At 45.8% G+C, this 144,179-nt stretch overlaps 1 protein-coding gene and 1 non-coding gene across 3 annotated transcripts; both read right to left on the reverse strand.

Annotated features, from left to right (window-relative positions):
- Positions 1-459: 459 nt before the first annotated feature.
- On the reverse strand, positions 460-44,814 carry KCNK12 (potassium two pore domain channel subfamily K member 12). 2 transcript variants are annotated; one of them, XM_053383564.1, is made up of 3 exons: positions 44,513-44,814; positions 42,667-43,888; positions 460-1,423 (listed from the first exon to the last, which is right to left on the reverse strand). In XM_053383564.1, exons 2-3 carry the CDS (start codon positions 43,007-43,009, stop codon positions 528-530), a joined length of 1,239 nt encoding a protein of 412 aa, XP_053239539.1. In that variant the 5' UTR covers positions 43,010-43,888; positions 44,513-44,814; the 3' UTR covers positions 460-527. The 2 variants fall into 2 exon arrangements, with proteins under 2 accessions (XP_053239539.1, XP_053239540.1); XM_053383565.1 differs by lacking the exon at positions 44,513-44,814 and having other exon boundaries at positions 42,667-43,969.
- Positions 44,815-65,822: 21,008 nt separating this feature from the next.
- Positions 65,823-65,894, reverse strand: TRNAK-UUU (transfer RNA lysine (anticodon UUU)). Its single transcript has one exon. It is a non-coding gene; the product is annotated as a tRNA-Lys (tRNA).
- Between the last annotated feature and the right edge of the window lie 78,285 nt (positions 65,895-144,179).

The following is a 144,179-nucleotide window of genomic DNA, read 5'->3' on the forward strand; positions in this document are numbered from 1 at the left end:
TAGTCGGTATTTCCCACTAGTAAACTGCTTGATCAGCCACTGACAATTTTATTTATTGATCTATATAGACCGTTTGCTGCTATCCACAGACCTTGAAGCAGTTTACCGTAAGTATAAGTTGCTGGTGGTACCTGTGGAAGAATAAAAAAATAAAAGGCTAAAAATACTACGGCAGTGGTGCCCTCCCATCAGATGTCAAACAGATAAACAACTATTTAACTTTTAGAAGACATCTGTTCAGGGAAGTTTTTAATGGCTGATGTTTTATTTTGTTTTTAATATTGTGTTGGGAGCTGTCCAAGGTGGCTGGGACAACCCAGTCAGATGGGCGTCATATTATTATTATTATTATTATTATTATTATTATTATTATTATTGAAGGCTTTCTTTTTTAAACAACAACCCTCTCAAGTAAACTTTGCATAAAACTTGCCCTCGAGAACGACTGGATGCTTTTTTAAAATATTGTTTTATTAAATAAAGAATAAGAAAACACCTCTGTTTTATAGAAGATAATTTCAAAATTTCTACCTAGAATCGCTTGTCTCTGCCAGTCTATTGTTCATGATAGCTAGAGCGCCTACTCCTCCCGAGAAGCCATTTTGCCTCGTGTTTATGCAGACGTTCCGAGGGTAGCCATTGGCCGTCTCGGATAGTTGCTTTTGCAGGAGGGCCAGGGAGACTTTGTTGGAGGCGGTGAGATCCCTCATGGAGATCATCTCACCCGAAAGCCGCCTCCCCTCCGTGTCGCTGTCGTACTGTCCGTCCGTCTCCATAGAGATGTTGTGCCGGCGGAACCGGGACCCCGGCGTGATGGCATTGCGGCGCCCGAGGCGAGCGGACGGTTTATGGCAATCTGGACAGCACCGGCACCGGAACTTTCTGAGCATCCAATTTAAAACCTGCTTGATTACAATCGAGATGACGTTAAAAAGGGAGTAGATGCAGCAGACCCCCATCAATATAAACATGAAGTTCCCAAATCTGTATAATCCCTGATTTCGGTACATGGCGTTTTGGCTGCTCACCAGATCGCCAAAACCGATGGTGCTGAAGGTGACGAAACAGTAGTACAAGGAGTCGATGTAATTCCACCCTTCCACGGCGGTGTACATGGCCGAGGCACAGCAAGCGATAGTAATGGCAAGGATTCCCAGGATCAGCATCACGTGGTAGACTGATGGCTTCCACCCAATCAGGCTGTCGACGTCAGACATGGATGAGCCCCTTCGGCAGGTTGGAGGTAGAAGGCCGCTCCTCCTCAGCTGCCTCTCGTGGCAAGCCTTCATCACCAAAGCGAGCAGGGAGATGATGCGCTCCAGGAAGAGGTTGAAGAAGAGGATTGTTGCGGCACACCCAAAGAGACCATAAACGATGAGGAAGGCTTTGCCAGCGACCGTTGCCGGTGTGGACATACCGAAACCTGCAGCAGCAAAGAGAGAATGAAGTGTTTATATAAAAAGATACAGCCCGATATTGTTTTGGTGCTAGAGGCTGGACATTTCCTCTCTTCTCCTCTGGTGGTAAGATTAGAAGAATTAACAAAATAACTGGCACCTGGTGGAGTGTTGTTGGTTTTTTTAAATGGTAACTCAAAATGTTGCATGTGAGGCAGGCCAAAGGCAAAAAAAATGGAAACCACCAAAAGGAATTTGAAGCAGGAGCTAAAAGCAATGGAGGGAGACTAAATAGATGTTTACTAATCCAATGTGTTTTGGAACCTACTGGGAAAGCTAAAACCAATTTGCAAAAAAAATTGCCTTGTGGGAAGTTGGCTCAAGTTATAAGAACATAAGAAAGCCTGTTAGATCAGGTCAGTGGCCTGTCAAATCCAGAACCCTGTTTTCACCCTGGTGAACCAGATGCTGGTGGGAAACCAGAAAGCACTCTGTCCACTTGCAATTACCGGTAAGCAAAAGTGGCTCAAAATACGGTGTATACACAAACAAAATACCTGATACCAAGCCTGAGACAAAAATATCATGAGTGGATAAAATAGTTGGCCACAATGCTGTGCCATATGTTCTCTAGACTTGCGTTTTTCCTTGAAAGTAGCAGTGGCGGGTTGAATCCAACTGCGACCAAATAAAGAAAAGATAAAGAAGAGGGGGAGGTCTGTAATCTCTGCTTTCCTCTGTTTCTTACTGTTGTTCTTTGCTGCTGTTACTCTGGGGGCCATTTATTTTGCTGGTTCATGATTCTGCCTTAAGTGATGCCAGCCAATCAGGAATCATGTACCAGTCGTGATGATGTCATGATGATTAACATGTAGTTGATTAGATTTAGTTATGTACTGACATCATTAAAGGCAAAGCACATCCATCAGAGGGATAGCAATGCTTCTTGTGTGACTGGCAGTCCTAACCAATCAGGGTTCACACCAGGAATCAAGCAGTCCATTTGACCGAAGGACCCTTCGTTCAAATTTGCATGAAGCTGATCATGAAAGTGCCGCACCCATTTCTGCTCTGCACCAGTTAGTAGCCCTGTGCCTAGTTCATTGGCTGGTTCCATCTAGCTTGCTCAAGAGACAGAACTTCCAAGCCCAAAACTATGTGTGATGTAACCACATCGGAAGTAGTTCATAGAGCCTCAGAGGTTTAAGCAGCAGAATGCAGAGACATTCCAGAAGCTCTTGCTTCATCCAAGTCTCCAAAGAGTTATCAGCTATTCTCCATTTGGGGAGATGTCATTTACAGTGAAGAATAGTCCTTCATTCCCAAACTCTATGGTGCCACTTAAAACTGCATGGAACAGACAACCCAGTTCTGCAGCATCTCTTTGAACTAAGGAATATGTGTATCTGGCAACTCTGCACGCACTTTATTCAGTGACAATCCAAGGGTTTAATTTGAGGGCTTGTCTGCTAGTGTGTGGTTGTTGTGAGGAGGAGCGGGAAGTCTTTAATAACACACTGGTGATAGATGAATCAAAACGTACAGCAAGCCCCCCATACTGAGGAGGGTATGATAACACACTACCAGGGACTCAGACAGCTGTAGAGATTCAGAGCTCTTGCAGAGGGAAAAATTACACCCTTGTTTGACCTCCACACCAATCAAGTTCTTTTTTTGTGGTGTCTAAACAATTCAAGGACATTTCAGAAAATAGGACGTTGCCAATTATGTTCTCAGTTCCTTTACTAGTAAATTGTAGAGCGAGTCTTCAAAAGCAGCCTAACACAAAGCTGGAACTCAAGGAATTGAAACATAAAACTGCAAACTACACAGGAGTAATAATTGGTTAGTCAATGACCATGTCTTACTCCTCATATCAGGTACTTGTTAATCTGGGGGTGTGATGACAGCAGCAACATGGTTGTACCATTACAAATTATTGCATCCTTCGACACCACATGATAGGCATTTAGTGACTGCTATATATTTCCAGACACCCAGGTCATATGTTAGCTTAGTGGCAAAGGAACAATTTCAATATGGTTTGGTCCCATCATGGTCCTGTAATATATGAAGAGAAACACAGAGGTGGAAGGTATTTCATAGGCCACCTAGTCCAACCCTTGGCTGATGCAGGAAATCCATGGCTACAGGATCCCTCAAAGATTGTCATCTAGCTTCTGCTTTAAAATCTCTAATGAGGGAGAGCCCACCACATTTTGAGGCAGCCTGCCCTGCCCTCAAGAAACTTGGACGCCGAGCTATTGATGTTTAGTTGAAATCCCATTTTGTACTTCAAATTGATTGGGTTGGGTCCAAAGCAAGGTTAACCAATATGGTGGCCTCCAGATGCTGCTGGACTACAATTCACCATCAGTCCCAGCAAACATGACCAATGGCCAGGGATGCAGGGAGCTGGTAGACACCATAGAACCTGGTAGACACCATAGAATCATAGAATTGTAGAGTTGGAAGGGACCCTGGCGATCATCTCATCCAACCCCCTGCAACGCAGGAATATGCAGCTGTCCCATACAGGGATCAGACATACAACCTTGGCATTATTAGCACCACATTCTAACCAACTGAGCTATCCAGGCATGTTGGCTACCTTTTCTCTAGAGCATCAGAAAATCAAGCTTGTTCTGTCATCCATGTGACAACCTTTCACATATTTGAAGATGTCTATCATATTATCTTCTACTTCTCTCTTCTCCAGACCAACTCTTGGGGTGGATGTAACAACAGGGTTTCCCCCCACAACTTTATTGCCTGGCCCCAAATATACACAGTGCTGATATGGAGTGACCAACTAGTTAAGTAGTCATAGAAACCTATGAGAGAAACGAAGGACTCTCTTGAGATGTAATGCTGGGATTCTCCTCCACCTAGGCTCAGGTTATGTGTAAATAAACCATATATCATAAAGACACCACAGTCTCTACTGTGCCTTGTTGCCCAAAGGAAAAACAGGCCCTGGTAAGCACGCTTAGTACCCCTTGGATCTCATATAGCTTGGAGATAGGAGTGGCATCTAACAATATATTTCTTTACTGTCCCAATGAGGATTCCACTGCTGGGAAGTTATTTTTAGCACCCTGAAAACATGTCCCCACCCACAGCAGTGTGAAGGTACCATCACAGGCCTCTGGGAGTAATGATCAACCTGACCCAATGTAGAATTAGGCAGGAGTCATTGATTTATTTTAGAAACAGCAACTTTGTTGTGGCAACACAAGCGATTCATAATCACGGACCTGTTGGCAATCCCATTGTTAAAAGAATAGCACAGTAGATTAACATTAATTGGTATGTAGCCTCAAGGAATCAGAGAAATAATGAAAGAATTTGGAGGCATAGAGCAAACTAATTGGAGCTAGAGGAGGAGCATGTTGTAATCATTTGCAAATAAGATAACGGGAACCTGTAGCAACAGGGGAAGGCTGCTTGGGGACGGATTTGGAGTGAAGAATTTGTGGGTGGCCAAGCACTCTCCCCTATCCCAACTCTCAATTTCATCCACCTCAAGCAACTTTTCATTTGTTGTAATTAAATAGTTAATCACAGGGGTGGTGTCTTGGACTGGCTGGACACAGAGGAATGGTGGGAGGCATCAGCTGGGGAACCCCCAAGGGACGAAGGCTCAGAGCCTGGGGGTTGGTGGTGGGACAGTGATGAGTGGTAGGCCCTTCAGCCTCCTCAATTGCCTCATAGGGGCAAGACCTATTGAGAAGAGTTGCTGTGCTCATTAGGGCCTGGCTCCCCTGAACTGACCTGGTTTCTGCTAATAAAGAGTTAACTTCACATACTCCATGTGATTTATTGCTGGCTGACTCTCTAACATGTGGAGAATCTCAGGTCTGGGAATCAAATGTGACCCTCTGGACCTCTCTGCCCAGCCATTAGGACTCTCTCTAGACCACACCTTCTCTTCATAAGCCCCTGTTCTTACTGGGCTCTGCTTTGCACCTGATCTCACTCACCTTTTATCTAAACTAAAAAGTCCCAAACTCTGCAACCTTTCCTCACAGAGAAATTACTCCATCCCTGGGATCATCACATGCTAGGCAGCTAAAAATGGTACCCACCTCCCCAACTTTGTTGATAAAATGTTGAGGTTTTGTTTGGGTGCAGGGCATTTTCCCCATGGCTGCAGATGCAACATAATTCTTTCTTTCTTTCTTTCTTTCTTTCTTTCTTTCTTTCTTTCTTTCTTTCTTTCTTTCTTTCTGTTAGCAGAGCTGATGTTGGGGCTTGTATGCTGAGCTCCAGGGATTTTCCAAAGAAGTGTGTCCTTGCCGAAGCTTCCTAACTGAATCATTATCTTCCCTTCTTGGCAGGGGGACTGAAGAGAAGCAGAAAATGGGCAAAAGTGGGGCATGATTTTGCCCGGTCCACTGTCAGCTGGGAAGATTTGTGCTCCATAAAACTGGCAGCAGAATTACAGGGAGATACTGCAGCTGAAAGTTAAAGCTGTAGTAGCCCCCTCTTTAAGATTATGCAGAAATGTATAGCATGCAAATCCATGTGGATTGTGCAAGTGATCAATAACCCCCTTTGGTGCAACAACTCACTAGCAAAGTTTATGGATCGGGTTGTTTAAAGCAAGAGGAATCTGAATATTTGTTAAAAGGTTCGCAGCCATAAATGGCATTTATGGACAAAATATCTCTGTGATCAGGCAGAGGAAGCATGCAATCGCACCACGCGGGTAGGATCTTTTAGAAAGAAATATTGGGCTGACGTTGTGTAAACTCCTCCAATTATTAAATTACAACTGCCCCCAGTTAACAGATGGATCTCAACAGTAAATATGCTGTTTGCCTTCGATTTCCATCTGCAGGACTTCACCCAGTGTCTAGTTCCCGATTTATCAAGAAACAAGTGTTCTCTTTTCAATGCTCTTTCTACAATAACAGCGGAGTAAACATAATATCTCCATAACAACCAAACACACCAACATTGCCTCTTTGGAGATTAGACCAGCACTACTCGAATGGCCTGCCGTATAACAACTCTGAGAGAGCGGAGCCACTTCTCCCTTCATTTCCTTTCGTTCTGATTGGTTTTTCTCACTTTCCCAAACAACGTTACCGACTCTCGGGGGATGCGAGGGAAGGTTTGCAGTACTGCAAGATCAAAGCAGAAGGGAATCGCACTCGGAAAGCAGAAATGGTAGCGAATGAGACAAATAGCCCATGAAAACCCAAGAGAAAAAACAAAAACAAAACAGTGGCCAAGCTACAGTTAACACATAAATAAATGCAGCAGGCCCTTCTGTGGCTCACTAAACTGAACAGCTTGGACTTAGAGGCGATTAGACAAATAAATGGAGGATGGCTTTCAAGAACTATTAGCCATGAGAGCTGAATGGAGCCTCCATGAGCAGAGGCACTGTACCCCTGAATACCACATCTTGCGGTGGTCAACAGTTGGAGAGGGCTATTGCCTTCATGTCCTGTCGGGCAGCTTCCTGGATGTATCTGGTTTCCCCCATCTGTGAAACAGTGTGCTGGGTTCGATGGGTGCTTGATCTACTTGGTAAATCACCAATGGAGTGCATTGGAAACTGATACATTCCAGGAATAATCTGTCCTTGGTGGCTTCACTATCTCAGCATCACCTGAGCCTCTACACGGCCTAGAACTTCAGTATCTAAAGGAACTTCCCATGCCTCATGGTCACCAACTGAAGGTCTTCCATGAATGCTCCTTCCATCTGAAGTGTGAGAAACAAGAGAGAGGGCCTTCTTGGTGGTAGGCCCTGGGCTCTTCCTAAAGAACCTTCCTAGAAAGACCAGCATAGTGCCTGAAGTGACACATTTTGGGCAGCAAGGAAATATCTTTTTGTTCACCCAGGCCTTTTAACAGATTGTAATGTTAAGTTTCCCCTTCATGGATCACTGCCTTGCCGTGGCGAAGGAGCTTGAATAACTCAGAGAAGCTATGAACTACGCCGAGCAGGGCACCCAAGATGGACAGGTCATAGTGGAGAGCATCTTAAACCTAACCTAGACAGCATCTTAAAAAGCAGAGACATCACCTTGCCAACAAAGGTCTGTATAGTTAAAGCTATGGTTTTCCCAGTAGTGATGTATGGAAGTGAGAGCTGGACCATAAAGAAGGCTGATCGCTGAAGAATTGATGCTTTTGAATTATGGTGCTGGAAGAGACTCTTGAGAGTCCCATGGACGGCAAAAAGATCAAACCTATCCATTCTGAAGGAAATCAGCCCTGAGTGCTTACTGGGAGGACAGATCCTGAAGCTGAGGCTCCAATACTTTGGCCACCTCATGAGAAGAGAAGACTCCCTGGAAAAGACCCTGATGTTGGGAAAGATTGAGGGCACAATGAGAAGGGGACAACAGAGGACGAGATGGTTGAACAGTGTTCTTGAAGCTACCAGCATGAGTTTGACCAAACTGTGGGAGGCAGTGGAAGACAGGAGTGCCTGGCGTGCTCTGGTCCATGGGGTCACGAAGAGTCGGACACGACTAAACGACTAAACAACAACAATGTTAACTTTTATTTTTAGGCTGGTACTATTAACTTAGTTCTCTTCTGATAGCATTTGAGTCCGTTATTTTTCACTCCATGTGATAATTGTAGCCCTTTTTGATGTATTTGTATTTTGGGTGCTGATATATTTCCTGTTTTCTTATATCATTTGTGTTGTAATGTTTTGATTAAGTTGATGTACATCACCTAGAGCAGGCATGGCCAAACTTGGCCCTCCAGCTGTTTTGAGACTACAATTCCCATCATCCCTGACCACTGGTCCTGTTAGCTAGGGATGATGGGAGTTGTAGTCCCAAAACAGCTGGAGGGCCAAGTTTGGCCATGCTTGACCTAGAGGACTAGATGAATGGGTGACTAATGAATGTTGACCACCCAAGGTTCTGCTACACAAAAAACTATAGGCATTATTTAAAAAAATGGGTAAGAGCTGGAATATCTGGCTATGAGATGTTCTCTCATAGGACACCGAATTGCTGAGGAAAATTCAAAGAAACAACTTGGGAATATTTCAACAAATTTGTTCCAAATATGACAAATTTGTTTGTTTGTTCATTCACTTATAAAAACAAAGAGCTTTGATCCCTAACAATGTTTGAAGCTTTAGGAATTAATACAGAGCTTAAAGGTGAAGCTTATCTATTTTATAAAACACTATTGGACCTAACAATGAGCAAAGGGCAGAATCTTAGAGAGGTCTGAGAAGCGGGCTTAGGCCAACAAATCGATGAACACAAATTGAACTCTATGTGGTCTAAACATCCGTTGCATACCGTCTTGGCTAAACTACAGGAAGCCTCTTTAAAGGTCATTTATAAGATGACACTGGACACCATCTAGATTGAAGTATACATTGTGGATTTGAGCTATATGTGTAATGTAAATTATTTTCGAGGGTTTTTTTATGCCATGTAGATGGCTGTATACAAGAATCAACATCTATACATTTATTTGTCTTGGAAGACAACATTTTGTGTTTGGTAATTGTTTTTTAATTTTTCAATAAAGTTTGCCAAAAAAAAAGCGCAAATAAATATATTTCCACAGTTTAGAGTCAGGCTATTGGTTGCTAAACCAATATTAAGTGACTTCCTAAAATAAAGGATGGTGATGTCCTATCTCCCACACAAAACCAGTGACAGGGGCTCTTATTTGCAAGTAAAGATGAAGCAGGACCACCTGGGTGAATTTTACCTTTATGCTTTTCATATAATCAGTTATCCATATATCCATATATAACCATATATCTTTATGATGATTTTATATAATCCGTGTTTGAATCATGAAGGCTTCTGCAAAGCTTAAAGCAAAGTGCTTCGATTTGAAAAATCCAAAATGAACTCTGCCCCAGTTCTCTTCCCTTGTTCTTCTTATGTCCTCGATGTCTCGCTAACGTAAGGGGGGGAGCAATAAATCTGATGTGCTGGCACTTTCCTCCTGTCCAGACAGGGTCCTTAGTAGCTGAAAACAGGAAAATGCTAACCGCAAAATGTCCCTGTATGGCAGATGTTGAGCGTAATAGCCGAATAAGTTCCTTTTGCCTTAAGTTTCCTTTCTCCTTCTTACCATAAATCGGGGGAAAGGTTACACTGATGTTTAGACTGGAGAAAGCAGAAGTTGGGAGGGAACTCTTTACATGATCAGGGGGGCAAGGCTTGAATGCGCTCATTAGCTTTATTTTTGCTGCCGTGTGCAATTGTATTCAATTATGTCATGATCTATGATGTATGTACTCAGGTATAAAGCCTCAGGGCGCTAGAGCTGGGGTGCCCAGTCTCTGGAAACGATTCCACTGGGTCAATTATTGCTCAGCAATAAATATCCCTTTCTTTTTCTCCACTGCTGCGTCTGTCAATTCTTGGACACCATTTGAGTGGGTCACAGGTACTCTAAAAATCCGTGCAACAAAGATGTAAAAAAAGTGAACCTTTTATTATAGCAGTCTAATGGTACAAGCTCAGTAGCAAGGAGAAAAGCAGAATGTAGTCCAGGTGCTGTTACAAGGCAAAGGAGTAGCTATAATTAATTTTTGCCCAGGAGCAAGGACCAAGGTTCAGGAGTCTGAAATTATTAACAAGAGTGTACAGGAGCTACACCCAATGAGTTTACCACCTACCCACCAAGCTTTTAATCCAAGGCAGAGAATGCCCAGCAATTTGCAAGAATCCCTATTCATGTAGAGTTCCTGACCTGCAGACAGGTGCTCTGCTCAGAGAGTTAAGCCTTCCCTTTCTTCTCAATATGCCACCTCTTCTTGGGAGACAGTGGCAAACACATCTTCCCCTCTGAAGCCTCTCACTTTATCAGAGCAGGCAACACCTCTGAGCCCACTTTATCCTCCACAGGTGGGGAAAAAGCAGATTCTGGGTCTCCCACCTCATCAATAGATCTGGGCACATCTGTCAAGAGGGCTCTGTTCTGTAGTTTCATCTTGTCCTCCCACTCCTGGTCTGAATTGGAGTACGAAGAGGGGAGCATAACAGGTGAGGTCAGAGAACAAGAATAAAAGCCAGTCTGTATCTCCATTTCCCATTAATTTTCTCCAGAGCTGGAAATGGGTGACACAGGTGTGAGACACATCGGACCCCATTCTATAAGTGGACTTAAAAATGCTATGCCACATATATCTTTTTCCCTCCTTATAACTGTTTGGCTACTGAATGGATCTTTGCAAATGCATCATTGCAAATCTGAGCGCTAAATCTATTCTCCAGGGTGAAAATTACAATCCTTAGTAATATGAGGAGCTACCTGTGGATTTAATTTCAGGCATGGAGTGGAGAAGCAGACAGGCAGTGGAAAATTTATCTTGTGCCAATGTGCACCTTATTAGCATATCATGTTTGAATTTCATATTATACTGCTATTAGCATTCCAGATCCCCGTCCTATTTTGTAACTACTGGAGAAGATAACTGCTTGGCTAATAATCTCAAGGATTTCAGGGCTTCCGGGTCCAAATGAAAACTAATTAAGGAGGATGAGGCCAGAACTAACATTCATCTAGAAGCAGAAACTGAAGTTGCTAATGATCCTGAGTTTTCTTGTGAATGAGACACCTTTTGCTGATTAATCTAGAGCCTTTTCCACTGCATGCAAAGACAGGCTCCAGCAGATGAGACCAATAATGGGTCCAATTGTCAGGAAAGCAGCTTCTGCACATGAAGTAGAGGGAAATGAGGAATAGATGGAGCTCCTCAACCTGGGAAGGTAGTCCTGAGGAGATTTCACCCCTCCCATATCCAAGAATCTGCTGATGTTCTCTGCTGATTCTCCAGAGAGGAGGGGGCGGTTTCTGCTCTCTACTTATTCCGCTCCAGCCTCACATCAAAGAGAGAGACTGAGTGTTAGAGAGAGATCGTGTGTATAGATAAGGTTGCTGCTAAGAGCAGCTGCAGACACTCAGTGCAGTTCAGCATTTTCCTTTAGAGCTCATTTAGCTCTGTACATAGTTGTGTATTATAGTTGTAGACAGAATAAAAGAAGATATTCTACAGAGCTGCTCTCGAGTCGTTTATGCTCTGCTGTACTCTGCTGTGCGATGACTGTCTTCTTGTTGGAGTGAATCCGGTGCTCACAACTCTAAGCTGTGAGTCCACAGCACTTTGACCTGTTCCTGTGCAGAAGGTGGTCTCTGGAAGTGCTACCCAGCTCGCCTAGCCCAGTCGGGGCTGAAGTGGATGAGTCCAGTTGGTGGCACTGGCTCAAGGGCGATGCTGACAAGTCCATCTAGGAGGAGGAAAACTCTGATCTAAAACTCCTGCTTCCTTGCATCTATTCTCATTGAGGAAAAGGTTTCGGGAGTAAATCCCGAGGAAAAATCCATTCCTGTTGACTTGTGGGACATCTTTAGGAGGCTAAGGTGTAAACCCTACACACATGGAGTCCCTAAGGTGGTTGGATGGTGTCTTTTACAGATCCTTCCAGCAAGGAGCAGAGTGCAAGATTTCTTGATTTTTAAAAAATGCTTTGTGCATCCACCTCTAATCTTGCCCCCTTTTAAAAATTATTTATTAGTGTGTGCTTGCAGATTCTACCACCACCACCAGCAGTAGCATTGGCATTACAGTCCTATGTTGACCTCACAAACACCAGCTAGGAATGCCACAGTCAGGCCAGTAAAATACTGTTTGGTTGGAAGCTTTCAATTAATGTTCTTTGGTGGCAGGTTATTCTGTTTGTTGGTGGGTGTCTTGCTTGAATCTTTATTGGATAAGGCTTAGCTCTCTCTGTAGTGGCTCGTTGTAGGCCAAACCTGACCTAACCTGATGGCTGGAGATTTGTTTGAGTGCCAGAATAGGTCCTGAGGAGCTTTAATGCTGATGCTTGACAAAATTCTACTAAGTAAAATGGATGCTTGTGGCTTAGTGTGAGAAACGGGAGGACTCTGTGGGCGACGCTAAGGACAGGAGAGGCACCTCGCAGGAGGAAACAGAGACACGCTGTGAGATTTATAGAGGCCTTTGTGAGGGAGTGAGGAAATAGGAAGAAAGATTCATAGCAGCGTTTGCAGCGGACACAAGCAGAACGTGAAGATTTATGGGCACGTTTTCAAAGAGGGCTCCGCATACCAGGTGTACAACACTTCAATTCTGAGCTGTCCCCATTGATAAGAAATGGGTGAGGGAGCAAATAGGTTTTAGGTACAGTATGCCCTAAATCAGAGTGTATTCTAATCTGCAACTGGGCATGGGAGCTTGATAAGGAAGGAGGTTGTTTCTTAAAAAGAAACAGGTAAGGGAACGGGAGAGGGAAATAAATAGGAATCCTCAGGACAATATGCTTTTTGAGCACTTCTACCATACCCTTCGGTCGGGACACGGGTGGCGCTGTGGGTTAAAGCCTCAGCACCTAGGACTTGCAGATCGAAAGGTCAGCGGTTCGAATCCTCGCGGCGGGGTGAGCTCCCGTCGCTCGGTCCCAGCGCCTGCCAACCTAGCAGTTCAAAAGCACTCCCGGGTGCAAGTAGATAAATAGGGACCGCTTACTGGCGGGAAGGTAAACGGCGTTCCGTGTGCTGCGCTGGCTCGCCAGATGCAGCTTGTCACGCTGGCCACGTGACCCGGAAGTGTCTCCGGACAGCGCTGGCTCCTGGCCTATAGAGTGAGATGAGCGCACAACCCTAGAGTCTGGCAAGACTGGCCCGTACGGGCAGGGGTACCTTTACCTTTTACCATACCCTTCAACATTTCTCTGATGAAAATAGAGGTAGTAATAATAATAATAATAATAATAATAATAATAATAATAATATTTATATCCCACACATCTGACTGGGTTGCCCCACCCACTCCGAGCAGCTTCCAACATACAGTGGTACCTCTGGTTAAGAACTTAATTCGTTCTGGAGGTCCGTTCTTAACCTGAAACTGTCCTTAACCTGAGGTACCACTTTAGCTAATGGGGCCTCCTGCTGCTGCCGTGCCAGCGCTGCGTGATTTCTGTTCTTATCCTGAAGGAAAGTTCTTAACCCGAGGTACTATTTCTAGGTTAGCAGAGTCTGTAACCTGAAGTGTCTGTAACCTGAAGCGTCTGTAACCCAAGGTACCACTGTATATAAAACATAATTAAACATTATATGATACAAAACTTCCCTATACAGGGCTGCCTTCAGGTGTCTTCTAAAGGCTGTATGCCCTTGGCTCACGGGTTGCACAACTCCATACCTTCCAACATTTCTCTGATGAAAATAAGGAAATCCTAAGAAAAAGCAAGACATTCCAGGATCAAATTTGAAACTGGAATGGCTTCTGAAAATAGGGACACTTGGAGGGTCTGTCATACCGATTTGCTTGCACAAATCTTGTGTGGAGGTTAGACTAGGTCCAGACTTTATTTAAACAATCTATATATCTCTAAATCTCTAAGCATTATATAAGAAATGCAATACAGAAAAGGTAAAATTGGTTTAAGAGTAAAAACAAACAAACCAGACTTCAATTAAAATGCCTGCTGGAAGGTGGGGGGGGGGAGGGAAAGTGGACACTGCAGGTTCAACAGGGAGGAGGCCTGTCTGGGAGGTTTCCTAAAATTGGGCTCGTGCAATACCGAACACATGACTTCTGGTAGTTTACAAGCCATGCATCTAAGTCAAGGGGAACCACTAACAGTGACTCAGCCTATGATCCCAGTGATCAGGCAAGGCTATAAGGGATTAGGTGGTCTATGAAATATCTTGGACCCAGGTTGTTGTAAAGTCATGCAAGACTTTTGAACCTGGCACACTAGTGAATGGGCAGCCAGCACAGGCTTTTGAGGACTTGAGTTATGTGCTGGTGATAATCTGTCTCCATCAACAGTCTGACATCAGTACTTTGCACCAGCTGGGGCTTGCTAACCAGGCTCAAGGTTAGCCCAACATAAAGTGCATTGCAATAATCAAATCTTGTGGTCACCAATCCTATGGCCAGACTATTGGGTATTCATTCTGATTTGCTTACTGGGCAGTTACACTTGCATTCATCCTGATCTGCTTGCAGGGTGTTTATGCACCTTCTTGTTAATCATTAGTTTGTTTCGTACTTTTCAGTACATTTCCCAGTCATTTCCTAACTGCAAAAAACAAACAAACAAACCGTTTTTTAAAAATGTGGGTTTGTTGTGACAGAGAGCATTGATTCGCTTTAATTGTGCAAAGCTAACTTTCCTGGCACGTGAATCCCTTCCACAAACCAGTGACGGTCTGGAGGCGCCAATAGAAGATGATAATGAACAGTCTTTTCCTCATTGTTCTTCATTGTCATCCATCCTTCTCTGCTGTCTTCCTCTTTCTATCTGTTCATCTTCATTCCCTCCCATCCCTGTACATTTCATTATTAGCAGGGGGTGGGGGTGGCGGGAGACCATATGGAAATGGTTATTGAAATATTTGGAGTTGGGAGAGACTGACAAACTGGCTGAAGTTTGCAGAAGAAATGACTGTTTACAGAACGCTAAGTTTGCAGAGAGAAGGACATGTTTGGAGAATGACTGGAATGTAAATGACAGAAATGCAAGACCTGAGAAACGTAATGAATTATTGTGTTTTCACTTTGTATCTTGCATTTTTAAAAAATAATATTGTCACATGGCACTCCTGATCTCCACAGCAGTGTGAGATTCCAGGGAGTTCCAGGTGCTTAGCCAGGGTTTGTGCATCCTTTGGAAATGAGGCACAGTGCAGACTGGGCTGCCTTTATGATATATGGTTTGCTTACACATATATACAACCTGAGCCTACGATGGAGGAGCTCCCCACTTCACAATCCAAATTGTCTTGCCTCTCCCATAGTCACAGTCCTGGGTCCAAGCAGACATCCTGGCTTTTGCCCTGCAGCTTGCCTTGTTTCTCCCACTCACATAGCTCCTAACTTTGCACTAGGCAGCTGCAAAGTTATGTCACAGCTTACCCACTGAAAAACCTGTCCCCCTAGAGCAGACCAGGACAAACTGCAAATCCTGAAACTCTGCTCCTGGCCTTTTGAAATATACTCAGAGTTGAGTGTGAATTTCATGCTCTTTATTCGGCTCATAGTAGCAATGAATGAAACTTTCCCCAAAACATCCAGCTATATATACAGTGGTACCTCGGGTTAAGTACTTAATTCGTTCCGGAGGTCTGTTCTTAACCTGAAACTGTTCTTAACCTGAAGCACCACTTTAGCTAATGGGGCCTTCTGCTGCTGCCGCGCTGCCAGAGCACAATTTCTGTTCTCATCCTGAAGCAAAGTTCTTAACCTGAGATACTGTTTCTAAGTTAGCAGAGTCTGTAACCTGAAGCGTATGTAACCTGAAGCATATGTAACCCGAGGTACCACTGTACATTATTTACACAATGGGCCCCGCGTGATTGGCTAATTCCAGGCTGCTCCTGTAGGCCAATCAGGTTGCGGATTCATTTCATCCAGGAGCCTGATTTCCTGCTCCTGCAGGCCAATCAGGTCGCTGATTCACTTCCACCTGGAGCTGGATTGGATGGCTCCTGTGGACCAATCAGACTGCTGCATTCTAGATCCTATTGATCTAGGATTCAGCTCAGTACATAACACCGTTGTTCTTTGACCCAACTCTGAACTCAGGGAGAAGCTTCACCCATTTGTTGGCTGGCATAGAACCTCTGCTTTGTTGATCACCCACCTCTCTGACCCCGTTTGTTTGCTTAATGACTCGGCCATTTGCAGGCAGGACTGGACACGGGAAGCTGAGCCCAGCTATTAGGAGGCTGACTTGCTGACAAAGATCCTGCCACCACACATGGGGTAGATTACATACACGATTTCAAGCATTTTTGTAATAATAATAATGATAATAATAATAATAATCGCCATGCTCTTCTTTGTCATAAATTATCCCAGGGCAGTTCATGCCAAAACTATGAAACAGAAGCAGATGGTGTGGTAGCAAATGGGTGGCACTTTCCTGACCTCCTGGCAGTGTTTTCCTAACTTCTGACCTCCTGGCAGGTGGCTGCTTACTGGGAGGGGAATAGGTGGCACGGGGCAAAATTATTTATTAATTTACTAAATGTCTATACTGCCCGTCATCCAAGGATCACACAAATATAGACCATATGAGTCTGAGTAGCACCGAGTTAAAAACAAAAGAGGAATGTAAATGGGTAAAATTGATGGTAACTGCAGCCAGACAGGTTATAGCGAGTAACTGGAAAAATGCAGAAGAGCTAGGGGTGAACCAATGGAGGAAAAAACCGAATAATATTATAATTTTAGAATATCTAACTGTGAAGATACACAGAACGAAAGGGTTTAAGGTCAGTGAGAAAGAGAAGGATTGGTTTGAGAAGATATTGAATTATTTGGGTAGGTTTGAACAATTTGGGGCAATTAAAATGTTAAAAGTTAAATAAACCTTGTGGATGGAGGAGTGTTAATGTATATAAAATTGTACATATGGTTGATTTGAATATGTTAGTATTGATTATGTATACCCAATGTTTCAGCCACCTGGGGGGTTTCACTGTTTGTGTTTGGTTGTTGGTAGATAAAATTTAAAAAACAAAACAAAACACAAATATAGACCATTGCTACAAATAAAAACACTCTCCCTACAGTTTAAAAAGCCATAGATTGCTTAACTAGCCCAGTGCACCAGCCAGTGCAGTTTATGCGCCATTCTCCCTGCTGCCTCACTCCTCCATCTCCATCTCCTGCTAGGCAGCAGCAACTCACCTGTCGGCAGGTCAGGTGAGTGCCTCCACCCTGCCATGCCATCTGCTGCTGCTATAAAACGTGGTACAATAGATTATATTGATTCGCATCACGTCATGTTTGTTTATCCCTGGCTGGAAAACCATTAGCTCTGAATGTTTGTATTAATTAATACAAACGGCGCTTTTTCAAAGGAGCTGGTGGCAGGTGTGTTCCAGCCTGTCTCCACGGAGGGAAAAGATGAAACTTTCCTGCAGTTAGAATTTGCCATCGCAGGAGAGAGAGAGAAAAAATATCACATCTCCCAGTCTCTCTTCTCAACAGGAGCGCACTAAGCAAAACATATAATTTCATAAGGAGGAGAGAAAAAACCGAGCGCTTCAAATGTCAAGAGTACTTTTTAAATATCACATCAACATTTTTCCTGCCATTGAGCTGTTCTAATGTCTTTCGGGATGAGTGAGCGCTTGTCTTGTTTGAGACTGTCATTTCCTGCAGGACGTGGGACCATTCCAAACACAGAGAAGATGGGCGAAGCAAACCCGCCCCAGTCTGCAGCTTCCCTGGCAATGCCTTGCAAATTGCTTTAAAAAAAACAACAACCAAGAACACCACCCTCCCACATGTAAAAAATGTATATCTAATACAGCAGAGGATAGGTCGGTGTTTGGATATGAGAGGAAGATTGTGTGGGCTTTATAGAGCACTAAAATTGACAATAATAGGGGATCTTTAGGGTTGGTTTTTTTTTGTGGGTGTTGTTTTGTTATTTTGTGGATTAAAGGGAATAGCAGGCGAGGAAATGCTTCTCCTTCCTTGGAGGTTTTTAAGCAGAGGTTGGGTGGCTACCTGCCATGGGTGATTTAGTTGAGATTCTTGCATCGCAGGGGGTTAGACTAGATGGCCCTTGAACCCCTTTACAACTTTGATTCTATGATTCTTGCTAGGAAGGATGTGGCTCCTTAAGGTATGAGGAGGACTGCCATCTTGCCTCTTAAACTGGACCAGCTTTTGGGGGTTATGTGTGTCTCTGAATCACCCCTTCCCCTCCTCAAGGCCAAATTCACCCCTCTTTCAATAAGGAGAAAGGCTCCTGTACAGATTATCTGCTCCTGCACCCTCTATGCAAGGCTGGATCTTGACTAGGCAACCTGAAAGCATTACAGTGGTACCTCTGGTTACGTACTTAATTTGTTCCGGAGGTCCATTCTTAACCTGAAACTGTTCTTAACCTGAAGCACCACTTTAGCTAGTGGGGCCTCCCGCTGCTGCTGCTGCACACTTTCTGTTCTCATCCTGAAGCAAAGTTCTTAACTCAAGGTATTATTTCTGGGTTAGCGGAGTCTGTAACCTGAAGCGTATGTAACCTGAAGCATCTGTAACCCGAGGTACCACTGTACTGTGAAAATCTTCTTAGTGACAACTTTTGTTCCCTGGCAAAGCAGCCTTGCCATGTCCCTGCCTCCTCCAAATCGTGTTAGCAAACTTTTAATTCCTAATGATGCTTAATATAGATTCTAAGCAGGGTATAACATCCCCATGTTATGAGTATGTATTTGTAGCATGCAAAAGTGATTAATGGATAATCCATAGTTAAGATAGTTTGAGTAACAGGATTGCAGTCAGTTTGTTCCCATTACGGTGTAATTCTAAGTACTTAGCTGTTGGTGAAAAGGACCCATCGCAAGCAGTCCATTTAGCAAGGAAATGACGGCGACCCATTGAATGCCTGCCCCCAAGGGAAGAGGGGCTGCATCAGGAGAACAAGGATACAACAAAATAAACGTATATGATTTCTCGATGTCCTTCTCCTCCCATGTCCTCCTGCTAAGTTTTACTATTTGACTTGGACTGACACTTCTGTGGTGGGAGAAGAACAATCTCCTTTTGAACCATGGGCTATAATTCTTTCATCAGATTCTGATAACAAGACAAACTGTTCCCTGTCATTCTTCATGATGGATTTACAATCCTGTAATTCATAACTTCCTAACACTTGTTCGATGTCATCCGTTTCCTCCACAGAGTATTGTTGGGAAGAAGGGAGATGCCTGCCAGGTTTTTACCGCTGCATTTATTTTAGCAACGGTGGATGGAAGAAGTTCACTGGTCGAAAACCAATGACCACCAGACTCCTCTTAGAGTACGTATTTCATTTAGGAGCACAAGAAGCAGCCTTATCCTGAGTAAGGCTTTATAGTTACCTCCAGAGCCAGTGTGGTGTAGTGGTTAAGAGCGGTAGTCTCGTAATCTGGGGAACCGGGTTCGTGTCTCTGCTCCTCCACATGCAGCTGCTGGGTGACCTTGGGCTAGTCACACTTCTTTGAAGTCTCTCAGCCTCACTCACCTCACAGAGTGTTTGTTGTGGGGGAGGAAGGGAAAGGAGAATGTTAGCCGCTTTGAGACTCCTTAAAGGGAGTGAAAGGCGGGATATCAAATCCAAACTCTTCTTCTTCTTCCTTCAAACCAACGTTTACCAGCTTCTTCACGGGAATATCATGGAAGACTTCGTCAAAAGCCTTACTAAAATCAAGATACACTATGTCCACTGCATTTCCTGCATTTAGCATTAGAAGGAAGACCAGGTGGGGAATGGGTAGCTCCAGCCTTGATGTCAGTAAGAATATGTGTAGGCGACGAGGTGACTGTCCTAGAACGCAGAGCCACGGAAAACGTAACAGCTTCTCAGAATTAATCACTGGAAGGATGCTGTCAAGATCTCATAATGAGCTAAGGAGACCTCGCTCAGATTTTCTTTTAATTGTATGAAGGCATGTTTGCAGTCATTTCAGTGGGAGTGCCTTTCGCTTACAACAAGAAGGGTTTCAGGCTTTGAAAGTGATGCAAAGGTTTTATTAGGGTTGGCAGAGCTCATTCCAAGGGGCCAAATCAGACATGATGGAGGAGCCACGTGTATTTTGCTGCAATGCGCTATTTGTGGGGCTTCGCTTGTGCTCGAAGCTGTCAGTGCAGAATACTGCGGCACAATTGCTGACCCTGTCCGTATGTAACACCTTTGCTCAGAGACCTGTGCCCATTGCTGATTATCTGCCAGGCCAAATTCAAGCTGTTACTATGAGTATATAAAGCCTGCGAAGTTGCCACGTTCCACTTGACCATGTCAATCTTTGGAACTGGCACTGTTACAAGTTCCACATAATACTCACTTCACCTTTGCAAGCAAATTGATATTTTAGTATGGCAGCAGTCAAACTTCGGAACTCCCTGCCTATTGATTCAGTTGCTTTAAACTGGTTTTACTATTAATTTCATTGTTTTATTCTTTTTGCACACCACTTTTAGGGTTGTTGCTATTGTTTTTCAAACCATCAAGTGGTATACGCATTTTATGAAAGAAAGCAAATATTTTATGTGGATGCCCAATTCATATATGGTGTTTGAGTGGCCAGGGCAGGAGGTAGGGGAGTACTTTATTATTATTATTATTACAGTGGTGCCTCGCAAGACGAAATTAATTCGTTCCGCAAGTTTTTTCTTCTTGCGAGTTTTTCGTCTTGCGAAGCATGGTTTCCCATAGGAATGCATTGAAAATCAATCAATGCGTTCCTAGGGAAACCGCCTTCAGACCAGGTCCGGGGACAGTCTGTCCCCCGACCTCTTCTGAAGGCTGGGGGGGGCAAGGACTTCTCCGCTGTCCCGGGGCGGCCTGAAAATGCTGGCCGGCGGCAGCGAACTATTCGCTGCCGCCCTCCAGCATTTTAAAAGCTCCCGGGACAGCGGAGACTTCTCCGCTGTCCCGGGGCGATCTGAAAATGCTGGCCGGCGGCAGCGAACGCTTCGCTGCCGCCCTCCAGCATTTTAAAAGCTCCCGGGACAGCGGAGACTTCTCCGCTGTCCCGGGGCGATCTGAAAATGCTGGCAGGCGGCAGCGAAGCTTTCGCTGCCGACCCCCAGCATTTTAAAAGCCCCCGGACAGCGGAGACTTCTCCGCTGTCCCGGGGCGATCTGAAAATGCTGGCGGGCGGCAGCGAAGGTTTCGCTGCCACCCGCCAGCATTTTAAGATCACCCCGGGACAGTAGAGAAGTCTCCGCTGTCCCGGGAGCTTTTAAAATGCTGGCGGGCGGCAGCGAAGGTTTCGCTGCCGCCCGCCAGCATTTTCAGATCGCCCCGGGACAGCGGAGAAGTCTCTGCTGTCCGGGGGCTTTTAAAATGCTGGGGGTCGGCAGCGAAAGCTTCGCTGCCGCCTGCCAGCATTTTCAGATCGCCCCGGGACAGCGGAGAAGTCTCCGCTGTCCGGGGGCTTTTAAAATGCTGGCGGGCGGCAGCGCAGCGTTCGCTGCCCCCCGCCAGCATTTTCAGATCGCCCCGGGACAGCGGAGAAGTCTCCACTGTCCCGGGAAGGCAGGCGGGGGGAGCAAATACTTTAGCCCCCCGCCGGCCTTCAGAAGAGGTCCAGGACCTCTTCTGAAGGCCGGCGGTGGGCCAAAGTCTTTGCTCCCCCCCGCCTGCCTTCAAAAGCCATCGGGATAGCGGAGAAACGCGCTACGCTTCTCCGCTATCCCGGGAAGGCAGGCGGGGGGGAGCAAAGACTTTTGCCCCCCGCCGGCCTTCAGAAGAGGTCCAGGACCTCTTCTGAAGGCCGGCGGAGATTTCCCTATGGGCTTTCTTCTTGCGAAGCAAGCCCATAGGGAAATTCGTTTTGCGAAGCACCTCCAAAACGGAAAACTCTTTCGTCTTGCGAGTTTTTCGTTTTGCGAGGCGTTCGTCTTGCGGGGCACCACTGTATTATTATTATTATTATTATTATTATTATTATTATTATTATTTACATGAAATGGAGCATACAGGTGAAGGAAGCTCAACTTAGCCTCTTCACTTGCTTCATGGTGCTCCATTGCTTCATCATCACATTATTATTATTATTATTATTAGAGATATCACCTTGCCGACAAAGGTCCGTATAGTTAAAGCTACGGTTTTCCCAGTAGTGGTGTATGGAAGTGAGAGCTGGACCATAAAGAAGGCTGATCTCTGAAGAATTGATGCTTTTGACTTATGGTGCTGGAGGAGACTCTTGAGAGTCCCATGGACTGCAAGAAGATCAAACCTCTCCATTCTGAAGGAAATCAGCCCTGAGTGCTCACTGGAAGGACAGATCGTGAAGCTGAGGCTCCAGTACTTTGGCCACCTCATGAGAAGGGAAGACTCCCTGGAAATGACCCTGATGTTGGGAAAGATGGAGGGCACAAGAAGAAGGGGATGACAGAGGACGAGATGGTTCTCAATGCTACGAACATGAGTTTGACCCAACTGTGGGAAGCAGTGGAAGACAGGAGTGCCTGGCTTGCTGTGGTCCATGGGGTCACAAAGAGTCGGACACGACTAAATGACTAAACAACAACAACAACCCACCCTTCCCCAGAAGATTACAGATAAAACAGCATATAAAAACACAATTTAAACACTAAAAACAAGCCCACCCAGAACCCCCCAAACCATAATCCATACAATCCCTTGCAGACTCTGTGTTATAAAGATGTCTCCAGATATGACATGAAGACTGGCAACATCAACTCTGCCATGCCTTGCAGACAACCACAGTGCCGGGACACAGGAAGTTAAGTTGTGTATCCATAGCAGTGAGCAGAGGAGAAATGACTGCTGGGAGCAATGCAGAAAGAAGAAACGCCATGGAGCATCTGCAGTGGCACAACTGGATGCCTTCATCTGCCCCAGCTGCAACAAAACATGTCTCTCCCATATCAGTCTTGACAGAAGAAGCAGGTGCTGCAACTGCCCAGCAGCTTGACCTCACCCGCCCAAGGCACACTCCTCCATTGTCTCCCGAGACAGATGGATCCCAACAAAATCCACACAATACATTACAGGGAGGACACCCAAATCCATTTTCAAAGGTCAGGGCAAAGAGCTGCATTTTCAGAACCAAGCAAGCAGGTACACCCTGGCAGAAATGGTTCAGCTTATTCGGTTCGACTCCTAATTTGAAGTGTGATGAGAAATTTGGTTCAGTTAAAAGCAAATTTACCTAATCTGCACCTCCTGAAAGTATATGCAAAACGAAACAAAATTCACACTTCTCTGAAATTTGCAATGCAGATCTCTATCCAAGTAATGCATACAAAAATGCATATACTAGGGTAAAGTGTGCATATAAATACATTTATTAGTGAAGATAGCATACGAAAGGGCATTATATTAGGGGAAATGGCTTTTCAAGAAGTGCGTGTATTAGAGAAAATTGCATATGAAAAGGAGAAAATTCACACAAAAAAGCTGACCAATTTTCAGGAGAGCTTTTTTAAAAAAAACTACAGAACTGAATTTGAGATGGGGAAAACTGCAAAACCAAGAGAAGTTGACACATTCGCCAATCCCTACGCTTGATAGAAATACGGTAGCCCATCCCACCCCCAAGCTTTATAAGTAAAGTGTAGGCATTTGATTACTTGTGGCTGTCCCAGTACATCTTGCTTGGCCTTAAGGCCAGGGGAGAATTGGAGATTGCTGTCCTGATACTGTCACCTTTTCCTGGCTCTGAAAGTGAGGAACATGAACTATGGACCTGTAAACTTGAGTAATAGCTGCGTCTGACTTTGAAACTAACCTAGTGGCTTTCACAACCCATTTATCATCCTGCCCTGCAATTTTTATTTTCTCTAAAATCAAGCTGACAACGGTGGTGTAGCCTAGCTACCAGTGGATTCTGTGGATTGATGGCAACCCTGTTTTTCTTAGAGCTGCCTTCCTCATTCAGCTGCAGCCAAGGATAGATATGCTGGAAGATTTCGTTCAGTCGACCCATAAGCAACATCACTGTCATCACTTTGATCCAAGCTACAGCAGAACTTTCCAAACTTTTCATGTTGCTGACACACTTTTTAGAGGTGCCTCATTTCACAACACAGCAAATGTCAGGGGCTGGACTGATGATGGGAACAACCACCCCCTCCCTGCACCTTCCAGAGAAGAGGAGGACAGTATAGAGTTAGAACAGTGGTTTGCAGAAGGTCATAGTTCAGAGGCTGCAGAGGGGAGGAGCTGGTAAATATTGGGAGAGCAGCAGGAAGAAGAAACACCAGTGAAGAGACAGCTAACAGACTCAGTGCCTCTTGAAAGCATTCCTGACCACCCCCTCCCCAAACAAGGCATGCCTTGAGAGTAATAGAACAGAAAACTCAGAGGCAGAAAGCACAGATCAGCCGGCGCAGGGGTGACGTATAATAGGAGGGACTGAGGGGGTGGGACTTTACTTGGAGCAACGCCATTAACTAAGAGAGACTGCATTCCTTCGTCTCTCTGTGAATATTGAATAAACTACCTGGGACGCAGGTGGCACTGTGGGTTAAACCACAGAGCCTAGGACTTGCCGATCAGAAGGTCGGTGGTTCGAATCCCTGTGACGGGATAAGCTCCCGTTGCTCAGTCCCTGCTCCTGTCAACCTAGCAGTTCAAAAGCACACCTAAAGGTGCAAGTAGATCAATAGGTACCGCTCCGGCGGGAAGGTAAACGGCATTTCCGTGTGCTGCTCTGGTTCGCCAGAAGCGGCTTAGTCATGCTGGCCACATGACCCAGAAGCTGTACGCCGGCTTCCTCGGCCAATAAAGCGAGATGAGTGCCGCAACCCCAGAGTCGGCCACGACTGGACCTAATAGTCAGGGGTCCCTTTACCTTTACCTTCTTGTTTTTCTGCTTCTTGGCATCCCACTGTGAGAGGGATAGGATTCCCTGAAGCCTTGACAGTAATTCAGTTTTATTAGCAAACTGGAGGTTAAACTCACCCCTTCTTTCCAGCCCTAGGAGGAGCACGGGGAACGTTCATGCGACACACCTGCACACTGCAGCCGACATACTAACTTGTCGCGACACACAGCTCTGGAAAGCTCTGAGCTCGAGTAATGTTGACTATATTTTTCAATGAATTGGCAGTAGGCTGTTGTTGTAATGAAGCCTCGAGAGCATCTGTTTTGAATGCAGAAGGTCCCAGATTCAATCCACAGCATCTCTAGGTAGGGTTGGGCATGTCCTTCTGTCTGAAACACTAGAGAGCTGCTGCCAGCCAGTGCAGACAAAACTGAGCTAAATGGACTATTTTTGTGATAGAGCCACTTAGGGCACATTTGTATGGGAAAGTGGCATACAGATGAAAGCAGCCATCTTCATAGTACAGGATCAGGCATCTGCACGGCTAACCTATGTGAATCTAATAATAATACTGTGCAGGCCCCGTTGCACTGTCTAGATGCGTCTTTGGAATGTGGATGGGTTGCGAAGTTGCATTTCCATTCTGGGCTCCCAGTTGCTCGCAGCTGGCACCAAACCATGTCCATATTTACCGTACCAGCAGAATTTAAACTCCTCCTTTGTTTTGACACCCTCCCCGCGCCCCCCCCAAAGTAGCCATGACTAATAGCATCCAGCAGACCGATCCTTTGATCACAGAATGACAAGAATAGCAGCCGGCATGCCAAGAACCTCGTATGGATGAGCAGCAAACAGAATTGAATTTTGGTTTGGCTATTGCTCTTTTTGGTCTGTATCTGATTTCCGTCAGAGCCCATGAACATATACCATGATGTGAGGGCAAATGAATGGCTTCTTCTCATCCTGCTACTGCTGGAAATAATTGTCAAGAATGCTCAACAGCATCTGCTTGTCCAGGATCCCTGTCACTCTGCAGAGGTGGATTTAGGAGAGTGTGAGCATGCAGAGGGGGCACCTTCCCGCCTCTTTCCCAAAGCCTAGTAAGCACTTGCTTTGGAAAGGAGTCACGAGAGTCTGACAGGGTCTGAGGGTCCTCCTGTCTCTTTCCCAATGACTAGTTAGCGCAGGCATAGGCAAACTTGGCCCTCCAGATGTTTTGGGACTACAACTCCCATCATCCCTGATCATTGGTCCTGATAGCTAGGGATGATGGGAGTTGTGGTCCCAAAACATCTGGAGGGCCAAGTTTGCCTATGCCTTACTTAGCGCTTGTCCAGCTTTGGGAAGGAAACAGGAGGGCTCTAGGACCCTGCCCAAGCCCATGGTCCTCTTTCCCAAAGTCCAGCACCTCTTTAAGGAAGGTGGTGCAAGCAATGGGTGGATAGGGATGTCTATTTTTGGCCTTGCACAGGATGCCATATTACCAAGGTCCTGCACGGCAAGGAAGTGGCATAACAGTGGAGCCTCCCCTCACTTAATCATTATGAAGGACTTCCAATAATGATTCTGTAGCACCACACAATGCATATTCAGGACTATTACCTTTTGGAGGCAACTATATGACAAGCTGCCATTCAAAAAGCCAAGGAACTGCCTTGAATGTTGCAAATGCATACTCACATTTGCAACATTGCAAATAAAAACTTGTTGACTGCAAATAAATCAATTTACTTAGGCTGCAGTATTACACACACTCACTAGTGAGTAAACCCCGTGGAACTCAGCAGGGCTCATTTCTGAGGAGACAAGCATAAGATTGTGCTGTTCGTTTGCAACTCGGGACACAGTTCCATGAGACTTACTGCCTGGTAAATGGGGATGGGATTGCAGCCTTCATTCCATGTTTGAACTGTGATAATAGTCTGTACCTGAACTGTCCCTTCCAGGTTCTGGTGAGACGGGGGGTGGGGGAGGCAGAGTGGGTGGCGGCAGATAGCAATGGAGGGGTCTGTCAATTTCATTTGTCTTAGTTTCTCATTTTTCCAAACTTAAATTCAGACTATTATTACACATAATGGGAACACCTTCTTAGGAGTGAATTTGCATCTTGGTACACAGGGTTGCAGGTATGCTGGGTTTTCCAATTTAAAAAGAGAGAGGAAGGGAGGAATCCTATATTAGGGATGGAAGGATCTGTCAATTTCAGTTTTCTCACTTTTTCCAGCCTTCAATTCAGCTCTCTGAATTTTGCAGAAAGCTGATTTACAAGAAAAAAAGCCTTGTGAAAAATTTTCTGCATTTTTGTGCAATCTTAAAAAACACATATTTGTCCACACCTTTTTTGCAATCCATTTCTGCTAATAGAATGCATATTTGTGTGTTAATGTGCCTTCTTTCTGAGTAGGAATGCACATGATTGAGCTTGTAATTGAAGCAATTGAAGGCTAGCAGACACTCCAAGAGTCTCCTGCCTGGCAAATACACAAACAGTTGCACACACTTACATGACGGTGTCTGAAGCCAGTGAGGATAACTCCCTTTCTGCCTCACTCTGCACTGTACAAATATATGAAAAACAACAAGGTGATAGCACTGAGCAACACTGGGGAGAGCAGCTGCTATTGCTGTCAGAACCACAAAGCACCTGTGAGAGGGGCGAAAACGAGGGGCCTTTAATGAAACATTCACTCTCCCAAGTTCTTTCTCTTTAAAACTGAAAATGTTTGATGTAGAACATTCAGCTCAGCCTCCCGAAAATACCAAACTATTAAGGTTTGTGGTCTTAGCTGAAAGCTAAAACAGTCACGGACCTATAACTATTAGCACTGCACAGAGATATTGAAATGCTACAACTAGATATTAGTGACGTATGGAAGTGAGAGCTGGACCATAAAGAAGGCTGATCGCTGAAGAATTGATGCTTTTGAATTATGGTGCTGGAGGAGACTCTTGAGAGTCCCATGGACTGCAAGAAGATCAAACCTCTCCATTCTGAAGGAAATCAGCCCTGAGTGCTCACTGAAAGGACAGATCCTGAAGCTGAGGCTCCAATACTTTGGCCACCTCATGAGAAGAGAAGAGAAGAGAAGAGAAGAGAAGAGAAGACAAGACAAGACAAGAGAAGACAAGAGAAGACAAGAGAAGACAAGAGAAGACAAGAGAAGACAAGAGAAGACAAGAGAAGACTCGACTCCCTGGAAAAGACCCTGATGTTGGGAAAGATGGAGGGTGCAAGGGGAAGGGAACAACAGAGGATGAGATGGTTGGACAGTGTTCTCGAAGCTACCAGAATGAGTTTGACCAAACTGCGGGAGGCAGTGGAAGACAGGAGTGCCTGGCGTGCTCTGGTCCATGCGGTCATGAAGAGTCGGACACGACTAAATGACTAAACAACAACAACAACAACTAGATATAAGAAGCAGCAGTACAGTCCAAATATTGCCTTAAACCCCCCCCTTCTGTTATGCTTTGTCTTATCTACACTAAGCAAGGCAGTTCATTGAGTAACTGCCCTCTTTTTCACCCTTAGCTAAAGTTTTTGATTAAGTCGACTCGTAAGAGATTTTAGGTGAGTGCAAGCAAAACCTTCCCACTATCATCCTATACAGCAGGTGTGGGGAATATTTGGCCCTTCAGATGTTCCCGAAGCACAGCACCAAAAGAAAGTAGGAAGAGCCATTGACCTGAGATAACTCAGTTGGTAGAGCATGAGACTCTTAATCTCAGGGTTGTGGGTTCAAGCCTCATGTTGGGCAAAAAATTCCTGCATCACTGGTGGTTGGACTAGAGGGCCCGTTGTCGGAATCTCAAGCCTTAGTCAGAGGAATTGGCCACCCTCCAGGTGCCCAGCTTGAATCCTTGTTGACCTCCCTGTCTGCGACTCCCCGGCAAGATCAGGCGAGATCTCAATCGGCGATCCTCCTCAACGAGAGAAGAACACACCACTCCTCCCCTCTCCCCTGCCATCCCAGGGAGGGGAAGGAGACAGACAGAAATGTATTTACATGCCTTTATTTCTGTCCTTCCAGCAGTACAGAGGAAACGTGACTGCTCTCTCTTAACACCAACAGCAGAGAGAGAAAACTCCTCCCATGTACTTCCAGTACAGGGTCATGTGACACTCTGAGCTAACATCCGGTGCTCAGTACACTGAATAGACTGTCCCTTTGTTCCCACGGTACAGTCCCATTTATCAACATCCTGTTTGGCTTTCCAGCCACCTGGAGCACGCAGCTGCATTGCTCCTTTTTCGTAACATCCTCCCCCAAAAGAATCAATGCGTGTTGCGGCAAGCAAAGCGTGATCCAGAGAAGAAAACAAACAGTTGTTATACACTCTACAATTCTATGAATCTATTATTTGAAGAGAGAGCACCTGCTGCATCAAGCCAGTGGCCCATGTAGTCCAGGATCCTATTCTCACAGTGGCCAACCAGAGGCCTGTGGGAAACCTTCATACAGGAGCTGAACACAAGAGCACTCTCCTCTCCTGGCCAACGGTTAGGGATGATGGGAGTTGTAGTTCAGCAACATTTAAGCATTATGCATGATATAGAGCATGGGTAGGGAAGCTGTGACCCTGGAGCGTGGATCAAGGAGAAATCCAGCCCTTGAACCAATAAAAGCAATTAGCTACCCAGTGTCCAAAGTAAATACAGTGCTACTTTGTCCTTGCAAGTGCACTGTCAAGCACTAAGCTCTCTTGCATGTCTCTTTTTCATCAGTTCGAGGTGGGAGAGTGGGGTGATATTTGGTGCAAAACTGGCCACGACTGCTGCCGCAGTGCTGGCAACCGAACTGGGTTCATGCCCTAGTGCTGGCATGTCTTGCCCTGTCATTGTGATCCTTTACTTTAGCCGTGACAAGGCTGCCAGGGTGTAATCTGCACTATAAATGTGTCTAGCTTGAAGCACAAATAAATTATTCAGTGTTTAAAAATATGGCAATATTAATCAACACAGTTATATTCATCATTTTCTTTTGCTCCCTGGTGATTAACTGCGTGATTGATTAAAAACACTTCCAGAAGCCCTCATGTGCAGCAGAAAGCTATCATTTATTATTATTTTGTTTTTCATTGAATTTGTCAAAACACGATCTTGAGACTCTGCGTCATGAGCTGAATTGGATAACAATGCTGCGAGCTGAAGACAATCTGGTGGGATTCCATAAAGAGCGTTCCAATTACTTTATTGCAACTCTTCTCTTTGGACATGCGGAACTTTGTTGCCGGAAAAGCCGACTTAATGGGCCTTGACAGCAGGTGGCTACTCTGTACAGAAGGATTAAAAGTGAGTTCCCAATTCCCTCTCTATTAATTTGCTCCAGCAAGCATTTGGGTAGTGACCAAAGAACAGGAGCCACACCAAAAGTAATGAAATCAAATACAGCAGTACCTTGGGTTAAGTACTTAATTCGTTCTGGAGGTCCGTTCTTAACCTGAAACTGTTCTTAACCTGAGGCACCACTTTAGCTAATGGGGCCTCCCGCTGCCGCCGCGTGATTTCTGTTCTCATCCTGAAGCAAAGTTCTTAACCCGAGGTACTATTTCTGGGTTAGCAGAGTCTGTAACCTGAAGCGTCTGTAACCTGAAGCATCTGTAACCCGAGGTACCACTGTACAAACTCTGCTATAGTTTGGAGGCCTTTGAGACAGAAAAGAAGCAGTGTATGAATGAATCATTTTCATAATGTCTAGTAGCAGCTAGACTAGTTCTTAACCCGAGGTAATATTTCTGGGTAAGCGGAGGCTGTAACCTGTAGCGTCTGTAATCTGAAGTGTCTGTAACCCGAGGTACCACTGTACTTGTTAAGATAGCAGGCAAATGGTGAAAAAGTATAAATATTCATTAAAAACAAAGAAGGTGTGATACAAAATGAACGATGCATTGCATTAAAACAAAATTAAAGAAGCAATTATAATATGGAGATGGCAGACGAAATGTATCTAATAACAACAATTCTCCATGCAGCATCTCTTTTAATGCTACCCCTGCAGTCCAGCTATCCTAGGATCAAAATGTGGAAATGTTCCACTCTATTATGAAGAAATAAATGCCACAAAGCAGAACAATGCAGGGAAAGTTGCTAAGATCTTAAGAGAGTAAATGAGAGATTAGGAAGGGGAAGGGAACAGCACAAAGGTGCAAGAACAAAACAACAGCCACAGGAACCAAACTAAACTCCTCATCATATCTGCCGAATTTACTGCAGTGAGATTTACTCTTTTCAGCTGGGAAAATCCCTGAACAAAAGTAATGACCTGCACAGATTAAGAAAGCCAAAACTAAACTTTAGTGAAGTTAACCTCAATCAGCCCTTGGCTTTGCAGGAAGATAAACCTCCTCTTGGTAAAACCAGAAAAAAATTATCTCCAAAGTGGCTTAAGGAAGAATCTATAAGTAAATTACAAAACCTCCTCCTTAGCTCCCAAGAAAACCAGGCCAGTATGCTTTCAAGATCCAAGAATGATGCTAGGAGTGGTAGATGGAACTGTGGACGAAAACCAGCAGCAGCTCGAAGCTGAAAATGAGACCAAGAAAAATCAAGGGAGCCAACGACCTTGGAGTCTTTCCCTAATATTAAACTCCTCTCATTTCAAATCTCCTGCCGCAACCTAACTGGTTCTCTCTAGTTTCATCCCCTGAATACTTAGGTAAAGGTAAAGGGACCCCTGACCATTAGGTCCAGTCGTGGCCAACTCTGGGGTTGTGGCACTCATCTCGCTTTATTGGCCGAGGGAGGCGGCATACAGCTTCTGGGTCATGTGGCCAGCATGACTAAGCCGCTTCTGGCGAACCAGAGCAGCGCACGGAAACGCCGTTTACCTTCCCGCTGGAGTGGTACCTATTTATCTACTTGCACTTTGACGTGCTTTCAAACTGCCGACCTTCTGATCGGCAAGTCCTAGGCTCTGTGGTTTAACCCACAGCACCACCCACATCCCCCTGAATACTTAGTCCTTCGTTAATATATGGCTTACACCAGGAATGGAGAACCTCCAGCTCATTTCCCCCCAAGTCATGTCGGGATCAAGCCATAAGTCAGAGCCTCCAGCTTAGCTCTTAGTCCAGAGGAATTTGGCCACCCTCCAGGTGCCCGGCTTGATTCCTTATGACCTCCCGTCTGCGACTCCCGGCAAGATCAAAGGAGGTCTCCAATCGGCGATTCTCCTCAACGTGAAGGAGAACACACCACCACTCCTCCCCCACCTCCATTCCCAGGGAGGGGGAGAGAGACAGACAGAAATATATCTACATGTCTTTATTTCTGTCTTTCAGCAGTACAGAGAAAACATGTCTGCACACTCTGCTTCCCCACTGCAGAGAGAGAAAAAACTCCTCCCATGTACTTCCAGTACAGGGTCATGTGCTGCTCTGAGGTAACATCCGGCTCTCAGAGCACTTTACAGACAGTCCCAGTTTCCCACGGGACAATCCAATAACATTCATATCCTGTTTACCATTCCAGCCACCTGGTGCTTGCTTCTGCATTGCTCCTTTTTCGTAACATCCTCCCCCAAAAGAATCAATGCGTGTTGCAGCAAGCAAAGCATGATCCAGAGAAGAAAACAAACAGTTGTTATACACATAACACTCCCCTGTTGTTTCAGTTCCACCCTTGGAACTCCCCGCCACTGGTTTCCCCAGTGTACCTCTCTGGTTGTCTGGTTTCCAAGGAATGAGTGCATCTGCATTACCTTGGCTAGCAACTCGTTTACAACAGCAACACATGCAACAGCTAAGTTAGCAAACTCTTTTGAGTACCTCTTGGGTGGTTGACCCTTTGTAACTCTCTCAGACCTACGTATGAGGTGTTGATCCTCTCTGCTCACTGGTCCAGTCTCAGGACTCTTTGGAGAACTAGTTCCAATGGTAAACAGTGGTTCATCCTTCACCTGTGAAGGCCTATCTATTGTGTGAGACTTCCTCTCAATGACAGTGACAATTGAGCTCTCCGAGCTATCAGTGTCATCACTTTCTGTACAGCTGAAATCAGTGAAATCATCATCATCTGAATCGTCCTCAGTGGGAAATGTGTGTACTATCACTCTCTCCTGTTCAGGAGTACTCTCTAGAAATTTTGTGAGAATCACCTGACCAGATTCAGACAAAATTACTCTGTAGAGACCCTTTTCATACCCCACAAAAATGCCTCTGGCATTCTTTACTCCACCTGGAGCTTCTGTTCTCACATGAGACCCAAAAACCTTGAAATGGGCAACAGAAGGTTTTCTGTGGAACAGTTTCTCAAAAGGAGAACTTCCCAACTCCTTCGAAACCTTTCTCACTTTCGTATAACAGTACGACATTAGAGACTCGGCCCAGTACTCATGTGGCAGATGTGAACTAAGCAATTGCGCTTCCATCCCCTTTTGCAATTCTCTGTTCACCCGTACACAGACACCCCTGTTCCACGCTTCCGCTGAAACAGAAATCTTGTGTCTGATCCCCTTCTTCTGCAGGAACCTCTGGAAATCCTGTAAAAGAAAAATCTGCTTCTCGTCTGTGAATAGACAATCAATGTTAGCATCATGCATACTCTTAACTTTGTCACAAAACTCCTGAAACCTCTCCAAGGCTTCCTTTGGCTTTCTCAACACATAAACCCAGACATAGTTAGAGAAATGATCCACACACACAAGATAATATCTTGCATTGCCTCTAGATGGTTCTAGAGGACCAATCACATCAGCATACACCCGCTGAAATGCTTTGTTGACTCTGGTCACCTTCTTGCTCACACCTGCAAGAGAAACTAGGTTAGACACAGATGAATTACATTCCATGTAATCACTTTGTGCAAAAGTCAACAAATAAAGTCCATCCTTCTCCTTGGCAGAAAGATATAACTCTCCATCTTTGTAGATCTCGCAGCTCTCAGCATCGTAGGACAGTTTCAGTCCTTTCTTTGCAATCTGCGAAACACTCAGCAGATTGAACTTCAATTCAGGAACCAAGTAAACATTGTTTATTGTCAAGTCCAGACTCTTAAGATAGACAGTCCCCACGCCGGCCGCTTCCAGCTCCTGACCATTGGCCTGTGTCACAGTGAAGCTTTGCTTCTTAAACGTTGAAAAGAGTTCTCTGTGTGGGGACATATGAACCGTGGAGCCCGTGTCAATTATAAACGAGTTCCCAACGTCTGGCGTGGTTCCTTTCGCCATCAAAGCCTTTGCAGGTTCCACCATAGGCTTGGTATGACCTTTGCCTGACGCCTCAGGCTTTGCTGAGCGGCCCTTCGCTCCTTTTGGCTGACGTGGCTTCTTACAGTTCCGCTGAAGATGCCCAGCCTGTCCACAATTGTAGCATCGGACAGCGTTCAAAGCTAGAGCTTCCTCTCCAGTAGCTTCATCGGTGGGGGAATTAGAACTCCGTTCCTCCCTCCCCCTGTCCTTTACTTCCAGTGCAGCATGCCGGCTGTGTTCTTCTAGAACCACGGCATTCAGGGGCACTCCCCCCTTCTTGGCATCCATGCTGAATCCAAGGGTCAGCTTTACACTCAATCTCAAGCCAGCTTTCACTTTCCAAGCCAGTAAACCTCCAAAAGTCTCTGTTTACTGCTTCACTGGCAGGCTTGCCTTTGGGCTGTTTTTTCAAAACCCTTGCACAGCTGCGCAGATACACTTTCGATTTCCCAGGCTCTTTTTTAGGCCACTCAGTAACTGGCAGACGTTGCCTTGCAACCTGCTCAGGACGGAACTCCTTATCTAAACCACAGGAATTCCTGGTATGCAAGCTTGCCCTTTCAGAGCTTGTTTTTTTCAAACGCAGCTCTTCCTTGTGAACCAGAAAATAAGCCTTTCTGTGTTCATTTTCTCTACCTCAAAAAGCAGCATACCTTCTCCGTTGCCTTGAAACACACTCCTCTCGGTGTCCAGCTGTCTGTTTCAGCTTCTGGCTGCAGGCAGACGCTTTCTTTATCTCCTTAGGTGCAGAGGATGGCAACGATTCATCGACCTCTCACCTCTCATGCAGATTCTCATAGATCAGATATCCATCGGTTTGCTACCAGTTGTCGGGATCAAGCCATAAGTCAGAGCCTCCAGCTTAGCTCTTAGTCCAGAGGAATTTGGCCACCCTCCAGGTGCCCGGCTTGATTCCTTATGACCTCCCGTCTGCGACTCCCGGCAAGATCAAAGGAGGTCTCCAATCGGCGATTCTCCTCAACGTGAAGGAGAACACACCACCACTCCTCCCCCACCTCCATTCCCAGGGAGGGGGAGAGAGACAGACAGAAATATATCTACATGTCTTTATTTCTGTCTTTCAGCAGTACAGAGAAAACATGTCTGCACACTCTGCTTCCCCACTGCAGAGAGAGAAAAAACTCCTCCCATGTACTTCCAGTACAGGGTCATGTGCTGCTCTGAGGTAACATCCGGCTCTCAGAGCACTTTACAGACAGTCCCAGTTTCCCACGGGACAATCCAATAACATTCATATCCTGTTTACCATTCCAGCCACCTGGTGCTTGCTTCTGCATTGCTCCTTTTTCGTAACAAGTCATACCCACCTACCCATACCTGACACCCAGAAGTGGTTCACCAAATGGGGTGGTGCCACAACACAAGCTTCCTGGCAGGTGGATCACTGTTGATTACCGGGAAGGGGGGGAGGAAGGTTGGTGTGGTGCAAATGCACTGGCAGGACTGCCAAATTAGCCCCTGTATCAGGACGTTTCCCCCTGTTTTCTTGTAATGTCCTTAATTCAGATACGTGAACTGATACCATGAAAAAGCTGAGTGATACTACAGTTTTTAATTCCTGCTTGTTAAAATCTCTGCTGGCTCATCACAGGAGCCTCCTCTCTGCTGATATGTATGTAAACAGGGTGATGTAGAAATTTCTAGAGGAAGAGGAAGGCTTCTATTTTAAAAATATTCATAGATTCCTTTGGCACAGAAGGAAAATTGAGTTTTGTCCTCTTTGTATTTGCTGCTGCTGTTTTAATTTAATGTCATCTTATTTGTAATTGTTTTTATACTTTGGTGGGAGATGCCACAGGGGGCCCCCCACATTGTGTGGTACAGAAATGTGGGCTATAACATTTTAATGAGTACATAAATGCATATAAGTTGCCACTAGGGGTGGACAGCTCAGTCTGTAACCACTTCATGTCAATTTCGCATTATCGCTTTAAAAACCATACCAATAATTAAATAAGTATTTTATCTCTACTTACAAATTTTGGTACTTTTTATGAGACAAGACTTGTACTATAAAATTAGGAGCGGTGCAAAAATCCAAAGGATAATTACATTCCAATCTGCACATTAGTCTGTGAAATTTGTTCTGGATAAATTCATTTTGGATTGAAACTGAGTTCTTCGACATCCCTGATGCTGTGTTCATGAAGTGATGAACATGTCTGAACCATCCTCCAGTAACTTTCCTGTAAAAAAGTGGGGATCTGAACAAGGTGCAGACAATTGTTCTCAGGCTGGACTTCAGTGATACACATTTGTGCTTTTAAAGCAGCATTATACCACTTTAAACAGTCATGGGTTCCCCCAAAGAATCATGGGAACTATAGTTTGCTATGGGTGCTGAGTGTTATTAGGAGAACCATGTTCCCTTTGCAGAACTACAGTTCCCAGAATTCCCCGGGAAGAGGGGTTTATTGCTAAACCACTCTGGGAATTGTAGCTCTGTGAGGGGAATAGGCGTCTAAGCACCCTTCACAAACTACACTTCCCAGAATTATTTGGAGGGTAGAAGCAATGACTTTAAACTGGAATAATATTGCTTTATATACATAATTTAGCTAGGGCCACAGTTTGTATGCCTTACTCAAAAGGCAATCAGAATAATAACAACAACATGTAATTATTTTATAAAGTAAATCACCCAGCAGTGCTAGACTGAAGGCACCAAAGGATATGATTGAAACATACAGTCAGAGGAAGAAGATGCTTTTTTTGTTCTTAATGGGCATGTTTTCTTTGCACCCTCACAATTTTAAAAAGGAAAATAAGAGACACAAAATGAATTTCAACCGCCTCTTCAGCTTTCAATGCCATTTGTGGCTTTCCCAAAGGAAGACATCACCCGGAAAATGCCCCAATAAAGCTAAAAAGCATTTTCGAAACTACCAAATGAGGTGTTCACTCAACGCGGCATTGATTGTGCGTTAACTGAAATTTGCTGTTTGTAACAGCAGTTCAAACAGAGCAGCAATTTCAGCCGAGGGGAAGGGGGGGAAGTATATTGCAGAACTGCGCCACTTACGGAAAAAGACAGAACTTTCAAGGGAGATAGATCACTGGCGTAGCGTTTCATTCCATTTTTATGCTGGTTTGCCTTCCCTGTTGCTCCAACCAATCAGACATTAAGAGTGCAAAAACTGCCTTACTGGGTGAGGATGAGATTCCATCTCCTTCACAGCAATGGCTAGACACAAGCAGGACACAATGCCAGCGGCTCCTTCCAGTGTTCTCAGCACCTTGTTTTCAACAGTTCAGGCACTGGTAACTTCAAAGTTACATTGCTGCAATGCACTCTGTGTGGGGCTTCCTTTGCACCAGATCCAGAAACAGCAACTCATGCAGAATGCTGCAGAGCCAAGATCTGCATGGGTTTCTGATTTGCTGCTGAGCCAAGTTCAAGGTGTCACTATGGGCATATAAAACACGTTTGGGGCCAGTTTGCTTGTGGGATCGACTCACCCCATATACACCCACTCGACCCCTTCAGCCTGCGGAAGTGGCACAAGTGCCACAAAATAATTGTTCTGCACTTCCAAAATTGTTCTTTCAGTGTGGCAGCACCTACCGTATTTTTTACTCTATAAGACTCACTTTTTCCCTACTAAAATGTAAGGGGAAATGTGTGTGCGTCTTATCAAGCGAATGCAGGCTGCGCAGCTATCCCAGAAGCCAGAACAGCAAGAGGGATTGCTGCTTTCATTGCACAGTGATCCCTCTTGCTGTTCTGGCTTCTGAGATTCAGAATATTTTTTTTATTGTTTTCCTCCTCCAAAAACTAGGTGCGTCCTGTGGTCTGGTGCATCTTATAGAGTGAAAAATATGGTACATTTTGGAACTCTCCATCTGTTGACATCAGGTGGGTGTCTGTGCTGTATTCTTCCTGGTGCCTCCTTGCAACATTTTAATTTGGGCATTTCAGGGGGCTGGACTGGATGACCCCCAGGGTCCCTGCAATGTATGGTTCTATTCAGGCATGTGGGTGTGTCTTAACCTCTTTCGTGGTTAATTTTAATTAATTTTAATTGTTTTTCACTGTTTTCTTTATTGATCATTTTAATATTTCTTGCAAACTGCTTGGATCAAAACAGGTTGAGTGGGCACAATTACTGAAAGTAAGTATTTATTATGATTGGGGCTGTCATATGTTTAAATAGTTTTTAATTGGTGGATTACCCACCTTTTGACTGGTTAAGTGCATAAATAGTCAAATTGCTTCCAGGTGCATATGAGAAAAAGCCCCAGTGTTGGACACTGCCTTTCTGAGATACTGCAAGACGTATGAGATTACTCGCAATCAAAATACTAGTCGCTGTGAGTGGCAAAAAAGCCACCTTTACTTCTCCTCTTTTTATTCCCTGTTTCAATAACACAACGGGAGTCGTGCTGTCAAAGGAGTTCCAGGGGCATGTAGTCTGCTTTCACCTCACATCCATATCCGTCCTTATTCATTAAATTCTCCCCGAGCCCTTAAAATGAAATTAAACCAATAAATTCCAACATCCTTACTTATAAGTGCAGCGTTACAGAATGTGCTTTGAACCCTGCACTTTATCCAGGTCCCCCTGAGCAATGCAAGCCACTGCTCTTCAAATGCTGAGGACCCATAACTGCCCTTGTTGCTGACATGAGATGGCTTGCACCAGTGGCACCAAACAGCGTGAGCCTCGGGAAAAGTAGAAAAATTGAGCTGGAGAAGAGAGAACATGAGGGTGTGTCTACACCACATATCAATACTGATTTTGTTCTAGTTTAACTTGCATGGATTCTATCCTCCGGGATCCTGGGTCTTGTACCTCAGTGCAGGGTGCTAACCACCCTCTGCTATAGATTTCTGCCTGCCTACCCAGAACTGCAGTTCCCATTGTTCCCCAGAAAAGAAAAGAAACAAAAAAGAAACAGAATCAATAGTTCTTGGAAAAAATCACAAAAGCATTTTCTGTCCCATAAAAAGAAACCTGGTCAGAATAAAAAGGCCTTTAGCAGCTGGTGAAAAACAGTGAGGGAGAGGGCCTGGCTGCACGTGAGGGGGCGAGGTGCTCCATAATTTGGGTGCAGCCACTGAGAAGGCCCTGTCTCTTGTCCCAGCCTGCCCGCCTTCCATCCTAGACACAGCGAAGGGCCTCTCTTTCCATTCTTAAGGGAAAGATAGCATGGTGTGTGTAGGAAGCAATCCATAAAGTATTGTGGACTGAAGCCGTCTAGGGCTTTAAGGGTAACAACCCAAACTTTGAATTGTGTCCAGAGTTGAATTGGTGACTAGTGCAGCCATCTGCAGGACCAACGTACTGTGATCCCATGAGTGAGCATCCACCAGCATCTTTGCAGCTGCTGTTAGTTATACACCTACTACGAAGCAGGAGCTAGACTGAAATCAGCAGAGGAAAGGAAGGGCAGCCTTTCTTGAGCATACTGTTGAGACAGATGGTCTCTCTCAGCAGGCCTAACCTAGTGCTTCGTAGCCCTTCCTTGAGCAATGGGACATCTCAGGAAGACAACCTTTTATGGATCCTGTTTGCTTATGAGGGGAATAAAGGTAAAGGATCTCTGACAGTTAAGTCCAGTTGCAAACAACTCTGGGGTTGCGGTGCTCATCTCGCTTTACTGGCCAAGGGAGTCGACGTTTGTCCACAGACAGTTTTTCCAGGTCATGTGGCCAGCATGACTAAGCCACTTCTGGCAAAACCAGAGCAGTGCACAGAAACGCCGTTTGCCTTCCTTCTGGAGTGGTACCTATTTATCTACTTGCACTTTTAGGTGTGCTTTTGAACTGCCAGGTTGGCAGGAGGAGGAACTGAGCAACGGGAGCTCACCCCATCGCAGGGATTCAAACCGCCGACCTTCCGATCGGCAAGCCCTGGGCTCAGTGGTTTAGACCACAGCGCTACCCGCATCCCATATGAGGGGAATATACTGGTCAGAGAGAGAGAGAGAGAATCAGATGTCAATGGAGATAGTGCTAGTATCAGTTTATCTCAGAAGCAAATACGTTCTTGGAGCTCCCGAACCAGCAGCAAAACATACACACTTGCACACACAAACCCTCACACATCTGCTTCATGGACTGCGACTGAACCATTGCAACTTGTTCTCTCCAGGCGGGATGTTGCCGGCAGACAGTAGCCATCAGCCGTCAAAATGCCATTCATCAAACACCTTCACCTTCGACTGACTGCAGGGCCCATTAATGGAACGTTTTTAGTCATTCCCTATCCAGGGGGTTGTGGGTAGGAACCATTTTTGTTGTAGAACCTGCCTTAATTCAAGTTAAACTATGGGTCCATCTAGCCCGGTGTCAACACTGACTCTGCAAGGTTTTCCAATGGGAGTCCTTTGCAGATTTACCTGGAGATGTCAGGGCTTTCTGCGTGCAAGGCAGAAGCTCTCTGGAGCTATGGAGGGTTGGATACGCAGAGAATGCATGCCCAAAGTGGGTGGAATTAGGGCTGGGGTGAGCATGGCTGGTGTTGAAATTGGGTGCGCACCTGTCTTTCTCTCCCTGCAATCCCACCCTCCGCCATTTTCTCCCCTTGCCCCCTGTCTGCCCCTCTTCTGCACAGAAGCATAGACACAGTTAAATGTATCTTCAGGTGACATGCCATAAAAGCATGCCTGTGTCACACCAGCAAAGCCCAGGGTGAACGCTGAGCAAATGTGATGTGCACAGACCCTAAATCTGATTTAGTCTCTGCAACCCAATTGATCTATGGATCAATTTTCCACGCATTTTCTTGCAAAAAAAACTGGAATTCTTACACACATCCACCCATCAGAGAGAGCAAATGGCTGTCCTCAGGCTAAAAATCACAAGCAAACAAAGATTCTTGCAAAAATAGTCTGAATCCTATTTTTATCAGATGTTATTTACTCACTTCTTGCTTTGAAGTATGCATTTTTAATTCCATTTCACGCCAAGGCAATCATAAGATAAATTATGATGATCAGTGTAAGGGGAGGGAGGGAGGGGGAAATCTCATGGCTGTGGAGAAATCCAGAATTTCTCTTTGCCTAGAGTTCTGCGGATATCGAGTTTCAGGACAATTCAATCTGGTTTCAACTTAGGCATGGGGAAAATAAAGAAATACTTTAGCAGCAGTGATAGAGTAGACCTGTGCATATCTACTCAGAAGTAAGCCCCACTGCGGTAAGGCTTACTCACAAAGTGATTGAATTACACTGCAACTCCAGACCTATGGAATCCCATGGGCCTAGATCTGCAGCCTGGGTGGATATGAGGGTGAGGAAGGGAGCAGGAATTTTACCATTGTCCCCAGTCTGCCCCTTGCACTCACTCCACATCCAGTATATAGACAACTACTTACACAGTAGGCAGACGGCAGGTGGTGGTGGTGGTGGTGGTGGTGTGTGTGTGTGTGTGTGTGTGTGTGTGTGTTTAACAGAGGCATCCTGACTTTCCAAACACTTTCCAAACTCCAGTTGCTATAGCAACTTAGGAAAGCTTTCTAGAAAGAGAAACACACATCACTTCTGAACTTCACCTCATCTACTTCATTAAAGTGTGTCGCAGCTGTTTGTGTTTGTTTGGATTTCTGAAAGGGGCACACACGTGTGCATTGCTCAACCCACACTCTTCCATTTTTTTGGGGGGGGGAAATGAAGTCAACAACAAAACAACACCATATGTATGATCACTGGCAATCTTTGCAAATGTCATCCCCTCCTAGTCCTTAACTCCCTCTCATGCCCTCCTCCTCCCTACAGATCAGTTTCAGAAGTGACACTACAAAGTGCAGTTGAACCTCTTGTACAATATTTGCACTTCCTGGCAATGCAGGTAGGACTACAGGAGAGAAAAAAAACTCCAACCCAAAATGTGCACTCTAGTTAATTGGCATTTTCTATTCACATTAAAGACTGGCTGATTTACATTCAAACAGATCCAAAGCTCACACCTGAAAACGTATCAAAAGGATGGTTATATAATCATATGAAAATGGTGATCTGAATGCAAACTTATGTTGCACAGAATGCAGTTTAGATTTAAATTGGGTCTCCCATCTTTATAGTGGCAAGCACACGAAAGCTTCATGTGATCTTACATAGCGTGAAAACACCCTTAGCGTAGATGCTAATAAGACAGATTCTTCAATTTTCACATTGGACTTCAACCTAAATGAGAAGGGGGGGAACGTTGATGAAATAGGAAGGGTGGAGAGAATGAATGAGAGTTTGGGTGGGTGGGTGGGATATAGAAACAAAAAGGGACAGTTCCAGGGGTGAGGAAAGAGAAAGGAATTGGGATACCAAAATGGGGGGGGGCAAAATAAGTAGCAGGAGAAAAGAAGATGAGAAAAGATGAGAAAGATGAAAGGAAGTGGAGAAAGGAAGATGAGAATGCAAACATATATAGAGAGAAAGGTGTACAACATTTGGAATTATTGTTTTGGGCTTATGCATAGGGTTATCAATGTTTGTTGTAGTTCAAATCATATTATGTTTATATATGCTGTAAGCCACCCTGAGACCTTCTGGCGAAAGGCAGGCAAGAAAGAGAATAAATAAATAATTTGAAAATAACTTATTCAACACTGTACAAAATGACATCAGCTTGCAAACTACTCAGACCACTAGGCTTCTCTGTTTTGGAACAATGTTGCTTCACACATACACACATTTCTAAATAGGAAGCATTTTAGTTTCTGTGTTTAGATGGATGAATCTATGAATGATGTGGTGAACAACATTATTGCCCTTTTACTTCTTAAGAATGTGGTGTTGACTCTAGACATTTGACAGAAAGAGAGAAAGAGAGAGACTTACCTATAGTTGACACCACTGTGCCCACAAAATAGAAAGCTCCTGTGAAATCCCATCTTGGTCGGAGGGCATCTGCCCTGATGCCGGCAGCCATGGCTGCCTCATAACTTCTCAAAAAGGCCCGTAGCTCAGGGAGGCTAATGTTGAAGATCTGGCTGAAGTTCTGAAGGGTCCAGTTCCAACGCTGCAAAGCTTCTGCTTCAGATGGGCTCTCGATGGCTGAGAAGATGGTGGCTCCAGCTGTCAGGTATGCTATGATGAGCACCGCTAAGAGGACGAACCTACCATTGTCCTCGTTGAAATGCGACACGCAGCAGCAGCCCTGAGATCTCCTGATAGACATCATCCAAATTTCAGCACCATAGAGGTGATGGACAGCGACCAACACCTCATTGGAGACAGCAGCATGGAGCTACCACCCAGTTAAAGAGTCCAAGAGGAAAACTTGGGTCCTTCTTTGGAAGGTTTTATTTTCTGAGTCATGAATCTTGGCTTGTCATGTTCAATGTCAACATAGAATTCCACCTATCTGTATCCCACAGGGCTCCCCCACATCACCCTAGGCACACAGATTTTTTTAGAGCCATGCTGGGGGTTCTGTCATTCTTGCAGTTCAACGTTGAGCTCTTGACTTCACTGGCCATTGAGGTGTAAGAAATGGCTTTACTTTCCCAACCCAGATAGCTCCACTTGGCCACATTCTTTGTATTCCAGCTGTTATCTGAACCAAAGGCTAGCAATAAGCAAATGGATTCAATCCATTTCAGTAATAGTGAGGTATGGTAGGCAAGGCCAATGGAATCTGGTGTCGTCTTCTTCCTGAAGGATTCCCAATGGAGTAAGTGATCTCTTTACAAACAGCCATCCTCCCTCACCCCACTCCTTGCTAACCCCTGCTCCCTTTTAGTTGAGGGGGCCTGGAGGTAAAACTCATTCAATGACACATGACCAACATAGATAGTTCTTCTCTGTTGGGTCTCCTAGGTTCTTTGTGGAAGTTGCCTTCTTGTGTGCCAGATGTATCTGGAAAGCTACTTGAAGCAAGGGCAGGAAAACAGAGGCCAGCTGCCTTCAACACAATCTTGGAGGCTGCAAGAGTGTACATTCAGACAGCATTTATTGAGATACCACCAATCTGTATTTAAGTCACTTTGATCCATCCAACCGGCCTCTCCCTTTCTCACTTGCTTCAACTTTGAGGGCATCTCCCATGGGTTGGAAAGACCTATATCAATGAGATATCAGCAGAGCTTTATTTAGGTCTCAGCTCACTAACCCTCATCCCTCTTTGTAGATCTTTATGCTCATAGTGCTTGGCATATGCAACAGAGCATTTGCCTGTGGGGTGGTGTGACTTTTGTTTTTGTTAGCATGCTGGTATCACTCCAAGAACCTGACTTGCCCCTTACACACAGAGAGACAGAGATATAGATTTCACCCTCCCAAACCAAGCAACTATTGGGCATGCACTTCAAAACGAAGACATTTAAAGAAGAAAGTCTAAAACTAAAGGGGCTAAAAAAGGACCAGGAGGTCATCCAGCTGGACCCCTTCCTTAATGCATGACCCACCTGCCCTCCATACAACCCTTCCAGAGTAACCCACACTTAATTCACAACATAGCGTGCCAAAAGCAAATGGTACTTTACCAAGCTCACTCCCCCCCCCCCTTTACCTTTCTGTTTATTCAGACAGAACTACCCCTGGGTACTTCTCTTTCCGCTTCCACTTCAGAAGCTTTAGTTTGGCCATTCATCTCCTCTCCCCACCCCACCCCCAGTTCCCGGAGCCCGCAATCGCAGCCTCCAGCCCAGCGCTTCCTTTAACCCAGACGTGAGCAAACACGCACCATCTTCTTTTTCAAAGTACTTCTGATTCCCCGGAACGTGCAGGTTCTTTTTTTAAGCCCCCAAAACGTTCCTGAAGTGGCTTCTGGTAAACCTGGCGGTGCTGATGGGTCGCCTTCACCTCTACTCCTTGATCCGAATTGCCAGCGCTGGCGGTGGAGAGAATAGCTGGGAAAGGCAGTGCGGCTGTTCAGCACCACGGATAGCGCACTGCAGCTCCGCGTGCGCCCGCGACTCCAGTCTCGCTCCCTCTCTCAGTCCCCGCCTGTAGTTGAGCTCAGAGGGCTGGCAGAGCGGGGGGCGGGGGGGGGGGAGGCTGTTCCAGCTCCAGCTTGCGAGTCGATCCACGATCGTTGCCTCCCTTCCTCGTTTCTCTCGCGACGGATCTGGGTCTTGCAAAGCGCGCCGGCTCGCCCAATGCGAAGCAAACGGAGCTGGCCAGAAGCTGGCGGTTGTGCCCGCCTTCGCCAGCAGCCGGGAGAGCTCTTTCTTTTTATTATTTCTATCTTTCCTTGTTGGACCTGCTGTTCGTGCTAGAGGGGCGTTTCTGATGCTGATGCACGAGGTTGTCGTTTATTTATTTTTCGGGAGGGTGGCTGGGCGCGCTCAGAGGGAGGCTGGTCCAGGGCAGGAATTATTTCCAGAAGCAACAGCAAAAGGATCTGCCACAGAAAACAACAACAACAACCCCAAAACAGAACAGAACAAAAACCGCTTGGTTCTGGAAGAGGGTTGGTGTCTTCACGTCCTGCAGATCGGGCAGAGGAGCATCACTTTTCTCTGCGTCGAAAGTCCAGGACAGTTTTTAAAATCTTTCTCGATGACTTGGCGTCTGTGCCTTATGTCCAGTCACTAAACCAAAATACCTGTCATATAGGTTTGCATATAAACATACATCAATATGATGGAACAGGTGTGCATAAATTGATGCACAGCGGTTCAATTAAGCCTACATCTATCTATCTATATCTGTATCTCTATCTATCTATCTATCTATCTATCTATCTATCATCTATCTATCCATCTATCATCTAGCGCAGCTTTGCAGAGAAATACAAAAACTGATTTAGTCACCCCTTATTCACCCAACCAATACCAGCCCGTCTATCTCCAAATAGCACTGGTTACAGACAGACTCATTGGGGCAGGAGAGGGGGAAGGAAAGGATATAAATTCTATTATTATTATTATTATTATTATTATTATTATTATTATTATTATCATTATTATTTCACAGACCTCAAGAAGGCAGCACCGCTGTCTTCTCTGTGCAAGAGGCTTTGCATTTCTGAAACAAACAAATCAACTGCAGACCTCTTCAGCCAGTGACAATAATGGGAGAAAATAAATACAGGTGTACACCAAAGGCATTCAGCCAATGCCTCTCTATTATACACCCCTCAGCTCTTCAAACTTCTTGTGTCCCTCAAGCCTATGTGTCAAGGGGGAGGACAGGACTGAGACATCCTTCTTGGTTTCAAGGAACTGTTGCTCTGCCATGTCTCGGTAGATGCAGGTTGGTGGAAAGATCTAGTTGTATCTATTCTATATATATAAAGGTAAAAGGACCCCTGACCATTGGGTCCAGTTGTGACTGACTCTGGGGTTGCGGTGCTCATCTCGCTTTATTGGCCGAGGGAGCCAGCGTACAGCTTCCGGGTCATGTAGCCAGCATGACTAAGCCGCTTCTGGCAAACCAGAGCAGTGCACGGAAACGCCGTTTACCTTCCCGCCAGAGCGGTACCTATTTATCTACTTGCACTTTGAGGTGCTTTCGAACTGCTAGGTTGGCAGGAGCAGGGACCGAGCAACGGGAGTTCACCCCGTCGCGGGGATTCGAACCGCCGACCTTCTGATCTGCAAGCCCAAGAGGCTCAGTGGTTTAACCCACAGTGCCACCCGCGTCCCTATTCTATATATATAAGCAGGCACAATTTTATGAATATTCCAGTGGGAACTAGTTTTATTCAGCGGTCTGATCTGCACCCCCTGCAAAATGCCTATGTATTCTTGCTGCTGCAAAAATGCAGACTCTTGGGGCATTCTTGTGTGAGAGCCAGTCGTAAAAGTGGACTCGTTTGGCACAGAGCAGTGTCATAAGATTTAGTGGTGACATTTATCTATTTATTTGTTCGTTTCATTTATACCCCACCTTTCCTCTAAGGAGCTCCAGGGGGCATTCATTGTTCTTACTGCCCCCCCCATTTCACCCTTACAACAACCCTGTGAGGCAGGTTAGGCTGGGAGATAGTGGCTGACCTAAGATCACCCCCAAAAAATTTTTCCTTCCAGTAGCACCTTAAAGACCAACTAAGTTAGTTATTGGTATGAGCTTTCGTGTGCATGCACACTTCTTCAGAAGAAGTGTGCATGCACACGAAAGCTCATACCAATAACTAACTTAGTTGGTCTTTAAGGTGCTACTGGAAGGAAAAAATTTTTTTGTTTTGACTATGGCAGACCAACACGGCTACCTATCTGTAACTAAGATCACCCAGTGAGGGTCATGACTGAATGAGGATTTAAACCTGGATTACTTCAGTCCTGCTCTGATACTCTAACCCAGGGGTCAGCAAACCTTCTCAGCAGGAGGCTGGTCCACTGCCCCTCAGACCTTGTGGGGGGCGGACTATATATTGAAAAAAAGTGAACGAATTCCTATGCCCCACAAATAACCCAGAGATGCATTTTAAATAAAAGGCCACATTCTACTCATGTACAAACACACTGATTCCCAGACCATCTGCGGGCCAGATTTAGAAGGCGATTGGGCCAGATCCAGCCCCCGGGCCTTAGTTTGCCTACCCATGCTCTAACCACTACACCTGCTTGTGATTGAGTAGTGCCACTATATGCTAGATAACTTTAAAAGTTGCAGCATCTCTCTCTTTTTTTAAAACTGTGTTTTCAGGCTGGGACAATACAGTGAAGAGCCAGCTGTGTTCCCACTGGACAGAGCAAACATGCTTCCAGAAAGCAACTGGGAGAAAAGGTGTGTGTGTGTGTGTGTGTGTGAGAGAGAGAGAGAGAGAGAGAGAGAGAGAGAGAGAGAGAGACAGACAGACAGACAGACACAGAGAGAAAACAAAAAAATTTTTTCCTTCCAGTAGCACCTTAAAGACCAACTAAGTTAGTTCTTGGTATGAGCTTTCGTGTGCATGCACACTTCTTCAGATACACTTCTTCAGATACACTATTCTTCAGTGTATCTGAAGAAGTGTGCATGCACACGAAAGCTCATACCAAGAACTAACTTAGTTGGTCTTTAAGGTGCTTGCATGCACACGAAAGCTCATACCAAGAACTAACTTAGTTGGTCTTTAAGGTGCTACTGGAAGGAAAAAATGTTTTTGACTATGGCAGACCAACATGGCTACCTATCTGTAAACAGACACACAGAGAGAGAGAGTAGCTGCAAGGAAAAAGAAGGGAGGGTGAGGGTAAAGCACCTTCTAAACCACTTGCTGCTTTTCTACTTCAAACTGTACTTCCTACCATCTTACACCACTTTGGTAGAGACTGGGCATTCCGGGGAGGTAAACATAAATCCATGGAAGTGAGAGTCGGACCATAAATGACCGCTGCTCCATCAACTGGAATTAGATTAAGCAGCTTTACACAATACACAGCGTGCGGTCAGGTTGTACCGGCCTTACTTGGCTGCCAACAAACTGACTAAGAGGCATTCCACCCAATCATTTGTTGTGATCAGTTTCTGCAGAGCACTGCACCCGAATGGCAGAACGTTCCTGCTGCTGGTGGTTTGAAAGCAGCAGCAAAGGAGCTTCAAAGCACTTTGAGCCCAAAGACTTCTTCCCCTGGTGGAAGTAAAGTTCCCTATTAACCTCTTCAGAGAGGATGGCCCCCAGGGTGATGCTCAGAAGCTAGTGGGCAAATATCGCTGTTGTAGGTCCCCTAGATGGTGACAGCAGCCACGAAATTAAAAGACGCCTGCTTCTTGACAGAAAAGCAATGACAAACCTAGACAGCATCTTAAAAAGCAGAGACATCACCTTGCCAACAAAGGTCCGTATAGTTAAAGCTGTGGTTTTCCCAGTAGTGATGTATGGAAGTGAGAGCTGGACCATAAAGAAGGCTGATTGCCGAAGAATTGATGCTTTTGAATTATGGTGCTGGAGGAGACTCTTGAGAGTCCCATGGACTGCAAGAAGGTCAAACCTATCCATTCTGAAGGAAATCAGCCCTGAGTGCTCACTGGGAGGACAGATCCTGAAGCTGAGACTCCAATACTTTGGCCACCTCATGAGAAGAGAAGACTCCCTGGAAAAGACCCTGATGTTGGGAAAGATGGAGGGCACAAGGAGAAGGGGACGACAGAGGACGAGATGGTTGGACAGTGTTCTCGAAGCTACCAACATGAGTTTGACCAAACTGCAGGAGGCAGTGGAAGACAGGAGTGCCTGGCGTGCTCTGGTCCATGGGGTCACGAAGAGTCGGACATGACTAAATGACTAAACAACAACAAACATAAATCCAGATCAGTGCTTAAACGCCTTGAAAGGTATTTCTGTCTTTCAGCAATGTCATGGCAGAGATGCACTTTCTCCTGTCATCGTGCGGCAGTGACGGGAGAAGCTGTAATTTGCAAAATCTCCCGCCCACCTGCGCAGCTGTTAGGAGTGAAAGCTGTCATACCAGAGTCAAGGAATTGCTAGTCTCTTAACATGATTAGGAGGTTCCACAGCAGGGTTTCGAAATGATGTTAACGGTCCCTGGGCGCCAGTAGCTGCAGAGAATGGATCGGCAAGAAGGGATGACGCTATTGGGCCTTGATGAGAGTTGGCAAGGTTTCCATCACATTGTGGATGGAGGTGGACGCCAGGGAGACGATGGATGGCGCAGGACGGCGCCCTGCTGCCTCTGCCCCTCTCAGGGCAGCTGGTTTGCACGTGCAACAGAAGGAAGTGGGAGAATAGCTGTGGAATAACCTCTTCTGCCTGCATTCTTCACGCAAGAACAAGATGGCTGGCCTGGCCTGATCCAGCAGAGCTCCTTATATACTCTCTGCAATATTAAAAGAAAACCACCACTATGACTGCAAAGGAGCATGTTTGCTTGTTTGCTTGTTGCCTTGTCTCTCCCTGATGTGCTAGTTTTCTGCTTGCAGGGAAGTTTCTCCATAGAGGAGGATTTATTTATTTTTTAAAGGGAGCCTACACCTGAACTCTGAAATGATGCACTCCAATCTTTCGTTCTGCTTCCATGCATAAACTAGGCCTCATTTGTGGATTCAAGAGGTTGACTGGGCATGTGCAACTTATCTTAGGGCAAATGGCTGTGCAAATATACATTGCTTTGGTGGTTTCTGCTTGGATAAATGAGGCTATAGAGTTCAGCCCAGCAATAACCTGAAATTAACTAGGACATTTTTGTTGCCAATCAGGTTGCATCTCAGTTCTGCAGTGGAGATTCCCTCCCCCCCCCTGCATCCTTATAAGTTATCTTATTATTATTTAAACATGTATTAAACAAAGACCAAATGAAATTCTGACAGAAACCCAATTTCCTGAGTTTATGTACACAGGGTCATTTTATTTTATTTTCTCTCTTTTTTTAAAGGAGGCCTGGGCTGATGAAGGCAATTTTTAATAGAATAATAAATGGTATTAGCTTGGTTGTTTGGAGCAACGTGTATGCAAAAGAAAGGAAATGGGCCCAGGAGATATTTAATTAAGCCACCCGTCTGAAAACAGGTCAGAACATCATGTACTGCTAAAGAAACGCAAATTTGGTGTTGTGATTTTAACTGGTACTTTAACTATTCCCTGGTTGAAAGACTTTGCAGGTGCCCTATCTGACTCTTCCTTGGACTGTGATAATTCACCTTCCTTGTGGAAGTGAAAATGTGCGGGATGGAAAATGTGCATGCGCTTGTAGAAACCTTTGGCTTTATGTGGCTGGAATGTAGCCTACTGTACAAAGATAAGAGTGACATCCATTGCCCCGCCCACTTTTATCTCTGGCCCCACCCACCACCAGCATACGGCCCTTGGAAAGTTGCATGTGAGGGGATGTGGCCCTTGGAATGAAAAAGGGTTCCTACCCTTGCACTCTCTAGCCATCCAGTTGTGTTTGATTCCGGTCACTCAGCAGCTAAAATGCTTATTGCACAGATGGGTAACTTGATGGGAGTTTTTGACTCCAACTCCCATCAGCCCCAGCCAGCATGGCCAATAGTCATGGGTGATGGGAATTGGAGTCCTGCAACATCTGGAGGTCCACAGGCTTGCCATTCCTGACTTACAGGAAATGTTCTGGCTGCCCAGGACAGGAATCCTATACCCATTTTTTTCTGGGAATAAGCCCCACTGAACTCAATCAGACTTTCTCTGCGTAGGCTGGTTTAGGATTCCACTGGGTATAACCTTTCTACATCCCAGGTCCCAGCCCTGAAACTGTTCCTCAGTGACCATCCATATTTTGGTAAATGCCTCCATCCACATGTAAGCATCTGTAAACTCAGATGAATTTGTGAAGGCTTCCAGATATGTATTCCCATTTTTGGACATACCCAAGTGAATGCTGACAATCACTTTCAGGCGACCATCAACATTTGCCAGTATATCTTTTGAGCCTTCGGGTAGTCTGGACATTTGCCTGGAATGTCTGCCAGTGAATGTCCAACATCTGCCAGTGAATGTCCAACATTTACTGAACTTCAAACCTTCACCATAACATTACAGGAGATTGAAATGATCTCTTTTGGTTACATCAAGGGAGGTGGACTCTCCAAATGTGGAGGATTCCCATTATCCCTGACCTTTGGCCCTGCCAACTGGGGCTGAGGGGAGCCCACCAACCGCTGCACCACCATTTCCCTATCGCTGGGCACCATCAAATGTGAGCTGCCGAATGTGACATTGCTCACAATTGAAGTAGATTGAGTGGATTGTAATTAAAATGTGTTTGTGCCTGCTGTCTTAAAGCGAGAAACTCCAACGGTGCAGATTTAAACATGCCTACGGGCAGCTTGCGGCTCATTGAGAAGGCAGTAGGGGGTGTTCCCCTGCCATATGACACTCACTGGGAGCACCAAAATGGGACATTCTTTTGCACATCGCAAGAAATTATAAAATGCTCTGGAACCCAACTTTGCTCCTAGATTCTGGCCAGCAGGATTCCATCCCCCCAGCACAGGACAGGGCCCCAAACGCACCCATTTCTGAAAAGCTTGTGATGCTCACACAGTCTTTTGTAACTGGATTACTGCAACATGCTCTCCATGGGGCTGCCTTTGAAAAGCACTAAAAACTTCACTTGGTGCAAAATGCAGTAGCTATAGTGCTGCCTTGAGCTATGTTAGCATGTGTCTCCTCTATTATTATGGCTTCCCTGGCTTCCAGACTGTGGCTGGGTTCAATTACTGTAAAGTGCCTCTGCAGAAGATGTTGGCAATTGGGCTCGTTTTCATAAGGGAGAATAATAATAATAATAATAATAATAATAATAATAATAATAATAATAATTTTTACTTATACCCCACCTTCCCCAGCCAAGGCCGGGCTCAGGGAGGCTAACAACTAATAATAAAAACAAGTTGAATGAATACAACTTAAAAACAAGATTAAGATACAACATTAAAATATTAAAACATTAAAATGCAGCCTCATCACAGGAGGAGAAAGGAAAAAAGAAAGAGGGGGAGGGAATCAAATTGACTCCAAGCCAAAGGCCAGGTGGAACAACTCTGTCTTACAGGCCCTGCGGAAAGAAATCAGATCCTGCAGGGCCCTGGTCTCATGAGGCAGAGCGTTCCACCAGGCCAGAGCCAGAGTTGAAAAGGCCCTGGCTCTGGTTGAGGCTATGAGAATGTGGTCACAAGCATAAGCCATTATGGACAAGGCTGGAGAAGGTTGGGAAGCTGAGAAAATCTGCTGCAGCTGGCTGACTTTGGAGGCTCTTCTGTCTCCAGGTCTCTAAGTGGGTTGGTTTGCTTGAAGAGGCAAGAGCCAGAGGTCTATTTTGAGCAGCACTAACGTAGGATAAGGGATGCGGGTGGCGCTGCGGGTTAACCTGCTGAGCCTAGGACTTGCAGATCAGAAGGTCGGCGGTTCGAATCCCTGCAACGGGGTGAGCTCAGTCCCTGCTCCTGCCCACCTAGCAGTTCGAAAGCACGTCAAAGTGCAAGTAGATAAATAGGTACCGCTCTAGCAGGAAGGTAAATGGCGTTTCTGGTTCACCAGAAGCAGCTTAGTCATGCTGGCCACATGACCCAGAAGCTGTACGCCGGCTCCCTTGCCCAATAAAGCGAGATGAGCGCTGCAACCCCAGAGTCGGTCACGACTGGACCTAATGGGCCCCTTTACCTTTAACATAGGATACCATCTAAAGGATTGTTTGCCTCTGATTATACACCATGCAAGAGAGCGTCAGTGGGCCTTCGATGGAGTCCTTCCCCTTTGGACAATGACTCTGAGAGTGGCTATTTTCACCCATGCCTTCCATGGCTCAGTTAGTGAGAGTGAGCGCTGGCACCGGGACATCAACAATGGAGAGAGAACTACAAAGGCACCACACATTTCCTCCATTCCTCTGTATTGCCACTGCAATTAGGACTGATAGAGCGGAAGGCAAGGAGGCCAACAGTAGGTGGCCTCAGAACCAATGGCAGGCAGAACCAACTAATTCTAGTTTTGTCCCCCATCATCCTCCCTGCTTAGTCGAAACACCTCCCTAAACTGAAAAAAAAGTCTCTGTTTCTAGTTCTTGCAGCTATCAACCATTAATTAAAGAAGCTTTCGCCACTTCCTTTGCATCAGTTACTTTGAAACAGCCCTTCAGAATTACAGGGAAATCCACAGCTACTCTTTATGCCTTTCATGCTGGAGATAATCTGAGTAATTTGAGTAATGATACAGACGTACCATTTCCTGGCATTACAATTCCAATTTTCTTCTAATGGAGCAACTCTCAAAAGAGTTACAGGCTGACAACACACTCAGTTTTGGGGGGGAGGGGCAGGGTGGCTTTCCCCATGTTATAAAATTCAGATTTTGCTTTAAGACAAGGTTGTGCTCCACATGACCATAGAGCAGAGGTGGGTTTTCCTGTGGTCCTCCTTGTGGACTCCAACTGCTGGCCAGTAAGACCAATGGCTAGGGATGATGGCGGTTGTCATCGGGGCAGGGGGCAGCAGAGGTTCCCCATCCCTGTTGCAGAAGGAAATGTAAAAACGTGCGCTATTCTTTGAGAACAGAGCAGCTACAGCAGTGATTTCATGGCATCCTCCCCTCTTTGCAAGCCACATCCCGAGCAATGTGCTGTGTTGCAGGCAGGTACATTTCATCTTGAACGCTGATGGTTTTTCCAATTCTCCGCCCTTGTCTCCTTCATGCAACTCAAAGCTGTTGCCTCCTAGCATCATCATTCAAGGAGAGCGGCTGCGTCTTCAGCAAGACACTCCATCCAGCAGAGAAGGCTGCTGCTCCACCGGCAGCTTGAGCCAGGCTCTGCACGGAAGCTGTCAGCTGACGGAATGGCAGGAGAACAAGAGGCACAGCAAACCAGCTGACATTTTAAGAGATTGCAGATTAATTGCCTCTCTTTCAGCTTTCTCACGAATTGTTGCTTTTGATAGCATTCTGTAAACTTGTGCTAGTATGAATGGGATCTATCACAGACTATAAGCTGTGAAAGAGGGAGGACCGTAGCTCAGAGGTTGACCACAGGCTTTGCACAGAGAGTGGCGAAGGTTCGATCCCCAGGAAGGAAAAGACTCCTGTTTGAATCGTCATACTGAGCTAGATAGACCAGTGGTCTGACTCTGTGACATAACACCAAACCATGGTTTATTAACCTATGGTTTATTAAAACCACAGCTGGGTGTGATATGTGAACCCAACTGAGCAGCTCAACTACAGTTTGTTTGCTGCCAACAAACAAGCATCTGATTCGTTTGTTTTCACTATGGCTTGGTGTTATGTGGGAACTTAATACCCTTACTTAACCATGGTTTGTTCAACCGCTTCACTCCTGACTCTCACCAGACCATAAAGGCATGAGGCAAGAGCAGCTGGAAAACAAACACTGGAGAAACACGCATGACTTTTTCTGATCATCTGCAGGGCCATCCGTAGTCAACTCATAGTTTGTTAAACAATATCCGAAACAGAATGTTGGATAGACAGGCTCTCCTTCCATTTTTAAGGAACTCTCGGAGTTTGAACCAATATCACCTCTCTGGGAATTCACCATCACTGCCAGCAACCCTTTTATTAAATTATTATTATTATCAAGAGGATCTCCACCCTGCATTTCAGCTGTATAACACTCAGTACAGCTCACAATTAGGGGGGTGCGGGTGGTGCTGTGGTCTAAACCACTGAGCCTAGGGCTTGCCTAACAGAAGGTCGGTGGTTCGAATCCCTGCAACGGGGTGAGCTCCTGTTGCTCAGTCCCAGCTCCTGCCAACTTAGCAGTTCGAAAGCACGTCAAAGTGTAAGTAGATAAATAGGTACCGCTCCGGCGGGAAGGTAAATGGCGTTTCCGTGCCCTGCTCGGGTTTTGCCAGAAGCGGCTTAGTCATGCTGGCCACCATGACCCGGAAAAACTGTCTGCCGACAAACGTCGGCTCCCTTGGCCAGTAAAGCGAGATGAGTGCCGCAACCCCAGAGTTGTTCGTGGCTGGACTTAACTGTCAGGGGTCCTTTATCTTTACCTTTACAGCTCACAAGGGCATACAATGCATCGGAAAGTTAACAATCTGGGAATTAAATGGAAACAGAGGTGGCACAAAACGACCCAACCACACAGAAAATGATCAGCTGGCCAAGTTGGATGCCTGCTTGAATCCAAATCCCTTCAAAAACGAAAGGAAATGTAACACACAGGGGAGCATAAGATCTCCTGGGGCAGGGTCTTCCACAACCTTGGTGCCACCACAGAGGAGTCCCTGTCTCTCACATTCCCAGCAGACTTAGCTCAGATAAAGGGAGTGGAACATACCGAAGGGATCTCAATAACCAGGCAGGCTCACAAGGGTGGCAGTGATGGAAGTAATTATTTAGGTACTCTGGTTCCGCGCCATTCAGGGCTTTAAACTGAACTGTGCAAATAGTGCAGATTATCCAGCAATTCTACCTGCAACAGTCTGCATTAGCTGAAGTTTCCAAATGTCTCCAAAGTCAGCCCCAAATAGAAAACAATGCACTAATCCCATATTGGTCTCTGCAGCCACAGCAGGTGCTTTAATTTTCCAGTGGTTTTACTTAACCCCTGAAGGTGCAATCTTCCATTCTTTCCTGAGGCAGACGGATGCCAACAACAGCAAAAAGAAGAAGAAGAAAGAAATCCAGCCAAGAGGTAACCAGCACATGAATGACCTTGAAATATGTGTGCAGATCTCATTCTCCAATGCATATCTTTCCTCTTTTTTAATTTGCAGAATTTCTCAGGCGGAGGGCCTTCTTGGTAGTGGCACCCGCCCTGTGGAACACCCTCCCATCAGATGTCAAGATGTAACCTTTAAAAGACATCTGAAGGCAGCCCTGTATAGGGAAGCTTTTTAATGTTTAATGTTTTATTATATTTGTATATATGTTGGAAGCCACCCAGAGTGGCTGGGACAACCCAGAAAGATAGGAGGGGAACAAATAATAATAATAATAATAATAATAATAATAATAATAATAATAATAATAATTCTCCATCTAATGCCCATTTATACACACAACACCCCTGTTCAAGAATCCTGGGAACTGTAGTATGTTAAGGGTGCCAGGAAATGTGACTCTGTGAGGGCAAAACTACAGTTCTCTGGATTCTTTGGGTAGAAGTCAAGTCCATTTAAATGGATGGTGTGGCTCTGCCAAAATCAGCTTGTTAGGCAGACATTTGAAGGTGGTAATACTTATATTCATTTGATGCAAAACAAGTTGCTGCCAAAGTCCCCACGGCAGAACAGGGTCCTTTTTGGAGGAGTGCGGGGGGAGTCAGTCACTAAGCCAAGGGATGATACTGAAAGAACAGCGTATTTTAGCTGTGTTGTCTTTTTATATTAAAAAAACCCAGCCTTCTCTGTGCTTGTTGAAATTGAGGTCAAGCGGGCAGGCATCACCTTTGGATCTGTCACTTTAAAAAAAGACTGTTCCAGCTGTGTCAGCATCCTGGAAGGAAGAGAGGGCACATTTTGAGCTATCAGGTCTTTTGATACGGAAACATTTTGGCTTGATAAGAAGAGAGCCTATAAAGAGGAATGGAGAGTCCGCCCCAGACAAAGATTCTCTCCCCCGCCCCCTGCTGCCCCTGGGCAAGCCTTTTGCAGCCCTGTAACGCTGTGGGTTAAACCACAGAGCCTAGGGCTTGCCGATCAGAAGGTCGGTGGTTCGAATCCCCACGACGGGGTGAGCTCCCGTTGCTCGGTCCCTGCTCCTGCCAACCTAGCAGTTCGAAAGCACACCCAAAAGTGCAAGTAGATAAATAGGTACCACTCCGGCGGGAAGGTAAATGGCGTTTCCATGTGCTGCTCTGGTTCGCCAGAAGCGGCTTAGTCATGCTAGCCACGTGACTCGGAAGCTGTACGCCGGCTTCCTTGGCCAGTAAAGCGAGATGAGTGCCACAACCCCAGAGTCAGTCACGACTGGACCTAATGGTCAGGGGTCCCTTTACCTTTACTAAATACGTTTTATGCATGAAGCAACATATGCAACACAACTGCTGTTCCATTAAGCTTGCGGAAATGTGAAAGCAGAGACTCATAGAACTTCATGCAACAGTTTGGTGTTCTTCCAAATGAACGAGGAGCTAAACAGCAGAAGGCAATTTCAGGGCAGAATGGCTGCCAAGCAGTGATAAAGAGACCAGCTACGGCCCCTGCGAGGCCCTCAGGACTCTCCTTTCCCATGTCGCCTCCCTCGCCTGCTCAGTACTCTCCTTGGGTACTTTTGCCTGGCTAGGATGTGACCTTGGACTGCACTTGCCTCAGTGGAGGATGGTGGCAGGAAGGAGTAGGAGCCTCTCATTTCTGATTGGCTAGAATGGAGCCTATGGCACGAATGTCACATCTGTTGCTCCACCCACTTTTCTCTGTCCCCACCCTCCACCACTGGCATATGCCCTCCCCCAGGAGGCAGCTCACAGGGGAACGGGATCTGTAGCCACCTTTGCAACGCGAAGCATGGTGCATTAAGCATGGTAGAGCAGGGAGCTACCTGGGCAGGCATTGCTAGTTGAAGGCAGGTTCAGTTTCCCAAAATATAACACCGTTCCCTTGCAGCCATCTCACTTTGCTTCTTGTCAGTTGACTCCCAGCAATGAAATTCTCTTTTGCCAGCCACTCTTAAACCTACAACATGTTTTCTCCCAGGAACACGGGGAAATGCCTTATACCACTGGCCTATCTTGGGGTTGCGGCGCTCATCTCGCTTTATTGGCCGAGGGAGCTGGCGTACAGCTTCTGGGTCATGTGACTAGCATGACTAAGCCGCTTCTGGCGAACCAGAGCAGCGCACGGAGACGCCGTTTCCCTTCCCTCCGGAGCAGTACCTATTTATCTACTTGCACTTTGACGTGCTTTCGAACTGCTAGGTTGGCAGGAGCTGGGACCGAGCAACGGGAGCTCACCCCATCATGGGGATTCGAACTCCCGACCTTCTGATCAGCAAGTCCTGGGCTCTGTGGTTTAACCCACAGCGCCACCCGCGTCCCATGCAAAATTATTAGGGGGTACAGAATTTCAGCACCCAGTGCTGTCTCAGTACAGCTGCCTGCTTCCATCGCTGGGCTCCATTGAAAACAGCTTTTCCATACAAACCAGGAAGTGACTTCTTCAGACAATGGAATGACTCTTCTTTTCTTATCTCTGTGGCTGTGATCTTCTAGGTGACATGGACACTATTAGGCAGTTGACTGCACATGCATACTCCATCCATTTCCCTCCCTCCCACCCACCGACCCTCCCCTTGGCCGTGAGTGCTGGCAAAGCCCTTCCTGGAAAGACTGGGGACTGTCTCCTTGCTCTCCCACTAAGCTACAGCCCTTCCCCACTTCCCTACCAGCAGACAGGCTGCATGTATTAGCTAATATCCACCAGACGCCAGCATTCATTTAAGCTAGCAATAACCATTACAGAAACCTGTTTCAGTGTATCTGAAGAAGTGTGCATGCACACGAAAGCTCATACCAATAACTAACTTAGTTGGTCTCTAAGGTGCTACTGGAAGGAATTATTATTATTATTATTATTATTATTATTATTATTATTAATTTTATTTATTTTGTTTCAACTACAGCAGACCAACATAGCTACCTACCTGTAACTAGAAACCTCTTTGTAATAAAAATTCCTACAGAAAGCTGGTATGTGGCCCTTTGCAGGTTAACCCTGACGGAATGTGGCCCTCAACAGGGAAACAGTTTTCTCCTCCTTTGCTACAGTGGATCTGCCTGGAATGAATGTTTAATCAAGGCCCTGAAAAGATTTACAACTAATCCAGAATCCAGCAGCTAGACTGGTGACTGGGGGCGGCCGCCGAGACCATATAACACCGGTCTTGAAAGACCTACATTGGCTCCCAGTACGTTTCCGAGCACAATTCAAAGTGTTGGTGCTGACCTTTAAAGCCCTAAACGGCCTCGGTCCAGTATACCTGAAGGAGCGTCTCCACCCCCATCATTCTGCCCGGACGCTGAGGTCCAGCGCCGAGGGCCTTCTGGCGGTTCCCTCATTGCGAGAAGCAAAGCTACAGGGAACCAGGCAGAGGGCCTTCTCGGTAGTGGCGCCCGCCCTGTGGAACGCCCTTCCAGCAGATGTCAAAGAGATAAACAACTACCTGACATTCAGAAGACATCTTAAGGCAGCCCTGTTCAGGGAAGTTTTTAACGTGTGATATTTTACTGTATTTTTGGTTTTTATGGAAGCCGCCCAGAGTGGCTGGGGAGGCCCAGCCAGATGGGCGGGGTATAAATAATAAATAATAATTATTATTATTATTTAGGTCTAAAGAGGTGACCAGAATCTTTGGGTGAAATTCAGCATTGAGCTTTTCCAATTGTTCCATCTATATAAGCATTGCAGCTTGCCAGGTGGAAAAAAATCCCAGTTCTCCTCGCCTTGCACACTGTTCTGGGGTTTTTCCTGAGTCCACAGAGACAATTTCCAGACTGCAGGGGGCACAGGGGAGAAGTGTGTTTGTGTGTGGAAGCCCCACTGCACAAGCCTAAGTCTTGACACAGGGCTTTCATTCATGAATTAGGCCCTATGAATAGCCCTGTACTCTGATTTGATATGAGAACATTCAGCCTATTCAGATTCTAACAAAAGAGAAGTGGCCAAACTATTTAATGAAAATGTCTCACCGTAGCACAATCAGTACCCGGGGAGATTAACTTCATTCGAAAATGAAGGAGCAAATGGAAATTGCATGAGTGATTTGTGTGCTTTGTTGAAAGTGCTAAATTAATATTTGATCCATCATTTTGTCTGCTTCAGATTTGGCTATATGGTGAAAAATGAGCCTTTGCCTCTAGCAGCAGCGGGATTTAAAAACTTCCAGTTTGACAATTGGCAGGGCTGTGCTGTTCCCTCGGTCTGAGGCCGGCATCCTTGCTCTCCCGGGTACCCTTCGCTGATGTCGCTTTGTGCTTTTACGGTTGGAGTTCTAGCACTCCCATCCCCTGAATTTCCAAAGCACCAAGCAGGGATTTGAGCTGCATGACTCCCATTAACAGGAAAGCAGGCTGCCACGTCACACGCTGCTTGCAAGATGTGCTTTGCAGGCTCGTAATAACCTAGAGTTCCTTTCCCCGGAGCATCCCCAGAGGAAGAGCGGGAGCACATTTTGTTATTGCCTTCCAAAGAACCAAGCACTTTTGCATCTCAAAAGAACCTGGCATTACTATTTCCATTTGTAAGTAAACTTGTGGCAGCACTAGAGAGTGAGCCAGTATCCCTCAGATGTCAACTCAACATCTGAGCACCTGCCGTCCAGCGTCTAATGAAGTGAGTCTGTCCTTGCAAACTAGCCCCAACCTGGGAGCAGAGATAAAGCAGAGAAACATTAATAATAATAATAATAATAATAATAATAATAATAATAATATTTCCCCAGCCACTCTGGGTGGCTCCCAACAGATTAAAAACAGAATAAGACATCAAACATTAAAATCTTCCCTACAGATGCCTTCTAAATGTCAGCTAGTTGTTTATTTCCTTGACATCTGATGGGAGGGTTTCCCACGGGGCGGGCGCCACCACTGAGAAGGCCCTCTGCCTGGTTCCCTCTAACCTCACTTCTCACAGTGAGGGAACTGCCAGGAGGGCCTCAGAGCTGGACCTCACTGCTGTGTCACCTCGCCCTCCTGTCCTTGCAGGGAGGTGCTCTGGGCAATGAACGTGGTGCTGGCAGTACTTTCCTGCCTTCCTCTCTCTTCCTCCTTCCTCGGTGGGCAGTGCTGACACCATCCCCCCCTTCCCTGGACTCCAAATCCCAGCATTTGCAATCACTGGTTATCCAGTCTTATGGGAACTGGAGTACAACAACATCTGGAGGGCCACAGATTCCCCACCCCTGGTCTACGGGAACTGGCCCTGCAACTTGTGATCCTGGCCTGGCCTTGGATCTGGTGCTGCTCAGTTTGGGGCGGACGTAGGTTGTCATGCACCGCTCTGCCTCAGGCGGCAAAATGTCTTAGGCCAGCTGTGATCGACAGTGCCTGAAATCGGACAGGTTCAGAATATTGTGCACCATTGTGGACACATTGCGGGGCACATTTATTAGTGCTCCTTCTTCTTTGTGGCGCTGTCATCCCTTGCAAAGTCCACAATTCCTACCCCAGCACCCCATTCTCCATGTTTGCAGCGACAAGCTGTGCTGAATTAGCATCAACTGCAGATCTCACCCTGTGCCAATCATGCTCTAACTCTCCACAATGATTCCTGGGAACTGAGGTTCATTTTAGAATGCTGAGAAAACTTAAATTTCCAGGTGGGCATTAAACATAATTCCCAGGTGGGCATTAAAACCTTGGGACATAAAACCACTGTATGTGTTTAGTAGAGATACGCCAGAAGGGTTAACTCATCACATTGCCTAGAAAGCAGGCTGAAGGTTTAGTCAACGGATTCTCATCCTTTCTCTTTTTTTTGCCCTGCGCTCAAAGGGTTCCTTGCCAGCTTTTCAGAAGGTTTCCTTAGAAGAAGAATGAGGTTTCGCTGTTCTCGCCAACCCACAGGGAGCAGTTTTGATATTTGCTTCGGCACTTTTTTTTTTTAAATAGAAAATGTGTAACTCAAAAGAAATGAAATAAAACACACACACTTCTGCGGCTAAAAGGTCTGGAGCAAAAAAGACATAAAGGTTTTGTGCATAAATAATTTATCAAATAAACTGCAGGAGGCAGATGTAAATATTAAAGCTCTGCTTTGACTGCTGGAAAAAAACCACCCACCTAATGCTACATAATGGTTGTCAGTTCCCATCCACAACTGCATCTGGCTTCTCTTTGACGAGGAGATATGAGAGCCAACCTAGTATAGCAGAATTCTGGCCTGGGTTGGAGAGAGCTAGGGTGAAATCCCTATGCAACCATGTAGCACCTGTGGCGATCTAATCTAATATCTAATCTAATCTAATCTATTATTTATACCCCGCCCATCTGACTGGGCTTCCCCAGTCACTCTGGGTGGTTTCCAATCAAATATTAAAATACAGTAATACATCAAACATTATAAGCTTCCCTAAAGAGGGCTGCCTTCAGCTGTCTTCTAAAAGTTTGGTAGTTGTTGTTCTCTTTGACATCTGGTGGGAAGGCATTCCAAATGGCAGGTGCCACCACCGAGAAGGTCCTCTGCCTGGTTCCCTGTAATTTGGCTTCTCGCAAAGAAGGCCCTCGGCGCTGGACCTCAGTGTCCGGGTAGAATGATGGGGGTGGAGACGTTCCTTCAGATATACTGGACCAAGGCCATTTAGGGCTTTAAAGGTCAGCACCAACACTTTGAATTGTGCTCGGAAACGAACTGGGAGCCAATGTAGGTCTTTCAAGACCGGTGTTATGTGGTCTCAGCGCCTGCCCCCAGTCACCAGTCTAGCTGCCACATTCTGGATTAATTGTAGTTTCTGGGTCACCTTCAAAGGTAGCCCCACGTAGAGCGCATTGCAGTAGTCCAAGCGGGAGATAACTAGAGCATGCACCACTCTGGCGAGACAGTCTGCAGGCAGGTAGGGTCTCAGCCTGTGTACCAGGTGGAGCTTGTAGACAGCTGCCCTGATACAGAATTGACCTGCACCTCCATGGACAGCTGTGAGTCCAAAATGACTCCCAGGCTGCGCACCTGGTCCTTCAGGGGCACAGTTACCCCATTCAGGACCAGGGAGTCCTCCACACCCGCCCGCCCCCTGTCCCCCAAAAACAGTACTTCTGTCTTGTCAAGATTCAACCTCAATTTGTTAGCCACCACTTGGGTCTCCAGGTATTTTTTAGACTACAACTCCCATCACCCCTAGCTAGCAGGACCAGTGGCCAGGGGATGATGGGAGTTGTAGTCCAACACAGCTGGAGACCCAAGTTTGAGAAGCCTGACCTGGACCATAAGTGTAGTGGTGATTTTCCAAGTGCAGGAACTCATCAAGATGGTCTCCAAAGCTATAACCCCAAGAAGTGTTGAAAAATGACTGTGTTCTCCTCCCTTGTTGGAGACAGTATATCTTGGAATGCCAGCTACTTGGAATCAGAGGTGGAGAAAATGCTCCTGCTGTTAGGTCCTGCCATGGGCATCTATCTGGCTGCCCACTGTGAGATCAGGATGCTGAGCTAGATGGACCATTGGTTTGGTCCAACAGCCTCTTCCTTTGCTCTTAGTACCCATCTCACAGTTTCCTGGGTTCCATCAAAAGCAGCAGGACTTGCTTCTGAGTAGAGATGCATAAGATTCCAGTGTCAGAGATATTAATACTACCGTATTTACTCGAGTCTAATGCGCCATCAAATCTAATGCGCACCTCAATTTTCAGAACTTTGAAACCCCAAAAGTATTTGCTGGCAAATGTAAATGTGCCGTCGAATCTAATGAGCACCTTAATTTCCACAGTGTAATTTGGCCAAAAAAAGGTTAAGCATTAGATTTGAGTAAATACGGTATTTTGTCGAATTCCAGAATAGTGCCCAGCCAGGCACTGCTTTCTGGAAAACCCACAGTGATAATCCCACTCACAGTTAATCAGTCACCAAGCCCACGACAATATGCTTTTCTGGTTGAGGATTTCAAGATTCTCTTTGCATGGGAAAATTAGGGCATGATGACAATTAGGAGAAACAGAAAGAGAGAGAGAGAGAGAGAGAGAGAGAGAGAGAGAGAGAGAGAGAGAGAGAGTCGTTGGTTTGCTTGTTTTAAAATTGTTTACAGACAAAAACCATAACTTATAAATCACATTGAAACCATAGTATATTTTCATGACCAAATATTTATTTTTTTATTCACCACCTTTCCTCTCCAAGGAGATCAAAGTGGCCCACACAGCCCCCCCTCTACATTTTATCTCCACAACAACCCTGTGAGGTAGAATAGGAGAGGCACTGGCTGCCCAAGATCGCCCAATGAACTTCTTCATGGCTGAGTGCACATTTGAACCCTGGTCTCCTAGATTCCAGTCCAATACTCTAGGTATGTCTGTTAGCAATTCTAAGTTAGCAAAGCCACAAACCACAAGCATAATCCTTCCAAAAATTCTTCCAAAAAGACTCTTCATCCTGTTCTAAGGCTGCAATCTAAGACATACTTTTCTGGGAGTAAGTCCCATTGAACTTAATGGGCCTTACTTCTGCATGAGTGTCTATAGGCTGGCACTGTTGTTGCAGATTCCCTCAATTTAAGAAATAACACATTTTCCTCCCATTTAGTGCTACTTTTTGTAACTTCTTAAGCTAGGTTCCCCCTTTTTCTAGGTACCATTTTCATTCATAACTTTGCCATGTTTCTCTTTGTCTACAGAGCCAGTGTGGTGTAGTGGTTAAGAGCAGTGGACACGTAATCTGGTGAACTGGGTTCACGTCTCCGCTCCTCCACATGCAGCTGCTGGGTGACCTTGGGCTAGTCATACTTCTTTGAAGTCTCTCATCCTCACTCACCTCACAGAGTGTTTGTTGTGGGGGAGGAAGGGAAAGGAGATTGTTAGCTGCTTTGAGACTCCTTAGGGTAGTGATAAAGCGGGATATCAAATCCAAACTCTTCTTCTTCTTTGATGCTTCACAAGATGTGAAACAAAATCCTGGAGGCGAAAACTTATTTTTCTTTATGGCTAGGCCATCCTCATCCTGTGTGCACTGCCCCGGCTGCTGCATGAACACCTTTTGGATCGGGGCCACAGCATACAGTATATAACAATGCACTGCACAAATCTATATAAAGTACAGCGATAAATCATACAGGCCTACATGACAAGGTTGTTCTACAAATTACCAGGATAATATCTAGGAAGCATTGTGGTCCTTAGGGAAAGGGCTGCAGTCTAGTACATACCTTAATTAGTTCCTTGGATCTTTTATGTGTGTTTAATATTGATGAAAGAGGCACATTTTATTATTAAGAGTCCATGCTTAAATGGAGCAGGGGAAATTGGAAGTCCACAAAGGCACAGAAGAACATTCTGCATCTGCACAGACAGCATCCCTGCAAAGCTTAGCTAATAAAGTAATTAGTGCATTGTTGTCTACGCCATGCTCCCTGCATTGTTATTTGAAGCTTCCCTAGACTTGGTGTAGTTTGGTCCTTCATGGTGAGCAAACCCACCATGTATACCGTATTTTTCGCTCTATAAGACACTTTTTCCCTCCTAAAAAGTAAGGGGGAAAGTGTGTGCGCCTTATGGAGCGAATGCAGGCTGCGCAGCTATCCCAGAAGCCAGAACAGCAAGAGGGATCACTGCGCAGTGCTCCCTCTTGCTGTTCTAGCTCCTGGCTTAGCCATGCGAAGCCTCTTCAGGGCAGGGGGAGCCTTCATCCGGCTGCCCTCAAGAGGCTTCACGCGGCTATCCCAGAAGCTAGAACAGCAAGAGGGATCACTGCACAGTTATCCCTCTTGCTGTTCTGGCTTCTGGGATTCAGAATATTTTTATTCTTGTTTTCCTCCTCCAAAAGCTAGGTGCGTCTTATGGTCTGGTGCGTCTTATAGAGCGAGAAATACAGTATTTAAAGCATTCTTGTTTCAGTTCAACAGTCAGGCTTCTCTCAAAGAATCTTGGGAACTGCAGTTTGTTACAGGCTTCCTAACAACTCTTACCTCACAGAATCACAGGATTGTAGAGTTGAAAGGGACCAGGAGGATTCTCTGATCCAACCCCCTGCAATATAGGAATCTTCTGTCCAAAGTGAGGTTCGAACTCACAACCCTAAGATTAAAAGCCTCATGCTCTACCAGCTGAGCTATCCATCATGCCTCTTTCTCTTTAGTGTGAGGCTATATCTACACAGCTATAAAAAAACGCTCTGAATACGCTCTGTGAAAACCCGTTGTAAAGCTCACAATTGAAAATATCATTGAGTTGTGATTTCAGCTCTACAGCGCCCTCTGGGGTCACCGTGTTATAACGCACTTATAACGCTGCATTTTGACTAATGTAGCAAAATCCTCAGTCTCCCTTAACAAGCTACAGTTCACAGGAGTCTTTGGGGGAAGCCATGACTCTTAAAGTGGATTTGTTGTTGTTGTTGTTTAGTTGTTTAGTCGTGTCCGACTCTTCATGACCCCATGGACCAGAGCATGCCAGGCACTCCTGTCTTCCACTGCCTCCCGCAGTTTGGTCAAACTCATGCTGGTAGCTTCGAGAACACTGTCCAACCATCTCGTCCTCTGTCATCCCCTTCTCCTTGTGCCCTCCATCTTTCCCAACTTCAGGGTCTTTTCCAGGGAGTCTTCTCTTCTCATGAGGTGGCCAAAGTATTGGAGCCTCAGCTTCAGGATCTGTCCTTCCAGTGAGCACTCAGGGCTGATTGCCTTAAGAATGGAGAGGTTTGATCTTCTTGCATTCCATGGGACTCTCAAGAGTCTCCTCCAGCACCAGAATTCAAAAGCATCCATTTTTCGGTGATCAGCCTTCTTTATGACCCAGCTCTCACTTCCATACATCACTACTGGGAAAACCCATAGCTTTAACTATACGGACCTTAAGTATACGGACCTTTGTTGGATAAGAGTGCTTTAAATGTACGATCGTTTCATACATTTGTCAGATGTGACACATTTGACAGACTTTTCCCAGACTTTACTTATCATAAAATACTCTCATCTTGGGGGAGTGGGGATGCATTTCTTGTGCAAGAGAGCCAGATCATCCTTGTGTAACCTGAACTTGCTGTTATCTCACTCGGAAAGAATGACAAGTCTAGAAACACCCTCTGCCTTTTCTTCCCTTGTGGGAATTACAGCTTGCGCATAGGATCCATGCAGTTAAGCGAAAGAGCGGCGCTGTGCAAAATACAAATCAGCACGGGAAGGAATCCCTCAAGGAAAGAGACGCAGCGCAGAGCTTTCCCTCGAACAGAGAGGGAACAAAAGCAATTTTAGAACAGAGGGAAGCCAGGAAGAGAATGTTATGCAACAGCACCTCCAGAACAGACAGGAATACAAAACGGGTAATCGTCGCAGGGAGCTTTGCGAAAGACACTAATGGGCTTGGCTCCCGATCCTTATCACATTGCACTAAATGCATTATTAATACCTAAAGTGGGGAGGCCAGTGGCTACTTGGGGCTGAGAGGCTGTGCAGCAGCTATATAAACAGGGAATTTATGCAAGGACTACATTATGTGCTCTCTCTTCACTTGTGGGAGTTGCAGCAGAGACACACAGGCTTCCCCTGAGGGGTGATCCAGCTACACTGATGTATTAAGTAGATCTGCTGATCTGTGACATACTTTGTACTTGTTTAAGGAATTCAGTTTTATTTTTTATTTTATGCCGTTCCCGCCCCTCCCCCCAATATTGCTGGCAATATAGACATTCTAATCCAATCAATACAGTACATAAATAAAACAGATAATCTAAGTTATTTCTCGTTTGGTTACTTAGCACACCATGGTATATGATAGCTGTCTTCAAATATCTCAAGGGCTATCACATGGAAGAGGGAGCAAGCTGGTTTTCTCCTGCTCTGGAGGGTAGGATTCGAACCAATGGCTTCAAGTTACAAGAAAGGAGATTCTGATTCCACATCAGGAAGAACTTTCGGACAATAAGAGCTGTTTGACTGTGGAACGGTTTTCCTTGGGAGTTGGTGGACTCTCCTTCATGGAGGTTGGATGGTCATCTGTCATGGATGCTCTGACTGAAATTACTGCATTGAATTCCACAGCTGTCACTAGAGGCCCGAGTGGGCTCGATGGCTTGAAGGATGCATTTAATAATAATAATAATAATAATAATAATAATAATAATAATAATAATAATTTATTCTTCATACCCCGCCCATCTGACTGGGCTTCCCCAACCACTCTGGGCAGCTTCCAACAAAATATTAAAATGCAGTAATGCATCAAACATTAAAAGCTTCCCTAAACAGGGCTGCCTTCAGATGTCTTCTAAAAGTCTGGTAGTTGTTTTTCTCTTTGACATCCGGTGGGAGAGAGTTTCACAGGTCGGGTGCCACTACCAAGAAGGCCCTCTGCCTGGTGCCCTGTAACTTGGCTTCTCGCAGTGAGGGAACCACCAGAAGGCCCTCGGCGCTGGACCTCAGAACGATGGGGGTGGAGACTCTCCTTCAGGTATACTGGACCGAGGCTGTTTAGGGCTTTAAAGGTCAGCACCAACACTTGGAATTGTGCTCGGAAACGTACTGGGAGCCAATGTAGGTCTTTCAGGACTGGTGTTATGTGATCTTGGTGGCCACTCCCAGTCACCAGTCTAGCTGCTGCATTCTAGATTAGTTGTAGTTTCTGGGTCACCTTCAAAGGTAGCCCCACGTAGAGCGCATTGCAGTAGTCCAAGCGGGAGATAACCAGAGCATGCACCACTCTGGCGAGACAGTCCGCGGGCAGGTAGGGTCTTAGCCTGCGTACCAGGTGGAGCTTGTAGACAGCTGCCCTGATACAGAATTGACCTGCGCCTCCATGGACAGCTGTGAGTCCAAAATGACTCCCAGGCTGTGCACCTGCTCCTTCAGGGGCACAGTTGCCCCATTCAGGACCAGGGAGTCCTCCACACCAGCCCGCCCTCTGTCCCCCAAGAACAGTACTTCTGTCTTGTCAGGATTCAACCTCAATCTGTTAGCTGCCATCCATCCTCAAACTGCCTCCAGACACTCACACAGGACCTTCACGGCCTTCACTGGTTCTGATTTGAAAGAGAGGTAGAGTTTAGGTGAGTTTTGTTGCTGTATTAAGCAGGATAAAAACATGTATAAACAGATACATGGTGAAACTGCAGGGGGTTGCTGCTGATCAATATCAGGTCTATATCAGGTACTGTTTACACACACACACACACACACACACACACACACACACACACACACACTGTAGGACCTTTTAGGCTTTGACCATCAGCTGGCATTTTGGGCAAGCTTTCATTACAGATGGAGTTGCCAGGTACTATGGTCTCATACTGGGATAGCAGGTGGCTGGTATGGAACGGCAGTTCACTAGGAGGAATAATTCCAGGGGAAGAAGCAAAGAAGAAGACGGTAAACACATACCTGCACCAAAACAAAAAAAACCCACAGAAACCAAGTGTAGATGAGACAGGTTGGAGACAACATTTCTGTGCAGTGGCTATTATGTACCATTTGATTTGGTGCTGCAAAAAAATGTTTTACTGTCTTGGAGAGAGAAGTTATTAGCTGAATGCATTGTATAAAGAACTGCAAAAGCCACAAAGCCATAAAGCTTTCATCAGGCCATGGAAATCCATTTTTCCTTGTTTTGTTATTATGCAGTCGCTGCCAGGCTGATGCGGCAGCACCTTGCTTTGCTTTAGCTGAAAGAATTCTTACTCTTCTATAGGAAAGGCTGCCATCCAGCTGTGTATTGTCTACTCTGCCTGCAACTGGCTCTCTAGGATTTCAGACGGGGGAGACTCACACAGCCTTACTTGGGGAAGCCACTCGGGTGCCTGGGGTGGCGCGAGCCACCCATAGGGGCGGGGCACACCGTGGGGCCTCCCTGTCTGCCTGCCTCCTCCCACTCAGCCACCCTACAGCTGGGGGGGGGAGAGGCAGTGGGCGGACCATCTGGGCAGCATGGAGCCTGCGTGCACCCAAGCCACCGCTTCTCTCCCAGGAGAGACACATGGCTCAGGCGCACTACAGGCCCCGCAGTGAGTGCCCCCTGGCATTTTGTCACTCCCCTTAGTGGTGACACCTGGGGCGGACCGCACCCACCACCCCCTTCCTCCGCCCCTGCTTGGAGATGTCACAGGTTGAACCCTGTGAACAAATGCTGCACCCTTTGAGCTACAGCCTGCGTTTCCTCCACCCTGCCTTGTCTATGTTAGCTATCACAGCCCAGTCCTTAACAGAATTATGTCATGCTAGTTTTCCCAAAGAGATTTACTTCCACGTACTGTATGTGTCTACCGTGAATTGCCGCCTACAGCTCTCTATGGGCAAATGTGGAATGAAAAGAAATCGCCCACTGCAGCAAAGGTGGGCTGTTTCTTCTGGACGTGCCTTAACGGGATTCTCAGCGATTGTTATGGAAGGCTCTCTGCTGTGCTTTGTCTTGAACCGCAAAGAAATATTTTGTGCAAAAGATTTTTTTCCATCCGAGGTGGGAGGGTGAGTCAAAGCGAAGCAGTTCTTGAACAAAAGGGCTGAGATAATATGAGAAAGTTTGCAAGTGGAAATTCTATTAGACCCTCTGATCCGCTTATGAAACTATGTCAAGATTAGACCCCAGCAACAACCATGCAAGTTCCAGGCCTAGCCTGTCTTAATTGTTGCAAGGCTGTTATATGCCAGAGCTTGGAAAAATATCCACAAACTAACTATAGAATTGTAGAATCACAGAACTGTAGCGTTGGAAGAGACCACGAGGCTCATGCAGAATATTGTTAGAAATATTTGAGAACAGGGATATAGATAAATGTAAACAGTGCGTGTGAAAAGAGTATTAAAGATATCAGAAGATGGTGTGGATTATTTACTTTCACAAGAAGAAGAAGAGTTTGGATTTGATATCCCACCTTTCACTCCCTTTAAGGAGTCTCAAAGCGGCTAACATTCTCCTTTCCCTTCCTCCCCCACAACAAACACTCTGTGGGGTGAGTGGGGCTGAGAGAAGTGTGACTGGCCCAAGGTCAGTTTCACAAGCCCCTGTCTCGTAAACAACTGGGAGAATATGTGTTTGATTGCGCTGTATTAAAACTGTTTTATGTTTGTATTATGAAATGGCTTTTGTATTTAATATTGTGTATTTAATAACACTAGGAATGTAAAAGTGAGACCTGCCACAGAATTTTGCGGTACACCCTCACCAGAGGCATTGAGTTGTGCCCCAGATTGGGGGCGGGGGCAGTATCACACACATGACATCACGTGTGTGTGTGTGTGTGTGTGTGTGTGATGTCACGTGTGCAATGTTGGGTTCAGTTTCAGTGCATGATGTTGGCAGTTTCAGTGCCAAAAGCAGGCCTAAACCACCAATTGAAATGGATCTAGGATATCTGCTGTTCTATGATAATGGGTCTAGGATACCTGCTATTGAGAGTACGTCTGAGCTGTCAAAAAAAACATGGAATGGGCTCTAGTTTACAAGCAGCTGAGCAAAGGAAAATTCGTACAGCTGGATCCCACTGGCAAACAAGTCTTAGAACACTTGGAAGCCCTTTTACTCAAGGAACTCATTACAACCAGAAGCCTTTCTCAAAGAGTCGAGTCTGTGATGTACATTCCTTGGAGTTATGTGATTCATATGCTGTGGGTTTGCAGTAATGATTTCAGCTATGGCCGAAGCAATACTGGGATAAAATATTCCTCAACAAATGGCCCTGTTTTGTTACATGGGTTTAGAATACACACATACCTTTTGATCCCTGTTTGGCCTTCCCAATTATAAACACAATTGGATCGTCCAGCCGTTTCATTCTGAAACCTGTCTAATCTTATAGCTTAGAGATGGAACAGATCATAGCATCATACAGAACTTAATGAGCAACTTGGATTCCATACTGGCCTTAAGCAGAATTAACACTGTGCTTCCTAACCTGTTTGGAGGATCTTTCCCCCCTCCTAAGCCTTGCGTCCATTTCATCAGGCAGCAACTGCTAGGACACTCCTCTTTCTAGGGAAGAAGACCCATGGGTCAATGGCAGAAGGTCCCAAGTGCAATCCCCAGAGAGCTGTTGCCTGTCAGTGTAGACAATACTGACCTAGATGGACCGTTGAACTGACACAGCACAAGGCAGCTTCTTATTGTTTCTGTCTGTGGTTCCTTCAGAGTGATTTCTGCCTGAAGGTGGAAGGTCCTCTTGAATGATCCCCGTCTGTAGGATTTTATTGCCTTGCCAAACCACCAAAGAGCAGAAAAGTCCTGGAGTCTGGTCCACACTACACACAGTTGGAGGGTTAGAACAGCTTGGACCCAGGCTAGCTGGAAGACTGTATCTCCATATACAAACCTACCTTCTCTTACTCCCATCAACATCAGAAGAAGCACAGGTGGTGGTGACATGAGAGAGAATCTTTTCTGTGGCTACTCCCAAATTGCAGAATTCCCTCCCATGGGAGGTGAGATGGTCTCTCTTTTATCTTTCTGCCGGCAGGCTAAGATCTTCCTTTTAGCCAGGTCCTTGTTGTTCACTGGGTAAGGCAAAGGGACCCCTGACCATTAGGTCCAGTCATGACTGACTCTGGGGTTGCGGCGCTCATCTCGCTTTATTGGCCGAGGGAGCTTCCGGGTCATGTGGCCAGCATGCCTAAACAACTTCTGGCGAACCAGAGCAGCGCACAGAAACACCGTTTACCTTCCCGCCGGAGCGGTACCTATTTATCTACTTACACTTTGATGTGCTTTCGAACTGCTAGGTTGGCAGGAGCAGAGACCAAGCAGCGGGAGCTCACCCCGTCGCGGGGATTCGAACCGCTGACCTTCAGATCAGCAAGCCCTAGGCTCTGTGGTTTAACCCACAGCGCCACCCAGTTGTTCACTGGACTGCTGCTATATTTTAATGGCTGGTTCCAAATGTGTTTTGATGCATTTTAACTATTGCTTTTAACTTGTTTATTTTCACTGCTTTGTATGTTCTTAAATGTTGGAAGCTGCCTTGAACCCCAGCTCAGGAGAAAAGCAAGATATGTTGTTGTTTAGTCGTGTCCGACTCTTCGTGACCTCATGGACCAGAGCATGCCAGGCACTCCTGTCTTCCACTGCCTCCCGCAGTTTGGTCAAACTCATGCTGGTAGCTTTGAGAACACTGTCCAACCATCTCGTCCTCCGTCGTCCCCTTCTCCTTGTGCCCTCCATCTTTCCCAACATCAGGGTCTTTTCCAGGGAGTCTTCTCTTCTCATGAGGTGGCCAAATTATTGGAGCATCAGCTTCAGGGTCTGTTCCAGTGAGCACTCAGGGCTGATTTCCTTAAGAATGGATAGGTTTGATATACATACATTAAATAAGTAATAAATAAATGGTTTGATGCGGCTAGACAAGAGATGCAGATCCACCCACTGGCGGAGGAATAGGGGGTGGGGGGACTGTACCATCGGGGAGGGGGGTACCATGGCGCCACGCACCCAGGATGCACACCACACCCCCGTGGACGGTGCGCCACGCCCTCTGGACGTGCGCCAGCCACGCCCCAGCTGCTATCCGCCCCCGGTGCCGGAGCATGCAGCTTTGCCATTGACCCCACCCCAAAATCAAAAGAAGCACCCACTCCCTTCTGTGGGACCAGTTAAACACCACAATGCAAACGGCCATCGTCATCATCCATGGCCCCAAACAAGGCAGAGTTATTGAACAGAAAAAGGTGATGCTCCTGTCACTCCATCCTATCTCAGTGTTGGAGAAGTGACTCGTGCGACTGGTCATTTCCTGAAATAGGATGGAGTAGATGTCCACCCATCCCACCCCGTTAATGTGTTCACCTGCTTGACTACTAACAGACTGCAAATCTGGGTGCCCTTTCACCACCTCTATGGTTGCCTTATGTCCTCCTTTTCCACGGATATGTAAAAGTTGCCAAACGTGTCCTCTTTTCTGCTCTTCAAAACATGGCAGCCCTAACCTCCACCATCACCCCTGCCTGTCGTTTTAGTCTTTCAAAACCATTCAGGCAATTCCTAGTTTGCATAAAGTGAGCTAAATTAATCAGGATTCATAATGGGAGCAGGAGCTCTTCTAAACATGGCTTGCGCGTCCTGCAAACCTACTGAGCCACAGTGCACTCTGAAACCTGTTCCGATGGTAGAGACACAAATAAGAGTTGGCCAGTCAACCTGTGGTGCTTGGGGAAGCAGGAGGCGTCACTGGCCTCTAAGGAGCCTGTGCACCATGCTTAGCACTTCATCTTGATTGACAGGGGCATATTGATTGACAGAGAAGTTTCCGCTATAGCTGCTAGCACAGCTTCTCCATCATGACCATTCCTGAGCAACATTCAGCGGGTGCTTTCTTTTCCAGCATTTTGCAAACATCAGCAGTGAATAATGAAAGGTTGTCATGTTACCAGAGTGTTTTAAATCTGCCCTGCCATGGAACTGGTAGATTTCAGTCAGTGAATCACCCAGGTCTGGTTGGTGCCTAGGAGCAATGATGGCAAACTCCTTCTCTCTCTCTCTCTCTCTCTCTCTCTCTCTCTCTCTCTCTCTCTCTCTCTCTCCCTCTGTCTCTCTCTCTCTGGGTAGGCTGAAGGGAGGCAATGTGGATTTGAGGGACACGGGTGGCGCTGTGGGTTAAACCACAGAGCCTAGGACTTGCCGATCAGAAGGTCAGCGGTTCGAATCCCCGCGATGGGGTGAGCTCCTGTTGCTCAGTCCCTGCTCCTGCCAACCTAGCAGTTAGAAAGCACGTCAAAGTGCAAGTAGATAAATAGGTATCGCTCTGGCAGAAAGGTAAACGGCATTTCCGTGCGCTGCTCTGGTTCGCCAGAAGCGGCTTAGTCATGCTGGCCACATGACCCGGAAGCTGTATGCCGGCTCCCTCGGTCAATAAAGTGAGATGAGCGCTGCAACCCCAGAGTCGGTCACGACTGGACCTAATGGTCAGGGGTCCCTTTACCTTTACCTTTACCTTTACCAGAGTTCCTAGCACGAGGGGGCTGTTTCTGATGGAGCCAAAACACAGGAAAGACTTGATTCAACCCATGAATTCTCAACATCATCTTGAATTATTGCACGGCGTAACCAAAACAAACCTTGCTCCTTCTCCCCTATCCATGCCTCAAATTGCTGACTCATTCCCAGACTAGGTGTTTGCAAGAACCCAGAACGTCCTGCTTCTGCCTCCCTCCGAGACTCCTGCCTCAAATATGGTGCTGACTCACTACTTTTGCTGGCAGAATGCTACAATTGCCATTCATCGCCCACCTTGCCTCGCAAACTGCTGACTCACACCCAAGAACTTGCCTGTGGGGTCCTATAATTCTCACTCCTGCCCTGAAATATTAATAAGGACTAAGCTTTGTGACTGCTCTGTGGGAGGAGCGATGCTGGTGGAAGCTGTGCAGCTACCCCCAAGGCCATCTGCACTGATGCAGTGCTCTTTGCATGCCAGCGTATAAAAGACCCAAATAATTTCATGAAAATGTGAAAACAGTGGCAACCAGCTTTGACTCTCTCCTCAGCCAAGACATTTGGCTTTAAGCCTAATTCTGGAAAGTTGTTTATTTATTCCCCACCCTTTTCTCCAAGGAGCTGAAGGTGCTGCACATAGTTCTCCCTCTCTTCATAAACATTTGGACCAGGAAATGGCAAGTATATCTAATGAAAAGATAATTTGCTGCCATTTTCTCATTAGGGGCATATATTCCCACAATCACTGATTTAACTCCAGCTACTGTAATTTCTATGGTCAACAGCTTTCTTTCTTCATACTTTAAGATTAGCTTAAGGCTCAAATAGCAGTTTAATATAAAACACCACTCCTCTCTTTTTTTCTTCTTTTTTAATGAGAGGATACAATCTCCTGTCCCAAGGCTTTATTTACCATATTTTTCTAATATGTGTCTCCTGTACGCATATCACATCTAGTTTCTGCTTTTGGCTGATGATCATCTCGTCCAACCCCCTGCAATGCAGGAATCTTTTTGCCCGACGTGGGGCTCAAACCCATGACCCTGAAATTAAGAGTGCCATGTTTTACCAAGTGAGCAATATAGCCTGTGAAGTGATTGCTAAGTCACTCTGACCATTGTTGTTTTTTGGGAGGATACAATAATCTTTATTGTCATTGTCCCATACAGAACAACGAAATTGAAAAAATCTACATCAGACATTCAAAAACCAACAAGCCTGCTATCCCAGCTATCGCAGCCTGGTTAGCCCTCTAAAAACTCTGATACCCCATAATTAAATACAATATACTGGCGTAGAGACTATCTCACACTGCGTTTAAAACCAAAATTTCATTTGGATAGAAACTGTTTCTCAGTTGAGGTGGAAAAATCAAAGTTGGAGACAGAATTGTTAGAACCCAATGCTAAGATATTATCAAGAATGTATAATTTGCTGTTGAAATGGAGTACTGAGGAAGAAATGGTAAAATATGCTATGATTAAATGGGCACAAGATATAGGACATAATATCATGTTTGCTGACTGGGAGCAGTTGTGGACCACTGGGATTAAATTTACGGCATGTAATGCCCTAAGAGAGAATATTATGAAAATGATGTATAGGTGGTACATGACCCCAGTCAAGCTTGCAAAAATATACCATTTGCCCGATAATAAATGTTGGAAATGTAAAGAAATTGAAGGTACATTCTTTCACCTTTGGTGGACGTGCCCAAGGATTAAGGCTTTCTGGGAGACAATTTATAATGAAATAAAAAAGGTACTTAAATACACTTTTGTGAAGAAACCAGAGGCCTTTCTCCTGGGCATAGTTGGCCAATTGGTGCCAAAGAAGGATAGAACTTTCTTTATGTATGCTACAGCAGCAGCAAGAATACTCATCGCAAAGCATTGGAAGACACAAGAATTACCCACCTTGGAAGAATGGCAGATGCAAGTAATTGACTATATGGAAATGGCTGAGATGACTGGCAGAATCCGAGATCAGGGAGAAGAGTTGGTGGAAGAAGATTGGAGGAAATTTAAAATTTATTTACAGAAGTACTGTAAAATGTATGTAAAATGTCCTAGTCTTTATAACCCTGTACCTTCTTCCAGAAGGCAGAAGCTGAAAGAGATCATTTCCTGGGTGCACACTATCCTGCACTATCTCTGCAGCTTTCTTATGGCACCTGGAAGCATAGATTTGATCCAAGGTGGGAAGAGTGCACCCAATTATTCTCTCCGCAGTCTTTACAACCCTGGACAGCATTGTTTTTCCCTGACCATGCAGCTCCCAAACCACACACACAGACCACAAGTTAATACACTCTCAACAGTACAATGGTAAAATGCCATCAACAGGTCCTTTGAGAGATTATTTTTCCGGAGGATTCTCAGAAAATATAACCTGTGCTGTACTGTCTTCATCAGGTCTTTCCTGTTTTCTCCCCAGGTTAGGTCATCTCTCAACTCCATTCCCTCCATTCAAATCCAATTGTTAGGAATGGGGTAGCCTAACAATTCTCAGCACCCTGAACAAACTCCACTTCCAGGAGGGAAGCTATGGCTGTTTAAAGTGATATCATAGTGATATAAAAGTGATTGTGGCCTCAGAGTGTGAGAACCAGGGAACATGCTGCAGCCAGGAGTAACTTGTTGCTTAGGTGAGGTCCCAAACCAAACAGGAAGCCTTTTGAGATCCCTTCCTGTACAGGAGAGCCCAATGGCTGACCTGAGTGGCCAGTGACAAACCAGACCCAGATAGCACCTTTCTGACAAGGTGTCGCAAGCTGCAAATCTCACAGCTCACTGCATGGAGTATGGAGAGATTGATGTTTTTGTGTTCTAACTCTGACAGCACTTGATGCAAGAACCCAGCCTCACCCCGCTTTGCTGTTATAGTTTGAGCCGTGTTGCTTTCTTTCATTCTCCACTGGAAATCACTGTTCTCAATCATGGTTAAAGACTAGCCCAATCTCATCCCCCTTTGCAGAAAGGGAATTTCATCCTCTGATGTTCATTGCTATGTTGTGTCGCCACAAACTGTGTAAGTCATTGGGGAGGGGGGGGTGTTTTTTCTGATCCATTGCCCAAATGTGTGTAACAAAATAATTAATCTGTAGGTGACTGACATGACAGGCGGAATCTGCTGCTTGAGCTCATTGGGATAATTTATAGACCATGCTGAATCATGCCAATGTGTATTTTTAGACTTGTGACACAATTATCGTAGTACTTCATCGTCTGAGTTGTTGCCATTTTTCATAATCATGCACACCAAGAAGCATTAGTTCTCAAATCGCTGTCTTTTTCAGCACCATGAACAGCGTATTTTTAAGACTTCGCAGTCTTGAGAAAGTCCACCAACCTTTTTTGAGGCTGCAGGCACATTTGGGCACCACACACAACACAACACAACACAACACAACACAACACAACACAACACAACAACACAACACAACACAACCTGTCCTCTTGGCTACAACAGAATGCTTGGTCGTCCTCTTTTACAGTGGTACCTCAGGTTAAGTACTTAATTCGTTCCGGAGGTCCGTTCTTAACCTGAAACTGTTCTTAACCTGAAGCACCACTTTAGCTAATGGGGCCTCCTGCTGCTGCTACACCGCCGGAGCACAATTTCTGTTCTCCTCCTGAAGCAAAGTTCTTAACCTAAGGTACTATTTCTGGGTTAGCGGAGTCTGTAACCTGAAGCATATATAACCCGAGGTACCACTGTATTATCCTATTATCCTATTTTATTTTCACAACAATCCTATGAGGTAGGTTGTGCTGAGAGGTAGCGACTTGCCCCCAGCTTCATAGCCATGTAGCAATTTGAACCCAGGTCACCGTGGGGCAAGGCCAACATTCTACCCACATAAAAAAAGTAAGAAAAGCCCTGAAGAATCAGACCAAATGCCAAGAGCCAGTGTGGTGTAGTGGTTAAGAGCGGTGGACTCATAATCTGGTGAACTGGGTTCGATTCCCTGCTCCTCCACAGGCAGCTGCTGGGTGACCTTGGACCAGTCACACTTCTCTGAAGTCTCTCAGCCCCACTCACCTCACAGAGTGTTTGTTGGGGAGGAGGAAGGGAAAGGAGAATGTTAGTCGCTTTGAGATTCCTTCAGGTAGTGATAAAGCGGAATATCAAATCCAAACTCCTCCCCTTCTTCTTCTTCTTCTTCTTCTTCTTCTTCTTCTTCTTCTTCTTCTTCTTCTTCTAGTCTGGCATCCTGTTCTTGCAGGGACCCACCAGATGCCCATGGGATGCCTGCCAGCAGGACCCGAGTTCAAGAGCTCTCTCCCCACTTGTGATTCGCAGCAAGAGGGATAGGTAAAGGTAAAGGGACCCCTGACCATTAGGTCCAGTCGTGGCCGACTCTGGGGTTGTGGCGCTCATCTCGCTTTATTGGCCGAGAGAGCTGGCGTACAGCTTCCGGGTCATGTGGCCAGCATGACTAAGCCACTTCTGGCGAACCAGAGCAGCGCACGGAAACGCCGTTTACCTTCCCGCTGGAGTGGTACCTATTTATCTACTTGCACTTGACGTGCTTTCGAACTGCTAGGTTGGCAGGAGCAGGGACCAAGCAACGGGAGCTCACCCCGTCTCAGGGATTCAAACCGCCGACCTTCTGATCAGCAAGTCCTAGGCTTTGTGGTTTAACCCACAGCGCCACCCGCGTCCCTAGCAAGAGGGATGCAGAGGCATAATTCCTCCCAGAGTGGAAGCAGAGCACGATTGTTAGGCACCAATGCAAATATGACACACAATGAGAAAACTGATACCTGTTACCTAAGTCCATATTCCAGAGATGCATGGAGAAATCGCACCACTGTCTGTGTAAGAGAGAATCGAGCACTGGAAGCGTTTTAGTCACTGCTTTCTTTCCTGCTGCAATGCAGCTGTATCCACAACCCTCACGTGCCCAGGGAAGGGGGCAGAGAAACAGCAGCTCTGCATTTAATCCAGAATCACGAGATGCAGCGGTGAGTGGTCCAACTATCCTTGAGGTAAAAGAAATAAATAAGAGAACTCTTCATCGAGGGCCACTGAAAGGTCCAGACGCATGTCTTACGTGGGAGATGGGGGGTATACCAAAGAGTATAAATATGTGAAACACACGCAAGGATGAAATTCCCACAGGGTGGCCACGTGGCCAGATTTACTGAAGACAGTCCTCTGTCTGAAGGACATCCCAGTCCAAGTAAGGAACTGTAAGAAGAGAAAGCAGGAGAGGACTGGATCGTTCCCATCAGCAGTTTTTTTTTTAATTGTTTTATTTCAGTTACAGTGGTACCTTGGGTTACATATGCTTCAAGTTACATACACTTCAGGTTACAGACTCCACTAACCCAGAAACATTACCTCGGGTTAAGAACTTTGCTTCAGGATGAGAACAGAAATCGTGCTCTGGCGGTGCAGCGGCAGCAGGAGGCCCCATTAGCTAAAGTGGTGCTTCAGGTTAAGAACAGTTTCAGGTTAAGAACAGACCTCCGGAATGAATTGAGTACGTAACAAGAGGTGCCACTGTATTTTTATACCAAGCACAGGGCCGTCTTACCCATAGGTGCTAGGGGTGCTGGGCACCCGGGCGCTGGGCTCTCAGAGGCACCAGGCCGAGAGTCCGGGGCCCAAGAGTTGAGTTCGGGGAAGAGCCCGCCCATCGGTCGGAGTACCTCGGCGGGCTCTTCTGCTGTGGGCAGCTGTGGGCCATGAGTTTGGGGGTGACCGAGCCAGCAAGACACTGAGGTGGCTGGCTGGCTCTGTCTTCCTGCGCACCTGGGACTGGGCAACCGGGGGTGAGGGCGCCGGGAGGATCTTTGCACCCCAGCACCGCATATGCTTAAGGCAGCCCTGACCAGGCAGCACCTGTCCAGTTTGCAAGTGTGCAGCAGACTGAGCAGGTCACCTGGCCACAGCCTCCCCCTCCCTGCTATAGCAGAATGGATTTCTATTAACATAATAGCCATTGTTTCCATATGTGCATCATTTCACATATAGTATTTGCACTTTTAATGCAAATTTGTGTTATGATTTGCGCTTTTTGTTTGGCAATAGATTTCCTCCTCTTTTTTTTGAGGTACAGAAGTGGTTGCCTGTAGGCCTGCCAAAGGCTGTGGGCCAAGACACCTTGACAGAACCCTCATCTTCAGAAGCAGTCTATCTCTCTGCGGTGACATTTGTTTACTTCACACCATTCATAGGTTGTTTGCTCGGCAGAAAACCTCTTAAGTGGTTGGAAAAGAACCATCTAGGATACTCGTCTAATATTTAATGTTCATTTTTAAAGTGCCAGTGGAAGCAAACATTAAGAACATGTTGCCATCTTTTTTTAAAAAATAAACAATTAAATATAAATACAGTGGTACCTCGGGTTACATACACTTCAGGTTACATACGCTTCAGGTTACAGACTCCGCTAACCCAGAAATAGTGCTTCAGGTTAAGAACTTTGCTTCAGGATGAGAACAAAAATTGTGCTCCAGCGGCGCGGCGGCTACAGGAGGCCCCATTAGCTAAAGTGGTGCTTCAGGTTAAGAACAGTTTCAGGTTAAGAACGGACCTCCAGAACAAATTAAGTACTTAACCCGAGGTACCACTGTATAGTTAATGATTACTATACTGAATCTTGCACTGGTATCAAGGGACTGCATTCCTTGTAAGGAAAGTGTACTGGGAAATTCTGGTGGGTGTTTTTTTTGTACTATCCACTCATTTGCATTGTACATGGGGGACCAGACAGGCCTGACCTTGAATGCGGCACAGTCCCCACAAAGCAACAGTATACCTATGAAGACCCCTCCATCAAAGTCTCCTTCTTGCCAGCCAGCCAGCTGCACAAATTCAAGCTCCTTTCTCTTTCATTGAGGAGACTAAGAGGAGATACGACAGCCATCTTCTTCAAATATCTTTCACATGGTAGGTGGAGCAAGGACTCGAACCAATGGCTTCAAGTTACGAGAAAGGAGATTCCGACTAAACATCAGGAACAACTCTCTGACAGTAAGAGCTGTTTGACAGTGGAATAGACTCCCAAGAGAGGTGGTGGACTGAACTTTTAAAGCAGAGGTTGGGTGGCCATTGGTCAGGGATATGTTAGTTGAGATTCCTGTATTGCAGGGGATTGGACTAGATTACCTATCAGGCTTCAGGGAATTGGCTTCCTCCCCCATGGCCATAAACGAGTAAATCAAACAAAAGGAATTCTTACCAGTTTGTTTCTTTAAAAAACACAGCAAATGACGAAAGAAAGCATTGTGGTGGTGCTCTCAATTAAGGCTCACACCCCCTCCATACCTATTAATCTACTTCACTCCTACATTTTGTAATCTGAGCTTGTACCCTCTGTGCTTTCTGTTCTGAAACTTTCTGAGCTCTTCGTGACCTTGGGGAGATCGGAGGACTGCTGTCCAGCAACTGTCCAGAGACTGTTAACCCTCTCTTTTCCAGTGTTTCTTTTCCTAGCTCTTCCCCATCCAGTATTTCCCAGCTTCTGCCTTCTAACTATGCCCCTCTGCAAACCACTGTTCCAAATCTATACCTGGCAAGATTCAGGAGCAGGAGCAGGTTCCTGACATGACCCTTGGATTCCCTTCCAACTCTACAATTCTATGATTCTGTGATTCTATGACTATATTTCAGCTGCCACGCAGTTTCATTTCAGTCACCACTCAAAGCAGATGGGATGTGCTGAAGAGCTAGTAGGTACCAGCCATCAAGGCAGATCAGCAAGTGCCTTGAGCTAGCAAACGATGCACAGTGCTTCGGAGAAGGTCATTTCACATATCCAAAGAGGATGCTTAGAACAATGGTTACTCCTGACTCCTCCTGAGGACTACAGCTGCATCCCACTGTTGTAAAGGTGTGTTGCAGCGAGGGAAGCAATTCCTTTTGGGATGGTTACATTCCGAGCACCGAGACAGATGGGAGGGCTTCACAGCCTGTCAGTATTCGGCTACAGGCAGCAGCCACGATGCTGCTCAGCTTGTAAGCGCAGATTGTGTTAGAATTCCTGCCATGTCTTTGGCAAAAGGAGCGGGAAGGATGACATCATGTATTAGTGGCAACTCTATGATCTCATTCACAAAAGTTAAGAATAGAATTGTTTAGCTGGACTGGCTGGAACAGGATGAAGGGAGAGGGAAGCGTTGTGGAAGGACGGAAAGCAAAAATTAAACTCATCACGGTTCAATTAATCCTGGGAAGGACATCCAGATGTTCTTGAAGCTGCTTGTTCTCCCCAAATAAATGACTTGGAGCTTGCTTCTTGCTGGTGGGACACACAAATCAAGCGGAGCAACATTGTTGTGCCAGCCTCCAACACCTAGTGCTCCCCAGATGTTTTGAGTTGCCATGGTCATGCTGGCTAGAGCTGGTGGGAACTGTAGATAGCTCAGTCACAATACTCTTAATCTCGGGGTCATGGGTTCGAACCACATATTGGGCAAAAGATTCGGGTTGGACAAGATGACCCTCGTGGCCCCTTCAAACTCTACATTTCTATGATTCTATTATTCTGGTCCTAAACATCTGGAGGATACCTGGTGATTTCTTCACTCTTGTGATGGCCTGGGAATCTGATTCAGAAGCTGAACCTGAGGAGTCCCAGCCTGCACAGGAGTCCCCGCCTCCAGGGCCGGCTGAGCCGGGGCAGGGGCTTGAATCTGAAGGGCCCGCACCTGTGCCGGATCCTCAGGAGCAGACACCAGATGTATCCACTCTGGCTCCAGAGGTGATTGAGGGCCCATTGCCTGCAGGTGCGTCTCTCCCAGCCCTGTCAGGGGAAGGGGAAGCTGCCCCTGGGTCCAGTAACCCTCCAGTCTCTCCTGAGCTGCAGAGGCTCAGGGCAGAGAGGCGGAGGGAACTAAGTTCTCTCAGGAGGAGTGCTCGCCTTAAGGCCAGGAGAGGCGGGTCACCTGTGGGCCGGGACCGCCCCTGGCCTCAGAGGAGATAAAGGCCAGTCATCCCAGTCCCAGGTTGCGGGAGCAACGTCGTTGGAAACCTGTTTCTGCCAGCACCCAGACCTGTTCTCCCGGAGTTCCCGACCACGCTCGGCTTCTTGCTTTGGACCCCGCTTCGCCCTTGGTGGACTCTGACCACGCCTCTCGGTACCCCCCCCCCCGGGTCCAGCACAACTCTTCTCATATCTCCCAAGTCATTCAGGGTGGAACTACACACGGGGCTTGTAAGCAGTAACTTGAGAAGGTCTCTAGTTATTTATTATTATTTATTACTGGTACCCCACCCATCTGATCCGGTGGCCCCAGCCACACTGGGCGGCTTCCAACAGAGTATAAAAGAATGTATGATACATCAGATATTAAAGGCTTCCTAATACAGGGCTGTCACTGTTTATAGTGCTTAAGTTTTCTGATAATGTCCCCCCCCCATCATGGTTCCACCCTCCCCATTTGATTTCCTGCCACCGCATAATAAGAGAGGCTCGCTGGAGTTAGCGCAGATTCTTTGTGTGCCACACTTGCTCTCTGAACATACCACCCCACACTTGGCAGACGAGTCTCTTTCAAAAGGGCCAATTTCATGCAATTCACTTAAAAAGGAGGAAAGCAACCTCAGATCCAGGTATTTGCACCTGCTATTTTTATGCATATTAATATTTTATCCACGTTGAGGGGTGAGGAGGAGAAGGATTACAACGTGGACAAAGAGCAGATCTCAAAATAGATCGTTTGTGCCTTTGGCAACAGGGAAGCTATTTAAGCATGCAGAGACAAATTAAATATTTAGAAACTTGGAGAGACCGTTGCGAGCTGGAAAAGGGCTACGGTTTTTCATGGCACCTGCTGACGCTGCTCCGGAGGAGCTCCTGTCCTCATAAATCAGCAAAGCCATTTCATTGACTTTTCCAAGTCCATCATTTATATCTGAGAGCTACTGGGTGCCCTGCATGAGGCTGGGAGCTGATATTTGGGATGCTGCTGCTTCTTTCGTTTATGCCCCGCCCTCCCTCCTTCCCGAAGACACCTGAGGCAGCATGGTGTGTCCATGTGTCCTACTTTACAGTCTTCTTCCAGAAAGGCTCTCTGGTCCAAGTATGGTTTACAGAAGCAGAACAGAAAGGAGAGAAACCCAATGAGCTTCGTGACCGAGTGGGGATTTGAACCTGGATCTCTAGACTAAGCCCAGCACTCTAACCGCTACGACACACTGTACAGGAGAGAGTCATGTTGTGTAGAAGGAAGTTATTGCACTGGAGGAATTTACACTGTGCAGAAGTGGAGCATAGGCTAAGAAAGCCCTCCCCCTGGCAGAATCTACAGTAATAGTGGTGGGGAGATTTAAAAACCTCCAAGTTTCACTTCCTGTATTGCAGTTTTTTTCCAAATGTGGGTCTCCAGCTGTTTTTGGACTACAACTTCCATCATCCCTAGCTAGCAGGACCTGTGGTCAGGGATGATGGGAATTGTAGTCCAAAAACAGCTGGAGACCCAAGTTTGGGAAACCCTGCTTTAATGTATATATATAATGTATATATATATAATGTATATATATATAATGTATACACACACACACACACACACAGTTTGCCATATTGTCACCTCTGAAGTAACAGGCTCTGCAACATTTCAATAACAGTTGCTGGGAATCACAGGAGGGCAAAATTGCTGTTGGGCTTGCAGGCTTCCCACAGGCATCTTGCTGGCCACAGTGGGAACAAGATGCTGGACTAGATGGGCCATTGGCTTGATCCAGCAGCCTCTTCTTATGTTCAGGCATGTACACAGGCCTCCCTACCAGCAAATTATTTTCTATGTTGTGTGTTCACATCTGTGTGTGTAAGAGAGAGCTGGGTGCTGCGGCGCACCCAGAGGCGGGGCAAACCGTCCATAGAGGCAGGAAGGGAGGGAACCGCCCGAAGTTACAGAAGAGGATGGGGACAAAGTCAGAATGCGTTGGCTCTGGCTCCACCTGCTTTTCGCCTCCTGCCCCAAACAGCCCCCATGGACACCAGCTGCCACTGGCCTTAACCCTTGGCCAGTTCTTCAAGAGCCACATAGCAGTGGTGGGTGTGGCCAGAAGTGGGTGTGGCAGAAGTGGGTGTGGCCACTCCACACCCTCCCACATTCCGCCACTCTTCATCAGTTCCATGTGGATCAGCTCACAAGGGGGATTATTGTCCTTCCCTATTCATCAAATGATCGATGTGACCGTGTGAGGCAGAGTGATTTGCCCAACCTAGTGCTGTGTCTGGGACGTGGGTGGTGCTGTGGGTTAAACCACAGAGCCTAGGACTTGCCAATCAGAAGGTCAGCGGTTCGAATCCACAATGGGGTGAGCTCCCGTTGCTCGGTCCCTGCTCCTGCCAACCTAGCAGTTCAACAGCACTTCAAAGTGCAAGTAGATAAATAGGTACCGCTCTGGCGGGAAGGTAAACGACGTTTCCATGCGCTGCTCTGGTTCGCCAGAAGCGGCTTAGTCATGCTGGCCACATGACCCGGAAGCTGTACGCTGGCTCCTTTGGCCAATAAAGCGAGATGAGCGTCGCAACCCCAGAGTCGGCCCCAACTGGACCTAATGGTCAGGGGTCCCTTTACTAGTGCTGTGTCTGCTTTGATTTTTCTTCTTTCAAATGCTGCCAAAATTGGTGTGGGTGCTGTGGGAAGTCTGATCCAGCTCCTGGGCTAAAGATTAACCACCTCTGCCCTGTATATATATGATAAAACTCAAGAGTAGTGGGGCAGTAAAACTGACTGCCTCTCCTGAAAACAGAAAGAAATCTTGCATGGGCAGGCTGGTAAGGAGGTGTAGCTGTGGTTTTTAGATGGGATGGGGAGGGGGGACTAAGCAGGCTAGATATTCATGGGGGTGGGGATCAATAAATCAATGAACAAGTACTTCTTGCAGTTCCCCAAAACATGGATTCTGCTTTCTTTGGGCATTTTAGAAATTTATTGGCTTAAGTATAGTTGGTAAGAGCTTTGTACTGCTTACGCCAGCATTTCCCTCTCCTCCTTTTAAAATCTGTCTCCTTTTTTTAAGCCGAGCTATGAGTTAGTGCATGACCTCTGTGAGGGACAGTGGCAAAGATAGCTGCAAGTAATAAACTGATAGAGGGAAACAGCCTATAAATTACACCAAGTAAGGTTTCCCATGGTGATATCTCTCACGTCCTCCAGGGTCTAAAAGATGCTGCTGGAACCCATAATAATTGTCCGCTTGGAAGGAGACCTTCCGGCTGAAAATGTCCGGTCGTCGTGAATTCATACTGGGTCATGTTTAAAAGTCCTGACTGTATCATTTCTCATTTAACATTTATCAGATCTTGCAAGGAAATGTTCTGGAACTAATAATTTGAACTGAAGTTACAAAGACCAGAGGGTAGGCCTAGCTTTCCTTTAAAACGGTCCACATTTAAGCAGCCCTTATTGGCAAATTCAACTGACTTCTGGCTCCTCTTTGATGATGGCTCCATGGCCTTGCACTTCGCTCCGTCTGAGAAAGAAGAAATTAGAGACATTATCCTTTGAACCACAGCCTTACTCAGAAAACTCATCTAAATGTACAGCATCTCACCAGAATGCGGGGGAAGGAGGGGAGAAAGAAATACATGTTATGTTCCTATGATAAATGCCATAAATCTGCAGTAAGGCATAGTTAAACTCCTTCCTCCCCCCCGGCAACTGGGATTTATTCCCCGTAGGTTTTTCTAAATGAGACTCAAGGCAAAGCGACTATATTCTGAAATGAAATTACTCCTTTGATGATGCTGGATTTTGCTTCATGCTATGGGGATACAGATGCTTTGAGTTTCGCGCTAGCAAAACTAATCAGCCTTATCAAGTGTTCCCAAATAGGAGATGGTGAAGAATGACAAAGAAAACATTGTGAGGTTGTTTCCATAATTTATAAGGAAATGTAGAATGTGCCGCCTCCCCTGAAAAAAGCAAAAACAAAATACAGGGCAGGAAAAGGTGAACCAGCAAATGTGTATGTTACAGCGTATAAGATGGTATTTAAACACAATGGCAAGAAATATTTGCAATATAAGATCTAAGGAGTGTTATGATTAACAGATAGGCAGGGAAAAGGCGATGGGTAGGGTGTAGAAGGAAAGATTTAACATCCAGAATTTCTCCGACAGCCCCAGGCAACTCTGCTGATTTCCATTGCTTTCTAATGAGGAGATGGAGTTGGTGAGGTCTAATTTTTATCGTCCAACATGGCTCCTAGTGGGAGCTATCATTGCAATAGCTGCACCCACTGGGAGAGATAACAGCCCTATTAGCTGAGTGGAAATGCTGGGATGCTTTCATAAATGCCTACGAACTCTTAAACACACACAAACACACCCCACGCAACAGTAGGCCTCCTTAATTCCTCTTTTCCCTACTGAAAGCATGTTCAGGACATTATCAGCCTGTTAAAATCATAGAATTGTAGAGTTGAAGGGACCACAAGGGTCATCTAGTCCAACCCCCTACAAAGCAGGAATCTTTTGCCCAACGCAGGGCTCAAACCCACAGCCCTCCGATTAAGAGTCTCATGCTCTGCCAACTGAGCTATCCCCAGCAAACCAGCCAAGCTGCAACTGCACACCAATTCAGGAACTTGGTGAAGTCTTTTTTAAATATATATTATGGATTTTTATATTATGGATGTATGCTCTGTATTGTTACTAATACTATTGTGTCATACACGTTTGTCATGGCCTCTGGCTAGAACAATAAACTTAGGAACTGAAAGTAACAGAACCTCCAAGTGTCCCTATTTTCCAGGGACAGTCCCTGATTTAGAGAAGCTGTCCCAGTTTATGGTTTGATCCCGGAATGTCCCGCTTTTCCTGAGAACGTCCCTATTTTCACTGGATAAATGTTGGAGGGTATGGAGTTATCCAACCCCTGAGCCATCTGAGGGCAGCCCCCGATAGGGAAGTTTTAAAATGTTTTGTTATGTCTTTATATATGTTGGAAGCCTCCCAGAGTGGCTGGGGCAATCCCAGTCAGATGGGTGGGGTGTAAAGAATAGAATTATTATTATTGAATGGGACGTCCCTATTTTCATCGGAGAAATGTTGGAGGCTTTGAAGTAAGCCAGTATTAAGTTAGCTAGCACAAGGGTGGGGGGGGGGTCCTGTTCAAAGTAGGGATGAACAGGGAAGTGATTTGAGCGTGTGAGTGCTCCAAACAAATTGTGCAACCTGAATTTCCTGGTATGTGATTGAATCCCACCCCTAACAGTGATAGCCTGGAAGCACCCATATATAGGTATTCAATATATTATCTGATTTCACCTCCCCCCCCCCCGCCTTTAATCTTCCCCATGCAACTCAACGTGATCTGCTTATTTCCTCATTTGGTCTCTCCTGGAGAGCTAGAACATGGGTAGGCAAACTAAGGCCCGGGGGGTTGGATCCGGCCCAATTGCCTTCTAAATCCGGCCCGTGGACGGTCCAGGAATCAGCATGTTTTTACATGAGTAGAAAGTGTCCTTTTATTTAAAATGCATCTCTGGGTTATTTGTGGGGCATAGGAATTCGTTCATATCCCCCCCCCCAAATATAGTTCGGCCCCCCACAAGGTCTGAGGGACAGTGGACTGCTGAAAAGGTTTGCTGACCCCTGAGCTAGAATGATACTCAACTAGTTGCCCAAATTTCCATTTAGATTGGTCACCAACTCTGTTCCTGGGACTAGCTCTCATCCCCCACAGCCCTGGGGCTGGATCCTGCCAGCATTCACCTGCCACGCGGGAAGCAAGACCTGTCCTAGGAATGTGAAGAAACCTGGTGCCTGGCAGAGAACTGGATAAGCTCAGTTGCTTTGGTGCTGTTTACTTCTTGAGGCACACAGCTAGCTGGAATTTTGCTGGAAGCTAAATGCAAATGCCAGAAATAATATCGAAGGTGCATCTTTTATTTTTTTTAAAAAAGGTTGGAGACAGCCCTTATAGATCATGAAAATACACAGAGGGGGAAGAGGAGGTTGTCTCTGAGATATTCAGGGCCCTTGAGAAACAAACATCCTTGCAGATGTGGGGAAGGGTGTTTCAGATGAACTCCAGAGGTTGTGGGGTTTGCGGGGTAGTGTTTGACTTTGCTTTGTGGGTTGTGTGGAGGTATGTAAATGAGAAGCTGGAGTTTGTTCCACATGGTTTTGTTGGTTCTGACAATGATGCATTGCAGTTTAATATAAATGAGGATGCTGTGTTTGGAGTGTGTGTCTGGCTTGTGGAACAATCATGTATGACATGAAATGAAACTACAGTGGTACCTCGGGTTAACTACTGAATTCGTTCCGGAGGTCCGTACTTTACCCGAAACTGTTCTTAACCTGAAGCACCACTTTAGCTAATGGGGCCTCCCACTGCCGCCGCATCACCACCGCACGATTTCTGTTCTCATCCTGAAGCAAAGTCCTTAACCCGAGGTACTATTTCTGGGTTAGCCGAGTCTGTCACCTGAAGCGTCTGTAACCTGAAGTGTACATAACCCGAGGTACCAATGTATAGTTCTCAAGTATCAGAAACATGTACTGTGTAAGCAGAATAACAGAGGACGTGAGCATAGTTGCATGCTGTGCTGTGAGTTCTGTGCTGTGTTGTGCTGTCCTGAGGGTCTTGGCCTGTGCGCTAGGTTATGGCATTCACCTGGGTCCCAGGTCTTAACTCATGTATCATTTGCATTAACTATATTTTGGTGTCAGCATTGATGTGTTCCATACAGAGGGCAAAGGGCAGGCACTGTTGAAGATGGTGCTCATCAATGTAGGACATTAACTCCCACCATATCGCCTGAAATTTGTCTGTCTTTCATAATCCATTAAAGACTGATCTTCCCAGTAATTTTTTTATATATAATATTGCAATGCTCCAAACCAAAAGGCACCACCAAGAAGCAATTGAATCTCTGGTGACAATTTGGGGACGATTTCCAATTTTGTGCAATGGTATTTCCTTCTGCTACCAATAAAAGAATCACAAGATCTTTGGAATTTACCTCGTTATGAATGCCTCCCAACAAATAACTTTATTGCAAAATTAGGGTATGAGTGCAAATCTTGAAGGGTGGCCATTTTGGTTCTTGTATTGCTTCAGAAAGCGCATATTTGATAAATTCAGCTTTAAATGTGAATTGAATCAAATTTCTCCCACATTTCTAGTCACTGGGTAGCGTAGCAGCAACAATTTTTGCTCTGAGGACCTGAACAGTTGCACATACACACCAAGCCATAGTTTGGTGTAGCTTCACATTCGAACCAGGTCTTTGTTAGTCTTGGATCCAGAGCCTTGCAATGGAATCCCTAAATGGTGCCTTGAATAATTTTCTCGTAAGAGACAGGAGAAGCATTTACTTTGAGTTCACTATTTTAGCCATTCTACCAAGAAGATAGCAACTTTGTTCTTCCTGTCCTCTTGTCCTTGCTTCCAGGAATATATCACATTGTTCCCTGGCTTAAATAGCCAGTTAAGCATCTATTTCCCATAAGAGACAGCAGAAGGGCTCTGCAGACTCTATGAAGATAAATTTCTCTACATGTCAGTGAAAAGGAGCAATTGATATGATATGGGATCCTATTTTGAACACATAGAACAATGGCAACAGATGAGACAACCAGAGTGCTACAAATTACCGGCCTTTTGGCACAATCAGAAAGTGTATGCCCTAATCACATTTAATTTCTTGCAAACTCTTCTCAAAGACTTTTTACGAGTTTGTGAGTGCTAGACACTTCTAAGTTTCTGGAACCAGTAAGTGTTAGAATTTAATCAAAGCTCGGCATGTTAAAACTAGGGCCAGACTCATCTTATGAGTTTCTGGGTGCCAGACACTGAACCCCTGGATTCAGCAAATGTTAAAATATAAGCCAAGCCAGCTTCCTGGTGAGGCAATTGCCTGGGTGATGGGCCATTAGGAGAGCCAGAGGAAGGGGGTGAACCATTAGGAAAGCCAAAGAAAGGGAGCTTTGTGCCAGATGGAAAGTGAGAGGGGGAATGGACCTCCCACCTTAATAAAAGATCAAGCTGGATGCACACTTTCAAAAACATGAATAAAGTTGTTTGGCCCTTAATGTGCTTGGTGGTTTTTGTTTTGAAAAGCCTGCTGCACTTCCTATTGTTCTGATTATTCATAGTCTTTTACTTTTTCTGCCATTCTGCAAAGGTTGCAAGCTGCCCTGCACATTTTTAAACAACCAGTGCTTCAGACACAAGCACAAATACATCTGAAGTCTCCACGGGTTGACAGGGCAGTGGAATTGAGGGCAGGGAGTGTGCTGCATGGTGCTGTTTATTTTCCTTAAAAAGAAAAAATATTGAGTGGATGAGCACTGTAACACTGAGGGCTTTTCAACAGGAGAGGGCACAGCGGCTGAAGAGCTGTGTTTGTCTGAGACAGAGAGATCCATTGTTACAAAGAAAGACCACAAAAAAAGATACTGGCATCATGAGTCCCATGGAAATGCTGCAGAGAGGGTGGTCGGATCCTGAGGAGGAATGGAAAGAGCTCAGTGAGCTGGAATTGGATTAACCCAGAGAGGGTTCGAGTGGGATTGAGGTGATGAAATCAAGACCCCAATAAGTGTCAGCGTCTGAGGTGGGGCCAGTAATCTAGGAAGTGGAGAATCAGAGAATCTTAGTGTTATGTACTGAAGTTCTCACCCTGGGCCAGCAGGGGGATTCTGTAGATAGTTATGCAAATAAGGGATCGAAAGTGACGTTCAGTGATTGGATAGTTTTAGAAAATTGTTACAGTTACGTTGTACTGGAGCTCTATATAAGCAGGCTGACTGAACCCTTCAGTTCAGTTCTGTTCTGGCCTGTGAATAAACAAGAGCTGTTTGAAGAATCGCTGTGTCGTCTGATATGTTCACCCACAACTTAACACTTAGAATTGTAGAGTTGGAAGGGACAAGGAAGATCATCTAGTTGAACCCTCTGCTATGCAAATGGCAGAGGACTTTTCTACCACCTGTGACAGTACTTTATTTCTATTGCGCTAAGGTAGGGCTCCACGCAACCTGGATGTTCTAGAAGATGAACCTTCAGTTAAGCCAAGAGTCTGCCCAGAGCAGAATTCGAAGGCAGATTATACTGGCACAGGACACAAAGAGCCTTAAAACATCAAAACATTCAGCATTCTAGAAACATAAAGCATTCGTCTTACATGCATCAAGAAAGCTAACAAGTCATTGGATAGAAAACATGTATGGGGTCTTCCTGCTTGCAGCTTCCCCTACTATGTGTCAGGAGTTCAGCCTACACTCTGCTCCTCCACATGCAGCTGCTGGGTGACCTTGGGCCAGTCACACTTCTTTGAAGTCTCTCAGCCCCACTCACCTCACAGAGTGTTTGTTGTGGGGGAGGAAGGGAACAGAGATTGTGAGCTGTTTTGAGACTCCTTCAGGTAGTGATAAAGCGGGATATCAAATCCAAACTCTTCTTCTTCTACACTCGAGTAGGACCCTGGTAGAGACACATGCCCGACTGGCATGTTCTCTCCCTCCTGGTCGATCATTCGGGAGCTTCAAAAGCTTTCTTCAGCCCAAACATTGACACTGCCACACTTAGAGATCCACAGAGTTTGCGCAGTTGCTAACAGACCTCAGCAACTCAGCATTTTGGCTAATCTACTTTATTTACATATAAACACACACGGAGCACTGCAACATGGCTCCCTCTCTCTCTAGCATCAGACAGAGAAAGAACAAAGGACAATAGTCTCACTTCATGGAACACAGTAACACAAACATCCTGTCTCCGTCACTTCCTACTCTGTGGAGTCAAAACATAAACCGTCTTGTGAAAGACAACAATCCTATGACTGCAATCATGGAACAGGAATTCTAACACTATGTCACCTTGAGATGACCAGAAATGCCTATGCCATTTGCCCAATTTAGGTACTGTATTGATGTCCCACATTACCATGGCAACCTAGCCTTTGATCGGGTCTTTATTCACATTCCTCCATCTACCTTTCAGGAAACTTCAAGGTTTTCTAATTAACACCCTGGTGCTAACTCATGACAGACTTAGAACAAGATCCTGCAGTCCTTTTTGGGCCACCCTAAGCATTCCCAGGAAGAGATAAGATTTCTTGCTTATGGGCTACGGAGCAAAGGGTTGTAAAATGCAGGCCCACAAGATTCTTGCACAAAAAGTAAACATTTCCTCAGCTCTTTCTATATCTGAGAGGCTAAATGCAATTAAAACAACACATTAAAACGCTTAAATCAAAATATACACCTGGGGGTCTCTAATTCTTATATCACTCTTGCTCCCCGAACAGTTGGAGAGGTTGTAGATCCAAATGGAGATAGACCATTAGGCACTTTGCAGTTAGCGCATTGCCATAAGCAATGCAGTAAATGCACTGTGAAATCTTCTCCATTCCTTTTAAAAATGACTCACATCATAAAGACTCTTGGTGTTTTGTTCTTGTTTTAAAAAAGCAGCAGCAAAGGATGGTTCCCTCCTTGTCTGAAATGGTACTTGTCACTTTAAAGAACAAGGCAGCAATGGGCAGCCTTGTTTACTGGGATCAATTGACAGAGTGCTCCACAGCCAGTGGCTTAAGGGATACTTTATGCCTAGAATCCTAACAGCCTGATCCACTCCCAAGAGTTAGATCCAAACAGGGCTTCTCAAATGACCGCTGCTCCATCAACTGCAATTAGATTAAGCAGCTTTACACAATACACAGCGTGCGGTCAGGTTGTACCGGCCTTACTTGGCTGCCAACAAACTGACTAAGAGGCATTCCACCCAATCATTTGTTGTGATCAGTTTCTGCAGAGCACTGCACCCGAATGGCAGAACGTTCCTGCTGCTGGTGGTTTGAAAGCAGCAGCAAAGGAGCTTCAAAGCACTTTGAGCCCAAAGACTTCCCCTGGCGGAAGTAAAGTTGCATATTATGATAGGAATTTTGAGGTCTTAGATATATGGTAGTGTTCATAAGCGTACCAACCAAGCACGTACATAGATCAGCACAGGAAGACCGACCTGGAACCATTTTGATTCCTAAACTGAGCAAATGTTTTCTCTGCAAGGTCAAAGTGGGAAACCTCCCCATTGTCTCTTTCCTCACAAATCCTGTCTTAAGGGCACATTTAAGATATGAATAGGGTGTGAGCCTGTGACCTGGAACTAAGTATTTATCATTACAAAAGACTGGCCAGGCTCCCCAGACAATCCAATCAAGTAACCTGCCAGACAAGAGATAAACAATGACAGGAGAAAAACAACATTCAAATTTCTGTTTTAGACTGCCTTTTTTGTGATGTAAGTATGATGTATCTGAGGGGTGATCTTAGGTTACACCCCTTCTGTGATGTATGAATGATGTTTCTGGGGGTGGTCTTGATCTACAGGGTGGCAATTTCAAAAGTCTTTATAAGGCCTTGCGCGCCATTCTTCTAGGTTCCTCCTCCTTTCCTGTGGGTGAGGGGAGCACCCTGTTGCAACAGATCAATAAAGATCAAGCTTACTAGCTGCTTTGCTTCTCAATATTTTCTGGCTGGCCTCTGTTATCTTCTCCTACCAATAGGGAACCTATGTAAGGACTCTATATGGGCTCTTGGATACCCCATAAGGGAAAAGGGCAATTTTTGTTTACAACACTATTAACCTCTTCAGGGAGGATGGCTCCCAGGGTGATGCTCAGAAGCTAGTGGGCAAATATCACTGTTGTAGCTCCCCTAGATCAGGGATGAAGAAGATATCCCTCCCAAAACCAAATGATTGGGGTCAAATCTTCTTTCACACAAGACAAGGCTAAAGCAGCTGCGACCGACGAGGGTGATTCCTGATTATTCAGCGTTCACTGTGAACCAAGCCATTGAACCCACATTCAAGGTGGATCATACAGTGTTCCTAACACCCTTTGTGGGTGTGCTTAGAAATGAGCCCCATTTATTTCAATGGGGGCTTGCTCTCAGGTTTACTTAACAGGACAATCCAAACCCTAGCTGGGAAGCGGTGGCATCTGCAGCACTATTGCTGACACCAGGGTGTCACAGCAATTGGACTCAGATCAGGCGCAATGGCATCAAGTGATAGCAGTGGGTCCTGGGTCAGCTTAATGTTTCCCCGCCTCTGGAACACCCCATCTGAGAAACATTCTGCTTCTGGGCTGCTTCTGGTGTGGCTCCAACTAGAGCAGGGCTAGGCAACCTAAGGCCCGTGGGCCGGATGCGGCCCAATCGCCTTCTCAGTCCGGCCCGCAGACAGTCTGGGAATCAGCGTGTTTTTACATGAGTAGAATGTGTGCTTTTATTTAAAATTCATATTTTGGTTATTTGTGGGGCATAGGAATTCGTTCATCCCCCCCCCAAATATAATCCGGCCCACCACAAGGTCTGAGGGACGGTGGACCGGCCCACGGCTGAAAAAGGTTGCTGACCCCTGATCTAGAGGTACTTCTGCCTGCCTGCATGTTTGGCTCCCCAGCAGGATTGAGCTGACACCTGTATCCACTACAACTCCACCCTATCAAAGCACAAATGTAGCTTGGACTGCGCTCACTGGAAGGACAGATCCTAAAGCTGAGGCTCCAATACTTTGGCCACCTCATGAGAAGAGAAGACTCCCTGGAAAAGACCCTGATGTTGGGAAAGATGGAGGGCACTAGGAGAAGGGGATGACAGAGGATGAGATGGTTGGACAGTGTTCTCGAAGCTACCAGCATAAGTTTGACCAAACTGTGGGAGGCAGTGGAAGACAGGAGTGCCTGGCGTGCTCTGGTCCATGGGGTCACGAAGAGTCGGACACGACTAAACGACTAAACAACAACAAGCTTGGACTGCAGCCTAAGTAAGTAATTTTGCCCCACTCTTCCGTCAAAAAGACTCTCAAATCAGATCACAATAATCAGTAATAGGACAGCTGTGCTTTCAGGCTGACAGCCTAAAAGACGAGGCACAAAAGGAAAGGAAGATTGGGAGGGAGGAGGAAAGAAGCAAATTCCGGCACTGGTTCTCGGTTGCAAAGTTTTATAATTGTTCATTCTGGCAAGTTGACAAGGGAGCAAGTTCTTCTTGCAGCTGTTGCATTTTGGGCTGCTGGATGGGACATCACAGGTAGTGCTATGATGCTCCAACTGAGAAAGGTAGAGAGGGAAGTATTACATACAGGATTGCACCCTAAATGATCCTAAACCCATTGCTACACCACTGTTCAGTGATAATGCTAACTAATGTAATGGCTGAAATCTCCAACATGACAAAGAAAAACATTCATAAAATGTGACGTCCGGAATCTCAGGAGACTTCATTAGCGTTACAATTCACTGCTCCAAATGGACATGCTGTGTCGGCAGTTTTGACTTCCTCGGCTAGGCGATCACATTCACATCTCATCAGTCTTCGCATAGGTGCTGACTTGTAGATAATTGCGTTTTACGCCAGGCTGAGCAATGTGTGCCTGGCAGCGGAGTTCGGAAGAGTCTAGAGCATTGGAAGGAATTTGGGGGGGGGGAGCAGGAAGCATCGCCACCCAACTCCTGTCTTGCCTTCTGTTTATATGACAACACCAGCCATCAAACCCTGTGGATCTGGGTGGGGTGTCATCCTGTCACATTCTGTATGCTATTAGCGCAGCTGCCACACTTTCTGCCACCACTTATCGCAAAGAAGAATACAGCCGCACCTTGGATCCCAAACGCCATGCAAGTCAAATATTTTGACTCCTGAACACCGCAAACCCAGAAGTGATTGTTCTGGTTTGTGAACGTTCTTTGGAACCCCAGCATCTGACAGGGCTTCCACAGCTTCCGATTGGCTGCAGGACCTTCCTGCAGCCAATCGGAAGCTGCACTTTGGTTTCCAAACGTTTTGGAAGTCGAACGGACTTCTGAAATGGATTCCATTCGACTTCCAAGGTATGACTGTGTTATAAGAATTTTAAGGTCTTAGATATATAATAAAGGTAAAGGGAACCCTGACCATTAGGTCCATTCGTGGCCGACTCTGGGGTTGTGGTGCTCATCTCGCTTTATTGGCCAAGGGAGCTGGCGTACAGCTTCTGGGTCATGTGGCCAGCATGACAAAGCCGCTTCTAGCGAACCAGAGCAGCGCACGGAAACGCCGTTTACCTTCCCGCCGGAGCGATACCTATTTATCTACTTTCACTTTGACATGCTTTCGAACTGCTAGGTTGGCAGGAGCAGGGACCGAGCAATGGGAGCTCATCCCGTCACGGGGATTCGAACTGCCGACCTTCTGATCGGCAAGTCCTAGGCTCTGTGGTTTAACCCACAGTGCCACCCGTGTCCCTGCTAGATATATAATAAATGTTCATAAATGTACCAAACAAACACGTGCATAAATATATAAACCACGTCTGGAGCAGCACAGGAATATAGTCCTGAAACCATTTTGACTTCCAAACTGACCAATTGTTTCTCTGCAAGGAGGGAGAGGGTGAGGGAACCTTCCCATTGTCTCAGGAATTAAGTGATTACCATCTCAAAGGAATGGCCAGACTACCAGGAAAGGCAATCAGATAAGGCATTATCAGATAACCTGGCAGATAGGAGATATACAAAGCACTCAGATTTCTGTTGTAGACCGCCTTTTCTATGATGTAGGTATGATGTATCTGGGGGGTGGTCTTGGGCTACACCCCTTCTGTGATGTATGTATGATGTTTCTGGGGGTGGTCTTGAGATCCAGGGCAGGGAATTTCAAAATGTCTATATAAGGGGAGGCACACCGTTGTTCTGGGTCCTCCTCCTCTCTCCTGTGTGTGAAGGGAGCACCCAGTTGCAACAGTGTTAATAAAGATCAGGCTTACTAGCTGCTTTGCTTCTCAATATTCTCTGGTTGGCCTCTATTATATTCTCCTACCGATGGAGAACCTACAAAGGACTCTATAAGGGCTCTTGTGTACCCCATAAGGGAACAAGACCAGATTTTGTTTACAACAACTCTACCTATATCCGGTTAGGGTTGCCATATTTTGAAGAGCAAGAAAGAGGACACATTTGCCAACTTCTGCTTCTAACTATGGATTGCTATGATGACTCTCAATTTTAAAAAAGAGGCCGTGTCCTGTAAAAAGAGGACATTAGGGAACCCTAGACAGGGGATCAAGCTAAATTCAAAATATTTGTCTATGAGGCTCTAAATCAGTGGCTGGTACTGCCCCCTGGGGGTTGTGGGATTAGCAAGGGGAGCACTAAGAGGAGAAGGAGGTGGCCGGAGGTGTAAACGACTATCAGACTTTGAGAAGCTGGTATCATTGGATCAAGATGATCAATGGTTGAATTAATTAAACAGTGTTAATTAGATTTGGAATAAATGTGCAATTAATTGTTAGTGTTTTGAATTTTATTGTGCTTTTATCTTCCTTAATGGGTCGTGCAAACCGCTATTCTGAATAATGATTTTTATAGGGTAGGAAAGGGGGCCCTGGGGCTGAGATTGTGGAACCAAGAAGGTGAAAATGTTTGGGAGCCACTAGTCTAACTCATGTACAGTCGTACCTTGGGAGTCGAACGCCTTGGAAGTCGAACGTTTTGGCTCCAGAATACTGCAAACCCAGAACTGAGTGTTCTGGTTTGCAAACGTTCTTCGGAACCCGAACGTCCGACGTGGCTTCTGTGGCTTCTGATTGGTTGCAGGAGCTTCCTGCAGCCAATCGTAAGCTGCGCCTTGGTTTCTGAACATTCTGGAAGGCGAATGGTCTTCCAGAACGGATTCCGTTCAACTTCCGTTGTATGACTGTATTGCTGTAAGACATCCTGGGACCTGCTACTGAAGGGCAGGGGGGAAATGTAATATTAATATAACAACAACAACAACAACAATAAGGTTGTTACAAGGTTACTTGTCCCTTATACACCAGACAGATTACTATGATCAACTGGAGAAGTTCTCCTGAGTTTCCCATAGTTATCCCACATTGTTGGGTTTCTACACAAATTAAGGGACCCTCCATTCTTTCAGCTTTACACCCATAAAACATGGACCTCCTCCAGCTTTGCTGTGCATGGCTGTTCTGTGCTACTGTTTTAGCTGCTCTGAGGTTTGTTGGCTTTGTTTTATGACCTTTAATCACTTTGTACTTAACTTTAACTGTAATCAGGATCGATGCTAATAAAGCGAGTCATCGGGAGAAGCTCTAAAATCCAGGGCAACTTTTTCAACCATTGCAGGTTAGGATCTATATCTACATTTAGCAGGCTCTCCTTATGTTCTTAATCAAAATTGAAATGGACAATGTTTTATATCCCTCATCTCAGGTATCAGAGGCCAGGGTAAAGAGGTGCATATTCAGCATGTGATTGAAGCCGTACCATGAAGGTGTCAGGCACATCTCTGTGGGGAGGCTGAACAGTTTAGGAGTTACCACAGAGAAAACCATCTCCCTGGCTGCCGCCCAGCCGGGTTCCAAGTCATTTAGGGCTTTTAACATCAGTGTGAGCACTGTGAGCTTGTTCCAGAGAGGAAGTGACAACCAGCACAGCTGTTTTAGAATTGGGACGATGCGAGTTCTAAATGGGACCTGAGCCAATGATCTGCTGGTTGCATTTTGAAGCAGTTGAAGTTTCTGAGTCATCTTCAAGAGCAGCCCCACACAGAGTGCATTGCGGTATTCCGCTCTGGAACATAGCAGAAAAAGATGACTTAGCCAAGTCATCTCTGTCCAAAAAGAGGCCATAGCTGGCAAACCAGATGGCCCTTAAAACAGACAACCCTAAACACCAAGGCTACATAAGCGTCCGGTAACAATGTTGAATGATTTTCATACCGATGAGGATGTTCTATTTAGTTAGGTTTTATAGAACATACAAATTCTCTCCTTTTTGTTTTGGTATTTGCTGTTTATTTAAGATGTTTTAACCTATGTTGTAAACTGCTTAAGAGTTTACCATATTTTTCGCTCCATAAGATGCACCAGACCACAAGACGCACCTAGTTTTTGGAGGAGGAAAACAAGAAAAAAAATATTCTGAATCTCAGAAGCCAGAACAGCAAGAGGGATCGCTGCACAGTGAAAGCAGCAATCCCTCTTGCTGTTATGGCTTCTGGGATAGCTGCGCAGCCTGCATTCGCTCCATAAGACACACATACATTTCCCCTTACTTTTTAGGAGGGAAAAAGTGAGTCTTATAGAGCAAAAAATACGGTAACTACAAGCGGTATATAAATTGAAGTGTAGGTGGGTTCCCACGAGGCAAGACATAGTGATAACAGCGAGAACCTTTATTGAAGTAACAGGACTGGACAACAGGAGCAAAGCAACTGCTTATATACATTTCTGAAGGCCTGGGCCACTCCCACTCCCAACGTGATTGGCGGTTTAAACTTCCAAGCTGTGAATCATGACTCAAAGTTTAAGGGCCAATGGCAGAGGTCCAAAACCTGAAATGTTCTGTGATTGGATATCATGTATTGAATCAGAATACAGGGGCTCAGAATCCTTAGTCTGGACTCAAGCTCAGGCAAACACAGACCACTGAATACATAACATGTTGTTGTTTAGTCATTTAGTTGTTTCCGACTCTTTGTGACCCCATGGACCAGAGCACGACAGGCACTTCTGTCTTCCACTGCCTCCTGCAGTTTTGTCAGACTCATGCTGGTAGCTTCGATAACAGTGTCCAACCATCTCGTCCTCTGTCGTCCCCTTCTCCTTGTGCCCTCCATCTTTCCCAACATCAGGGTCTTTTCTAGGAAGCCTTCTCTTCTCATGAAGTGGCCAACTATTGGAGTCTCAGCTTCAGGATCTGTCCTTCCAGTGAGCACTCAGGGCTGATTTCCTTCAGAATGCATAGGTTTGATCTTCTTGCAGTCCGTGGGACTCTCAAGAGTCTCCTCCAGCACCATAATTCAAAAGCATCAATTCCCCATCTTACCAGGATCCAAATTCATTTTATTGGCCAACATCCAGCACATAATCATTCAAAACACCAGTATAGCACCTGAATGAGCTCTCCTGATAAGAGGGTGAAGCACCAGGAGCTTTTTTGCAGACATGGTTACGTGTGGTGTGAAAATATGAAATCAAGAAGTAATGCACTACAAGGAAAACATCTTTAGCAATTGCCTCTTTAAAACACTAATGCTACTCATTTGCCCTTCAGCAAAGCAAACACCGTCTTTCCCTGCTTTATTTCTCCCTCTTTAAATGGTGTCAAGCAGAAACCAATTCCTACACAAACATGTTCTTAAATGGAATATTCACGACCACAAAAGGAGGAAAATGATAAAGAATGTGAAAGTGACTAGACCAAATGAATGCTCCGAGGACTGGTTGGCTGTCTATTTTGGATGTTCAGGCAGGAGTGCTGTTGCTTATGTAGCTAAAATGGCAATAACCACACATGCAATGGAGAATGAGCAGGCTTGGGAAAACCCCAGAGTTTGTAAAAGTGCAAAAAAATATTGGGGGAAACAAAGGAGGACCCCACAAACAGACCCTCCAAGTGTCCCTATTTCCCAGGGACGTCCCTGATTTAGTGAAGCCATCCCACTTTCTGATTTAATCCCAGAATGTCCCGCTTTTCCTTAGGATGTCCCCATTTTCATTGGAGAAATGTTGGAGGGTATGGAATTCTCTTACCCCCCAGCCATCTGATGGCAATCCTGTATAGGGAAGTGTTTTTTAAATGTTTAATGTTTTATTGTGTTTTTATATAGGTTGAAAGTTGCCCAGAGTGGCTGTGGCAACCCGGTAAGATGTGTGGGGTATAAATAGTAAAATTATCATTATGGAATGCGACGTCCCTATTTTCATCAGAGGAATGTTGGAGGGTACGCACACACAAATAGCCCAATGAAAATGGAGTGTTCAGTTTAGTGGCCTCAGAATGCTGTCCAGATGTTGTAGGGAAACCAGGTGGGAGAGAGAATGAAATGGAGTGTCCCTGAGGGAACAGAACAGGAACCCTCCACGCTGCAAGATTTTATTGCAGGCTCCCCTTCTTTGTGCGTTGATGAATTCCAAATGTGTTTTCAATGTATTCTTCGGCTCAGCATTCCTGCTTGTATTTAATCATGTGAATAGCCGCAACTGGGCATGAACGATGCTGGAAGGAACACACTTTAAAATGTTCAAATTACTATCAGTGCCCTTCCAAACAATCTTCTCCATTCTGCTTTTCTCGCCAAACTCCCCCCCCCCCCCCGGTCTTGAAATGAAAGCTGATCCTCTTCAGATCAGTAAACAGATGCAGGCCATGGGCTGCCTTTTGCCTTGGCTCGCATTGATTTCTCCTTCCTTTGCTGCCCTTTCTATTCCCAAGCTCAGAAAGAGGTGCAGAGTCAAGGCTTGAAAAGACGATGGAGGCAGACAGGGCTCTGGAAAGCTGTCTGATTGGGAGGTGCAAGTCAGAGGGCCAATTCTCACTTCAGATTTTGTCCAGATACCAGAGACTCTTTTTCCTTTTTTAAAAAACAGAACAAAAACAAAGTTTGCCTACTCAGCTCTGAAGAAATCTGTTCTGTGCTACATGAAGGGACTTGGTTGTCACTGTAGGGGCGATGAAGCCTGTGTCAATGGCTGGATTTGCTACCTCCCAGTCAAAGCAGCAGCTGTCAGTCAAGCTGCCCTGATTCTAAGCACTGCTGCCTGTCATCTGTTGTCATTTCAGCCAGACACAAGACGTGCAGGCAGGAGAAGAGGCTTGCAGAATCTAAATAGCCTGCTAAAGCCCACCAAAAAGAGTCTGGTACAAAAGGGGGCCCAAAGCGGCAAAGGCAAACATGTGGCTTAAGGGGGTGGAGTTATTTACCTAGTATACCCTGTGACCCATACAGCAGGGAGTGACTGGGGGAGGACTTATTGGTGGTGGCTCCTCATCTTTGGAATTCCCTCTTCAGGGAGGCCTGCTTGGCACCTACGCTATTATAATCTAGGAACCAGGTCTAAACATCCCCTCCGGTTTTTTGAGGACCATTAATTTCAGTACTTTTAATCTCTGAGCAGGTTTCAATGGTTTTATAATTATATTAATTAATTAATAAGCAGCTTGTCCTGTAAAAAAAAACACATTAAAAAGTTAAAATAACAATAAGCAGTTTGTGCTCTAGCACTTGTTTGGTGTGTTGTTGATTTAATTTTTTTATTTTAACCTATTTTACCTGTTTCATTACCTACCCTGAGTACACATCTGTGCTGATATTAGAAGGTACAGACCATATGAACAAACAAGAACAGACCTATGTTTGAGTTACTACAGATTTAGTATTCTAAAAGCCTAGTTTATTGGTGTGTTGTTGTTGTTGTTGTTGTTATACAGTTGGGAATAAAAAAACTGTGGCCAATCTACTGCAAACCACCTAGAGGTCTACTAGTAGATCCCTGGATACCTTCCAACATCCTGGTGAGGAAAATTGGGACACCAGCATTTTTCCTGCACATGCGCACACAGCCTTGGTCACGGAAACTCCCCCTTCAGGGGAAGTCTACCTCATGCGAGAGCACAGGACCGAAAGATGGAACATTTTGGGATCAGATCAGAAGCCAGAGTAGCTTCTGTAATTCTGAGATGTTCTGCTCAAATCAGGACAGTTGATGGGCATGTCTATGGCCAACCCAAGGGATGCGGGTGGCGCTGTGGGTTAAACCACAAAACCTAGGACTTGCCAATCAGAAGGTCGGCAGTTTGAATCCCCGCGACGGAGTGAGCTCCCATTGCTCGGGCCCTGCTCCTGCCAACCTAGCAGTTCAAAAGCACGTCAAAGTGCAAGTAGATAAATAGGTACCACTCTGGCGGGAAGGTAAACGGCGTTTCCGTGCGCTGCTCTGGTTTGCCGGAAGCGGCTTAGTCATGCTGGCCACATGACCCGGAAGCTGTCTGAGATGAGCGCCGCAACCCCAGAGTCGGCCACGACTGGACTCTAATGTTTGTGGCAGATCCATGTTTGTCCAGACCAGGATTTCAGAATGCTATAGGCTAAACATAATTAGTCCACTTGAGAACTCAAATCAGGCAGGTTGTTGGAAACAACTCTAGCATAAACCTGGATCCTATTTCCAAGGCCTCTGAACAATACAGGGGACACACACAAACACACACACACACACACACTTCTATGCATGGAAGTCTACTAGACTGGCAGTTAAATGGCATAGGCCAGAAAAAGGTTTACCACTTCATTTGCTCAGATGAGGATGACGACAAAACTGCAGCCCTGTACACATTGACTTGGGAGTAAGTTCCACTGAACTCACTGGGGCCTACTTCTGAGCAGGCATATGCTATAAGGGTGTTAAGCCAAAGCTTTCATGGAAGAAGTGGGCTTTTAGCCAGGGGGGTTTGGAAACACTTTGTTGAAAAGTGCGTTGCAGAGGAGAAAGAGATTGCAGCAAGGACTTTAAAAATAATCACAATAAACCCCCTCCCACAAAGTAAGCCTTGCGAAAGTATATGCCCTACTTTTGTGACCTTTCTTTTATTTTATGGGTTTAAAACTAATACTGGCTCCTGAATGTCAGGGCACTATAAAACGCAGCCTCCATTCATTAAAGGATGGTCCACTTGCGTTCTTACAGAATGTTCTTAAAGAGATTAAAAATAATGCATCCTTTAAGCAGCCATACTAGGTGGCTGCTGTAAAAGGAAGCAACTAATGAGCTCTGAAATCTTGGCAGAAAAGCCAGGATAAATTGGGTTGGGTTACAGGGCCATCAAAGTGTTCGATGGAGGGAGACCTGTCTGCTTTCTCAAGAAGGTGCTTGAACAAATCTGCAATAAAGAACCACATGGTGCTTGTTGGAAAAGGAGGAGTGTGTAGCTTTAAAATACCAAATCCTCCATATCCTAAGGTCAGACGTTGGTGGCCTTCACTGCCTGCTGTGGGAGTGACTTTTCTTTTCTCTGCACTTTCTGAAGGGTATAAAGGCACCAGCACAAGTTGGCAGGTTGGCACTCATCCGTTTGATCTTTTAAACCTTTTAAAATTCAAAATCCAATAGTCCAGAGGTTGGGGAGATGGGGTGCTTGATTCAGGGTGCCACCAGCCCTTCTCGTCTGAAGAACAACTGGAATGAGTCTGGTTTTATTTTCACAAAGGGTTGCATGGGTCGAAGCTCAGTTTTCCAGTGGTGAGAAACCATTTTGGGATCCACAGGACAGATCCTTACCAGGATCTGCCTTGTGGGCCAAATTTGACAGGTGGGCAGTCAGGCACCTGGTGTCACAAATGGTGCCAAGTGATTTGGTGCTTTGAAGTCCTGAAGTTGGGTTCAGCAGCATGGGAGAGTTACCTGCAGGGAGCTGAACCAAGCAAGATTCACTACCCTAAACACTGGCTCTTTTGTGTGATGTTTCAGAAGCTATACTTCGGAAGGTGTGTAAGGGGGTCTTTGCAGGTGCTACCTCACAAATGACACCATGGATGCCCAAAACATCTTCACAGGACAAATGGGGAAGCTTGGCAAGGTCAATTTTGGCCCGTGGGCTGGAGGTTTCCCAACCCTGCCATACGAATCAGAGGCAGAAGATCCAGTGGGGAGACCAAGATAGTCACTGCTGGAGATCACCTTCTCTTTGGACCTCTCCAGTTCGCTATAGCAGATGAGGAGGAAGCAGAGATGAAGGCATAGCCTCTCACACAATCTCTGGAGAGGAGTCTACAGATGACTGCTGCTCTGTTTTAATTTTTAAGTGTAAAATCCTGGTGGTGGTATTTGTTCAGAAAAAGAACTTGCTCAGGACAAGCTTTGATTATTGGGAACTTCTCATCTTACCCAAGCATCTGATACCAGATGCACCATGAGAATTAGATGTGAAAGCTTTCTTTTCTTTTCTTTTCTTTCTTTCTTTCTTTCTTTCTTTCTTTCTTTCTTTCTTTCTTTCTTTCTTTCCTCCCTCCCTCCCTCCCTCCCTCCCTCCCTTCCTTCCTTCCTTCCTTCCTTCCTTCCTTTTCTCCCTCCCTCCCTCCCTCCCTTCCTTCCCTCCCTCCCTCCCTCCCTCCCTCCCTCCCTCCCTCCCTTCCTTCCTCCGCTCCATCACAGGCATCTAGTTGGCCACTATGAGAACAAGATGCGGGATTAATGGGCCTTAAAATAAATATTCCATAGCGAGACTCTCTGATGACCTTTCAGCCTGATCCAGCATGCTCTTCTTACATTCTTTTAGCAGAGCAGGGAAACACACAGACGGTGCTGTTGTTGTTTAGTCGTTTAGTCTTGTCCGACTCTTCGTGACCCCATGGACCAGAGCACGCCAGGCACTCCTGTCTTCCACTGCCTCCTGCAGTTTGGTCAGACTCATGTTAGTAGCTTTGAGAACACTATCCACCCATCTCGTCCTCTGTCATCCCCTTCTCCTTGTGCCCCCCATCTTTCCCAACATCAGGGTCTTTTCTAGGGAGTCTTCTCTTCTCATGAGGTGGCCAAAGTATTGGAGCCTCAGCTTCAGGATCTGTCCTTCCAGTGAGCACTCAGGGCTGATTTCCTTAAGAATGGATAGGTTTGCTCTTCCTGCAGTCCATGGGACTCTCAAGAGTCTCCTCCAGCACCATAATTCAAAAGCATCAATTCTTCGGCGATCAGCCTTCTTTATGGTCCAGCTCTTACTTCCGTACATCACTACTGGGAAAACCATAGCTTTAACTATATGGACCTTTGTTGGCAAGGTGATGTCTCTGCTAGCATCCCCCAAAGCTAATAAAATTCCCTTTCTATCCTTCTCCAACTTCTCTCTTCTCTTTTGGTTACGTTCCTTCACCCAGCTGTTTCTGCCTCACCCCAGCAGGTGAGGAGTGTGTCATCGCTAGTTGCCATCAGCCATCAAAAACCACCAAGGCACATCTAAACATGCATTTCCTAGCCTGGAGAGTGGAAACTTGGGTTCCTCCAGATGTTGCTGGAGCAAAATTCTCTTCCACCCTGGCCATTGGCCATGCTGGCTGGAGCTGATGGGAATTGGGGTTCAACAACAACACCTGGGAGACACTGGGTTCCCCAATCCATCCTCGTCATTAATGCCCATGGAGGGAGCTTCTTTTGCCCTTTGCTATGCAAAGATTGCAAGAAAGGATCATCTTCCATATCCAAAGAGGATGCTTACAAGAAAAAGCCCTAGGAAGCACCCAGCAAGTTCTAAAAACTAGGCACTAGACAAGAACACTAGGGAAACAAAGGCATATTTTATATGTGTTATCTGAAAGGAAATTAGCTGGAAACGTAGAACCCTACAGTAATTCATGCTGTCTTACATGGCCTTTGGTATCCAGAAAATCCTCTTAGGGATGAATGTTTCAGCTGTTGAAAATTGTATTGTGTTGTTAGTTTTTCAACTTATCTCCTGAGTTTTCCCTACTGTAAATATCTCTCCCCACCCAATTCATTGCCTTCATAGTCAGGCTGGCCTTTTAAAAACCAAATCTATTTTTGGAAAGAGGTGGGGGCTTGGCACGTCATGTGCCATTTTATTATGTTGTATTTTAATATATAAGTTTTTAAAGTTTCACTGAACATTGTGAGCAGATTGAAACTTGCAATTAAATCTTCTTTTGAAACGGTGCCATTATTGGATGGCTTCTGAAGGTGCTTTAGCTTTATGTGCAAGGCAGAAAATTGGCATAAGTACAATACACAACAAATATAAAGGCAGAGTGTATACCTGTTTGGAATAACAATTGAGTGGAGAGAGGGTTTTCTTTCCCCCCTGCAGGATAACTGAAAATACAAAAATTCCCTGCAAAGCTGCTCCTGGTCTTCCTTTAATTTTCCTAAAGCTGGGCTAATACGATTGTATTACAGATACAGGCACAATACTTGGTTTTTCTGTGTTAATTACTGTACTCTTAGAATCATAGAACTATGGGGTTAGAAGGGAACCCAAAGGATCATCTAGCACAACCCCCTTGATAGTTGACCATGAACTGTGTGAGCTTGCTCGGTTGAAAATGAAATGAAGATGTTGTATTGGCGATGGTCCTTTGAGTTGAGGGTGATGATTACATTTCTATCCCACCTTTCCTCCAAAGAGCTTCCTGTTGAATTCAAGCCAAAAGCCAGAGGAATTGGCCACCCTCCAGGTGCCCGGCTTGAATCCTTGTTGACCTCCCTGTCAGCGACTCCCGGCAAGACCAGGGGAGGTCTTCAATCGCCGATCCTCCTCTAACGTGAGAAGAACACACCACTCCTCCCCCTCCCATTGCCAGGGAGGGGAAAGAGACAGACAGAAATATATTTACATGCCTTTATTCCTGTCTTTCCAGCAGTACAGAGAAATCGTGTCTGAACTCTCTCATCACCAACTGCAGAGAGAGAAAAACTCCTCCCATGTACTTCCAGTACAGGGTCATGTGACACTCTGAGCTAACATCCGGTGCTCAGTGTACTGAATAGACTGTCCCTTGTTCCCACGGTACAGTCCCATAACATCAACATCCTGTTTTCCATTCCAGCCACCTGGAGCTCGCTTCTGCATTGCTCCTTTTTCGTAACACTTCCTTCCCCCACCTTATCCTCACGACAACCTTGTGAGGAAGGTAAAGCTGAGTGTGTGAGAGAGAGAATGACTGGCTCAAGGTCACCCAGTGAGCTTCATGGCATGGTGGAGATTTGAATGCCCTGGTCTGCCACCATAAGACTTCTTCTTCTTCTCGTAGCCGAGTAAGATTGTCTTCCATGAACACAGTCTTAACGGTGAGTCCATAAGTTACTGTGGAGGCCAATTCTGGATCCACACGTCCTTCCACAGTGGGGACATAGGTTTCTGGGTCGGAGCTGATCACAGTGAGGGTTTGCCAAGTGTGCCTTCCTCTTAGCATGTTTCTCCCTTTCATCCTGAGTTCGAGCATATTCAAAGTTCATGACACCTTTGGCAAAGGCTGTTCTCCAATTGGAGCACTCGCAGGCCAGTGTTTCCCAGTTGTCGGTGTTTATACTACATTTTTAAAGATTTGCCTTGAGAGAGTCTTTAAACCTCTTTTGTTGACCACCAGCATTACGCTTTCCATTTTAAAGTCCGGAATAGAGTAGTTGCTTTGGAAGACAATAATCAGGCATCCAAACAACATGACCAGTCCAACAAGGTTGATGTTGAAGAATAATCACTTCGACACTGGTGATCTTTGCTTCTTCCAGTACACTGGCTACGTCATCCCTGGCTTCCCATATGCAAGCCGTCTCTTGAAACTGCAGTCACCAAGTGATGCACATAAACATTGCCATGCTGATTAATGAGTCATTGCACTTCCACAACCATCCTATGTGCTGAGACATACCAGGGGTGTCTGCAGAAATAATTTGGTGGGTGGTGGGAGAAGGCAAGGGCTGTGACATGCAGTTTTCAGATTATACCACTGATAATGCCGCACTGTTAAAAGGTGTTTACGGCAGTTTCATCTGAGATTGGAAGGAGTCCCTGGAATTCTTCATGTACAGATTCATCCCCATCACTTCCTTCCACAAATCTTACACCCAGAGATAGTTATTGTATTCCAGAAATATCTGCTACTTCACCTGCTAAAATGGAGAACCACTTGTTTAGCCTTCACAAACAAAACAAAGGTCTATTGTGTTACCTGTAAGGTAAAAAGAAGGTAAAGGTAAAGTACCCCTGGACAGTTAAGTCCAGTCAAAGGCAGCTATGGAGTTGCTCATCTCACTTTCAGGCCGAGGAAGCCGGTATTTGTCCACCAACAGCTTTCTGGGTCATGTTACCAGAATGACTAAACCGCTACTGGCACAACGGGACACCATGATGGAAACCAGAGCGCATGGAAACACTTTTTACCTTTCTGCCACAGTGGTACCTATTGATCTACTTGCACTGGTGTGCTTTCGAACTGTTAAGTTGGCAGGAGCTGGGACAGAGCAACGGGAGCTCACTCCATCATGGGGATTCGAACCTCCGACCTTCCGATCAGCAAGCCCAAGAGGCTTAGTGGTTTAGACCACAGCGCCACCCAGACCTAGAAACACAAAGCAGCAGTAAATGTGGATGAGTCCTAGGGATCTCTAAGACAGAATTCTCACCAGCCTCAACAAACTACACATCTAGGATTCTCACAGGACATTGCAGTGCAAATATGTCCTTGGTAAAAGTTTTAATCCTGCCTTGCAGTGTTCACCTAATTAGTCTACTTTGCTGGAAATCGTGCAGCCATTAGCAAAGTAATTGCTGAGCCTTCGCCAAAGCCTGGTGTTAACAACCTTAATGCTCCAAACAGAAGCCAAAGATCTTAAGTAGTCAGAAATTATCTCGACCTTGGAATTTCTGGGACCTAGCGATGCCAGCAGGGGATGGAGAGAACAGCTTGCCTTTTTAAAGTTACCGTAAGGATCTCTGTGTGCATGGCTCTTTTGCCAAAAAACCATCCATATAACCCTACCTCGTTTTCAGAAATAGACCAGATTCTTTTAGCACTGAAGGCAAAGGGAACACCACTCTGGAGAACAAGAGCTCAGGATATAATCTTCAACCATGGAGTGGAGTACCTGCAGGCAGGTGAAGTCGTACATAATAATTACCTGCTTCTTACGCAGAGCTTCATGCCATCTGTTAGCTTTAATATTTTACATTGCCCGATTAACCCAAATGGGTTGGTGATTACAAGAGAAATTAATGCATATCCTCAATGTCTCTGTCTTAGATTACAAGATCGTAGAATTTTAAATGCAGACCAGGGACAGGGGTGGGAGGGGGAGAAATCTGATTCAGTTCTCATTTAAAGGCAAACTTACCTGATTTGCACTTTCGAAAAAAATAGGCAAACTGAAACACAGCTCCCCCCCTTCAAAATTCACACTTCTCCAACTTTTTCAGTGCAGTTCTCCAGCCATGTAATATGTTCAAAATCCACATACTAGAAAAAAGTTTGCATATAAATGAACGTATTATTGAAAATAACATCAAAATGTGTTATATCTGGGGGGGGGGGAGGTGTGTGCCAGTGTGGTGTAGTGGTTAAGAGTGGTAGACTCGTAATCTGGGGAATCAGGTTCGCGTCTCCGCTCCTCCACATGCAGCTGCTGGGTGACCTTGGGCTAGTCACACTTCTTTGAAGTCTCTCAGCCCCACTCACCTCACAGAGTGTTTGTTGTGGGGGAGGAAGGGAGAGGAGAATGTTGGCCGCTTTGAGACTCCTTCGGGTAGTGATAAAGCGGGATATCAAATCCAAACTCTTCTTCTTCTTCTCTTCTTTGCAAAAAGCTACTTATTGGGCAAAATTTCATACAAAAAAAGTGTGTGTATTAATTTGCAGTAAAATGATGTTGAATTTTCATGCTGCTGCTTTTTTTTAATGAAAACTTACGCAGAAATGGGGAGAACCAAACTTAAGACTGGTGAAATGAGAAACTGGCAGAAACCAGACTGACATGTTTGCCAAATCCAGACATAGGTTATACAGAAATGAGCAAATAATGTTTATATATTTATTTTCCATTCCACCTTCCTCTAGAAGTCTATGTCTATTGTAGGCATATGTCTGTCTCAGGAGACAATGGAGGAGTGCGCCTTTGGGGGTGAAGTCAAACTGTTAGAAGGTTTAGCTAAAGTGGTACCTCAGGTTAAGAACATTTTCAGATTAAGAACGGACCTCCAGAATGAATTAAGTTCTTAACCCGAGGTACCACTGTACTAGGGGCCGTGCCCCAGCTTGTGTCGCTTGCCAACATCTCCCTTGGCAAACCCCTGCACTCTCCTTAGATCAGGGATGGGGAGTCTTTTTGCATTTGTGCCTTGGGCCAACGTTGACAAGTGAGTGGGGCCACTCTGCTGTGACGATGAAGGAAGAAATATTCCCCTTCCCACCTTTCACATAAGCTGGCAGGGCTCAGGGCACGATGGTGGATCTCCCATGTTGTCCCACTTTGAGATTGCTGGATGGAAATCTGGCCCATATCTGAGGAGATAAATGTTAGAAATGTTGACCACAAGCCTCCTCTCTGTTGTTTGTTTGTTAAAAATTAGCCGTATCTTCATCTCATACCCTTCATAAATCCTCTGCAGGAGACAAAACATATGGTAGCATGGTTCCGCTTGCCTCTTATGAAATGTCAGGATGTATTTTCTTGTCTTGTTTTTCTAATTAATTAGCACTCGCTGTTTTTGGGGGGTTTCATACTTTAAAAAAAACCAACAACTCTCCAGCCTGCTGGGACATCTTTTGCAGACAGCGAAGCCATGTTTTTTTTTGGGGGGGGGAGGAGAGAGAGAGAGAGAGAGAGAGAGAGAGAAAGAAAGAAAGAAAGAAAGAAAGAAAGAAAGAAAGAAAGAAAGAAAGAAAGAAAGAAAAAGAAAACCTGGCTTCCTCAAGACCTCTCTGGTGCGCAGAGGATAAAGTGTTTGCTTGCAATACGTAAACTACTTTCACATTTTCTTACTGGAAAAGTTCAGGAAAAGCACCTGCTGGGGTTGGAATCGGCAAAGGGCTTATCCACACTAACTTTTGGCCCTGCTCTTTCCAGACAGATGCCTGCACTTTATCGCTCTGTGTCCAAGTGTGTGGGGTGGTGTGCATGCAATTGGCTGTGGTTGCATCGAGTGGGGCGGCCAATTTGCGGGCAGGATGTAGAGTGATTGGCGGTGGTGACCCTCTCCCCCCAAAAGCTGAAAAACTGGGCAATCTCTCCCTCTCAAAAGCTCAACAACTTTGGGCAATCCCCCCCCCCTTTTTTTGTTGCTGTCCAAAAAAATAGAGGTTGACTTATACATGGGGGCATGTTATACACAGGAAAATACGGTAGCTAGCTGGGATTGATGGGCGTTGTCCAAAACATCCACTGGGCACCAGGTTGTCAAAAGCTGGGCAAGGATGCCCTTTCCAATAGTTTTTTTCCTGGGCCAGATGCCAAGAAAGGCATTAAAATTTCACCATCAAAAACAACATTCATTAGTTTCCCTTCCTCCTCATTCCCTTTCATTATATGAGCTCAACGCCCTCCGCTGACCTGCTAAACAGCAGCTTTCTTGTGTGCTAATAACTGCTGGGTGGATTTATTTTTATTGCCTCCACTTCGTTGTTGTTGCTTTTTTAAAGAAAGAGAGAGAATTTCCTGGCTGTTTGATTCCTTAGGTAATATCGGTTGTTTTTCCTTCCTACCCTGGCTTAGCGTATTTCCCTTTCACAGGACTCAGCTATACAGCCACAAATAAAACATTTTAAGTGTGTTGTAAAGTGCAATGTACAGAAATGACACTAGACGGCGATGGTGAGCTATGGCAAATTCAATATATATTTTCAAAAGGTTTTTTACAAAAGCATTTTCACTTTCGGCACGCTGCCCACCTGCGACTCCCAAGCCTCCCCCAAGCTGTCAAAACGAAGGGGGAAGGGGATAATGGTGCCGGCAAAACGGCGCAGTTCCCCCCCTTCCCCGGCGGCTCAGGGTAGGCTTGAGAGTCGCGGGTGGGCAGCGTGCCAAATGTCACCCCCCTCAGTGAGGGCACCTGGGGTGGTCCGCTCCCACCGCCCCCCTTCCTATACCCCTGCACATCCCTGCACACTGTTTCATCCCTTTCCTGAAACTGGCGGCTTCTTCTTCTTCTTCTTCTTCTTCTTCTTCTTCTTCTTCTTCTTCTTCTTCTTCCAGTGGTACCTCGGGTTAAGTACTTAATTCGTTCTGGAGGTCCGTTCTTAACCTGAAACTGTTCTTAACCTGAAGCACCACTTTAGCTAATGGGGCCTCCTGCTGCCACCGCGCCACCGGAGCACGATTTCTCTTCTCATCCTGAAGCAAAGTTCTTAACCTGAAGCACTATTTCTGGGTTAGCAGAGTCTGTAACCTGAAGCATATGTAACCCGAGGTACCACTGTATTATTTTAATAATATGAAAGCAGCTATCAGGCTCTGGTTGCCGTTCTTCCCTTAGTAAAGGATGCTACAATTAATCAGCCAACACTTTCAGGTCTTTCCAGAGAAACGTTGCTGTTGTTTGCACCATGAAGTTGCTGTTGTCATTCATCTGTGCCAAATCCAGATGTCTTCCCTAAAGAAAGCTGTTGTCGGGGGACCCTCAGGCTATCAAAGGAGAGGTTCCAAGGACTGGGTGAGATTTGAAATATATTGAGGCACAAGGAGGAGGAGCAGGAGGAGCGTGTTTAGCTCTTTTTCTGCACACAGCTACTCAAAGAGAGAATATTCAGCTAATTATCCTGTCCAGTTTCCCTTTAGGGGAAGTGCATTATAATGATTCGGAACAGGAACATGAGAAGAAAACTGCTACATCAGACCATCTAGGTCAGCGTCGTGTTTTCTGCAGCAGCCAACCAGATGTGCCAGATGTTGGCCAATTCCGTGTTAGGGATCATTAGGAAGGAAATGGAAAGCAAAACCACCGGAATCCTAATGCCATTATACAAATCTATGGTGCAACTGCACTTGGGATACTGTGTCACTTTATGTCAAAAAGGATATTGCAGCACCCAGGGATATGGCAGGATCCTATGTTCCTTTCTCCTTCTGCTTAATAATAATAATAATAATAATTTTGTTATTTATTCCCTACCTATCTGGCTAGGTTGTCCCGGCCACTCTGGGTGGTTTCCGATACATATAAAAACAGAATAAAATATCAAACATTAAAAACTTCTCAATACAGGGCTGCCTTCAGTTCCGTAGTCTGATGGGAGGGCGTCCCACAGGGAGGGTGCTACCACCGAGAAGGCCCTGTAACTGGTTCCCTGTAACTTCCCACAGTGAGAGAACCACCAAAAGACACTCCAACTTTTTTCAGTTGAAAATAGGGACATCCCATTCCATAACAATAATTTTACTATTTATACCTCACACATCTTATTTGGTTGCCCCAGCACTCTGGACAGCTTCACACATACATAAAAACATAATAAAACATTACACATTTTAAAAAACCCAACCTTCTCGATACAAAATTGCCTTCAGATGGCTCGGGGTTTGGATAACTCCATTCTGGGATCAAATCAGAAACCAGGATGGCTTCTCTAAATCAGGGACATCCCTGGAAAATAGGGACACTTGGAGGGTCTCCACCAAAAGACCCTCAGAGATGGACCTTAGTGTCTGGGCTGAACAATGCTTCTCAGGGCATTGTTTTTTTCCTTCCCCTCTATATTACAAATGAAAAAAAACCAACACTTTATATTTTCTTGGAACCATAATATTTACTGATGAGTGGATCACAGTTATGGGAACAAAAATGAAATGAAGAACACTGCAATCTTGCGTATCAGAGAGAAAATAACTACCTGGCATTTTGCTCGACAGGCGCATTTGTCTTCGCAGTCTGGTTGGCATATGTCTTTGAGAAAATAAATTGTTCTCCTCCCTTTCGCTACCTGATCCCTGGCAATTATTGCCGCCAGCAATCTAATTATGCTAATAGGCAGGGGCCAAAATGCATACTAAGTAGTCAGCAGTTCCAGTGGATGGACAGCAGTGGGCCAGCCTTCCCCAAAATTTCTAATCAAATTTTTTTGGGGGGGGCGGAATAATTGACATTGCTACAAAACAGAGAGCAGCAAAAAGTGGCCTGAGAGTATAAATGGGCCTCTTACATGTGTACTTTAAGTATCTATACAAACTCAATGAGAGGTATATGAGCTTGCAGTATTTTACTTGTTGATGCTCTTTCAAGATATCTTGAAAAGATACCTATCCATATTCTGCAAATAAATAAATAAATGATACTATACTATACTATGAAATGTTTACATGTTTCTTTGATTGTCCTTGAATTTTCTCGCCACACTTGCCATCCTCTCTTGTACACCAGTGTGGCATGCCACACCCTTCGAGAACCACTGCAGCCTAACCACTACACCACACTGTCTCTCGTCACGCTTCCCCTCATGTAGATTTCTCAAAGAAGGCCCCAAATTGTGGAATTAATGCTTCGTCCAGGAAGGCCCACCTGGCTCCAACTTCATCATCCTTCTGGCCCCCAGGCAAAGACATTCTTACGCTCCTGGGCATTTGGGCAGCATTGATTTTCTGACTCTTAGTGGGTTATTTTTGGTGTTCTTTAACAGCGGCTGGGGAGGTTATTTCCTGTTGTCAGGTGATTTTTGCAGATGAACACTTTTAGGATAGCTGTTTCATTTTAATGGATCTTCCCCTGCATATTATAGTTTGTATGTTATTGTAAATCGATTTGGGACTGCTGGCAGCATGAAGAGACAAATGAATTGACTGAACTGAATTGTACAGGCATCTGCTTAACCGCTGTGGGGAGTTGGGATGATGGACTAGACGGGCCTTTGATGTGATCCAGCAGGGCTCTTCTTATGTTTTTTATGTTACTCAGAGAGGGGCATTTTGAAGGCAGTTTGCATCGCTGTACAGCAAGCAGCTGTCAGGGCTGGGGAAATCAGAAATCCAATGCCACACACACACACACACACAGGACTTCCCTTGTGCATACCTAATTCATCCCTTACCACTTCACAACCCAGGCTATAAAAACTGTGAACTTCACAAACGGACTTAAGGGAATGAGGATCATTGCGGTGATAATAATAATGAGGGTGATACAATTGAAATGGACAAGGGGTCGTTGAGGGTGCAAAGCTGGAAAGGACAGTGAAAGCAGACGGGGAGAAAAGCATGACGGCATGTCACATTGTCACGCCGACTGTCACAGATCGACACCGGCAACGATAATTAATATCCTCCATGCTCAGAAGATGGGGAAGGGGGGAATGTGTGAGCATCGCAACCTGCTTGGCAGGGGACAGTTCTTTTAAGAACGGAAGGAATGCTAACACCATGTTGGTCACCTTGAGGTTATTTGCAGTCGCTGTAGCTGCTGCCTGACTTTTCGGTGACATATGATAGCTACAGACTCCACAAACCTGCTGTCAGTCTTGGTCTGGAATTGCACACCTGGATGGACCCGTTAATTTAAACTCAAGATTGTAGCTGAGGCATCATAAACATTTTATTGTTTTATTTATTAAACTTATTAGTCTTTTTTTTAATCAAAAGGAACTCAAAGCGACTTACAGCAACAGATAAATAACACCTAGATTGAAACTTTGTTGTTGTTGTTTAGTTGTTTAGTCGTGTCCGACTCTTCGTGACCCCATGGACCAGAGCACGCCAGGCACTCCTGTCTTCCACTGCCTCCCGCAGTTTGGTCAAACTCATGCTGGTAGCTTCGAGAACACTGTCCAACCATCTCGTCCTCTGTCATCCCCTTCTCCTTGTGCCCTCCATCTTTCCCAGCAATAGGGTCTTTTCCAGTGAGTCTTCTCTTCTCATGAGGTGGCCAAAGTACTGGAGCCTCAGCTTCAGGATCTGTCCTTCCAGTGAGCACTCTGGGCTGATTTCCTTCAGAATGGAGAGGTTGGATCTTCTTGCAGTCCATGGGACTCTCAAGAGTCTCCTTCAGCACCGTAATTCAAAAGCATCAGTTCTTCGGCGATCAGCCTTCTTTATGGTCAAGCTCTCACTTCCATACATCACTACTGGGAAAACCATAGCTTTAACTATACAGACCTTTGCTGGCAAGGTGATGTCTCTGCTTTTTAAGATGCTGTCTAGGTTTTGATGCTGTCTGGGATTGAAACTACCACAAAGCAAAAGAGAGGAAAAAACCTAAAACATATTCAGGTTTTAATAAAAGGCAGGATTAAAACATCCCACCCGCTGAAGGAGGCCACAGATAATTATACGCCAAAGGCCCGTGGAAACATCATGCTTTTGTCGGGCACCTGAAGATAAGTATTGGTCATACCAGGCAAGCCTCCCAAGAGAGAGCAATCCACAAGTGTGGTATCTTAGGCTGAGAAAAGGTGACTGGTCTAAGGAGCTTCGTGGTTAACTTGGGTCTTCCCAATCCTAGTCCAACACTAAAGGGTCACCAATGTGTCCACAAAAGGTCTAAGTAAAAAGCCCTCAAAAATCCAGTGAACAAGAGAGCTCTGTTCTATGAGCAAACGTGGCAGTGGACGATGTAGGTATCTTTTTCCATTGAAATGGGGTGTGTCCACACTGTTTCATATTCCTGGCTCTTTTAGTCGCCATTTTGTGTTATGCCATTGCCCCACCACCATTTTGTCTTATGGCATACCCCCCCCCCCCAGCAACACACACATAGCAGCCATTTTGTGACTGGCATCCATGGCACTTCCTCAGAATTCCAGATGGGCCCACTGGCCCAAAAAGATTGGTTATCCCCGCTCTGAGCATTGCATCACATATTTTTAAAGAAGTGAGGCAGCCCAAATGAGGGATGAAGGACAGACAAGACTGACATGTGAACCAGCTCATGGCTAATAATGTCTTGTCACGTAAATTGCAAAACTGTATGCAGCTGGGTGTACATCATGGGTAAAAAGGCTACTGCAACTTCTGATTTATATGTCTGTCTTTAGATGAAATTCTTCTGGTTCAAGAAACATAGAGAAGCATCAAACACTTTGAGGTGAAAGTGAAGATATCCAGCCATTTTTTAAAACTGGGGTGAAGGAGGAAGAACCTACTTCAGACGGGTATCCCATTCTAAAAGCTGGAGAGAGATCACCAGGTATCAGGGAAACATCTTCTGATACTTCATCATCATTATTTTGCTATTTGGTGATATTTTCCTCTGAAGAAGAGATTTGACCCGAAAATCATTGTGCAATTAAAACATTAATTGAATAGGGTGTTACTAGGAACCTGAAAGACATTTCTTTCCCACTTAGCTGCTGTTCTCTGTACTTTAACTTTAATTATAGATACACTTTAAATAACAGGCTTATAATTTAGTGATTGCGATTTAAATTTTAACACAGTGCTGGTCACCTCCTTCTCCTTTCAAGCCCTTTTTAAACAAACTTGTGTTTAGCAACTTTTAAAACGGCCTCCTCCATCCAGCAAAATTGGGCATGTTTTTAACTCTCTTTTTAAAAGGGGATTTAGCTTTGTTTCCGTGCAAGCTCTGATATTTGTCAAATGCTGGCTTGGACGTTTGAACTTTGGGTGGTAATAAAAGAAAAGTGGAGGTGGGGAAGAAGAGGCACCGACATTTCTGCGGAGACGTAGCGGGAACATCACGTTGCAGGCAGCATGAAAGAATAATGAAGAGACGGCTGGAAAATTACGGCTGTACTGCCAAGCCTAGAAAAACTGCATGTACCATTTTTCACCATTGCGCACAGTTAAATTAGTGCAATGCAGCTGGGGAGCCTGATTAATGGCCAGTAATATATTTATATTTAATGATACTAACTTTTTCGCTTTCAAGAAAAGGTGAAAGATGGAAACAGCACCAGAGAATGGGCATAGCAAGCAGTGATGGTTGGTGGAGTGGAAGGCATGTGTTAAGTATAGCAATTTGATTCACTGAAATTGTAAGTGCTTGTATGCATTACTATGTGTTTAAATTTGTCAGGTTGGTAACTGAATTCTGGAGAGGTCTCTAGTAGTTCTCATAACTAATGTTGGTCACATGGGAGGTATTTAGTGAAGGAGAAACTCCATCTTACGTGAAGCGAGATGACTGTTTTAGAATCCATGGTGAACACTGCTAAGTTGAATAGAGTGTTGGAGTTCTTCTTCTCTGCTTGAAAGAAGGTTTTGGGGGATTTCTGAAGTTTTTCAGGCTCCGAGAGGTTTTTTAATGAGAAGTTCAGCAAACAGTTTGTGCCAGGGGGAGCCGACATGGTGTTCTTCAGATATCAGACTACAGGCTACCAGCCAGCTCAGCCAATAGTAAAGGATGAGGGACACTGTAGTCCACTAATGGATGGCAAGAAGGCTTTTTCCCCCCCAGCCACAACTTGTCAGAACTCAGTTCTGGCACTTCTCAGGTAGGCACCGTTGCCATTATAAAAGAACAAGGGGTGTGTTCATGGTGAGTTCTGACACATCTTTTTCTAGAAAAACAGTTAAAAAGGTAAAGGTAAATTTATGTACTAGAACAGTAGGCAAGTAGGATCCTAGAATGCAACAACTGATTGGCCTGCAGGAAAAGACCAATCAAACTCCATGAGGGAAGCAGAATCAGCCAATCAGACAGGACTCATTGTGTAAATAATGTATATAAAAGCCTGAGGTTTGGGGGGCAATTCAATCACTGTTTTACAAGCTGCAATAAAGAGCATGAAATCACTACAGGTCTCTGAGTATATTTCAGTAAAGGACCCCTGGACGGTTAGGTACAGACTCTGGGGTTGTGGAGCTCATCTTGCTTCCAGGTCGAGGGAGCCAGCGTTTGTCCACAGACAGTTTTCCGGGTCATGCAGCCAGCATGACTAAACCACTACTGGCACACGGAGGACCATGACGAGTGCCAGAGCTCACAGAAATGCTGTTTACCTTCCCGCCACAGCGGTACCTATTTATCTACTTGCACTGGCCTGCTTTCGAACTGCTAGGTTGGCAGGAGCTGGGACAGAGCAACGGGAGCTCACCCCGTCGTGGGGATTTGAACCATCAACCTTCCGAACAGCAAGCTCAAGAGGCTCAATGCTTTAGGCCACAGCGCCACCCGCGTCCCTCTAGAAAAATAGCAATGGGTGGCACCTGCCTGGATTATGCAGACACACAACACCCTTACTCCCCCCCCCTAATTTTACAAATAGACATTTAAAATATTACAAAAATTGTCCTTCCCATCTGTACAGAAGAACTTGAAGCCTCTTATCCATAACACCAACTTGGAGCAAAAGGCTCTGCCATACACCCCCCCCCCAATATCTCTGTTATAATTGCTTCTTTTGTGTTTTAATATGTGGGCCATTCTATGCTAAAAAGCGGCATACAAATATATATATATATATATATATATATATAAAGTCAACTAGTAGATATGGAGAAAATTCCTTACTAATGAATTTGTAAAGTATTTTAACTGTACACTCCTATACATGTCTACTCAGAAGTAAGGATGTAAGGTGGCATTGTTTTCCCTTCTGCCCTTTTATTCATCACATGCAGCAGTTTTGGTTCCACTGCAATTTGTCTTCCACCCAAAACTGCATAATTTGTCTTGCTTTGGCAAAATTACATCGTATGTAATTTACATCGCCTGGACGGCCTAGGACCTCCGTGCACACTGCCCAGCCTTGCTCCAAAGAGAGGTCTCTTTGGTGCTGCAAACACCACTAAGGCACCATGGGAGGCAGCAGTTACTGGTTTCTGCAGCCACAGCAGGCGCTGTGATTCTCCAGCGGTTTGACTTCACCCCTGGAGGCACACTTCATTGTCTCTCAAGACAGACAGATGCCAACAACATTGTTCAATCCCATTCATCTAAATGCAAACACAACACAAATCTGGCAGGGACGTGGGCAGGGGACTTAAGGATCATATTCACTGAATTGCTTTCCATTCCAGACATGGGGCAAATAAGCTATCACCGACAATTTCTGCTCCCATTTCCATTTTTGTCAGAATTCCCCAACATCCCTGCTCAGAAGTAATACACTGAGTTCAGTACGCTTACTCCCGTTTAAGTGGGTACAGTGGTACCTCGGGTTACAGATGCTTCAGGTTACAGACTCCGCTAACCCAGAAATAGTACCTCAGGTTAAGAACTTTGCTTCAGGATGAGAACAGAAATTGTGTGGTGGCAGCAGGAGGCCCCATTAGCTAAAGTGGTACCTCAGGTTAAGAACAGTTTCAGATCAAGAACAGACCTCCAGAACAAATTAAGTTCTTAACCTGAGGTACCACTTTATTTAGTGTAATTTTAAGGTCTTATATATATAATAAATGTTCATAAATGTAACAAGAAAACACGTACATAAATATCTAACCCACATGTCTGAAACAGCACAGGAAGACAGTCCTGAAACCATTTTGACTTCCAAACTGACCAAATGTTTCTCTGCAAGGAGGGAGGGGGTGAGGGAACCTTCCCAATGTCTCAGGAATTAAGTGATTACCATCTCAAAGGCTTTATGTTTAATGTCCAATATGCCCAGGTTGGAACGCTAAAATAAAAATAAAAATGAAGATGTCTGAATAAAATAATTAAAGTTGTAGAGCACCTCGATTTAAATTGCTACAATGAGGCCCCATATGAGACAGGTCAATTTTAATCCATTGTGGAAATTCTGTATCGGTCTTCTGCGCCTGATGAGATCTGACCGTTTGCTGGTTTTATAGTAATTCTCAAGTGCTTCAGGACCCTCTTGAACTGAAACATTTCCCTCCACTGCCGCAGGGCTGAGCTGCAATGGGAAAAGAAGAAGAAATATTTCAGATTTAGAGGCGATTAATTGTGAAGCCTGACCGCTACGCAGGAGAAAATCTCATTTCAGTGGCAAGTCTTCTGTCATCCCGGCACCCAAAGGACATGTGAAAACATCTGGCAAATCTTTCAGTGAGGGCCTGCATCAATCGTATCTAAAGCAAGGTACAGGGTGTGGTTAAGGGCCCATCTGCTGTGTGCATTTAAAGTAAGGTTATCACCCATCCTGTATAATACAGGATCGTCCCTTACTTCAATGTAAAATGCTATGTCCTGTATTGATTAAATGTGGGTGCCTGGCGCACGCTTGTGACATCACACATGCGTGTGATGTCACACATCGTCGCTGCAGCAGGAGGGTCCAATGAAGGGGGCCCTCCATTGCAGCGGGAGGGCCCAAAGGAGCCACCCCACTGCAGCATGCAATGTGTTGGGTGGCCCAGCTGAGCACCCACAGTAAGGGTTTTATGGGTGCCTCAGTGTCGGAGGTTCCGTACGACCGAGCTGAAATAGCTCTCTTCCATGTCGTATCTTCGGAATCCATCAGGCTCTCCTCCTCCGACGGTGATTAACGACCTAAGCCTTTAATGAGGCTTCAGGCATGTTCCCATTTACGCAGAGTATCCAAACAGCAGCAGCAGAGCGAGAAATGTGTGCTACATCGCTATGTTTATTACTAACTACGCAGGACAGAAAAGAATATGCATCTGCTCTCTGTGAGAGACAGGGAACAACAGGGAACAAAGAAACAGGAAACCAGTAACATCAACATCCGCCTCCCGCTTCCCGTGAGACTTCCAACAGTCTGGAATGTAAACAGAGTCTTGTGACTCCAAAAACTGTACAGTGGCATAACAGAAATCTAACACGCAGCACCCTCCCCCAAGATAGCGCCTAGGTTTCCAAATGTTGCAATGCAGTTCTCCAGACAAGTTACATAACCAAAAATGAACATGCTAGGGGGAAGGGTGCATGAAATTGCATATATTGGTAAGAATATGCATTAGGTTAGGAGAAATCACTTTACCTATATGTCTTTATTAGGCAAAAAAATTGCACCTGTCAGGAAAAATACACACTAAATTGCTACTGAATTTTCATGAGGATTTCTATTTAAAAACAAAACGCAAACTGCTGTGGAAATGTGGAGACTTACGGTTTTTAAACATGGGAAACCAAAATTGATAAATTCACCCATCTCTACCTGCATGTCTGCTGCAAGAGCCTCACTACAACTGGGTATTGGGTGTAGTTTTTTAATGCTAAAACTGGTAGTGCTCAACCCTTTGAGATGAGCCTTTGGGATATAGACAGAAGCAGATAAAGGAATCACAGAAGCTGTGCTTTCTGGTCTTTAGGTGCCTGGTGCAAGCTGTTTATTTGCTTCGAGACCAATAGGCTGTTCCCCTTGGAGATTTCTGTGGAGAGACTTTCTCCCAAAGGAGCCTCCTCAAAGGTCACAGGGAAAATCCCCTTTGTATTCCTCTCGCACAAACTAGAAACAATCACCTATTTTGGTTGTGCCTTTTATCCCCCTCCACAAACTCCGTAGAGAGAGGGAGTTGCTATTTTTAGCAAAGCTTCCGCTCCAGTAAGAAGCTGGTTTTAATATTAAATAAAAGTAGGTTTTCAAATACAGCCCACGGGCGATGCACTCTGTGCTTTTTACCTTAAAAAGCAGTTGTGTTGAATAGGCAAAATTAGTACCTTCAAATACTTTCCTCCTTGCTCTGCACTACTATTATTCATTAGTACCAGAGCCCAGTGCTGCTTGTAGAGTTTCCTGAGACCGGTTTTATTTTATTTTTTAATCTAACAAGTGGAGTTCTCATCCTCTTAACTGTATTCTCCACCAAAACAAGAAGATTGCCTTTTAAAAAATGGATGTGTTGGGACTTGGATGACTCTGTTGGAGATACAAATGCACACATACATTCCGCTGGGGAGGCCATGTGTCTTCCTTTGCAGAGGACAATCCTCTGAAGGGGTGGCCAATGCCAACCTGGCTGAAAGATGAAGACCTATAGCACCTGGGAAACAAACAGGCACACAGGTCACTGGTTGCAGTCTTGCCCACTATGGAGAGATGGATTCCTTTTCTATTAAAATTATAATAGTATTTTTTCTACCTTTGTATATGTGCATGTAAATTAGCATACACACATATTCTGGGAATCTGTATTCTCTTTTGCCCACTGCCCCGCTCGTATTGCATGTCTGCAGCATTATTATTGTTGTTGTTGTTGGACAACGTGTAAGTAGTCTTCCACACAGACCTTTACATCAATGTGCATACCCTCCAACATTTTGGACCCCAAAAATCAGGACATCAGAAGGACGTGTCTGTTGCGATGGTTTGACCCCTTTCCGTTTGAACAGTACAAATTCTACAACCACCCTCCATATCTCCTCAAAATCATTTCTCCTGTATATTCCCCATCTTACCTTAATGGCACATGTTAATTTATCATTAATAGCTAAATCCCACACCTCTTTATGCCATTCTTCTATTTTATATTCTGCTTGCCCCTATCACAATTCATGCAGCCCTCAATAAATTTGTGAGCAAGTCCTTTCTAGCCTGCGAACCTTCCACCCCATCGTAAATTGATAACAATGCTACCTCTGGACTTTTGGTCAGCTTTAACCCAGTGATTTCTGTTATCTCCTTAAACATCCTTTGCCAGAAAAAATGTACATATTTACACCCCCACATGTGAACATAATTCCCAGATGTGCCAGAGTTGAGCACCTTCCGAGGACTCACACCAGAGCGCCAGACCAAAAAAAGGACATTCTGGGATGCAAACAGAAGTTGGGATTGGTTTCTGTCCCAGGATGTCCCACTTAAAATGGGACAGTTGTGGGTGTCTGCTTCAAGAGGTCCCTCAAGGTGATGCTGAGCACACGTTCCAGGACCCGCTGCCTGTTCCTCAAGGCCCTCAACCTGTGCAATGTCTGATTTATCTTCCAAAGACTCAATGTCTGGCACCGGGTGACAGCTAGACATGGCAGTACCTCGCACAGATGACTGCACTATAAGAGGAGGCCACTTTTATCTGGGACCCTGCTCTGTATCACGCTGAGCATCGTGATTAATCTGGCGCTTCACTTACAAAGGGCTCTCTCAGCATAAGTCATACTCAACTCTCAACAATAGCCAAGTCCCATTTTTACTAAATATAAATGACCTTATCTTGAAACGGAAGCGTTTGCCGTGTTTTCGATAATGCAAGCACTTCTTGGGCAACGTTTAGTGAACACTTCATTAAATTGTCCGGGATCTACAAGTGACAAGACGAATGCACTCACCTCTGCGGAGGAAATAAATGGAAGCAGAAGTCATCTATCCTTCGGACAAGCTTTGCATGACAGGAGACACATGTTTAACTTATAGAGCAAAGAACCAGAAATTACAGCAGAAGAACCAGCTAGGAATATTGCATTAGCGGAGAGTCACAAAACACATCGATCATTAAGATAAATAAATGGAAGCAGAGGATGGAAGGTTCATTGCATAGGAACAGAACCGAGCACTGTAAATCTCAAGCTGCATTTTCTTGTTGAAAAATATTCTTCATCAAGAGTCATGCTTGAGGACATACTCTGGGGCCAGGTATAAAAGAATAAATGCATTTAGAGAGAGACCTCAAGACACATACCCCATCTACTCCACTGGGCACCCACCAGAAAGGTAGAGAACACATCACATTTTTGGTCATGGTACATATGTTACCTAAAGAGAGCCAGTGTGGTGTAGTTGTTAAGAGCAGTAGAACTGGTGAACTGGGTGAACTGGGTGAACTGGGTTCGTGTCTCCGTTCCTCCACAAGCAACTGCTGGGTGACCTTGGGCTAGTCACACTTCTTTGAAGTCTCTCAGCCTCACTCACCTCACAGAGTGTTTGTTGTGGGAGAAGAAGGGAAAGGAGAATGTTAGCCGCTTTGAGACTCCTTCGGGTAGTGATAAAGCGGGATAGCAAATCCAAACTCCTCCTCCTCCTCCTCCTCCTCCTCCTCCTCCTCCTCCTCTTCTTCTTCTAAAACAGCTTCACTATAAGGAATGTGAGCCCCGTTCCTGACCTTAACATCCTGATCCATTTACCACATGTAGATGAAAGGAACTGAATATGACAAATGGGCAGGCCAAATGGGGTGCCTGGCAGTCTGAATTTGGTTCACAGTCCAGAGGTTGACCACTGCTGGCTTACCCTAGCTATTCTGTTGTGAGGTCTTGCATTCTCTGTCTGCATTCCTGGTAGTTACTACAGGTAGTGATGAATGGTGGTCAAGCACAAGACAACTGGCGGTTAAACAGAAATTAGCTCCAGGTTAGGGTTGAGGAACCATTTCAGCTCCATGGGGCAGATCTGTATCAGGATTGACCTCGCCGGCCAAAGTGTACTGGTGGGAGCCTACACCCACATGTCAATCACATGACAGTATTATGAGATCACAGTGATTGACAGGTGAGTGGCTCTGCCCCACTTACCAAAAGCTCTTCTCACTTGGGAACCTGCAGTGATGCCAGAGTTCTTTTGTTGTTTGCAAAGGGCTTTAAGACAGCTGCTGTGCTCCTGTTTGAGCCTCTGAGGGCCCAGGTGGGAGTATGGGGCCTGTCTTAAAGCCCTATGCAAAAGCACTCTTTGAAGCAGCCCCTCATTTGCCCCCTCACTTAAAGGAGAACCATGGAGTTGCTTCAAAGAGTGTTTTTGCATAGGGCTTTAATACCCATTAATCAGCTGGTGCATGGGGGTTAAATCCTGCTGTTTTACCTGTGCAAGCCTGTTCCGTACCGGAAACAGGATATACAACCAATGCAGAATTAAAGCCCATCCTCACGTCCATCAGATGACATCACCAGTGACATCAGCTGGGGGGGGGGATGTCCTCATGGGCAAAACTAGTCCTTCTGGCAGGCCAAGAGTGGCCCATGGAGATGCCCTACCCCTCTTCTAGATGTTATGTCTGCCTGGAACAGAGAATCAGATGGCCTTGAGTACCATTTCTAGTGGCAGCTGGACTAGATGGTGGGTGGATGTGAGAAATGTGAGAAACAGTGCAGCAGGGGCTGGCCACACCAAATCTCTAGGCTTGTAAGTAATGAGCAAAGAGAGTGCACACTGAACAAAGAGCCATTTGAGCAGAGACCGGGAGCCTGTGGTGCACCTGATGTTGTTGGACCAGCTCCCATCATTCCCGAGCGTTGGCCAGGCAGGCTGGAGTTGATGGGAGCTGGAGTCTGACAACATCTAAATGTTCACAGGTTTCCTGTCCCTGGATGACAGAAGCGATAAGAAGGGAAGTTCTAACTGATAGAAGCCATAAGGAGGAAGGTTAGGCTTTTTGTGGAATGGGCTCATTTCCTCTTGGGTTACAGAAAACTCTTTGCCCTCGGGTCAGGCACTGTGTGGCATTATATTAAGGGACGTGTTGAACCACCATTTTAATTCCGCCTCCAGCTGAATGCAGAGATGAAGCCCTGGTGTGAAAACAACTCAGGTGCACAAGAAATTTATTGCCCCATAACCTAGTTACTATCCTTCAGAGAGAAAGCCCTGAATTGCTACTTTTATTTATTTAAACGTATTTCTCTTGTGATTTTTAGCAGGTTGCCTTTAATGGGCTAATTAGCAACGTTTCATTTCAGCAACAAACTAAATTAGGCACATTTGCAAAAAGACGAAGTGTTTTTAGCTACAAGCCATAAATTAAGCATCCAGCGGAACTTAAATCAATTTCTTTTCAGAAGCAGCTTGGCTCGCCCAATGAAAAATGAAATACCTATTTAGCCAGATACCTTTTTTAAAAAATTGTGGGTGGGGCAGGTGGGGACAACCTATGACTGCATTTATCATCACTGCAAGTTTTATGCTAAATAAACATGTCAAGATTTATAAGGTTTGTCACTGGATCCTTCCCAGGCCCCTCTTTGCCCCATTTCCCCTGTCATCCCATTTCTCTTTCCACCCACTCCACCCCAGGAAGTCAAGGGGCAATAGAGGCAGGGATGAGTGGATCTGTCCATTTTGCTTTCTCTCAGCTTCAGGAGTTTCCTACCCTCCTCATTTCTTGGTCCCAAAGATATTCACAGTCTACCCAGGGGGATCAGTTGATGAAGCACTCTACGAATTGTAGCTCTGTGAGGGGACTGGGTATTTCCCAACAACTCTTGATGCTCTTAGCAAGCTACACATCCCAGGATTCTCTGGAGAGAGCCGTGGCTGTTAAAAGTGGTACAAAAGTGCTTTGGATGTATGGTGAGCGCATGACCTTCACTGCTAAAAGAAATTGGTTCAGTTTAAGAGCTACGGTCATGGTAGCTTTTATATACTAAAATCAAGATAGCTCAGTTGGTTAGAGCGTGGTGCTGATAACGCCCAGGTTGCAGGTTCGATCCTCCAAAGGGACAGCTGCATAGTCCTGCAATGCAGGGGGTGGGACTAGATGGCCCTCAAGGTCCCTTCCAACTCTACAGTTCTATGATAAGTGCCCCCCTTTTTATGCTGCTTCCTCTAAACATCTGGTTGGCCACTGTGAGAAAAGTTGCTAGATTGGAAGGGCCTTTGGCTTGATCCAGCAGTGCTCTTATTATTTCATGGAGTCATAGAGTTGGAAGGGACCCTGAAGGTCATCTTTTCCAACTCGCCCATGGGCTGAAATGGCTCTAGCGCACCCTGGTGTGCTGGGCCCAGGGGTTAACCCAAGCAACATGGTCCAGGTCCGGTCCCAAATCCAAGGATTCCACGAGGAGTCAGTCCAACAGGGCCAAGGCAGAAAACCAGGCTAGGTCAGGCACAGGGTAATAGGCAGGTACCAGCAATGTTGCTCCCGCAACCTGGAGCAGGGTCCGGCAGCCTTTTATCTCTGATGGTGTTATGTACTGAGTTGAATAGGATCCAAAATGCAGCAGTCTGATTGGTCCTAGAACAATAGGATCCAGAATGCAGCAGTCTGATTGGTCCACAAGAGCCACCCAATCCAGCTCCAGGTGGAAGTGAATCCGCAACCTGATTGGCCTACAGGAGAATCCCGGAATTAGCCAATCATGTGGGGCCCATTGTGCAAAGAATGTATATAAAGCAGACATTCTGGGGGAACTTCCATTCCTCCTCACCACTATGAACTGAATAAAGAGCATGAAATCCAAATCCGAGTATATTTCAGATGGAGTAATGGCGGTCATGATCCCCCGGCGACTCACCTCCCTGTTTCGCCCAAAAGCGAGCACTCCTCCTGCGAGTACTCAGGTATCTCCTTCTCTCAGACCTGAGTCTCTGCAGCTTGGGAGATGTCGGTGGGTTACTAGACCCAGGGGCCGCCTCAGCCTCCCCTGACCCAACTGGTAGTGGAGCAGCTGCACGTGATTGCCCAGCAGAGGGCAACGAGGTAATCCCCGCATCTGGAGCCAGGGCAGGCTCAGGCCCCTGACTCGGCTCAGCTGGTGCTTGTTGCAGGGGAACCTGTGCAGACTGGGACTCTTCAGAATCAGGCCCCAGACTCGGTTCAGATGCCGCCTGAGGCAGAGGATCCTGTGTGGACCGAGACTCCTCCAGTTCCAAGTCCGAGCCCGAGTCCCAGGCCATCACACCTGGATTCAGCATAACTCAGGGTGTAGCTTCGCACTTATATGGCTCTCTTGCCAAGTACTATCTGTGTTAGCAACAGAGAAGGGCAATCAATTCAGTGGCACTCATGTTTGGCACTGCTCTCCCATGGGAGATCTATCCACCTACTTCTTTGCTATATTTTCATCACCGGGGGGGGGGGGCAGGATTCTGTAGAAAGCTGCTTTTCCAGGTTACCAAAGGTTTCCTCTGCTGATGGCTGCATGCATAAATTTGTGGGTTTTTAACTACTTCTGCCAGTGAATTGCATTATCTTTGGTAACCTGGAGAAGCAGCTTTCTATTGATTCATGCTGGACTGAACTGCCGTTTTCGACTTGTTTTCTTTTAAATCACTCTTTTTTAAAGAAAAAGAAAAAGAAAAAAGAGAGAGTTGTTGTTTTTCTCTTTACTGCTTTTACCTTTTCCTGAGTATTACATCAAGGGCTCTCTTAGCAGGGAAAGCAACCAGCAAGCTTTAAAAATAAACGAATGATTGATCTGTAAAAGGGAGAAAGAACCCAGCTTATGCAAGCCATGATCCAAACGGCTGGTCTGAGCCGCCTTCGCTGGCTTGCTGTTTTGGATCACAACTCCAAACAGCCCCAGCCAGGAGTTGCAATCCCAAACGCCTGGAGGGCACCAGGTTGGGGAAGCTTGGGTGGGTCTGAGAACGAAAAGAGCATCAAAAAACAGCTCACCACATGTAACTAGCCCATTGATTCTATTTCTTTAAGGTTTATAGACATGGTCATTAAAATAACACCTTCCCCAGTGAAATGCACAAATTGCCATTGACTCATTTCCTGGGGTGTTGTTATTTGTCTCAATAGGATGCCAGTCTACCTTTGAAATGCCATTGGCTGTGGAGCATGCTTATCTGCATGTGATCCTGTATGCTATGATCAGCTGCTTTCCAGCCCTGGGGCGTTTTTGCTCCAGGCTGCAAATTGGTAGAAGAGCAGGGGGTAAAGTCCTTGCTGATGGCACCTAGCAGCATCCCAGCAAGCAATTTGGGTTTTTTTGTTTTCTTGCTTTTTTAAACTTGTTTTATTTTACTTTAAACTATTTGGTACAATCAGGCCACACAACGGAGGTGGGGAAAGACGTGCCCAGCAAATACGACTGCAAAATGAAATGTAAACTCGTAAATTTGCATCTTTCCTTGGATTATTCCATGTCATAGGAAAAGATGCTGAGCTTTCAACAGTGACTCCGCCATTATTCTCTCTCGACCTATCTGAACATAGGAAGCCCATTTATCATAATTATAGCACCCCAGGCTTTGGGCAATGATTTGAAGAGGGGCTGTAGCTCAGTGCTAGAGCAACTTGGGCCAATTCACACATTGTGGTAAACCGTAGCTAAACTGTGAATATCAGCCAAGTTTGAATATCTGCAACTTGGCTGATTCGCTACAGCCTGCTTGCACTGGGAGGGGAGGAAATCCAAACTGATGTGGAAACATGTGTTGGGAAACTGTGTACATGCAGCTACTCACACGGAGTCAATTAAGGTTTGGCAGACAGCCAGAAGGCAATCTGAAGGAGTAAGTCTGCCTGGTGATAACAGAGGCATGGAGACAGCTCCCTGATTGGTCAAGCTCTCTCAAGGGAGTGATAATTAATGGCCTACTAACTGGAATCTGTTAGTTCAGAGTTCAGTGTTCAGAGTTCAGTGTGTCAGTGAGTGTAGGAGTTGTGAGTCGTGTCAGAGAGAGCTAGCAAAAGATCCGTGTTCTGTTCCTGTAAATAGTCCACTCTATATAATAAAACACCTAACTACAAGTTCCTGGTTCCTGCTTCATCTATCCTGTCTGCAGCCAAGTTGCCAATTGCTTCCATGGATTCTGCGTTTACTCTGCTAGGTCTGGCTAAGGTCCTGCAACTAGTCAGAAAGTTGCAAAACACCAGTAGGTTTTGCCAACAACATGTAGATGTCAACTTACGACTGGAAAGAATGAGAAACTGAAATTTCTCCCCCTCTCTTCCCCTTTGTGCATCCCGCAGTTGGCTCTAGCAGGGCTGGCAGAAACCCCAGAACAAGGGGGTCATTCTGTCCGGCAAGCAGAAATGCTTCCTGTGATGGAACAATCACCATAGCATGATGCAAAATCTTCCTTGACCTCTATTCCTGGGTGCGAAGCTTTGAGAAACCCCACCCTCCTCTTCTGCTTTTCCTTCTTCCTCCTCTACCCATCTGGAGCTGCTACACCATGCCAGAACCTTGACAGAATCAAGAGGTCCATAACTGCCAGCCTATCTTAGCTCCACAAAGAGCTCGTGTCTGGATCCATGAGCTTATGCGATTCTACTATAACTCTACACTGTATATCCTCCTGGGATGGTTTTGCATCCATTGAAAAGACATGGGATGGGTTTAGCTCCGCCTGGAAAGAAGTGGGGTTGTGTACCACCCCAGTTCAAGTACTAGTAGTAGGGTGTGGAGCTGTATTTCTGCAATCCAGTTGAAAATGTTTTTTGCATTAAACACAAAAAAACCCCACCATGACTACAGACGGCTGCTTGGCATCAGTATTCTAGTAGTTTGACAATGCAGATTGCCAGCTGATTTATTGCATCCATTCCCTCCCCAGAATTTAGTAACAAAATATTGTAACGGGATTAAATCAATTCCCACAGAGGTTCTCCTGAAATTTAGGGCACGATGTGACCCGGGTTACTAAATAGTTTACAAGAGAACAACGTGATCTGATTTTCTTAAGGAACAGGGCTCAGCGCATCAGTTAGGATGGGGACTTTTGCTTCCTAGGAGAAGAGGGGAAGGCTGCAGCCTGGGTCAGCATAAGCATTGCTGGGCATCTGCTGAGGCTCAGAATTCCACAGGGACTCTACTGTTGACCCCCCAGAGTTTCCTGGTTCTTCGCCTCCTCCTTGCAGTGCTGCCACAGACTGTTCACTTGACCTGAGCATGCAGGTAGCAACAAGAGCAAGGAGAGAGAGCAGCAGAATTTACTTGCCTTGCAGTCTGTCAGGGACTGGTTGTATGAGGAAGAGTGGGAGCTGCCCACCCAAGAAACCTCCCCCCCCCCGAGAGCACAGAAGACAATGAGTTAGATCCCAGATCCTGGTGGTGGGACACCGACCACACCTCAGAGGAGGAGACAACCTGAGATGTACTAGAAGCAGGAAGCTTGAGGGATGGAGAAGAGGCAAAAGCAGACAGGTGGCCCAGCACAGGGCAGGGTGGTGAGGTTTCTGGTTTGAATGCAGGCCCCAACAGAGATGATAGAGGGGAGCCACACCCTCCAGCTCCAACATGACAGGCTCTCTGCTGAAGGCTCTCAAGTCCCACTAACCCATGTTGCCAAGCAATGGGCCGGACAGACACACAGAGAGGCTCCTGTGGCTTGTTGTAGGAGAAGATTACAGGAGAGGAGCCCTGACTCCAAGGGCTAGAGAGGGAAGGAGAGGCTGCACACCAGTGTGTGTGTGTGTGTGTGTGTGTGTTTGTGTGTGTGTGCCTTTAGGAGCTTCCTTGTATTTTCCCCCTTCCCTTCATAAAGAAACTAACTGCACATTAGCCTTGCATCTCCCTCTTTAGACATGTGAATGACCTGATCGCTCTGTCAGCCCCTTGACACAGTCTCCCTCTGGATGATTGTGCAAATCGGAGCAGAAGGAAAGGGTCAGTGGAGACATCAGTGAGGAGGAAATGGGCCTGCTCTGAGAGTGGGCACAACTGAGGGCAACTTGCCCAAGGAACCAGAACTGACAAAAGTATGGCTAAACCCATATTTTGCATGCAGAAAGTCCCAGATTCAGTCTCTAGCATATCTCCAGGTAAGGCTTGGGAAAGTTTTCTGGAACACCACATGACCACTGCCACTCAGTGTGGAGACAATGCTGGAGAGATGGACCAATAATCTAAGTACTGTATTTTCTGGCATATAAGACTACTTTTTAACCCAGGAAAATCTTCTCAAAAGTCGGGGGTCGTCTTATACGCCGGCTACAGCAGCAGCTCCTGCAGCAACTCCCCACCAAAGGACAAAACGACAGCAAATTAAATCAGAGGACACCAAGCTCTCTAGATGAAGCAGAAATATGCTTGAAAATTGGCCTCAGAAGCCCCCCCCCAATCACCAGCAACAGAACGACCCTAACCTAAGGGGTAGTCTTATACAGCGAGTATATCCCAAACTCTATATTTTAACTGGGAAAGTTGGGGGTCGTCTTATACGCCAAGTCTTATACGCTGGAAAATATGGTAGGTTCTCTACACTAGTGAGATCTACCATGGGTAGGGAACCTGTAGCCCATCAGATATTTTCTGGTCAGGTATGATGGGGATTAGAGTCCAGTAGCATCTGGAGGGTCACAGTTCCTCATCGTTGGCCTGTCCTTTACTTTGCTGCCTATATTTCCTAGTTCAGTAGCCAGAAGTAAAAGTCACTCAAGGCTGGAGAGTGTCAGGGATGGGTTGTAGGCAGTGGTCCAAGTGGAGACAAGGAGAGCTGTGCCAGAGAATCAGAGCCAAGGAACTTAGTGGAAAACTCCAAGAGGCAGGAAGAGTATTGTTGCTAGGGCAAATTTTCAGCCAAAAGAAGGAAGCCTTTTACAGACCCTCCAAATGTCCCTATTTTCCAGGGACAGTCTTGGATTTAGAGAAGCCGTCCCAGTTTCTGATCCGATCCCAGAATGTCCCGCTTCTCCTTAGGGCGTTCCTATTTTCGTCAGAGAAATGTTGAAGGGTATGGAGTTATGCGACCCCTGAGCCAAGGAGATAATTGACTAAATAACCTTTAGAAGACATCTGAAGGCAGCCCTGTATAGGGAAGTTTTTTGTAATGTTGAATGTGTTATTATGTTTTTATATATGTTGGAAAGTGTCCAAAGTGGCTGGAGCAACCCAGTCAGATTGGTGGGGCATAAATGATGATGGTGCTGTTATGGAATAGGACAGGCCTATTTTCATTGGGGAAGTGTTGCCCTTCCTGTCTAATAGGGCCCAGTAGTCATTTTGGGTGGGCGGAGCCAGTCCAATACCTAAGACTATTTTTTGCCCAGTGGGGTACACCTAACTACCATCCTCTGGGACACAACATGAGGCTACAACCTCTGATTCCAACCCATATTATATTTGCACCACAGTGGATACTAACAGGGTACTGGAAACCCAGTGGCATTCCCTTGCTAAATACAAAAATATGCATCCCTTATTACCGCACAGTAAATGAATTCTGTCTATGTTAATAGAGCAAATATGTGCCTTCAGAAATGTAGGGCAAGTAATGAGAGGCTCTCTGGTGACAAAAGGAAATTATCTGAGGCAGAGAACATATTCCCATGGGCGAAGCAACTGAAAAGGCTGGGACTGTTTCAGAATAGAAATCAGGAGTTGGTAGGTGTACAAGCTAAAGGAATCAAATAAGGTGGCTGTGTTTCTGTCACAGGAGATATTGGAGGGCATGTTGCTGTAGCTGAATGGAACAAATTAAAAGCTCGATGAACAAGGAACCCTGTTTATCCAAAATCACACAGTCCCAGTCTGCAAATTTAAAAAAATAATAATCACCCAGATCGGGCAGGTAGTGAGAGATCCAAACAGAAATCAAGCATTTGTTTGCAAAATTAGATAATATCTCTGGGTGGTATTCAGCTAATCTTACTCAGAGTAGACCCAATGGCATTAATTTCCATGAGTCTACTCTGAGTAAATCTTAAGGTGAATACCTTAAGAATATCAGTATAACAGCAATAGATTATTATAATACAATATAATGGCTAAAACATAGAAGTATGTCCAACAGGGTGTAAGACTGTCAAATTTAAGGAGGCTATTCTCTCATCATTAATTATAGGAGTTTTCTTGAGACATTACAGAAGTATCTGGTTCCTGTCAGCCTGGAAATCAGTACAGCAAGGGGACTGTTCAGCCATCTGCTCATTATTCATCTGGTAGGTAAAAAAAAATGGTAAAAGGTAAAGGACCCCTGGATGGTTAAGTCCAGTCAAAGGCAACTATAGGGTGCAGCGCTCAACTGGCTTGCAGGCTGAGGGAGCTGACGTTTGTCCACAGACAGCTTTCTAGGTGACATGGCCAGCATGACTAAACCGCTTCTGGCGCAACGGGACACCGTGACGGAAACCAGAGCGCGCAGTAACCAGGCAGTCACCCATCTCAACCTTTCATGACCAATGGACGCATCTAGAATGTTGAGGAAGTGTTGTGGGCTCCAGCCACAAAAGGAATGCCATGGGGGCATGTTACAGATAGGTAGCCGTGTTGGTCTGCCATAGTCAAAACAAAAAAAATTTTTTTCCTTCCAGTAGCACCTTAAAGACCAACTAAGTTAGTTCTTGGTATGAGTTTTCGTGTGCATGCACACTTCTTCAGATACACTGAAACAGAAGTTGCCAGATCCTTCTATATAGTGAGGTGGGGAGGGGTATTACTCAGAAGGGTGTTGGGAATGGGTGATTGGCAGATAGCTGTGATGAGCCTGTTGACGACTCTAACGACTGCAATAGGTCTTACAGGAAAAAGCAAGGGGTGAGAAGGTGAAAAATGGCTTTGTCATGTATAATGAGATAAGAATCCAGATAAGAATGGGGGCATGGCTTAACACAAAATGGCTGCTGCAGGGAATGCAAAAGGCCTGCCACACCTAAAAGGAGAAAAAGATTGAGGACTACAAAGTGGGGTGGGATCAGTGGGGTGGGTGTCCCGTGCTGCCATCCAATGAAATGTGAGAAAGTTGAAGGGAGCATGTTTAGTGGTAGGAGAGGCTGAGCCAGTGTGAGCAAATAGTCTCTGGTTCATTGCAGATATTTGAGGGGATATTTACTAAGACCTTTTGTGGTCTCCCCGTCCAATGTGACTGCCTGGGTACCACATGAATGATGAGCAGATGGTTGGACACAGAGGAATGGTGGTGGTGGGGAACCAGCTGGAGAACCACCAAGGAAAGAAAGCTCAGAGCCAGAAGGTTGGTGGCGGGATGACGATGAGCGGTCAGAGGGAGAAGAGAGAGAAGACGTTGAGGAGGTGTTTCTGACTTCTCAAGCAATCATAAAGGAATTTATGGCTGATAAAAGAAAGTCCTTCATGCAGCCCATGATTAAACTATGGAACTTGCTCCCACAGCAGGTAGTGTCTGTCATCAACTTAAAGGTAAAGGTGAAGGAAGGGACGGTTTAGCTCTGTCACAATATAGATTCCAATAAAGATTGCTTAAGCAGGTTTGGCTTGTGACACTGGTCAAGTAAAGAATAAGAGGAGCCACGTAGGCTCAAAAGACAGGGAAATGGGTAAGGAACGTGCTTAACGTGATTATCCTCCTAAGGTGTACCTATAGGTTGGCAATTGGTGATTGGTGGAAGGAAGGTGTACCTATAGGTTGGCAATTGGTGATTGGTGGAAGGAAGGTGTACCTATAGGTTGGCAATTGGTGATTGGTGGAAGGGAGGTGTACCTATAGGTTGGCAATTGGTGATTGGTGGAGAAATGTGTACCTACAGTATAAGAATGCCTGCCAAATGCCATGTATTTACAGCCAGTGTATTTTCAGGAGCTATCCAACTGGTTGTCTCTGTGTACAAAATGTCTTTGTACACAGATTTCAATAAACTCTTTTTCTCCAAAGAAGATTTTGCTTTCCTGGTACTTTTGTTCCCTCCAAGGTCCGGGGATGGCGTGGCTGATGGATCCCTAGGTAAATAAGGCTTCATTTCTTTGGGGGCTCGTCCGGGATAAGCCCCCTCCCCAAATATGGACCGGAGGGCCAGGCTCAACCAAGGTGAACAGCTCAGCAGCGTTTGCAGGCTCCCGTGCGCACCCCGCCTGTTTCGTGGGGGGAGCCAGCCACACTGTCCTGCAGTGGAGACATCTTGTTGAGGGAGAAAAACAAAGAGGACGGCGCCGAGGGGAAGGGAATCCGCAGCGGAAAAGGTAAGCCCGACGGAAAGGGCAGCCCGACGGAAAGGGCGAGGCCTGATCAGCCTCACCTGGTTATGCAGTAGAGTGCAGCCAGGAAGGGAAAAAAGGGCGTGGCAGGTGGGCCACCAGGAATAAAGGGGATTGGTTGCGCAGTAGAGTGCCAGCCACCAGAAAAAAAAAAAAAGGGGGGGGGGACTGGTTGTGCAGGAGAGTGCCACCAGCAAAAATTTGGAACAGAAGAAGGAGGGAAAATTACTTTGGTGTGTTTTGTGTATTGCATGCTGAAATTATTTTGGTGTGTTTAGTGTGTTACATGTTGAAACTATATTGATGTGCTTTGTATGTTGTATGTTGCATGTCAGATACTCTAGTGACTGAATTGTCAAGTGTGGGCCAGGGCTTAGTGTCCCCCTTGGCCGAGCGATTGTAGGGCTGTAGTGTGTGGAGTGTGAAAGAATTTACAACCTGTTAGGAGCAGAGTATCTGAAGAAAAAAAAAAAAAAAAAATGGGGTCTGGGGCAAGCCAATATAGTCCTCTGGAATGTTTTTTTTAAACAACTGGAAAGCAGCCACAAAGCATGATGATTGGGGAAATTGAGAAGACAGAGGATGAGGACATTGTGTGAAGTTGATTGGCCCCAACAAACTAATTGGCCATCGGAGGGCAGTCTTAATTTGCAACTAATCAACCCACTGTATCAAAATATCTTGAACGTCCACCCAGACCAGATCCCCTACATTTCTACTTGGAAAACCAATGTAGAAAAGAACCCATCATGGTTGAAAGCCTGCCGAGGCGACGCCCCACAAAGTACAGTTTGTGCAGTTCGACCGGCAGGGAAGTCAGAAAGGCCCCCAGTGATACTAGACCCAGAAGATGAGGAGGGAGGAATTATTAAACCACCTCCACCCTATGCTCCACCAACTGCCCCTCAGGCAATTCCACCAGGCCCAGGTCCCCAGGCACTGGGAGGAGCTGGTCCCCAGCCCAAACCCAAGACTGATGAGTCAGAAGGAGAAGAGGATGATGAGGATGAAGAGTTTGTAGAAAGATTAGTCAAGCAGCTTTGTTGAGACTGGACAGCGGAAAGCAGGCTATGCAGTGGTAGCCCTGGAAGACCAGGTGATCGAAGCAAAGTCACTCCCCGCCTGGAACATCGGCCCAGCTGGCAGAGCTAACTGCGCTTACCAGAGCCCTGAGCCTGGCAAAGGGACAGAAGATAAACATTTATACAGATTCTAAGTATGCATTCCTGACTTTACATGCCCATGGAGCCTTATGGAAAGAAAGAGGTTTGCTTACCTCCAGAGGAAACCAGGTGGCCCACCCACAAGCTCTATTGAACCTTCTGGATGCTGTATGGGAGCCCGAGGCAGTGGCAGTTATCCATTGCTATGGCCACAAGACTGGAATGTTAACTCCATATGCTAGCCAAGATATGCAATTGAATAACTATGTACAGTCACTCTCCCAAGTTCTCTCCTGTTTCAACAGGTGGACCCAGGCTCGCACCTCATGTGTGTTAACTGAACGGTTCCATCAGTTCGAGCCAGGTGATAAAGTGTGGGTGAAAGACTGGCAGCGAGCCCCCCCTACAGCCTTGCTGGAAGGGACCATACACTGTGCTACTTTCTACACCTACTGCTGTGAAGGTTGCTGGCATCACCCCGTGGGTCCACCATACTCGAGTGAAGAAAGCTATTTCAGACTGGACAGTTACACCAGATCCAGAGAACTCCCTCCGGCTGACTATCGCCAGACGCCTGGCAGACGACCGCTCTGCTGATATCACACCGGAAGCTGATATCTCTACGCACAGCTGAATAATTGGATGGGAGGGGCGCCCGCCGGGAGCACCTCCAACGTTCCAGCCTTGCAGCCTTTGTCCCCTGATAACGTCCAGAACCCTGAACGAACTTTAGTATGCATTATATGGTGTGAGGAGGAAGCAGTGGGGATTTTGACACCAAGCATTTGCAGTTTACAGGCGGCTACCTATTCGTGTGGGTGTGTAGTGGCCCATCCACCGTGGGTACCCTCTCCTTGGGGGGCAAGGTTATCCTCCACCCATCAGGGGTACCATCATCCCCCGGGGATTGAGGGGTTTTATCTCCACACCATAGGGTTTGACACTTGGAGGTATCCCCGACCTTGTTTCCCTAACCAACTTGAGCGTCCGGATAACCCCAACCCCCTTTCCAGACCCATACCATGACTGATCTGTGGTGGGGAGAGCCCTGGCATTCTTGGGGTTGGTGGGTGGGAGTTATCTCAACTGCCCTTGTCACGTGGATGTGTCTCTTTTTTTTTTTTGCTGGCACGAGCGCCATAGAATTTGCGGGAAGAAGCGTCCCTCCTCCATCCCACTGACAGTTCTCCTTCTCTTCCTAGTTGGGGAACCCGCCTGCGCTCTGGCCCAGGGGGAAGTAGGGTCCTGGATCTCCCAGGTAAACATTACCCGTATCATGGTCACGCGGGGCATCCACAACCCTTACAACCGCTGGCTGCAAACGGCAGAAATGGTAGCTAAGGAGGAGAATAGGACCCGTTGCCTTGTTTGTGCCTTGGGACCTCTGGATGCGGCTGGGGGCATGCCCCTGCTTCCGTTGCCTCTTAATCGGACCCGAATCCAGTATACTGGAAGTAAATTCCAGTGGGGCCCATACTGGAATCATCCCTATCCCCTCCGGGTTTATCGGATTCCCGGATGGTTCTGTGTCAACCAGACCAAAAATGCCACCCTTGGACACAATATAACTTTTACTGGGCGCTCCTCATGCAAGTGTACGTGTAACCCCACTGATACCACTGAGTGTGGCGGAGCCTGCACCAATTTAAATCTTTTAGCTTTTAGTTCTATGGGTGACCATATGGCCACCCAGAACAAGGATCCTGTATATTGGATTTGTGGGACAAAGGCTTTCCACCACCTCCCCAACGGTTGGTGGGGCAATTGTTATCCAGCCTTCCTTTTACCCCCCATGTGGCTGCTCCCTACCACCTTATTTCCCCATCGCAATCACAGATCTGTTGATATCATGAATATAGCCTCAGGGAGCAAGCAGACGTGGGGAAAGGATGAATGGCCACCTGAGCGAATAATTGCCCACTATGATCCGGCCTCCTGGAACCCTGGTGAGTTAGTAGCAGGTGCCAGAGAGCCCATGTACAATCTAAATCGCATAATCCGACTCCAGGCAGTAGTAGAGATTGTGGCCAATGCAACGGCCACCGCCCTTCGCCTTGTTGCTACCCAGCTGGATGAGACCCGCACTGCTGTCCTCCAGCTGCGTTTGGGAATGGACTTTATTCTGGCCAAACAAGGAGGATTTTGTGCTGCCCTCAACCTGACTGGTGGAGCATGCTGCTTCAATATTTCAGATCATGGTGAAGCCATCCGTAATCTAGCCGCAAGTATTGAGAAGGTGGCACACGTCCCTGTACAAGTGTGGGAAGGATGGAATATGTCTTGGCTAGATAAGTTTTTGCCAAATGGGTGGCTCAGAGGAATGTTTTTTATGCTCTTAGGACCAATTTTATTTTTATTGCTTCTTTGCTTCTGTATTCCCTGCTTGGTGCAATGCTTGCAAAATATGGTGCACAAAACAATGTCGCGCATGATGGGTCCCCGAGTGATAGCTTTGATGCGTGAATACCAGCCTATTGCCTTGGACGAGCCAGAAGGCTGTCCAAAAGAAGAGGAGGGAATGAAGGAAGGGACGGTTTAGCTCTGTCACAATATAGATTCCAATAAAGATTGCTTAAGCAGGTTTGGCTTGTGACACTGGTCAAGTAAAGAATAAGAGGAGCCACGTAGGCTCAAAAGACAGGGAAATGGGTAAGGAACGTGCTTAACGTGATTATCCTCCTAAGGTGTACCTATAGGTTGGCAATTGGTGATTGGTGGAAGGAAGGTGTACCTATAGGTTGGCAATTGGTGATTGGTGGAAGGAAGGTGTACCTATAGGTTGGCAATTGGTGATTGGTGGAAGGGAGGTGTACCTATAGGTTGGCAATTGGTGATTGGTGGAGAAATGTGTACCTACAGTATAAGAATGCCTGCCAAATGCCATGTATTTACAGCCAGTGTATTTTCAGGAGCTATCCAACTGGTTGTCTCTGTGTACAAAATGTCTTTGTACACAGATTTCAATAAACTCTTTTTCTCCAAAGAAGATTTTGCTTTCCTGGTACTTTTGTTCCCTCCAAGGTCCGGGGATGGCGTGGCTGATGGATCCCTAGGTAAATAAGGCTTCAAAGGAACCCCTATTAGGTCCAGTCGTGGCCGATTCTGAGGTTGTGGCGCTCATCTCGCTGTACTGGCCAGGGGAGCCAGCGTACAGCTTCTGGGTCATGTGGCCAGCATGACTAAGCCGCTTCTGGCGAGCCACAGCAGCGCACGGAAACACCGTTTACCTTCCCGCCGGAGCAGTACCTATTTATCTACTTGCACTTTGATGTGCTTTCGATCTGCTAGGTTGGCAGGAGCAGGGACTGAGCAATGGGAGCTCACCCTGTTGCGGGGATTTGAACCGCCGGCCTTCTGATCGGCAAGTCCTAGGCTCTGTGGTTTAACCCACAGCGGCTTTAAAATTCATGGAGGAGAGAGGGCTACCCATGGCTGCTAGCTAGATAGCTATGCTCTGCCACAGTGGAGGCAGCAGTTCTCCTGAATACCATATGCTGGAAACTGCAGGAGAAGAGAGTGCTCTTGCCCACGAATCTTGCTTGTGGGTTTTCCAGTGGTTGGCCATTGTGACAACAGGATGCTGGACCTGTTGAGCCTCTGGCCTGATCCAGCAGGGTGCTTCTTATGTTCTTAAGAATCAATGGGCCTGCCAAAGTTTGGGACCACCTGTGACTCCCTCCTCATCTGTGGCTGCAGGAGCTCAGCCAAGTGCCTCCTGGGGCATATTTTGGGATCAGGGTTGCCAAATGGCCAGGAGGAATGCAGCTTAGCCTGCACATATTTCCACGGACAACCTTGGAAGACGACCTTCTCCTAGTTCTTGCTGCCAACATGATTCTAATTCGTTCCAGTTTTTTTTCTCCAGAATTAGGTTTGCAGAAGCCAACGCTTCCTAAGTCTTTGCTGTACTTCGCTGCATTATGCTGCATTGGCTATCACTCACAGCTTGGAAGCCGTTCAGACAGCAGAGCATCTTCTTAAATTTCTTATCCGTTGCCAAAAAAAGAAAAAGTGCCAACGAAGGCACAACATTTAGAAAAGTGTTAGAAAGAAGGGCTCTGTGCACAGAAGCTAACATGGCTAAAAAAATTTTTTAGAGTTGTGCTATTCAAACGAGTATGCTGAAATATGAAAGCAAAATGCCTTCTCTTCCATAGGTAGAAGAATTTGCCATGCATACCAGGCTTGATTGGAAATGAATTTAGATGTGGCTAGTACTTACACTATGTCAGCTTTTGGCGACATCCAAAATAGCTTCCTCGTGTGGTTTTCCCCTGCCCCTCCCTTTCTCTCCAAAATTTAACATTAGCACATCATGAATTTCTTTCCCCTTTACATCTGGGTACCAAGGGGTGGCCACCACTGCTAGCAATGACAGTTTTAGGAAGATTCCATCAGGCAAGGCCTCTTTCCACCTGCCTTGCCCCACCTCCTGGCCCTGGGTCTCCTCATAAGGAAGCTGTTCCTGGAGGAAGAACTGTGAGGGGAGAGACTCCATCAGGTAAGGCCTCCTTCCACCTGCCTTGCTTCACCCTCTAGTCTCTGCTTCTCAATTTGTATTGTATTATTTTATGTACCGTGGCTTGCCGTTGTTTTATTGATTATAGTTTAGAAATTATTTATTGTAACTTGAGTGGATTTCTGTTTAACTTTTATATGTTGATATTATTTTATACTACTCTAATAATTGTTGAATGTTACTTTTTGATGTAGGTTGCTTATTTTAAAGTTTTGTTTTATTATCACATTTTTGTACTGCATTGTTGTTGTCGTTTAGTCGTGTCCGA

This window comes from Podarcis raffonei, chromosome 3 (genome assembly GCF_027172205.1).
Source record: "Podarcis raffonei isolate rPodRaf1 chromosome 3, rPodRaf1.pri, whole genome shotgun sequence".
Classification (NCBI taxonomy): Eukaryota; Metazoa; Chordata; class Lepidosauria; order Squamata; family Lacertidae; genus Podarcis; species Podarcis raffonei.

Bases quoted from the DNA above. Each gene is read 5' to 3' on its own strand.
- KCNK12 (XM_053383564.1), bottom strand. From the start codon at position 43,009: ATGATGTCTATCAGGAGATCTCAGGGCTGCTGCTGCGTGTCGCATTTC. The intron at 1,424-42,666 runs GTAAGTCTCTCT...TTGCTGCTGCAG, and splicing joins CACAGTGGTGTCAACTATAG to GTTTCGGTATGTCCACACCG.